The sequence below is a fragment of the Dendrobates tinctorius genome, unplaced genomic scaffold (genome assembly GCF_039654945.1).
Source record: "Dendrobates tinctorius isolate UK_male_01 unplaced genomic scaffold, ASM3965494v1 ptg000495l, whole genome shotgun sequence".
NCBI lineage: Eukaryota > Metazoa > Chordata > Amphibia > Anura > Dendrobatidae > Dendrobates > Dendrobates tinctorius.
Genome location: NW_027362155.1, coordinates 370270 through 482975, shown reverse-complemented (window position 1 = coordinate 482975; position 112706 = coordinate 370270). Strand labels below are relative to the sequence as shown.

General features: G+C 49.3%; 3 protein-coding genes and 1 long non-coding RNA gene across 8 annotated transcripts in view; 1 reads left to right on the top strand and 3 right to left on the bottom strand.

Moving 5' to 3' along the window:
- Window positions 1–18388: 18388 nt before the first annotated feature.
- LOC141078059 (cornifelin homolog) lies at window positions 18389–53636 on the bottom strand. 4 transcript variants are annotated; one of them, XM_073564867.1, is made up of 6 exons: window positions 53539–53636; window positions 53228–53362; window positions 39320–39496; window positions 23507–23625; window positions 18753–18931; window positions 18389–18676 (listed from the first exon to the last, which is right to left on the bottom strand). In XM_073564867.1, exons 4-6 carry the CDS (start codon window positions 23616–23618, stop codon window positions 18494–18496), a joined length of 474 nt encoding a protein of 157 aa, XP_073420968.1. In that variant the 5' UTR covers window positions 23619–23625; window positions 39320–39496; window positions 53228–53362; window positions 53539–53636; the 3' UTR covers window positions 18389–18493. The 4 variants fall into 4 exon arrangements, with proteins under 4 accessions (XP_073420968.1, XP_073420966.1, XP_073420967.1 ...); XM_073564865.1 differs by lacking the exon at window positions 39320–39496; XM_073564866.1 differs by lacking the exons at window positions 39320–39496; window positions 53539–53636 and having other exon boundaries at window positions 53228–53466.
- A 2811-nt stretch (window positions 53637–56447) lies between these two features.
- On the top strand, window positions 56448–61219 carry LOC141078048 (uncharacterized). Its single transcript, XR_012227641.1, has 2 exons — window positions 56448–56838; window positions 58224–61219. It is a non-coding gene; the product is annotated as an uncharacterized lncRNA (long non-coding RNA).
- A 2317-nt stretch (window positions 61220–63536) lies between these two features.
- On the bottom strand, window positions 63537–90978 carry LOC141078050 (cornifelin homolog). The gene is made up of 4 exons (XM_073564855.1): window positions 88734–90978; window positions 66076–66193; window positions 65357–65538; window positions 63537–64023 (listed from the first exon to the last, which is right to left on the bottom strand). Exons 2-4 carry the CDS (start codon window positions 66188–66190, stop codon window positions 63844–63846), a joined length of 477 nt encoding a protein of 158 aa, XP_073420956.1. The 5' UTR covers window positions 66191–66193; window positions 88734–90978; the 3' UTR covers window positions 63537–63843.
- A 19643-nt stretch (window positions 90979–110621) lies between these two features.
- The window catches only part of SAT2 (spermidine/spermine N1-acetyltransferase family member 2), an 18285-nt gene continuing 16200 nt past the window's right edge, over window positions 110622–112706 (bottom strand). Inside the window, exon 6 of one of the 2 annotated variants that reach the window (XM_073564853.1) lies at window positions 110622–110925. In XM_073564853.1, the coding sequence (XP_073420954.1) occupies window positions 110749–110925 (177 nt within the window). In that variant the 3' untranslated portion in view covers window positions 110622–110748. The other variant, XM_073564854.1, reaches the window with a different exon arrangement.

Here is a 112706-nt window from a genome sequence, read left to right as displayed (position 1 = left end):
CCCATCACTCAGCCCCCCATCCTGTGCTGGAGAGTGTGGGCGGGAGAGTGACCCCTGATATACTCCCATCACTCAGCCCCCCATCCTGTGCTGGAGAGTGTGGGCGGGAGAGGGACCCCAGATATACTCCCATCACTCAGCCCCCCATCCTGTGCTGGAGAGTGTGGGCGGGAGAGTGACCCCAGATATATTCCCATCACTCAGCCCCCCATCCTGTGCTGGAGAGTGTGGGCGGGAGAGGGACCCCAGATATATTCCCATCACTCAGCCCCCCATCCTGTGCTGGAGAGTGTGGGCGGGAGAGTGACCCCTGATATACTCCCATCACTCAGCCCCCCATCCTGTGCTGGAGAGTGTGGGCGGGAGAGGGACCCCAGATATACTCCCATCACTCAGCCCCCCATCCTGTGCTGGAGAGTGTGGACGGGAGAGTGACCCCAGATATATTCCCATCACTCAGCCCCCCATCCTGTGCTGGAGAGTGTGGGCGGGAGAGGGACCCCAGATATACTCCCATCACTCAGCCCCCCATCCTGTGCTGGAGAGTGTGGGCCGGAGAGTGACCCCAGATATACTCCCATCACTCAGCCCCCCATCCTGTGCTGGAGAGTGTGGGCGGGAGAGTGACCCCAGATATATTCCCATCACTCAGCCCCCATCCTGTGCTGGAGAGTGTGGGCGGGAGAGTGACCCCAGATATACTCCCATCACTCAGCCCCCCATCCTGTGCTGGAGAGTGTGGGCGGGAGAGGGACCCCAGATATACTCCCATCACTCAGCCCCCCATCCTGTGCTGGAGAGTGTGGGCCGGAGAGTGACCCCAGATATACTCCCATCACTCAGCCCCCCATCCTGTGCTGGAGAGTGTGGGCGGGAGAGTGACCCCTGATATACTCCCATCACTCAGCCCCCCATCCTGTGCTGGAGAGTGTGGGCGGGAGAGTGACCCCAGATATACTCCCATCACTCAGCCCCCCATCCTGTGCTGGAGAGTGTGGGCCGGAGAGTGACCCCAGATATATTCCCATCACTCAGCCCCCCATCCTGTGCTGGAGAGTGTGGGCGGGAGAGGGACCCCAGATATACTCCCATCACTCAGCCCCCCATCCTGTGCTGGAGAGTGTGGGCGGGAGAGGGACCCCAGATATACTCCCATCACTCAGCCCCCCATCCTGTGCTGGAGAGTGTGGGCGGGAGAGTGACCCCAGATATATTCCCATCACTCAGCCCCCCATCCTGTGCTGGAGAGTGTGGGCGGGAGAGGGACCCCAGATATATTCCCATCACTCAGCCCCCCATCCTGTGCTGGAGAGTGTGGGCGGGAGAGGGACCCCAGATATACTCCCATCACTCAGCCCCCCATCCTGTGCTGGAGAGTGTGGGCGGGAGAGGGACCCCAGATATACTCCCATCACTCAGCCCCCCATCCTGTGCTGGAGAGTGTGGGCCGGAGAGTGACCCCAGATATATTCCCATCACTCAGCCCCCCATCCTGTGCTGGAGAGTGTGGGCGGGAGAGGGACCCCAGATATACTCCCATCACTCAGCCCCCCATCCTGTGCTGGAGAGTGTGGGCGGGAGAGGGACCCCAGATATACTCCCATCACTCAGCCCCCCATCCTGTGCTGGAGAGTGTGGGCGGGAGAGTGACCCCTGATATACTCCCATCACTCAGCCCCCCATCCGGTGCTGGAGAGTGTGGGCGGGAGAGTGACCCCAGATATATTCCCATCACTCAGCCCCCCATCCTGTGCTGGAGAGTGTGGGCGGGAGAGGGACCCCAGATATATTCCCATCACTCAGCCCCCCATCCTGTGCTGGAGAGTGTGGGCGGGAGAGTGACCCCTGATATACTCCCATCACTCAGCCCCCCATCCTGTGCTGGAGAGTGTGGGCGGGAGAGGGACCCCAGATATACTCCCATCACTCAGCCCCCCATCCTGTGCTGGAGAGTGTGGGCGGGAGAGTGACCCCAGATATATTCCCATCACTCAGCCCCCCATCCTGTGCTGGAGAGTGTGGGCGGGAGAGGGACCCCAGATATATTCCCATCACTCAGCCCCCCATCCTGTGCTGGAGAGTGTGGGCGGGAGAGTGACCCCTGATATACTCCCATCACTCAGCCCCCCATCCTGTGCTGGAGAGTGTGGGCGGGAGAGGGACCCCAGATATACTCCCATCACTCAGCCCCCCATCCTGTGCTGGAGAGTGTGGGCCGGAGAGTGACCCCAGATATACTCCCATCACTCAGCCCCCCATCCTGTGCTGGAGAGTGTGGGCGGGAGAGTGACCCCAGATATATTCCCATCACTCAGCCCCCATCCTGTGCTGGAGAGTGTGGGCGGGAGAGTGACCCCAGATATACTCCCATCACTCAGCCCCCCATCCTGTGCTGGAGAGTGTGGGCGGGAGAGTGACCCCAGATATATTCCCATCACTCAGCCCCCCATCCGGTGCTGGAGAGTGTGGGCGGGAGAGTGACCCCAGATATATTCCCATCACTCAGCCCCCCATCCTGTGCTGGAGAGTGTGGGCGGGAGAGGGACCCCAGATATACTCCCATCACTCAGCCCCCCATCCTGTGCTGGAGAGTGTGGGCGGGAGAGTGACCCCAGATATATTCCCATCACTCAGCCCCCCATCCTGTGCTGGAGAGTGTGGGCGGGAGAGTGACCCCTGATATACTCCCATCACTCACCCCCCATCCTGTGCTGGAGAGTGTGGGCCGGAGAGTGACCCCAGATATACTCCCATCACTCAGCCCCCCATCCTGTGCTGGAGAGTGTGGGCCGGAGAGTGACCCCAGATATACTCCCATCACTCAGCCCCCCATCCTGTGCTGGAGAGTGTGGGCGGGAGAGTGACCCCAGATATATTCCCATCACTCAGCCCCCCATCCTGTGCTGGAGAGTGTGGGCGGGAGAGGGACCCCAGATATACTCCCATCACTCAGCCCCCCATCCTGTGCTGGAGAGTGTGGGCCGGAGAGTGACCCCAGATATACTCCCATCACTCAGCCCCCCATCCTGTGCTGGAGAGTGTGGGCGGGTGAGTGACCCCAGATATATTCCCATCACTCAGCCCCCCATCCGGTGCTGGAGAGTGTGGGCGGGAGAGTGACCCCAGATATATTCCCATCACTCAGCCCCCATCCTGTGCTGGAGAGTGTGGGCGGGAGAGTGACCCCAGATATACTCCCATCACTCAGCCCCCCATCCTGTGCTGGAGAGTGTGGGCGGGAGAGTGACCCCAGATATATTCCCATCACTCAGCCCCCCATCCGGTGCTGGAGAGTGTGGGCGGGAGAGTGACCCCAGATATATTCCCATCACTCAGCCCCCCATCCTGTGCTGGAGAGTGTGGGCGGGAGAGGGACCCCAGATATACTCCCATCACTCAGCCCCCCATCCTGTGCTGGAGAGTGTGGGCGGGAGAGGGACCCCAGATATACTCCCATCACTCAGCCCCCCATCCTGTGCTGGAGAGTGTGGGCGGGAGAGTGACCCCTGATATACTCCCATCACTCAGCCCCCCATCCTGTGCTGGAGAGTGTGGGCGGGAGAGTGACCCCAGATATATTCCCATCACTCAGCCCCCCATCCTGTGCTGGAGAGTGTGGGCGGGAGAGGGACCCCAGATATACTCCCATCACTCAGCCCCCCATCCTGTGCTGGAGAGTGTGGGCCGGAGATTGACCCCAGATATACTCCCATCACTCAGCCCCCCATCCTGTGCTGGAGAGTGTGGGCGGGAGAGTGACCCCAGATATATTCCCATCACTCAGCCCCCATCCTGTGCTGGAGAGTGTGGGCGGGAGAGTGACCCCAGATATACTCCCATCACTCAGCCCCCCATCCTGTGCTGGAGAGTGTGGGCGGGAGAGTGACCCCAGATATATTCCCATCACTCAGCCCCCCATCCGGTGCTGGAGAGTGTGGGCGGGAGAGTGACCCCAGATATATTCCCATCACTCAGCCCCCCATCCTGTGCTGGAGAGTGTGGGCGGGAGAGGGACCCCAGATATACTCCCATCACTCAGCCCCCCATCCTGTGCTGGAGAGTGTGGGCGGGAGAGGGACCCCAGATATACTCCCATCACTCAGCCCCCCATCCTGTGCTGGAGAGTGTGGGCGGGAGAGTGACCCCTGATATACTCCCATCACTCAGCCCCCCATCCTGTGCTGGAGAGTGTGGGCGGGAGAGTGACCCCAGATATATTCCCATCACTCAGCCCCCCATCCTGTGCTGGAGAGTGTGGGCGGGAGAGGGACCCCAGATATACTCCCATCACTCAGCCCCCCATCCTGTGCTGGAGAGTGTGGGCCGGAGAGTGACCCCAGATATACTCCCATCACTCAGCCCCCCATCCTGTGCTGGAGAGTGTGGGCGGGAGAGTGACCCCAGATATATTCCCATCACTCAGCCCCCATCCTGTGCTGGAGAGTGTGGGCGGGAGAGTGACCCCAGATATACTCCCATCACTCAGCCCCCCATCCTGTGCTGGAGAGTGTGGGCGGGAGAGTGACCCCAGATATATTCCCATCACTCAGCCCCCCATCCGGTGCTGGAGAGTGTGGGCGGGAGAGTGACCCCAGATATATTCCCATCACTCAGCCCCCCATCCTGTGCTGGAGAGTGTGGGCGGGAGAGGGACCCCAGATATACTCCCATCACTCAGCCCCCCATCCTGTGCTGGAGAGTGTGGGCGGGAGAGTGACCCCAGATATATTCCCATCACTCAGCCCCCCATCCTGTGCTGGAGAGTGTGGGCGGGAGAGTGACCCCTGATATACTCCCATCACTCAGCCCCCCATCCTGTGCTGGAGAGTGTGGGCCGGAGAGTGACCCCAGATATACTCCCATCACTCAGCCCCCCATCCTGTGCTGGAGAGTGTGGGCCGGAGAGTGACCCCAGATATACTCCCATCACTCAGCCCCCCATCCTGTGCTGGAGAGTGTGGGCGGGAGAGTGACCCCAGATATATTCCCATCACTCAGCCCCCCATCCTGTGCTGGAGAGTGTGGGCGGGAGAGGGACCCCAGATATACTCCCATCACTCAGCCCCCCATCCTGTGCTGGAGAGTGTGGGCCGGAGAGTGACCCCAGATATACTCCCATCACTCAGCCCCCCATCCTGTGCTGGAGAGTGTGGGCGGGAGAGTGACCCCAGATATATTCCCATCACTCAGCCCCCCATCCGGTGCTGGAGAGTGTGGGCGGGAGAGTGACCCCAGATATATTCCCATCACTCAGCCCCCATCCTGTGCTGGAGAGTGTGGGCGGGAGAGTGACCCCAGATATACTCCCATCACTCAGCCCCCCATCCTGTGCTGGAGAGTGTGGGCGGGAGAGTGACCCCAGATATATTCCCATCACTCAGCCCCCCATCCGGTGCTGGAGAGTGTGGGCGGGAGAGTGACCCCAGATATATTCCCATCACTCAGCCCCCCATCCTGTGCTGGAGAGTGTGGGCGGGAGAGGGACCCCAGATATACTCCCATCACTCAGCCCCCCATCCTGTGCTGGAGAGTGTGGGCCGGAGAGTGACCCCAGATATACTCCCAGCACTCAGCCCCCCATCCTGTGCTGGAGAGTGTGGGCGGGAGAGTGACCCCAGATATATTCCCATCACTCAGCCCCCCATCCTGTGCTGGAGAGTGTGGGCGGGAGAGTGACCCCTGATATACTCCCATCACTCAGCCCCCCATCCTGTGCTGGAGAGTGTGGGCCGGAGAGTGACCCCAGATATACTCCCATCACTCAGCCCCCCATCCTGTGCTGGAGAGTGTGGGCGGGAGAGTGACCCCAGATATATTCCCATCACTCAACCCCCCATCCTGTGCTGGAGAGTGTGGGCGGGAGAGGGACCCCAGATATACTCCCATCACTCAGCCCCCCATCCTGTGCTGGAGAGTGTGGGCCGGAGAGTGACCCCAGATATACTCCCATCACTCAGCCCCCCATCCTGTGCTGGAGAGTGTGGGCGGGAGAGTGACCCCAGATATATTCCCATCACTCAGCCCCCCATCCGGTGCTGGAGAGTGTGGGCGGGAGAGTGACCCCAGATATATTCCCATCACTCAGCCCCCATCCTGTGCTGGAGAGTGTGGGCGGGAGAGTGACCCCAGATATACTCCCATCACTCAGCCCCCCATCCTGTGCTGGAGAGTGTGGGCGGGAGAGTGACCCCAGATATATTCCCATCACTCAGCCCCCCATCCGGTGCTGGAGAGTGTGGGCGGGAGAGTGACCCCAGATATATTCCCATCACTCAGCCCCCATCCTGTGCTGTAGAGTGTGGGCCGGAGAGTGACCCCAGATATACTCCCGTCACTCAGCCCCCCATCCTGTGCTGGAGAGTGTGGGCGGGAGAGTGACCCCAGATATATTCCCATCACTCAGCCCCCCATCCTGTGCTGGAGAGTGTGGGCGGGAGAGTGACCCCAGATATATTCCCATCACTCAGCCCCCCATCCGGTGCTGGAGAGTGTGGGCGGGAGAGTGACCCCAGATATACTCCCATCACTCAGCCCCCCATCCTGTGCTGGAGAGTGTGGGCGGGAGAAGGACCCCAGATATACTCCCAGCACTCAGCCCCCCATCCGGTGCTGGAGAGTGTGGGCGGGAGAGTGACCCCAGATATACTCCCATCACTCAGCCCCCCATCCTGTGCTGGAGAGTGTGGGCGGGAGAAGGACCCCAGATATACTCCCGTCACTCAGCCCCCCATCCTGTGCTGGAGAGTGTGGGCGGGAGAAGGACCCCAGATATACTCCCAGCACTCAGCCCCCCATCCGGTGCTGGAGAGTGTGGGCGGGAGAGTGACCCCAGATATACTCCCAGCACTCAGCCCCCCATCCGGTGCTGGAGAGTGTGGGCGGGAGAGTGACCCCAGATATACTCCCGTCACTCAGCCCCCCATCCTGTGCTGGAGAGTGTAGGCGGGAGAGTGACCCCAGATATACTCCCGTCACTCAGCCCCCCATCCTGTGCTGGAGAGTGTGGGCGGGAGAGTGACCCCAGATATACTCCCAGCACTCAGCCCCCCATCCGGTGCTGGAGAGTGTGGGCGGGAGAGTGACCCCAGATATACTCCCATCACTCAGCCCCCCATCCTGTGCTGGAGAGTGTGGGCGGGAGAGTGACCCCAGATATACTCCCGTCACTCAGCCCCCATCCTGTGCTGGAGAGTGTGGGCGGGAGAGTGACCCCAGATATACTCCCAGCACTCAGCCCCCCATCCGGTGCTGGAGAGTGTGGGCGGGAGAGTGACCCCAGATATACTCCCATCACTCAGCCCCCCATCCTGTGCTGGAGAGTGTGGGCGGGAGAGTGACCCCAGATATACTCCCGTCACTCAGCCCCCATCCTGTGCTGGAGAGTGTGGGCGGGAGAGTGACCCCAGATATACACCCCTCACTCAGCCCCCCATCCTGTGCTGGAGAGTGTGGGCCGGAGAGTGACCCCAGATATACTCCCGTCACTCAGCCCCCCATCCTGTGCTGGAGAGTGTGGGCGGGAGAAGGACCCCAGATATACTCCCGTCACTCAGCCCCCCATCCTGTGCTGGAGAGTGTAGGCGGGAGAGGGACCCCAGATATACTCCCATCACTCAGCCCCCCATCCTGTGCTGTAGAGTGTGGGCGGGAGAGTGACCCCAGATATACTCCCGTCACTCAGCCCCCCATCCTGTGCTGGAGAGTGTGGGCGGGAGAGTGACCCCAGATATACTCCCGTCACTCAGCCCCCCATCCTGTGCTGGAGAGTGTGGGCCGGAGAGTGACCCCAGATATACTCCCATCACTCAGCCCCCCATCCTGTGCTGGAGAGTGTGGGCCGGAGAGTGACCCCAGATATACTCCCGTCACTCAGCCCCCATCCTGTGCTGGAGAGTGTGGGCCGGAGAGTGACCCCAGATATACTCCCATCACTCAGCCCACCATCCTGTGCTGTAGAGTGTGGGCGGGAGAGTGACCCCAGATATACTCCCGTCACTCAGCCCCCCATCCTGTGCTGGAGAGTGTGGGCGGGAGAGTGACCCCAGATATACTCCCCTCACTCAGCCCCCCATCCTGTGCTGGAGAGTGTGGGCCGGAGAGTGACCCCAGATATACTCCCGTCACTCAGCCCCCATCCTGTGCTGGAGAGTGTGGGCCGGAGAGTGACCCCAGATATACTCCCGTCACTCAGCCCCCCATCCTGTGCTGGAGAGTGTGGGCGGGAGAAGGACCCCAGATATACTCCCAGCACTCAGCCCCCCATCCGGTGCTGGAGAGTGTGGGCGGGAGAGTGACCCCAGATATACTCCCGTCACTCAGCCCCCCATCCTGTGCTGGAGAGTGTAGGCGGGAGAGGGACCCCAGATATACTCCCGTCACTCAGCCCCCCATCCTGTGCTGGAGAGTGTGGGCGGGAGAGTGACCCCAGATATACTCCCGTCACTCAGCCCTCCATCTTGAGCTGGAGAGTGTGGGCGGGAGAGTGACCCCAGATATACTCCCCTCACTCAGCCCCCATCCTGTGCTGGAGAGTGTGGGCAGGAGAGTGACCCCAGATATACTCACATCACTCAGCCCCCATCCTGTGCTGGAGAGTGTGGGCCGGAGAGTGACCCCAGATATACTCCCGTCACTCGGCTCCCCATCCTGTGCTGGAGAGTGGGCAGGAGAGTGACCCCTAGATATACTCCCATCACTCAGCCCCCCATCCTGTGCTAGAGAGTGTGGGCGGGAGAGTGACCCCAGATATACTCCCATCACTCTGCCCCCCATCCTGTGCTTGAGAGTGTGGGCGGGAGAGTGACCCCAGATATACTCCCATCACTCAGCCCCCCATCGTGTGTTGGAGAGTGTGGGCCGGAGAGTGACCCCAGATATACTCCCATCACTCAGCCCCCATCCTGTGCTGGAGAGTGTGGGCCGGAGAGTGACCCCAGATATACTCCCATCACTCAGCCCCCATCCTGTGCTGGAGAGTGTGGGCGGGAGAGTGACCCCAGATATACTCCCTTCACTCAGCCCCCCATCCTGTGCTGGAGAGTGTGGGCGGGAGAGGGACCCCAGATATACTCCCGTCACTCAGCCCCCCATCCTGTGCTGGAGAGTGTGGGCGGGAGAGTGACCCCAGATATACTCCCATCACTCAGCACCGCATCCTGTGCTGGAGAGTGTGGGCGGGAGAGGGACCCCAGATATACTCCCATCACTCAGCCCCCCCATCCTGTGCTGGAGAGTGTGGGCGGGAGAGTGACCACAGATATACTTCCGTCACTCAGCCCCCTATCCTGTGCTGGAGAGTGTGGGCGGGAGAGTGACTCCAGATATGCTCCCGTCACTCGGCCCCCCATCCTGTGCTTGAGAGTGTGAGCGGGAGAGTGACCCCAGATATACTACCGTCACTCAGCCCCCCATCCTGTGCTGGAGAGTGTGGGCGGGAGAGTGACCCCAGATATACTCCCATCACTCAGCCCCCCATCCTGTGCTGGAGAGTGTGGGCGGGAGAGTGACCCCAGATATACTCCCGTCACTCAGCCCCCCATCCTGTGCTGGAGAGTGTGGGCGGGAGAGTGATCCCAGATATACTCCCGTCACTCGGCCCCCCATCCTGTGCTGGAGAGTGTGAGCGGGAGAGTGACCCCAGATATACTCTGTCACTCATCCCCCCATCTTGTGCTGGAGATTGTGGGCGGGAGAGTGACCCCAGATATACTCTGTGTTGCGTGTTACAGAACCACTCAGCACCCAGAATATGTTGTGCAGTTATATGTATGTATAATAGGTTCCATGTGAGATGCATTTCCCTAATGCATCAGCCCACAGGTTGCGCCTCTGGGCAGAGGGGACACGATATTCTCCTTTTGTCCGCCCTCCCTCCACCTTCGTAATTCCCACAGTAAACATCGGCAGGCTCCGGCCACCTGCGGCTTTTGTAATGTATGTCTGGCCTGCCGCTTTTCTATTGGCCGGCCCTCTGTATCTGTATGATATATTCTGTGTCCTGTGAGTAAAGTGTTGTCAGACTGGAAATACATGGAGAAGTAGTGATCTTTTATATGCGCCCATGTAACCAAGGAATTCCAGCCAGCGTCCTTCATTCAGACTCCAGCCAACTCAGAGCGGACCTCCGAAAACGCGGGGTGGTACTGAAAGAGGTACCCCAGCTTGGTAGACCCCGTTACAACCAGTTTTTATCAAGAGGTAACAAACGATTATGAACTATAAGGTCAGCGATATTATTAGTGCGTTTATATGCAAATTGCAGAGCCATAGTACAGATTTACTGCAAATTTTTATCAGAGCGCAAAACATGCCAGTTTTTTCTGATGGCTGTGTGTGTGACCCTATCAATGGAACGATGTTTAAAGCTGAAGAATCAAACATAATCGTTTGTTACCTCTTGATAAAAACTGGTTACAAAAAAATTCACCAAAAGGGAACTTTAAATGCGTTAACTGTATTTCATGTCACTTACATAGGACTTCCAATCCCCTAAACATCGGCCCCGTTCAGCACAGAGTCAAAGATTCTATTTCTTGTAGAAGTACATTTGTGGGATATATTCTGTTTTGTCCTTGTTTATTTTTTTACATAGGAAAAACGATTAGAGCACTTGCACCAAGATTCCGTGAACATTATCATCCGATTAGTACAGGAAAAGGGTCTTTGCGCTTAATAAAACATAGGCAAGAAAAACACAACTCCAACCCGGAATTATTACGCTTCGCTGGTTTAGAAATGGTAAAATTTCCACCCCAAGGTGGTGATCATAATAAATGGTTGATGAGACACGAAGCCAGATGGATAATTAGATCTAAAGCGCAGGCTCCTTCAGGACGGAATGATAGGTTGGAGCTGTCGATTTTTTTGTAAAGAGAAAAAAAATTTTCTGTAAAGAAAAGAATTGTTGGTAAGGATCTTTATACACTCCTTATGAAAAAAATGTCTTGTGATTGTTCCTGCAGTCAGCATAAAGATGTGATGATGTTACTTGTTTATAATTGGAAATGTCCATTCATGTTTTTGTAAATGTTCACCTGTTGTCAGTCATAGACCTATTTAAGGAAATGACATCAGGTAATGACACCGGGAGCTGTTGAAGCGTCTGTGTGCGCGAAACGGCTGTCGTCCGTCTTTTCCCCGCATGCCTCATGTTATCTGCCCTTTATTGTGTGACCTTTAATGGCTGAATAAAGAAACACTGCACTGCACATCTGGGGGAGCGCCGCCTCTTTTCCCTTCTTTTACACATTTCGCGTGTCTGTTCTGATGCTGAGCACCGTGATTCCCGGCAGTGGTTGACACGCTGTGCGCCTGTGATTGATCCTCGACTTGCTGCCGGTGGATCAGAGCCTCGGTGCCGTTCATCTTGGCTTTCTTTGCATTGAATTGCATACTTGTTTTGAGAACTGAGCACAAGGCCCGTGCTGTTTGCTGTTTGCTTTTTGAGTTTTCACCTGTGAATTTGTAGGAACATGGATTTGTCTGAAGACACCATGGATCAGGCTGAACACGGGGCAACTAAACAAGGACTGTTCGCTGGCAGGGAGGATGCGGGGTATTCTCTGTAATTACAAAGAAGAGTTGCATATCATTAGCACTAAGACCCTGGGATCTAAAATCTCTTCCCTGGCTGAAAAGGAAATCCGGTTGTTTTGGACTGTTAAGTCACTTAAATCTTACATTGAATGTGAACGAGCACCAAGAGGACTTCGAGTTTTCAAGGAAATTTCACAGTTCAATAATGATATGGAATTTTTGAAAGAACGGGAACTTATTCATTTGGATTGTTCTCAAAAGTTATTAAGATTAGTCACAAGTCAAAATGAAAAAGAACATGCGGTTTTATGTGAACATTTGGAGAAAGCAAACAAGGAATTATCTTCAGGTTTAAGTGAAAGTCAAAACACCAATTTTCTGAATAAATTAGAAAGGAAATTAGTGATTCAAGTGGAAACTAAACAAAAGAAACATTTCTGCGGGATAAAATGGATTTTGATACTGGACATATTTTTTCATGGAATTCTAAAAATAAAAAAAGAGCTTTTTTTAATAAAAATCGATCTTTGAGATTAAGAAAGAAGAAAGTTTATTCTGATGGCTGGATCACGGCCTCTGATTCTAGCGCTATGGAGGAGATGATAGTTTGAAAGAAACAGCAGGATCGTCAGCCCCTTTAGAAAAAAGACAAGAAGAGGGGGCAGAAATCGGAAATTCCGGGAAAAACCGCAAACAAGTGATGTGGAGGAAGCGATAGATGCGGGTGACGATCTACAAGTTCTGAATTTATCTAAGAGAACTTTAACAGACGGTCGCCTGTCGGCGCTCGCTAAGGGACGGAGTTTCTGCTTACCTGAACCTTTCGATTTAACGGACTTTAAAATTGAGCTTTTTAAATCAATTAGAAAGTTACATTTACATAAATCTTTTGTTAATGAGAACAAAGTGAGTAGTGATCAGATTAAGGAGAATCCTGTTACTACGGGAACCTTAAGGCTTCGTGTTTCAGTCCTCTGACGTCATGGATGTTAATGGTATTGTTACTCTGATGAGCATAGCCGATCCGTCAGTGAGTAATGAGTCCGTGAGCAACACCAATCCTTTCATCTCTAGAACCTTTTACAGGAGGGGTAAAATCTAATGACATGCCCCCAATTTCTCCAGGTAAAGTCATCGATTTATTTCAGGATTTAGTAATAAAAGATGTGGAAGCGGTCTATTATCATACACCGAGAAAAAATTTGCTGGATAAGGAGCAGAAGGCTTCACGTGATATACAATAGAGGAATGATGTAGTGATCCGCAAAGCAGATAAAGTGGGAAATATCGTCATTCTAGACAGGGATTATTACATCAAGGAAGCCTTGTCCCAATTGGAGGATAGAGCGACCTATGTCCCTTTGGATTGCAATCCGACAGAAAGATTTAAAAACAAAATGAGAACTTTTTTGAGAAAAAATGTTGAAAATGGCGTTTTATCAAAAAGAGAGCTGAAAATCCGATGCCTGATTTCCCAGAGATTGCTGATTGCTACAGCATTCCAAAGATTCATAAGTCTATCACGCAACCCCCGGGTCGCCCCATAATATCGGGCATTAATTCATTGACAGAGCCGTTGTCACAATATGTAGACTGGCTCCTTAAACCATTACTTTCTCAGATTCCTTCCTCCATAAAAGATTCTGGGGATTTTATCTCCATTTTAAGAAATTGTGATTGGCAGTCAAGTTCTTCTTTAACCACAATTGATGTAGTGAACCTTTATACACGGATTCCTCCAAAAAATGCTGATGAATTCTGACAAGAGTTCTGATTGCATTGCGTTTATTTTAGATGGATTGGACTTTGTATTATCCCATAATGCATTTAAATGTCTGAACCAATGGGATCTTCAGAAAACCGGTACCGCTATGGGGACGCCCGTAGCATGTGTTTTTGCTAATTTGTTTCTAGCAGCATTCGAAGAAAAATACATTATAAATATTTCCAATCCTTTTTTAAAACACATCCGCATCTTCCTGAGATTTGTGGATGATATTTTCATCATGTGGGACGGTTCTCAGAATGATTTTGATAATTTCGTTAAATACCTAAACAAAATAAATCCACAGAAGAGATTTTAGCTTCAAACAGGAAAGATGTATATCTTTGTACCGTGTTAGCCAGTGGATAGAAAAATATTCAGGATTGAGAGTCCTCAGTAGTTGATACCTTTTAATGGCTAACTGAAAAGATGGTAATACATTGCAAGCTTTTGAGACTACTCAGGTCTCTTCATCAGGCTAGACTAATTTCATCAGATTTTGTATTAGTCTAGCCTGATGAAGAGACCTGAGTAGTCTCGAAAGCTTGCAATGTGTTACCATCTTTTCAGTTAGCCATTAAAAGGTATCAACTACTGAGGACTCTCAATCCTGAATATTTAGCTTCAAACATCGTTCCATTGATAGGGTCACACACAGCCATCAGAAGACACTGGCATGTTCTGCGCTCTGATAAAGGTTTGCAGGAAATCTGTACTATGGCTCCGCGATTTGCATATAAACGCACTAATAATATCGCCGATCTTATAGTTCATAATCGTTTGTTACCTCTTGATAAAAACTGGTTACAAAAAAATTCACCAAAAGGGAACTTTAAATGCGTTAACTGTAATTCCTGTCACTTACATAGGACTTCCAATCCCCTAAACATCGGCCCCGTTCAGCACAGAGTCAAAGATTCTATTTCTTGTAGAAGTAAATTTGTGGGATATATTCTGTTTTGTCCTTGTGTATTTTTTTACATAGGAAAAACGATTAGAGCACTTGCACCAAGATTCCATGAACATCATCATTCGATTAGTACAGGAAAAGGGTCTTTGCGCTTAATAAAACATAGGCAAGAAAAACACAACTCCAACCCGGAATTATTACGCTTCGCTGGTTTAGAAATGGTAAAATTTCCACCCCAAGGTGGTGATCATAATAAATGGTTGATGAGACACGAAGCCAGATGGATAATTAGATCTAAAGCGCAGGCTCCTTCTAGACGGAATGATAGGTTGGAGCTGTCGATTTTTTTGTAAAGAGAGAAAAAAAATTTTTGTAAAAAAATTTTTCTGTAAAGAAAAGAATTGTTTGTAAGGATCTTTATACACTCCTTTTGAAAAAAATTCCTTGTTGTGATTGTTCCTGCAGTCAGCATAAAGATGTAATGATGTTACTTGTTTTTAATTGAAAATGTCCATTCATGTTTTTGTAAATGTTCACCTGTTGTTAGTCATAGACCTATTTAAGGAAATGACGTCAGGTAATGACACCGGGAGCTGTTGAAGCGTCTGTGTACGCGAAACGGCTGTCGTCCGTCTTTTCTCCCCGCATGCCTCATGGTACCTGCCCGTCCTTTATTGTGTGACCTTTAATGGTTGAATAAAGAAACACTGCACTGCACATCTGGGGGAGCGCCGCCTCTTTTCCCTTCTTTTACAAAGACAAAGTTAGCAACAGGATGCGTGTCAAGGAACACGCCGGATTCCAAGATAGGGTACGGTGGCATCGGAATCCGGGGGGCTGGCATTGACCGACACGATCCAGGAATCAGACTGCGGAAATCAGCTCCGGACATCAGGCCGCAGTCATCAGGGTCCAGACCTCTGGCAGCGGTCGGCAGGTTATGGAATCCGGCAGGCAAGACAGGGTAAAAAGCAGAGCAAAGTAAGCAAAAGACTTTGCGCAAGAGTAGCACGAAAATGTACAGTGCGAGAACCAGCGTGAGTGCAAGGGAGCACGGAAACCACGGCTGGGGCACCGGCTGGCGGTACCAACAGTGACACAGGCAGGCGGGCATGACTAGAGGCGGCACAGCTGAGGCACACACAGGCGATAACCACTATAGCACTGGACAGCGGGCACGGCTGAGGCACACAGGCGAGCACGACTAGAGGCGGCACGGCTGAGGCACAACAGGCAGGCACAGGGCGACCAGGCGCGTGCATGAGGGCACGGAGCCACAAGGCAGGGCTAGGCAAAGGTACAGGACAGAGACGCATGCGAAACAGCACGGCAAAGCTTAGTACGAAAAGTGCAAGGGTGCACAAAACATCAGAGACAAGGCATAGGGTAAGAGGCAGAGTCCTGCGCATGCAGAAGGCATGTCAGGGGCAAAGTACAAGACGAGGCCTGCGTGTGTGGAGAGACACGTCAGGGACAGGGACAGAGTCTAGCAGCGGAGCTTAGGCCGAAGCCCAGAGCCGGGCCAAGGGAGAACCTTGGGACTAGACCGAGCACAGAGCGGAGGCCTGCACGTGTAGAGAGGCATGCCAGGGACAGGGTACAGAACGGAGGCCTGCACGTGTAGAGAGACACGTCAGGGACAGGGTACAGAGCGGAGGCCTGCACGTGTAGAGAGACACGTCAGGGACAGGGTACAGAGCGGAGGCCTGCACGTGTAGAGAGACACGTCAGGGACAGGGTACAGAGCGGAGGCCTGCACGTGTAGAGAGACACGTCAGGGACAGGGTACAGAGCGGAGGCCTGCACGTGTAGAGAGACACGTCAGGGACAGGGTACAGAGCAGAGGCCTGCACGTGTAGCAAGGCACGCCAGGGACAGGGTACAGAACGGACGCCTGCACGTGTAGAGAGACACGTCAGGGACAGGGTACAGAGCGGAGGCCTGCACGTGTAGCAAGGCACGCCAGGGACAGGGTACAGAACGGACGCCTGCATGTGTAGAGAGACACGTCAGGGTCAGGGTACAGAGCGGAGGCCTGCACGTGTAGAGAGACACGTCAGGGACAGGGTACAAAGTGGAGGCCTGCACGTGTAGAGAGACACGTCAGGGACAGGGTACAGAGCGGAGGCCTGCACGTGTAGAGAGACACGTCAGGGACAGGGTACAGAGCATAGCAAAACAAGGAAGCATAGCGAGGACCAACAAAGCACGAAGGGCAACACGAGACAAAGCAGGAGACAAGAGACGGAATACGAGCATGGAGCGTGTGCAGAGACACACGACAGAGCAGAGTGCAAGGGCACAGAATAGAGGGAGCGACCCAGCAGACCAAGCAGCCATGCAGGGAAGCAACACAATACTCAGGCGCTGAGCATAGGAAGGGGCGGTCTGATATAGGGCACAGCACCCTCGCTTCCGGGTCAGGACCAGGGAAGAACTTCCAGTTCAGATCCTCCAGGATCATAGGGAGCAGTCACATGATCAGGATTCCAGACATGCAGGGATGATTGCAGAACCAGTGCTGAAACCTAGGCAGGTCACATGATCAGAGTTCCAGACATGCAGAGATGAATGCAGACGCAGCCTCTGCTGGAACATAGGAAGGACACATGATCAGGGGTTCTAGACATGACGAGACGATCACAGAATGCAGAGCAGAAATGCAGGCGTCCCACAGCTCAACAGTCATGAGGTGAGTGTGCACACTGCTCTAGGGAACATGCAGGATAGCAGACATGAGATGCGCTTGCACACCACTCCTAGGGTCATGAGACAAAACAGACATGGCGTACATGACAGACATGGCGGACATGACATCCGGCATCTAGCCCTTCCCTTGCCGTCGCCCTCCACCAGGCGTCTGTCCCCCATGGCCCTCTTGCATGTGTCTCTCCGTTCCTCAACCTCGTCCTTTTCCAGGTGTCTCTCCCTTCACCTTGTTGCTGTTCTCCAGGGGCCTCCCTTGCCTTCGTCCTCCTCTAGGCGTCTCTCCTATCCCCCCATTGCCACTCTCTGAGTGTCTTGCTCCCTACCCCATCATCATTCTCCGGGTATCTCTCTTTCCCCATCGCCCCTATCCGGGTGTTTAACCCTTCACCAGGTAAATGTCCTCCAGGGGTCTCGTCCCCTCCTTCATCCTCCTCTAGGCGTCTCCCCCCCAACAGTTACCCTTCTCTGAGTGTCTCACTCCCTACCCCCATCGCCCTCCTCTGGGCATCCCTCTCTTCTCACTGTCATCCTCCTCCAGACATCTCTTTCTCTCCCTCCATCCCACCTTCTTGTCCTCTTTCAGACGCCTCTCTGTTCCCCGGCCTCCCTCCTCTGTGTTTCTCGCACCTCTTGTGTGATACCAGATGTCATGACTCTTTTATCGGGTGATCCTGGACCCGAGGCTCCTTCCCTGTCCCTATTGCTAGGGGCGTCCTAACTTGCTTTTTTTCCCCTGATTACTTCTGATTTTGAAGACACCAGGACAATGTACCTTGCCTTAGCTCCTGAACCTGCCCTAAGTCCGTACCCTTCCCCCACACAGCCACACAGGGCAGAGGGGAGTAGCAGTGTACTGTAATACACCAACCAGACTAACAAGGTAATACGAACAGGGGTAATGGAAAATAACAACCAAACAAATACACTCACACAGACAACAGAAGAATACACCAGGGAGTGGAGGATGGGGTAAAACCAACGTAGGAGAAGAAAGGGAATCACACACTCAAAACCTAGCAACAGTCAAAGGCAAATCCACCAAACGCCTTCTCCAATGATGACCAACAATCTCCAGCCATGCAGTATAAGCTATCTCTGACAATGAGTGCTAGCCAAGGCCCAGATTATATAGGAGATGTGAGCGGCTAACAGGCACAGCTGAGAGCCTTAATGCAAGAAAGCTTCCTGGAGCTCTCAACTGAGCAGATTAACCTCTGCACTGCTAAAAGAAATTTACACCATTTAATATGAAGGTGAAGTGCTTCTAATCAGTGCAGGAGAAGGAGAAATCGGACGCTGCAGTCTTTTGGCTCCTATCTGTCGTGGTAATTCTGTGACACCAGTACTGTGAAATGTTGATGTAGTGACCCTCCGACGTCTTCTTCTTTCCCTCTTCCAGTACTAGGCCCTCCGGCCTCTTTTTCGGTGTGGTCATGAGCAGCCAACAGCGCGGAGCATCGACCATCAGAACGGGTAGAGTATTTCCTTTATTATCTAATGACTCCACTACATGCTTGAAAGTGAGGGAAGGGGGTGAAGCAGATGTTGGGGGTGATGGGGCCCTACTGTCTGGGTTAATACTCCACGATGGGAGCATAGCCATGAGCCTGAGGGATAATGGGGGCATTGCTTATCAGGGTGGTGTGGGCCGTGGTTATGGTGGACGTTTGGCTTCGGGCTTTGATCTCGCGGGCGATCTGACACCAGGTGCAGGTGTAGCAGCAGCAGGAAAGGACGCAGTCATTGCAGATGGACCCCTGAAAGAGGAAAATTTGGGTTACCCTGGTGTAAGGCGAAACTCCCCAACCATAGAGACCTTGATGTTTCACTTACGGGAATCTTGTATCTCTCCCGGATTGCCGTCCTCATTGCAATCGTTATAGGGGGGCAGACGCCGCAGCACCACACGTATCCCATCAAGCGAGCGTCCAAAAGCGGAAGACAGAGGCACTCTCCAAAATCACTCGTGGTGTCACACTGCATGCAGGGGAAGCACCACAAGGCGCAGCAGCCTGCGGGGAAATAACACGCTTATTACCCTCCACCCTGTAATACACAGGAGCCCAGAGATGAGACTCAGCACTTATTACCCTCCACCACCCCATAATACACAGGAGCCCAGAGAGGAGACACTGCGCTTATTACCCTCCACCCCGTAATACACAGGAGCCCAGAGAGGAGACACTGCGCTTATTACCCTCCACCCCATAATACACAGGAGCCCAGAGAGGAGACACTGCGCTTATTACCCTCCACCCCGTAATACACAGGAGCCCAGAGAGGAGACACTGCGCTTATTACCCTCCACCCCATAATACACAGGAGCCCAGAGAGGAGACACTGCGCTTATTACCCTCTACCCCGTAATACACAGGAGCCCAGAGAGGAGACACTGCACTTATTACCCTCCACCCCATAATACACAGGAGCCCAGAGAGGAGACACTGCGCTTATTACCCTCTACCCCATAATACACAGGAGCCCAGAGAGGAGACACTGCACTTATTACCCTCCACCCCGTAATACACAGGAGCCCAGAGAGGAGACACTGTGCTTATTACCCTCTACCCCGTAATACACAGGAGCCCAGAGAGGAGACTCAGCATTTGATACCCTCCACCACCCCATAATACACAGCAGCCCGGAGAGGAGACGCTGCACTTAATACCCTCCACCCCGTATTACACAGCAGCCCGGAGAGGAGACGCTACACTTATTACCCTCCACCCCGTAATACACAGCAGCCCGGAGAGGAGACGCTGCACTTATTACCATCCACCCTGTAAAACACAGCAGCCCGGAGAGGAGACACTACACTTATTACCCTCCACCCCGTAATACACAGCAGCCCGGAAAGGAGACGTTGCACTTATTATCCTCCACCCCGTAATACACAGCAGCCCGAAGAGGAGACGCTGCACTTATTATCCTCCACCCCATAATACACAGCAGCCCGGAGAGGAGACGCTGCACTTATTACCCTCCACCCCATAATACACAGCTGCCCGGAGAGGAAATGCTGCACTTATTACCCTCCACCCCGTAATACACAGCAGCCCGGAGAGGAGACGCTGCACTTATTACCTGCCATCCCGTAATACACAGCAGCCCGGAGAGAAGACCCTGCACTTATTACCCTCCACCCCGTAATACACAGCAGCCCGGAGAGAAGACCCTGCACTTATTACCCGCCATCCCGTAATACACAGCAGCCCGGAGAGAAGACCCTGCACTTATTACCCTCCAACCCGCAATACACAGCAGCCCGGAGAGAAGACCCTGCACTTATTACCTGCCATCCCGTAATACACAGCAACCCGGAGAGAAGACCCTGCACTTATTACCCTCCACCCCGTAATACACAGCAGCCCGGAGAGAAGACCCTGCACTTATTACCCGCCATCCCGTAATACACAGCAGCCCGGAGAGAAGACCCTGCACTTATTACCCTCCAACCCGCAATACACAGCAGCCCGGAGAGAAGACCCTGCACTTATTACCTGCCATCCCGTAATACACAGCAACCCGGAGAGGAGACGCTGCACTTATTACCCTCCAACCCGCAATACACAGCAGCCCGGAGAGAAGACCCTGCACTTATTACCTGCCATCCCGTAATACACAGCAGCCCGGAGAGAAGACCCTGCACTTATTACCCGCCATCCCGTAATACACAGCAGCCCGGAGAGGAGACGCTGCACTTATTACCCTCCACCCCGTAATACACAGCAGCCCGGAGAGGAGACGCTGCACTTATTACCCTCCATCCTGTAATACACAGCTGCCCGGAGAGGAGACACTACACTTATTACCCTCCACCCCGTAATACACAGCAGCCCGGAGAGGAGACGCTGCACTTATTACCCTCCACCCCGTAATACACAGCAGCCCGGAGAGGAGACACTGCACTTATTACCCTCCACTCCATAATATACAGCAGCCCGGAGAGGAGACGTTGCACTTATTACCCTCCACCCCGCAATATGCAGCAGCCCAGCGAGGAGACGCTGCACTTGTTACCCTCCACTCCATAATATACAGCAGCCCGGAGAGGAGATGTTGCACTTATTACCCTCCACTCCATAATATACAGCAGCCCAGCGAGGAGACGCTGCACTTATTACCCTCCACTCCATAATATACAGCAGCCCGGAGAGGAGACGCTGCACTTATTACCCTCCACTCCATAATACACAGCAGCCCGGAGAGGAGACGCTGCACTTATTACCCTCCACTCCATAATATGCAGCAGCCCGGAGAGGAGACGCTGCACTTATTACCCTCCACCCCGTAATACACAGCAGCCCAGAGAGGAGACGCTGCGCTTATTACCCTCCACTCCATAATATACAGCAGCCCGGAGAGGAGATGTTGCACTTATTACCCTCCACTCCATAATATACAGCAGCCCGGAGAGGAGACGCTGCACTTATTACCCTCCACTCCATAATATACAGCAGCCCGGAGAGGAGACGCTGCACTTATTACCCTCCACTCCATAATACACAGCAGCCCGGAGAGGAGACGCTGCACTTATTACCCTCCACTCCATAATATGCAGCAGCCCGGAGAGGAGACGCTGCATTTATTACCCTCCACTCCATAATATACAGCAGCCCGGAGAGGAGACGCTGCACTTATTACCCTCCACTCCATAATATACAGCAGCCCGGAGAGGAGACGCTGCACTTATTACCCTCCACTCCATAATACACAGCAGCCCGGAGAGGAGACGCTGCACTTATTACCCTCCACTCCATAATATGCAGCAGCCCGGAGAGGAGACGCTGCATTTATTACCCTCCACTCCATAATATGCAGCAGCCCGGAGAGGAGACGCTGCACTTATTACCCTCCACCCCGTAATACACAGCAGCCCAGAGAGGAGACGCTGCGCTTATTACCCTCCACTCCATAATATACAGCAGCCCGGAGAGGAGACGCTGCACTTATTACCCTCCACTCCATAATACACAGCAGCCCGGAGAGGAGACGCTGCACTTATTACCCTCCACCCCGTAATACACAGCAGCCCAGAGAGGAGACGCTGCACTTATTACCCTCCACTCCATAATATGCAGCAGCCCGGAGAGGAGACGCTGCACTTATTACCCTCCACTCCATAATACACAGCAGCCCGGAGAGGAGACGCTGCACTTATTACCCTCCACCCCGTAATACACAGCAGCCCAGAGAGGAGACGCTGCACTTATTACCCTCCACCCCGTAATACACAGCAGCCCAGAGAGGAGACGTTGCACTTATTACCCTCCACTCCATAATATGCAGCAGCCCGGAGAGGAGACGCTGCACTTATTACCCTCCACTCCATAATACACAGCAGCCCGGAGAGGAGACGCTGCACTTATTACCCTCCACCCCGTAATACACAGCAGCCCAGCGAGGAGACGCTGCACTTATTACCCTCCACCCCGTAATACACAGCAGCCCAGCGAGGAGACGCTGCACTTGTTACCCTCCACCACCCCATAATACACAGCAGCCCAGAGAGGAGACGTTGCACTTATTACCCTCCACCCCGTAATACACAGCAGCCCGGAGAGGAGACGCTGCACTTGTTACCCTCCACTCCATAATACACAGCAGCCCAGAGAGGAGACGCTGCACTTATTACCCTCCACCCCGTAATACACAGCAGCCCAGAGAGGAGACGCTGCACTTATTACCCTCCACCCCGTAATACACAGCAGCCCAGCGAGGAGACGCTGCACTTATTACCCTCCACCCCGTAATACACAGCAGCCCAGCGAGGAGACGCTGCACTTGTTACCCTCCACCACCCCGCAATACACAGCAGCCCAGAGAGGAGACGCTGCACTTATTACCCTCCACCCCGTAATACACAGCAGCCCGGAGAGGAGACGCTGTGGTCATCACACTCTACTGTAGTATAATAGTGGGTTTACGCTCTGGAGTAATGTGCAGTCCCAGCCATGACCAGCAGAAGGCGCTCTGGCAGTGCATGGACCTTGTGCTGTAGAGGTCTTTGTCCTGGGTGATGGAGACATGTTGAGGAGCAGTCTGGGCACACGGAGGATTTTTTGGCTTATGGAGCAGATTCTATTATACAATCCTGATGAGACGACGCCCTGAGTCCTGGAGGAAGGATCTCGCTGTCATCACCCCTGGATACCGGCGGTGGAACTGATGCCACACGCTCAGTTCTCGAGAAATTTCTGATAAAATACTGCAAATGTGACATCCGAACCCAAACAAGCAGAAAAACAGAAAAATGACACGTCCCATGCAGAAAATTGGAGTCAAAAACCCAGCCAGAAACATGGACATAAAAAACACCCTTGTGAACAGATCAGCGATTAAAATATGTGCGAGTCCGAGGTCGGGAATTGGAGGGTCAGGGGTCAGGAAATGTAGGGTCAGAGATCAGGAATTCTAAGGTCAGAGGTCGGGAGGTTGTGGGGTCAGATGTTGAGTGCTGTAGGGTCAGAGGGTGGGAGTTGCAGGGTCCGATGTTGAGTGCTGTAGAGTCAGAGGTTTGGGGTTGGAGGGTCAGAGGTTAGGGGTTGCAGGGTCAGCGGTTGGTTGCTGTTTGGCGTTGCACTCACATATTCCACAGTCGTCACAGCAGTCGCACAGGTCGCTGCCCCAGCGTGGGCTCTGTGATACGGTCACGGTCTGCGTGGTGATGACCCCCGGCTGAGAGATGACGGCCTCCATCTGTTACCTGGATAGATGAACAGGGGGTCAGATAAGAAGACGGTGACACCACAGACAGACGAGGAAAATCCGTCCACGTGTCCGACCATAGGTAACCTGACCATCACCATCACTTCATTAACCCCTTCCCGGAGCCACAGTACAGATCCAGAGCGTGACCCACACTTGGTACCTGGGCACATATGGCCACTAAGAGTGACCAGCTGAGCAGAGACACCGGGTACGCAGCTCCACTGCCACAGTGATAAGAAAGGATCTACGAAAGAGATTACAGATCCAACCATGTGACATGTCTAAACCTGCTGCAGTAATCCCTGCCCTGGTCACTAGGTGGCCTCACACAAATACTATGGTTACTGCTGGACCCCAGCAGCATGTAGCAGATTAGCTTTAGATTGTTGAGACTTGTAGTCCTTTCTTGGCCTCCTGTGTTCTGCTGCAGGGAGCTGGTATGTAATTTGCTCTCTGCTGGGAGCCAGGGCTGGCTCCTTCTGTATACTCCCTAGCAGCCGCTCTCTGGCTGCCGGTTATTGGATCAGCTAGACCTGGTCACTCTGATCCTTTGCTATTCTGTCTTTCCTGTTCTCTGACCTCAGCTTGTAATTGACCACCCGATGCCTCCTGATTTTGTCCCTGATGACCCCCATGCCTCTGGTTTGCTCCACTGGCCATTAGTCCTTCTGTGGAGGTAATAGAGTGGACCCCGTTGTAAGACCAGATCCCTGTACAGAGAATAAAATGTGAAGTCAGATCCTCAGGGATCTGACAGATGGAGTGGATTGTGCCAAGTCTGTCCGTGGACGCAGACATCTGCTCATACAAAGGACACTCAGACATGACCCCAACAAAGTGCCCAATACTAAGTGTTCTGTCCATTAGGGCAAAAGATAAGGTTAAAATTACTGTTGTCACTTTACTAAGCTGTAATAATCTGATATTGACATCTAATGTGGTAATAGCACCATCTTGTGACGTTTAATTGTATTATAAGTTGTTTTCCTGTAAAGCTGACAATTGCATTATGGGAGACACTGATGCATTTTGGGTAAAAAGGTCCTGGAAAACCAATCATTTTGTAAGAAGCAGTCTAGCAGACCAGTTGTGTAAAACGTTCTCCAGCATTATGTTACAAAACTCCATCATCATGGATACAGTATTTCTGGTGAGGACACTCTCTCTTTTCTGGAGTATTGTGTATTCAGAACTGTTGTTACATCAGTCATTGTTGCTACGTCATGTTCACATATTCCTTCTCCATCTTGCTGTGTGCTGTTGCTGTTAATTGTAAATGTCAGTTATGTGATATTCTCAGCTCAGCATTGATACCTGTTGTGAGGGACCATGGAGATGTCCCTCATGGAATGTGCCCCCACCTTGGCATTGTCGCAGGCCATAAAAAGCCATGCAATGCTTATCTGTAATTAAAAACCAAGAACAAAGCCTTTGAATCTCAGGTGACTTTCAATTAGCATCAAGGTGTGAGCTAGCTGCAGCTTCCCAGCAAACTAGATTTCTTTGTGTGAAGCACATGGAAACACCATCGTACATCAAGTCACAGCTGGCTCTGAGGTATTGAATCTGGAAAATGACCTATAATAACAGAATGCAATATCTCTGAGACTTGCCGAGCACATAATCTGAATCGGCATTCCTTTCCCCACTCGCCCATATTATTTAGCAACCTCCGGTACCCTGCATCATGTAGATATAAAGCATAGCTAACAGAAATTACATATGCTAGGCATATTTGGTCTCTATGCACATATAAAGTCCAACAGAATCGAGTGGCATTGCTGCCATTTCATTCAGAGATTTGGGTGGAAAGTTATGAACCTCCACATTTCTGGACAGAAAACCATACTCTCAGATATGGGAGGAGAGAGGCTGCTCAAGCCCGGGGGTGGGCACAAAGTGTGGGAGGGGACAGCCTAGGAGATAAGAGACAGCTTCTCATTTTGAGCTTAGTTTTCTAATGGCTGGAGGATCCATTAGCTGACACAGCCAGGAAAACCTGCAACTAAGATTTGGACCTGTGATCCATCAGCACCTCCCTGTGGTCACATGCTACATAAGACAGTAATTGCAACCTGTCTATACCCTATCCTTGTACTACACTTGTGACTGTATACCTGTATATTGTTCTTGTAAATATATACCTGTATATTTCTAGTGCGCCCTTTCAGCAATTAAATATAAAATTAATCTTGGGTTACTCTTTTATCTCAATTCACGAATCCCCACGTCCACACACTCGGTTGGTCAACTGTACGCTACCCGAGTTGGTTTCTGACCCAATATGAGCCTGTTGTCGGATGAGGCTTATGTCGAACGAGGAACTGGTGGTAGAATACCGTATTGTTTTAGTGAGGAACTCTGGCAGTGACGGCCGGGAGGTTTAAATATACTGATAATCCCCTGATGAAGCCGCACGGGTTGTGGCGACACGCGTAGGGTATGGCTTTGGGTTGAGTACCCACTTGTTGTTATCTCCTTATAGCTTTGCCGCTTATTGTGCTTAGTGTGGCGGTTGGATCACTTGGTGGTGGACTCTGGCCATTTTTCTATGTGGCCTATTGTGGCCCATATGCTATATAATGGAGAGTGTATATGATTGTGTGGACTGAATTACTTCTTGCAGTCACCACGTTATATTGGGATTATGTGGTCCTCATGGTTGCTGAGATATGTCTCTCATGGTTTGATTGTATATGCATTATTATATCAGCTATATATGTTATACATGTTATATTCAACCATTATATCATTGTGGGTTGCTCATCATGTTTTTATTGTGCTTTTAATATTTTTCTTGCATCAATAAACATTTTCTATTTTCATAGTGTGCGCTTTTGCAGTGGTGCTTTTTTCTTTTATTATAGTCATGTTATTCCATTGTTGCAGCACCTATTCTCATATATGAGGTTGTGATTAGCACAGATAGTGCGCCCTACACATTTCTGCTCAAAGAGGTTTAAATATATGTCCCCAGCCTGGACTGGTGATTTATATCTCCCCTCACTGGGAGCGCCTCACTACCTAGCACCTATAAGGGAAGCTTTTCTGGCAACTATTTGCCCTCGGTGCAGTTCCCTGACTGTCCTGGAGCAAGTGGTGGTGCCAGCGAGCTGATCCCTGCCGGCCCTTCTCTCCCCTCCCGCTAGCTGTGTAGCAGAGCCAGCAACAGGGAAACGGCCTCCCGGCACGGCAGACAACTCCAACAGTACAGGCTGGAGTGTCAGCGGAGGAAGAGGAGGAGTGTGGTCTGCTGAGGGAGATCAGAGAGCTAGAGTCTCCTGTGGACTGTGGACCTGAATCATTTTACTTTTGGCGATGACAAACCAGCAGAGGAGACCAAAAAAAATGGAAGAAGACGAAGGAGACTGCAAGGGAGGTGGTAAGTTACAAATATGTACCAATGTCTGATGTTACACCTACCACCTCCTGTGTTACCCCCACCAAACCTAAAGGCACGGGCTCTGCAGTGGGTCTGGGGCATGGATAAGGTGGGGAGAGGAGGAGGACTTCCGGCAATGCTGCCGTCTGTGCGGGGAACAGTGCAGGGGGCGAGGCTGTGGAGGTACTCACGGCGCCGGACATAAGGGCCCCGTGGAGTTTCCCTTCCTGCCTTCTGCGGCTAAGTCGGTTATCACCGGGGCCAAGGAGGGCGAGAGGGATATCCATGTTGTTGTGAAAGGGCAAAAGGGGGACAGTGTGGGAAGACGCCATCCCTGATCCCTGCTCCCAGCTGAGCCGGCCGATTCCACGGCTGTGAGGAGCAAGGCTGAGGAGCATGTTGCAGCAAAAGGGGGTGCACTGTTATGACAGGGTGCCGTGTGCCTCAACAGAGGAGAGGCACGTGGCTAAGACAGAGCCATGTGCCAAGAATATACAGAAAAAGCAGGGAAAATCATCTGCAAGGAACACTGGGCGCACTGCCGTGAAGGATGGACAGTGTGCCCCAGCACCTAAATGTGACACCAGGACCCCGAAGTCTGTGGCAATGTTAGGAGGTCGACGAGATCGTGGGTACCTGCATGCCGGGTCCAGAACTAAAAGGGCTGCATCCTCTGTTTCCGGGGGAAAGCTTGAAAGAGCCGGACCTTCCCCTGCAGCCTGGGGGAAGCCCTAGCGAGACGGAGCTTCCTGCTGTCCCGGAGGGCAGGAAGAACCTGAAAATGGCAGCGTCGGAAGCATAAGAGGAGAAAGCGCGTGAAGCTGGGGACTCTGGCGGCGGCAGAGAGCTGTGCAGAGAGCAGCGCACAGATCGGTGAGCAGCGTGCCCTGCTTCCCCCACCAGAGGGTACCGGTGTGGAAACGGGCCACATAGAAGGAGCCCTCATCGCCTTCAGATCCGTACAGAGCACAGCCGTGCGGAGCTGAGCTGTGCCAGCAGAGCAGAGCCAGGCCGGGTGCTGCAGCAGCTAGAGAGGAATTCTCTGTCCGGGGAGCACTAGCGCCACACAGACCAGTGACCGCGGGGACCAGGGAGAGCCAGATGCGTGGTGTGTGTCCAGTAACCGCCAGAGAGAACTAGGTGCCGTACACTACGTGACCGTGAGTACCGCACACGCGCTGCCCTAAGAGAGTCCAGGCGGGAAAGCTATGAGTAGTCGGGTGCAGTGGTGTTCCTTGAGCGCAGGCCGACTTGACAGGCCCCCTGTGTGTAAGTCCACTGTATATGGACAACAGACTGCCAGTTCTCCACTATCCTCTGTGCCGGGAGATGATCCACAGCAGATACTAGAGACTGACGTGCACGCGGTGTAGTAAGCAGCAGGTGACTAGGTCAGAGCGTCTTAGCCAAGTACCTGTATACACCGCGGAGTGAAGCCTCGCTCCGGAGGTTCCTTGCATTGGACTGAGCACAGTGTTTGGACGTTCGTGAGTGCGAGAACTCCCCGCTTCATTCAAAGACTCATCACTTACTTCCTGGATTCATAGAATCATAGAATCATAGAATCATAGAATCGTAGAGTTGGAAGGGACCTCCTGGTCCAACCCCCTGCTCAAAGCAGGATTCGCTAAATCATCCCAGTCAGATGTCTGTCCAGCCTCTGTTTGAAGACTTCCATTGAAGGAGAACTCACCACTTCTCGTGGCAGCCTGTTCCACTCATTGATCACTCTAACTGTCAAAAAGTTTTTTCTAATATCTAATCTGTGCCTCCTCCCATTCAGTTTCATCCCATTGCTTCTAGTCTTTCCTCGTGCAAATGAGAATAAAGTTGATCCTTCTAAAATGTGACAGCCCTTTAGATATTTGTAGACAGCTATTAAGTCTCCTCTCAGTCTTCTCTTTTGCAAACTAAACATTCCCAAATCCTGCAACCTTTCCTCATAAGACAGGGTTTGCAGACCGGTCACCATTCTGGTCGCTCTTTTCTGAACTTGCTCCAGTTTGTTGATGTCTTTTTTAAAATGTGGTGCCCAAAACTGGACACAATATTCCAGATGAGGTCTGACCAAAGAGGAGTAGAGGGAAATAATGACTTCACGTGATCTAGACTGTATGCTTCTGTTAATACATCCTAGAATTGCATTTGCCTTTTTTGCTGCTGCATCACACTGTTGACTCATATTCAGTCTGTGATCTATTAGTATACCCAAGTCTTTTTCACATGTGCTGTCACTTAGCCCTATTCCTCCCATTCTATATCTGCTTTTTTCATTTTTATTGCCCAGATGTAGTACTTTGCATTTCTCCCTGTTAAAAACCATTCTGTTAGTTGCTGCCCACTTCTCCAGTTTATTTAAATCTTTTTGAATCCTCTCTCTCTCTTCTCTAGTATTAGCTATCCCTCCTAGCTTTGTGTCATCAGCAAATTTAATCAGTTTACCCTCAATTCCTTCATCTAAATCGTTGATAAAGATGTTGAACAATACAGGGCCCAGGACAGAGCCCTGTGGTACCCCACTTGAGACATTCTTCCAACTGGATGTGCAGCCATTTACGACCACTCTTTGGGTCCGATCACTAAGCCAGTTATGAATCCACCTAACAGTTGCCTTGTCCATTCCATACTTAGTCATTTTTTCAATAAGGATTGTATGAGAGACTTTGTCAAATGCTTTGCTGAAGTCAAAATATACTATATCTACAGCATTTCATTGATCCACCCAATCAGTGATACCATCATAGAAGGAAATTAAGTTAGTCTGACATGACTTATTAGTTACAAACCCATGCTGACTCTGTTTAATCACTTCATTCTTATCCAGGTATTGACATACATGTTGTTTAATAATTTGTTCAAAGATCTTTCCTGGTATAGAAGTCAGACTCACCGGCCTATAGTTGCCTGGGTCCACCTTCTTCCCCTTTTTGAAGATAGGAACAACATTTGCTCTTCTCCAGTCTTCTGGCACTTCTCCTGTTCTCCAAGAATTTTCAAAGATTATGGAGAGGGGTTCAAAAATTTCTTCTGCTATCTCCTTCAGTACTCTTGGGTGTAATTCATCTGGACCTGGAGACTTGAATTCATTTAGGTTAGCTAAGTGTTTCCTCACTATCTTTCTGTTTATAGATATCCTGGATTCTTCTATTCCCTTAATAGGACAGTGAATAACAGTTGATGTTACATTTCCTTTCTGAGAAAAAACAGATGCAAAATAGGAATTTAAAAGTTCAGCCTTCTCAACATCCTGTCTTACCATTTCATCATTTTCATCCTGTAAAAATCCTATAGCATCTTTGACTTTTCTTTTACTTTTGACATATCCCCAAAATCCTTTAATATTTCTTTTGACATCTCTTGCAAGCCTCAATTCATTTTCAGCTTCGGATAATCTGATTTGTGCCCTGCAGGTTCTGCAGACAGCATTATATTCTTCTTTAGATATGCCTCCCTCTTTCCATTTTATAAACATTTTTTTCTTCCTTTTTAGCATGTGCTTAAGTTCTGTGTTCATCCATCCTGGTTTCCTTAAATGCTTCCTATTCTTCCCTCTTTTCGGAATTGTTAACAACTGTGCTTTGAGAATTTCATTTTTCAAGATTTCCCATCCTTCCTGGACATTTTTGTCTTTAAGGATATCCAGCCATTGGATCCCTCCAATTCTCTTTCTGAATCCCTTAAAATCTGCCTTTCTGAAATCTAACCTTGACGTCTGAGTCTTCACAGGTCTTCCGCCTCTAGTTATCCAAAATTCTAAAATAGCATGGTCGCTACCTCCTAGGGTCCCAGCCACTTTTACCTCCTCAACCATTTCCTCCCTGTTTATAAGGATTAGATCCAAGGTAGCAGTTCCCCTTGTTTTCTCCCTTACCTTTTGGAAGATAAAGTTGTCAGCAAGAGAGGATAAGAATTTCCTTGACCTGTTAGTTTTGCCTGAGAGAGATTCCCAACAAATGTCTGGATAGTTGAAATCTCCCATGACAACTATGTCATATTTTTTGGAGAACTTGGCCATTTGATGCATAAAGAGTTCATCCATATCTTCATTTTGCACAGGCGGCCTGTAGTAAATGCCTACAATGGTGTCCTTTCCATTGTTCTGTCCTTGTATTCTTACCCAAACAGTTTCCACAGAACTCCCAGTCTCTGAAGCTTCAATCTCTGTACAGATATACGCGTTTCTAACATACAATGCGACACCCCCTCCTCGTTTATCAAGTCTGTTTCTTGCAAATAAGTTGTATCCTTCTAGTCTTGTATTCCAATCATGTGTATTGTCCCACCAAGTTTCAGTGATTCCAATGACATCATATTTCTTTTCCTGTGTTAGTAGTTCCAATTCTCCTTGTTTGTTGCCCATGCCTTGTGCATTAGTATAGAAACATTTTAGTTTGTGATTGGTTTCTCTTTCTCCAATATTTTTATTAATTAGATTCTTTCGTCTTTGTTCTTCCTTTCCACTTCTATTAGCAGAGTTCTCAATAGCATTTGTCAGGTGTATGGCTTTTTCTGGTCTTTTGCTTCCCTTCCCATGTTGTTCTAGTTTAAAGCTCTCCTTACAAGTGTAGCAAGGCGACTTCCAAATACATGCTTTCCAGTCTTCGTAAGGTGCACCCCATCTCTAGCAAGTAGTCCATCGTATAAGTAGTTCACTCCGTGATCCAGAAATCCAAATCGTTGCTGACGGCACCAACGACGTAGCCAGTTGTTCACCTGCAGAATCTTATTCCACCTCCTTGTTCCATGGCCATCCACTGGGAGGATGGAAGAGAAGACCACCTGCGCTCCCAGTTCTTTCACTTTCTTGCCTAAGTCTTCAAAGTCTCTGCAGATGGTTTCCAGGTCGTTTCTTGCGGTGTCATTTGTCCCCACATGTAGTAGCAGGAATGGGTAGTCATCTGTAGGTCTGAAGAGTCCTGATATCCTGTCAGACACATCTTTAATTTTTGCACCTGGAAGACAACACATTTCTCTTGAAGTTATATCCGGTCTGCAGATAGCGGCCTCTGTTCCTCTCAGCAGGGAATCCCCCATGACCACCACTCTCCGTTTCTTCTTCACAACATTTTTCTTTCTCCACCCAGGAGGACTCTGAAGGCGTAGAAGGTTGCTGTTTGTTGGCAAAGTCTTCTCCTGATGTATTTCTTCATCGTTTTCCTGCGTGAGAGCCTGGTACTGGTTCCTGAGCAGTATGGGTGCTGACTGCCTCCTGATCCTCCTGCTTCTCTGGGTCACATGTCTCCATTCCTCTGTTTCTTCAGGTGCACTTCGAATTTCTTCTCTTTCTGTAACATGAAGTGATAATTCTGCTCTATCCAAGAACTCTTCACCTTCCTTAATGATCTTCAACGTAGCTAACCTCTCTTCGAGATTTTGCAACTTTTCCTCCAACAGGGACACAAGCTTGCATTTGTGGCATGTGAAGTTTGGCTTTTCCACTGGTAAATCTGTGAACATGTAGCAAGAAATGCAGCTCACCAAATGGCTCCTGGCCTCTTCCATCTTGAGATTTCTTAAAAACGATGAAAGATGAGCCGATTTCCTCTTTTCAGCTGCAACGGCCAAAACCCAGTGATCGTTGAGCTCGCGGAGACTCTTCACTTATCCCAGAAGGCACTGGGAATATGCAAATGATCTCCTCAAGACTCTTCCCCTTGTTTTTCCGATTTCCTCTTTTCAGCTGCAACGGCCAAAACCCAGTGATCGTTGAGCTCGCGGAGACTCTTCACTTATCCCAGAAGGCACTGAGAATATGCAAATGATCTCCTCAAGATTCTTCCCCTGGTTTTTCCGATTTCCTCTTTTCAGCTGCAACGGCCAAAACCCAGTGATCGTTGAGCTCGCGGAGACTCTTCACTTATCCCAGAAGGCACTGGGAATATGCAAATGATCTCCTCAAGACTCTTCCCCTGGTTTCTTCCCCTGGAACCCCCGTCCTTCACAAACACCTCCGAGATGACACGTGCCGCTGTTGGAGAACCAAGACTCTGAAATCAAGAAGACTACAAACTGATAAGTTTTATTGCCTTTTCCTCCTATTGAACTTTCATATTTCCCTGCCCTTTCCTTCCGTCCTAACTCCCAGTTCTGCTTTTCTCCCTAACACCACCACCCCCATTACCTCCACTCCCTGCATGGAGTATACTTGCTGTAAATAAATCTGTTATCTCTTGATCGGCCTCCTGTCCGTGGTGACATTCAACGTTCCTGCGAGTTCTACACTTGGTGTAGCCGGCAGGATGTCGTTCAGTGGTGCGTAGGCGGCAGATCAAGCAGTTGGAGGGGGCCCTAGATCCAGTATCTCCCTGGGGGCCATGATAAATAACCTCCCGAAAGTTCACTGGCAATAATATTATGCTTTGGAGTTGGACTGAACGTATAAGGGGGATGATGAGGATGCATTCCATGACTCCGGCCCTTGAAGCAGGGGTGGCTATGATGGCATTAGATGGGGAGGCCAGGGACTCTGTCATGCTCCAGTCCCCACAGGCGAGAGGCACCCTGGATAAAGTTTTGCTGATAGAGTTTAGCCCCATCCTCTGGAATTCTTTGCCCCAACACATCCGATTATCAACCACACTCGGATCCTTCAGACAGAACCTGAAAACCCGTCTCTTCAGGAAAGCCTACAGCCTGCAATGACCCCGCTGCATCCTCACCACTACTGGGGCTACTGCCTCACCATCACCGGAGCTACCGCTTCACCATCACCAGAGCTACTGCCTCACCATCACCGGAGCTACCGCCTCACCATCACCGTAGCTACCGCCTTACCATCACTGGAGCTACCGCCTCACTATCACAGGAGCTACCGCCTCACCATCATTGGAGCTACCGCCTCACCATCACCGGAACCACCACCTCACCATCACCGGAGCTAATGCCTTACCATCACCAGAGCTACAGCCTCACTATCACCGGAGCTACCGCCTCACCATCATTGGAGCTACCGCCTCACCATCACAGGAGCTACCGCCTCACCATCACCGGAGCTACTGCCTCACCATCACCAGAGCTACTGCCTCACCATCACCAGAGCTACCACCTCACCATCACCGGAGCTACCGCCTCACCATCACCGGAGCTACCACCTCACCACTGGAGCTACCGCCGAACCATCACTGGAGCTACCGCCTCACCAACACCGGAGCTACTGCCTCACCATCACCAAAGCTACCGCCTCACCATCACCGGAGCTACCACCTCACCATCACCGTAGCTACTGCCTTACCATCACTGGAGCTACGGCCTCACCATCACAGGAGCTACCGCCTCACCATCATCGGAGCTACCGCCTCACCATCACCGGAGCCACCACCTCACCATCACCGGAGCTACTGCCTTACTATCACCAGAGCTACCGCCTCACCATCACTGGAGCTACCGCCTCACCATCACTGGAGCTACTGCCTCACCAACACCGGAGCTACCGCCTCACCATCAATGGAGCTGCTGCAACCCCCCAACCTACTGTCTCCTTCCCCAGCATCCTGTAGCATGTAAGCCTCAAAGGGCAGGGTCCTCTCTCCCCTCTGTATCAGGCTGTGATTGTTAGTTTACTGTAAGTGATATCTGTAATTTGTATGTAACCCCTTCTCATGTACAGCACCATGGAACCAATGGCGCTATAGAAATAAATATTAATAATAATAATACTTGAGGAGACGCATGGGGACCCCACGGATGTAGGGGAGCTACGTATGCGCCTGTTCGGCCGGGTTCAAAGAGAGGGGGAGACAATTACCCAGTTTATGAATGCGCTGCAGTAAATCCACACTGCCATTATTAAGAAAGACGGCGCAGGCGTAGGACCCCCTGACCTATTGCTGTGAGACCAGTTGGTGACAGGCTTACGAGACGTGCTGTTGAAGCAGGCTTTGCAGGAGTGCTTGCGGACAAACCTGTGCATGACATTTACTGAAATAGGGATCAAAGCGTGCATATGCAATCAGGAGCACGGGGTTGCAGCCTTGACAGGGATGGTCCGGTGTGGCGGAGTACCCACCCCGAACGAGGAAGAACCGAACTGGTCCCGCGAATTACGGAAAGGAAAGCAAAAAATAGGGGAAGAAGTTGAAAGCCTGAAGAAAACCCTTGCTGCTGTCTTGAGGCCCAGTGCCATACCCTGAGGTAATTCTCGGCGAAGGACAGAAGAAGTTAGAGGAGAGGTGCAGAGTATCCGAGGTACCCCAGCAATCACCCTGAAATTTGCTTTCTGGTCGGGGAGTAAAGAGCATTCGCAGGTGGGATCCGCTTCCCACAGAGGTCGACGATCCAGAAGGGAAGCGCACCACAGACAGGCACAGAAGTCAGTGCTGGACATGCGGAAGAGTGGGACACCTGTCCAGAAATTGCCCTAACCGAGGCCAACGATGGCAGAGAACCGCTCACCCCTTCGAAGGTCCTGCTAATAGGAGGGAGCGCCGACCCTGGAGTGAATAGTATGGTGGGAAGAGGAGCGTTCCACTCAAAGCAAGACAGCAACTTCGGACGCCGAGATGAGATGGAGAAGGTGTCGACCGTCTACAGTTAGGTGTCTGCGCAGCTCAGGCGCCTGGAGGCGTCGTCTCGAGTAGCCTATCGGAGTATGTCGCTACCTTGCTTGCTACCAGTTCATGAAGGAGGGGAGAGGAAGCGGCTGTGTGAGGCAGAGAGTGAGGCTGAGGAGCTGGAGCGGAAGACGAAGGAGACGGCTGTGACCTTGGTGAAGGCGGACCAACAGCTGCAGAACTTTGTAGACGGTCAGGTGAAGAGTATGATGTTGGAGCTTCATGCCAGCACATAGGACGAAATTGACTGTGTTGAAAAAACCCTCCAGAAACGAAGAGTGGGGCCTCGAGGAATCGACCGACTACTGGTGTACACCGAGAGTCAGCTGAAGGACACGCGGGAGGAGACAATGGAAGCAGTTGAAATACATAATGTACCAGCGGAAAGTTCATCTGAGGAATTTGCTCCTACAGCTATTGATGATGAAGAGGAAGAATTTCTCGACTGACGAGCAACTCGTAGACCGTTTCTTTTGGCAGACGGTGGAAGAAGAAAGGCAGGGGAGGACATGAAAATTGTGGGGGATCTGTCCCCCCCTCAGAAGAGCAAAGAGGAGCACGAAGAGTTCTCGCCCATGGAATGGCGAGCTAAAAGAGAGGGAGAATGTAAGGAAGTCTACGAGATCGTGGGTACCTGCGTGCCGGGTCCGGAACTAAAAGGGCTGCATCCTCTGTTTCTGGGGGGAAGCTTGAGAGAGCCAAACCTTCCCCTGCAGCCTGGGGGAAGCCCTAGTGAGACGGAGCTGGGGGTGGGGAGTCTCTGAAAAGGGTGCGCAGAGTCGGAAGCATAAGAGGAGAAAGCGTGCGAAGCTGGGGACTCTGGCGGCAGCAGAGAGCAGTGCAGAGGGCAACGCAGTGAGCAGCGTGTAGAGCTGTGCGCCCTGCTTCCCCCATCAGAGGGTATCGGTGTAGCGATGTGCCATTTAGGAGCCCTCATCGCTTACAGAGCAGAGCTGTATAGAGCAGAGCCGTGCAGAGCCGAGCTGTAGCAGCAGAGCAGAGCCATGCTGGGTGCTGCAGCAGCCAGAGAGAGGAGTGCTCTGTCCGGGGAGCACCAGTGCCACACAGACTAGCAACCACTCCGGAGGTTCCTTGTATTGGACTTAGCACAGTGTTTGGACGTTCATGAGTGCGGGAACTCCCCGCAGCATTCAAGGACTCATCGCTCACTTCCTGGATTGGAACACAGACACCAACGAGACAAAGTGCCGCTGTTGTCGTTGCCGCCGTTGGAGAACCAAGACACTGCAATCAAGAAGACTACAAACTGACAAGTTTTATTGTCCTTGCCTCCCGTCCTAGCTCCCAGTTCTGCCCTTCTCCCTAACACCACCTCCCCCCCTTACCTCCAGGGCCTGTGCGGAGTATACTTGCTGTAAATAAACCTGTTAACTCTTGATCTGCCTCCTGTCCGTGACGACATCCCACGTTCCTGCGAGTTCTACAGCTACAGGGCAGGCTGCGGTGCCCGACTAGCAAGCGGGTCCAGGATAATAAAGTGCAAACTGCTGCAGTAGGGGGGCCGGGTGCTCCGGGACACAACCGAGAGCCAGCACTAATCAGGGGAAACCGGGTGTGGTGCTGCCCCCCTCCCCAGGTCCAGCAGGTGTGAGTGCAGAAACACTAGACACAAAGGCGGAAGGAATGGATGTGACTGTAGAAGGTGCAGAGAACAGTGGAACAAATGGTGGTGAGAATAGTGGTAATAGAGTGACAGACATGTGGGGTCTTTATACAGTGGGTTTGGGGTGATGAACCCTTGTGTGGGAGCTGTTGGAATGTTTGGAATCCATGGTGGTGATGATGATGGTGATGATGATGATGGTAGTGATAATCATGGTGATAATGATGGTGATGATGATGGTGGTGGTGATAATGATGATGATGATGGTGGTGATAATCATGGTGATAATGATGGTGATGGTGGTGATGATGATAATGGTGATGATAATGATGGTGATGATGATGGTGACCGCCCGTCACCTCCATCACCAGTATCTGGTGACCTTCCATTGCCTCCATCATCATTATCTGGTGACTGCCCGTCTCCTCCATCATCAGTATCTGCTGACCGCTCGTCTCCTCCATCATCAGTATCTGGTGACCGCCCGTCTCCTCCATCATCTCTATCTGGTGACCGCCCCTCTCCTTCATCATCAGTATCTGCTGACCGCCCATCACCTCCATCATCAGTATCTGCTGACCACTCGTCACCTCCATCATCAGTATCTGCTGACCACCCGTCACCTCCATCATCAATATCTGGTGACCGCCCATCACCTGTATCATCAGTATCTGATGACCGCCCGTCACCTCCATCATCAGTATCTGGTGACCGCCCGTCTCCTCCATCATCAGTATCTGGTGACCGCCCATCTCCTCCATCATCAGCCTCTGGTGATGATTTCCTTCCTCAGACGACCATCAATGACCTCAGTGACAGCAGCCGAGGCCGGAGGTGCCGGGATTTCTGCATGATGCTCAGACTTTTTGATCATTTACTTTCCATTTTCTGTTATTTGCAGGTCAATGACGTCTCCTTCTTTCACCACTTCCCCTTCTTGATGCCGCACTTTGATGCTGATTTTATATAAAAACACATGGGACAAATTTGTTGGTCCCTTCTGCTAAAGTAAGAACACCCCCCCACGGGTCACTGAAAAAACGAGACATTGACAGAAGAATCATCCATGTAAATGTCCTTGTCAGGGTAACCCAACTTTTGCTTCTACTGTCAGTTCCGATTAGGAACTTGCAGCTCTCTGGCGCCCCCCTTACCCTTAGGTCAGTAAGGGAACTGCACCTAGGATGATTAGTTGCCAGAAAGGCTGCCTGGTCACGTACTGGCTATTGGGCGCTCTGCAGTGAGGGCGGTATATATATCACCAGTCCCAGGCAGGGAATACATATAAACCTCTGATCTGTCCCTGCCAGGGTTCCCCAATACCACCAGGACGCTACGCTGCCACCAGTCTCTCGTTTGATACTAAAGCCTATATCGGGTCAGGAACCAACTCAAGGTAGCGGGATTTTTCGCGGAGTACGTGTCGGTACGGTCACACAGCAAGAGCGAAACTAGTAAATTTTATAAGTTTGCTCCAGAAAATATAGGCAGTGTTTATAAAAGTACAAAAGATATTACAAAAGAGAGAAAATACAGAATATACAGTCAGAAATAAAAGGGATTAAAATAAGAGACTTCCTACATCTCAGTCACAGGTGTGACGACGTGTCGATAAAGGGGAGGAGAGCACAGCGTGTTGTCTGGCTGACTCTCCATCATCTGACACCTCCCCAATTACTGAAACTGTCCTGGACACAAACCAGGGGAGGAGTCCTGAGGAGAGGATTTGCATATTCCCTGTGCCTTCTGGGATAAGTGAAGAGTCTCCAAGCTCAAAGAACATTGGATTTTGACCATTGCAGCTGAAAGGAGGACATCGATAAACCGCACCCCTACCGGCGCGCACATTTTGGCACATTTTTCACCGCTTTGATATCTCTTTAACAACAAGAACATGGAAGAGGCCAGGAGCCATTTGGTGAGCTGCATTTCTTGCTACATGTTCACAGACTTACCAGTGGAAAAGCCAAACTTCACATGCCACAAATGCAGCTTGTGTCCCTGTTGGAGGAAAAGTTGCAAAATCTCGAAGAGAGGTTAGCTACACTGAAGATCATTAAGGAAGGTGAAGAGTTCTTGGACAGAGCAGAATTATCACTTCATGTTACAGAAAGAGAAGACATTTGAAGTGCACCTGAAGAATCAGAGGAATGGAGACATGTGACCCAGAGAAGCAGGAGGATCAGGAGGCAGTCAGCACCCATACTGCTCAGGAACCAGTACCAGGCTCTCACGCAGGAAAACGATGAAGAAATACATCAGGAGAAGACTTTTCCCACAAACAGCAACCTTGTACGCCATCAGAGTCCTCCTGGATGGAGAAAGAAAAATGTTGTGAAGAAGAAACGGAGAGTGGTGGTCATGGGGGATTCCCTGCTGAGAGGAACAGAGGCCGCTATCTGCAGACCGGATATAACTACAAGAGAAATGTGCTGTCTTCCAGATGCAAAAATTAAAGATGTGTCTGACAGGATATCAGGACTCTTCAGACCTACAGATGACTACCCATTCCTGCTACTACATGTTGGGACAAGTGACACCGCAAGAAACGACCTGGAAACCATCTGCAGAGACTTTGAAGACTTAGGTAAGAAAGTGAAAGAACTGGGAGCGCAGGTGGTCTTCTCTTCCATCCTCCCAGTGGATGGCCATGGAACAAGGAGGTGGAATAAGATTCTGCAGGTGAACAACTGGCTACGTCGATGGTGCCGTCAGCAAGGATTTGGATTTCTGGATCACGGAGTGAACTACTTATACGATGGACTACTTGCTAGAGATGGGGTGCACCTTACGAAGACTGGAAAGCAGGTATTTGGAAGTCGCCTTGCTACACTTGTAAGGAGAGCTTTAAACTAGAACAACATGGGAAGGGAAGCAAAAGACCAGAAAAAGCCATACACCTGACAAATGCTATTGAGAACTCTGCTATTAGAAGTGGAAAGGAAGAACAAAGACGAAAGAATCTAATTAATAAAAATATTGGAGAAAGAGAAACCAATCACAAACTAAAATGTTTCTATACTAATGCACAAAGCATGGGCAACAAACAAGGTGAATTGGAACTACTAACACAGGAAAAGAAATATGATGTCCAACATCCAAGAGAAGAGAAATGCAGCACTCACCGGATACGTTTAAAAAACCACAGTCCTTTATTAAGCCATCAATGATATGGACAAGGTTTATATCGAGCTAGGTCTGTGTAGGCATACACTTCCACGGGTCCTATGCGGCTGTCAACCACCTCCTTGGACGAGGCAACAAGATGAAAGCTGGTGACAAATTAAAGAGACGGATAATAGGAATGGGAACCACAGAGCCCAGAACAGCTCCAGAGAGACAAGAGGTGAACTCTGATGTCCAGGTCCATCCGTGTCAGGTCATATCATTCGGTGCGTTCAGGGCCAAAGTGAGCTTCATGGAAGATGACTAAGGATGACACCACTGAAAGCAAATCATAAAAAGCCAGACTGGAATCTGCCTCATTGCAGATAGACGGTTACAAAGCTTCACAGGGAACATCCTGTGGACGGAGGTCCTTGGGGATTATCTGAGGCGGCTCTGCTGAATCTGGCACATGGAGGAGCTCAGGTATGTTCTGGGCGGCTCTGCTGCATCTAATAAATAGTGGAATCCCTTCCAAAAAAATAGAGTGGGGTCCCCCTATTTTTGTTAACCAGCCAAGGAAAAAGCAGACAGCTGCGGCATGGTATTCTCAGGCTGGAGAGACCCATGGATTTTGGCCCTCACCAGCCTAAAAATAGCAGTCCGCAGCCGCCACACAATTGGCGAATCCAAAGTTTTGTGGCACATTACCCAGCTCTTCCCACTTGCCTTGTAGTGATGTCAAGTGGGGTAATATTTGTGGGGTTGATGTCACCTTTGTATTGTCAGGTGACATCAAGCCCACGGCTTAGTAATGGAGAGGTGTCTATAAGACGCCTATATATTACTAGTCCTATAGTTTTATGGTAAATAAAGACACAGCCAGAATAAAGTCCTTTATTAGAAATAAAGACACAGAATGGCCCATTCCTCCATGCAGATCTCCTCTAGAGCAGTGATGTTTTTGGCTTTTCGTTTGGCAACACGGACTTTCAACTCCCTCCAAAGGTTTTCTATAGGGTTGAGATCTGGAGACTGGCTAGGCCACTCCAGGACCTTGAAATGCTTCTTACGAAGCCACTCCTTCGTTGCCCTGGCGGTGTGCTTTGGATCATTGTCATGTTGAAAGACCCAGCCACGTTTCATATTCAATGCCCTTGCTGATGGAAGGAGGTTTGCACTCAAAATCTCACGATACATGGCCCCATTCATTCTTTCATGTACCCGGATCAGTCGTCCTGGCCCCTTTGCAGAGAAACAGCCCCAAAGCATGATGTTTCCACCACCATGCTTTACAGTAGGTATGGTGTTTGATGGATGCAACTCAGTATTCTTTTTCCTCCAAACACGACAAGTTGTGTTTCTACCAAACAGTTCCAGTTTGGTTTCATCAGACCATAGGACATTCTCCCAAAACTCCTCTGGATCATCCAAATGCTCTCTAGCAAACTTCAGACGGGCCCGGACATGTACAGGCTTAAGCAGTGGGACACGTCTGGCACTGCAGGATCTGAGTCCATGGTGGCATAGTGTGTTACTTATCGTAGGCCTTGTTACATTGGTCCCAGCTCTCTGCAGTTCATTCACTAGGTCCCCCCGCGTGGTTCTGGGATTTTTGCTCACCGTTCTTGTGATCATTCTGACCCCACGGGGTGGGATTTTGCATGGAGCACCAGATCGAGGGAGATTATCAGTGGTCTTGTATGTCTTCCATTTTCTAATTATTGCTCCCACAGTTGATTTCTTCACTCCAAGCTGGTTGGCTATTGCAGATTCAGTCTTCCCTGCCTGGTGCAGGGCTACAATTTTGTTTCTGGTGTCCTTTACAGCTCTTTGGTCTTCACCATAGTGGAGTTTGGAGTCAGACTGTTTGAGGGTGTGCACAGGTGTCTTTTTATACTGATAACAAGTTTAAACAGGTGCCATTACTACAGGTAATGAGTGGAGGAAAGAGGAGACTCTTAAAGAAGAAGTTACAGGTCTGTGAGAGCCAGAAATCTTGATTGCTTGTTTCTGACCAAATACTTATTTTCCACCATAATATGCAAATAAAATGAAAAAAAAACAGACAATGTGATTTTCTGGATTTTTTTTTCTCAGTTTGTCTCCCATAGTTGAGGTCTACCTATGATGTAAATTACAGACGCCTCTCATCTTTTTAAGTGGTGGAACTTGCACTATTGCTGACTGACTAAATACTTTTTTGCCCCACTGTATAACCAGCCAAAACTTATGTTTCCACCTTCAGTTCCGGTTTAGAAACTTGCAGCTCTCTGGCGCCCCCCTTACCCTCAGGTCAGTCAGGGAACTACACCTAGGATAAGTAGTCACCAGAAAGGCTGCCTTGCCATGTACTGGCTATTGGGCACTCTGCAGCGAGGCTATTATGTATGTCCCCAGACCCAGGGCAGGTAATACACACATAAACCCTCCGTTCCATTACTGACAGAGTCACCCAAATCCCCAGAACAATGTGCTACCACCAGCTCCTCGTTCTACATAAAAATCAATATCGGGTCAGGAGCCAATCCACACGGTAGCATAAATTTTGCACGGTCGACATGGCAATACGTTATAGAGCAAGGAAAACTAAACTAGTAAATTTTATAGATTTACTCCAGAAAATATAGTCAATGGTTACAAAAATACAAGAGATGTTACATAAAAGACAAGATACAGTATATACAGACAGTTGCAAAATAACAGGGATTAAAATATGAAACTTACAGATCTCAGTCAATGGCACGCTGTGTGGAGGAGGAGGAGAGGGGACCTTCCCAGAGTGACAGGTCAAAAGGCACAACTTGCCACAGCTGATCCCCAGTCAAAAAGACGACTTCCTACTCGAGCTCCCTAGTCTTATGCCTTTCTCTGGGAGACCTCACTGGGTGTGCGGAGCTATGGAATGCACTCCCCTTTTGAAAGTTACTAACAAACTTATGAGAGCCATAACTCTGGCTGCGAGGCTCACAGCTTACCGGCAGGAGTGTTATAGTTTTTCTGACAAAATTAGCATTCATTTAAGTCTAAACATAGAATCATAGAATCATAGAATCGTAGAGTTGGAAGGGACCTCCTGGCCATCTGGTCCAACCCCCTGCTCAAAGCAGGATTCGCTAAATCATCCCAGTCAGATGTCTGTCCAGCCTCTGTGTGAAGACTTCCATGGAAGGAGAACTCACCACCTCTCGTGGCAGCCTGTTCCACTCATTGATCACTCTAACTGTCAAAAAGTTTTTTCTAATATCAAATCTGTGTCTCCTCCCATTCAGTTTCATCCCATTGCTTCTAGTCTTTCCTTGTGCAAATGAGAATAAAGATGATCCTTCTACAATGTGACAGCCCTTTAGATATTTGTAGACAGCTATTAAGTCTCCTCTCAATCTTCTCTTCTGCAAACTAAACATTCCCAAATCCTGCAACCTTTCCTCATAAGACAGGGTTTGCAGACCGGTCACCATTCTGGTCGCTCTTTTCTTAACTTGCTCCAGTTTGTTGATGTCTTTTTTATAATGTGGTGGCCAAAACTGGACACAATATTCCAAATGAGGTCTGACCAAAGAGGAGTAGAGGGAAATAATGACTTCACGTGATCTAGACTGTATGCTTCTGTTAATACATCCTAGAATTGCATTTGCCTTTTTTGCTGCTGCATCACACTGTTGACTCATATTCAGTCTGTGATCTATTAGTATACCCAAGTCTTTTTCACATGTGCTGTCACTTAGCCCTATTCCTCCCATTCTGTATATGCTTTTTTCATTTTTATTGCCCAGATGTAGTACTTTGCATTTTTCCCTGTTAAAAACCATTCTGTTAGTTGCTGCCCACTTCTCCAGTTTATTTATATATTTTTGAATCCTCTCTCTCTCTTCTCTAGTATTAGCTGTCCCTCCTAGCTTTGTGTCATCAGCAAATTTAATCAGTTTACCCTCAATTCCTTCATCTAAATCGTTGATAAAGATGTTGAACAATACAGGGCCCAGGACAGAGCCCTGTGGTACCCCACTTGAGACATTCTTCCAACTGGATGTGCAGCCATTTACGACCACTCTTTGGGTCCGATCACTAAGCCAGTTATGAATCCACCTAACAGTTGCCTTGTCCATTCCATACTTAGTCATTTTTTCAATAAGGATTGTATGAGATACTTTGTCAAATGCTTTGCTGAAGTCAAGATATACTATATCTACAGCATTTCCTTGATCCACCCAATCAGTGATTCCGTCATAGAAGGAAATTAAGTTAGTCTGACATGACTTATTAGTTACAAACCCATGCTGACTCTGTTTAATCACTTCATTCTTATCCAGGTCCTGACATACATGTGTCATGATCCAGTGTTGGATCTGGCGGTATTAAAAGCACAAAGTGAACTTTTTTTACTTTGGTTGAGTTCAAAGGTGTTTTGACTGTCCCCGGTGGTGGTTAGCGGTATCGCACCAAAGGTTTAGGTTAATGTTCACTTAATTAGGGATCAGGTGTGACTCCCTATAAAGGTGTGCTTAGGGGGTTCACTCACCGCTGGTGATATTTCTTTCTGAGTTGTTGGAGAGCCTGGTGGAAGGATGGAGCGGGATAGGAGTCCTGCGCAGTCAGCCAGAGAGGATGAGTGCCAGCTAATGGTGTCTGCAGGAAGGACTGGCATGGCTTGGTGGAGTCGCAGTTTGTGGTGTCGGCAGGAAGTGCGGGCATGGCTGGGAGGAGTTGCGACTTGGAAGAGAGTTGCACTCAGCATGCTCTACTTGGTTGCTGAGAACTGGACTCGAGCATGCTTGGATTCTTGGCAGAGGCTGGACTCATCTTGGGACTCTGTGTACTGGACTGCTGCAAGTGGTGATGGACTCTGCTCCCAGGCTGCACGATGGTGATGGATCCAGTTATGTGATGATCAGGGTGGAGGAGAAGACGCACGCAGGTGGTGGGCTTTGTTGCTAGGAGCGCACGCAACAGAGCAAAGATAAGTGGTGTTTCCCCTGTATTGTCTCTTTCCTCATGTGTGTTGTTAGTGCAGTGGTGGGATTAGTCTCCGCACCGACCTATTCCCTAGTGAGGGTTTAGGGTCAGGGTGAGCAAGGGCGTTAAGGTACGCGTGCGGCGACAGGTGCGGAGCCTGTTTAGGGAATGTAAGGAGTGCAGGGACACTGGTTCAGGGGAGCTTAGGAGGTCTCCATGTCCCCATTCCCTATCGCAGGGCCCACCATTGTTAAAGTTTCCCAGGTTCCCTCCTTTATTATTTAAATGCGCCTTACTGGAGGCGGGGTTTCCAGAAATATATTTATAACGTGTAATACCTAAATTCGCCAGGTGGAGGCGGCGTATCCACCTGCACGTTTTATTATTTAAATTCGCCCCACTGGAGGCGGTGTATCCAGGGTCACGTGTGTTATGGGTTCACCTTGCGGCATCATCTGCGTCCTGACACACGTGATCATGACATTATCACAGGCCCTTACTTTTTTTCTGGTGAGCTTTGGCCATGTGGAGACCTGTGGTAATTGCTGCCGGGCCTCACTGAGGAGAGTGGGGAGCGGCATGGTGTGTTAAGCCGCTGCAGCAGCAGTTATCAGGGTCTGGGGCCTCGGCTCAGATAACCAGAGAAACAAAAATGGCGGCTGCGGTCTGGCAAAAGCCCCTAGAGTCGCTGCTGGGGAGCGGGACTTGCTCTTACAGGGGACGCACCCAGGCAGGTGGGAGGAATGGTGCCCCGCGGAGCTGCCTGGTATTCCCCGAGGTGAAGGGGTACGTCCCTGTAGTGAGCAGATTGGTGAATAGTCCGCGGGGCTCATGCCAAATCTTCGATGCCGCCCCTCCTGGTCGTGTGGAGGCGACCAGCGAGTATATATATTTTCCTCCATATTCCTGCGGCTATGGTACTAAAACCCCCTAGAGTCGCTGCTGGGGAGCAGGACTGGTTCATGCATGCGGGCGCACCCAGGCAGGTGGGAGGAATGGTGCCCCACGGAGCTGCCTGGTATTCCCCGAGGTGAAGGGGTACGCCCCTGTGGTGGGCTGACTGGTGTGATAGTCCGCGGGGTTTTACGCCAAATCTTCTATGCCATCGAAGAAGCCGCCCTCCTGGTCGTGTGGAGGCGACCAGCGAGAGTATATTTCCTCCATTTCCCGGTCCCCTTCTCCTCCTGGTGTGTGCGGCAGGTGTGCTGCGGGGGAGTAGGGACAAATCTCTACCCTCGCCATTAACCAACCCTAAGAGGCGCAGACCTCATGGTGAAAGGCTTGGAGGGTGGTGTCCCTTGGTGAATAGTGGGGGTGTGAGTGTGGTGACACAGGGGGACGCCTCTGTTGTCGTGTCCAGAGTGAGTTCACCAAGTTATGACATATGTATGTGTGCAATAAACGTTCAGGTCCGGACCTGTGTGTGAACGAGCATGTATGGGTGGCCACCAAAAAACATCTTGTGGAAATGTGTTGTGGAGTCTGATCAGCTCTGAGCAAACCTACACATACATTAACTCGTTCCCCAGGTCGGCGCTGTGGAGATGAGTGGTGCCTCCAAAAGGAACATATATTGCCAATATCAGCGGTGTTTGTCATAAACCTGAAGTGTCAGGGAATGGTGGGGTGAACTCAGGGTCTGGGCGTCCCCGCTGTAGGTGTTTCCCTAATGAGGGGTGGTCTTGAGGGTCCAGAGGCCCCTCGTTAAGGAGGGGGTACTGTCATGATCCAGTGTTGGATCTGGCGGTATTAAAAGCACAAAGTGAACTTTTTTTACTTTGGTTGAGTTCAAAGGTGTTTTGACTGTCCCCGGTGGTGGTTAGCGGTATCGCACCATAGGTTTAGGTTAATGTTCACTTAATTAGGGATCAGGTGTGACTCCCTATAAAGGTGTGCTTAGGGGGTTCACTCACCGCTGGTGATATTTCTTTCTGAGTTGTTGGAGAGCCTGGTGGAAGGATGGAGCGGGATAGGAGTCCTGCGCAGTCAGCCAGAGAGGATGAGTGCCAGCTAATGGTGTCTGCAGGAAGGACTGGCATGGCTTGGTGGAGTCGCAGTTTGTGGTGTCGGCGGGAAGTGCGGGCATGGCTGGGAGGAGTGGCGACTTGGAAGAGAGTTGCACTCAGCATGCTCTACTTGGTTGCTGAGAACTGGACTCGAGCATGCTTGGATTCTTGGCAGAGGCTGGACTCATCTTGGGACTCTGTGTACTGGACTGCTGCAAGTGGTGATGGACTCTGCTCCCAGGCTGCACGATGGTGATGGATCCAGTTATGTGATAGATCAGGGTGGAGGAGAAGATGCACACAGGTGGTGGGCTCTGTTGCTAGGAGCGCACGCAACAGAGCAAAGCTAAGTGGTGTTTCCCCTGTATTGTCTCTTTCCTCATGTGTGTTGTTAGTGCAGTGGTGGGATTAGTCTCCGCACCGACCCATTCCCTAGTGAGGGTTTAGGGTCAGGGTGAGCAAGGGCGTTAAGGTACGCGTGCGGCGACAGGTGCGGAGCCTGTTTAGGGAATGTAAGGAGTGCAGGGACACTGGCTCAGGGGAGCTTAGGAGGTCTCCATGTCCCCATTCCCTATCGCAGGGCCCACCATTGTTAAAGTTTCCCAGGTTCCCCCCTTATTATTTAAATTCGCCGTACTAGAGGCGGTGTTTCCAGAAATGTATTTATAACGTGTAATACCCAAATTCGCCAGGTGGAGGCGGCGTATCCACCTGCATGTTTTATTGTTTAAATTCGCCCCACTGGAGGCGGTGTATCCAGGGTCACGTGTGTTATGGGTTTGCCTTGCGGCATCATCTGCGACCTGACACACGTGAACGTGACAACATGTTGTTTAATAATTTGTTCAAAGATCTTTCCTGGTATAGAAGTCAGACTCACCGGCCTATAGTTGCCTGGGTCCACCTTCTTCCCCTTTTTGAAGATAGGAACAACATTTGCTCTTCTCCAGTCTTCTGGGACTTCTCCTGTTCTCCAAGAATTTTCAAAGATTATGTAGAGGGGTTCAAAAATTTCTTCTGCTATCTCCTTCAGTACTCTGGGGTGTAATTCATCTGGACCTGGAGACTTGAATTGATTTAGGTTAGCTAAGTGTTTCCTCACTATCTGTCTGTTTATAGATATCCTGGATTCTTCTATTTCCTTAATAGAACAGTTGATGTTACATTTCCTTTCTGAGAGAAAACAGATGGAAAATAGGAATTTAAAATGACGTGGCTGTGTGGCACGGTCGGGTACAAATCCGTTTTCGGATTCTTGTGGTCGCAGAAGTTTCAAAACCCACCTGTGGATAACTTTCCTTATGCAGATTACAAAAATATAGGTTTCCTACCTCTATGAATATTCTGGGTTATTATATTCAATCTGAAATAGACAAAGGAAGCATTGCTTTTCCCCAAAGGCTGAGTTAGCTGATCACAAACCACGTTCCCGAGGGAGGGGGAAAGAGTGGGGTAGAATTACACCATGCAGCTGTGTGCCAGGAGAAACAAAAGGGGGGAAAGGGCAGCATGTCCTCTTACAAAGAAAGAAAATGCAGCAGAAAGCACGGTATGTGTAATCGAAATCATGAAAAATGAGTAATCTTTTCCTGACACCTCCCCCTTTTGTACTGCGCTGCAGAGGCGTGACCTCTCAGTATTGCTCCATGCACACCTCGGCAGGCTTGCCCCGCCTGGACAACCTGTCTGCATTGCCATGCTCGCTGCCCTTTTTGTGGGTCACGGTAAACTCGTACTATTGAAGGTCAAGGCTCCAGCGTAGCAACTTTCCATTGGTACCAGACACCGTGTGCAGCCAGCTCAGGGGATTGTGGTCGGTCACCACAGTGAAGGTGCGTCTGTACAGGTAGGGCTGTAAATGTTGCAGGGCCCAAACCATGGCTGGCACTCCTCTATGGTTGAATAGGCCTCTTCCCTCGGCAGAAGCATCTGTACTAATAACCGCCGACTTCTGTCGACTGCCCTTAGCACAGGAGAGCTGCTCAGGGCTGTTTTCAAAGCCCCTAAAAGCCTCCTCACAGTTGTTTGTCTAGTCAACTGTTTTGGGAAGCTTCTTCCTGGTGAGGTCTGTCAAGGCTGCTATAGTTTTGTACAAAGCGCCTATAGTACCCTGCAGTGCCCAGGAAGGACATCACCTGCTTCTTGGTCCAGGGGTGGGCCAGGACGCGATAGTGTCCACTTCCCCAGGCTCTGGACTCATAGAACTAATAGAATTAATGGTGCTATATACAGTATATAAATAAATAATAATGATAATAGAACCCCCGCCTACCCGCTGCCCCAGGTAGTGGACCTCTCTCATACCCATCTGGCACTTCCCCGGCTCGATGGTCAGGCTTGCTTGGTGAACACGCTGGAGCTCCTACTGGAGATGCTGAAGGTGTTCCTCCCAGGTGGAACTGAGGACGGAAATGTCGTCCAAGTGGCAGGGGCATCCATCATGCTGAAGGGCATGACCGTGGACTCGTACAGTCCGAAGGGGGTGATAAAGGCGGATCTCTCCCGTGTTTCGGGGCTCAGGGGAATCTGCCAATATCCCCGATCCATAATGATCCACTCAAGCAGATCCTCGATATGTGGCATCGGGTGGACATCAGAGGTTGTGATGGCGTTGAGCACCCTGTAGTCTACACAGAACCGGGTGGTCCGATCCTTCTTTGGCACCAGGACTACAGGCGAGGCCCACGCGCTCTTGGACTGTTGAATCACCCCCAGCTGTAACATCTCATTGATCTCTTGGCGCATGACTTGTTGCACCTCCTCAGAGATCCGATAAGGTGTTCGCCGTAGTGGGGCGTGATTCCCGGTGTCCACCTCATGAACCGCTAACTCCGTCCTCCCCGGTCGGATGGTAAATACGGAAGGGATCCTACAGAGCTCGCAACTGCGACCACTGGGGTACGGATAGCAATGCACTTCCCTCCACGTCCTGTATGGACCCACCGGCCTTAGCTTGGGCCAGCATGTCCAGGAGGCAGGATGGAGTGTAATATATAATGTACAGGAGTGTATTATATAATGTACAGGAGTGTAATATATAATGTACAGGAGTGTAATATATAATGTACAGGAGTGTATTATATAATGTACAGGAGTGTAATATATAATGTACAGGAGTGTAATATATAATATACAGGAGTGTAATATATAATATACAGGAGTGTAATATATAATGTACAGAAGTGTAATATATAATATACAGGAGTGTAATATCTAATGTACAGGAGTGTATTATATAATGTACAGGAGTGTATTATATAATATACAGGAGTGTAATATATAATATACAGGAGTGTAATATATAATGTACAGGAGTGTATTATATAATATACAGGAGTGTAATATATAATGTACAGGAGTGTATTATATAATGTACAGGAGTGTAATATATAATGTACAGGAGTGTAATATATAATGTACAGGAGTGTATTATATAATGTACAGGAGTGTAATATATAATGTACAGGAGTGTAATATATAATGTACAGGAGTGTATTATATAATATACAGGAGTGTAATATATAATATACAGGAGTGTAATATATAATGTACAGAAGTGTAATATATAATATACAGGAGTGTAATATCTAATGTACAGGAGTGTATTATATAATGTACAGGAGTGTATTATATAATATACAGGAGTGTAATATATAATATACAGGAGTGTAATATATAATGTACAGGAGTGTATTATATAATATACAGGAGTGTAATATATAATATACAGGAGTGTAATATATAATGTACAGAAGTGTAATATATAATATACAGGAGTGTAATATCTAATGTACAGGAGTGTATTATATAATGTACAGGAGTGTATTATATAATATACAGGAGTGTAATATATAATATACAGGAGTGTAATATATAATGTACAGGAGTGTATTATATAATATACAGGAGTGTAATATATAATATACAGGAGTGTAATATATAATGTACAGAAGTGTAATATATAATATACAGGAGTGTAATATCTAATGTACAGGAGTGTATTATATAATGTACAGGAGTGTATTATATAATATACAGGAGTGTAATATATAATGTACAGGAGTGTAATATATAATGTACAGGAGTGTATTATATAATATACAGGAGTGTAATATATAATATACAGGAGTGTAATATATAATGTACAGAAGTGTAATATATAATATACAGGAGTGTAATATCTAATGTACAGGAGTGTATTATATAATGTACAGGAGTGTATTATATAATATACAGGAGTGTAATATATAATATACAGGAGTGTAATATATAATGTACAGGAGTGTATTATATAATATACAGGAGTGTAATATATAATATACAGGAGTGTAATATATAATGTACAGGAGTGTATTATATAATGTACAGGAGTGTAATATATAATGTACAGGAGTGTAATATATAATGTACAGGAGTGTATTATATAATATACAGGAGTGTAATATATAATATACAGGAGTGTAATATATAATGTACAGAAGTGTAATATATAATATACAGGAGTGTAATATCTAATGTACAGGAGTGTATTATATAATGTACAGGAGTGTATTATATAATATACAGGAGTGTAATATATAATATACAGGAGTGTAATATATAATGTACAGGAGTGTATTATATAATATACAGGAGTGTAATATATAATATACAGGAGTGTAATATATAATGTACAGGAGTGTATTATATAATGTACAGGAGTGTAATATATAATGTACAGGAGTGTATTATATAATGTACAGGAGTGTAATATATATTATACAGGAGTGTAATATATAATATACAGGAGTGTGATATATAATGTACAGGAGTGTAATATATAATGTACAGGAGTGTGATATATAATGTACAGGAGTGTGATATATAATGTACAGGAGTGTATTATATAATGTACAGGAGTGTAATATATAATGTACAGGAGTGTATTATATAATGTACAGGAGTGTAATATATAATGTACAGGAGTGTGATATATAATGTACAGGAGTGTATTATATAATGTACAGGAGTGTATTATATAATGTACAGGAGTGTATTATATAATGTACAGGAGTGTGATATATAATGTACAGGAGTGTATTATATAATGTACAGGAGTGTAATATATAATGTACAGGAGTGTATTATATAATGTACAGGAGTGTATTATATAATGTACAGGAGTGTAATATATAATATACAGGAGTGTGATATATAATATACAGGAGTGTGATATATAATGTACAGGAGTGTAATATATAATGTACAGGAGTGTGATATATAATATACAGGAGTGTGATATATAATGTACAGGAGTGTATTATATAATGTACAGGAGTGTGATATATAATATACAGGAGTGTGATATATAATGTACAGGAGTGTATTATATAATGTACAGGAGTGTATTATATAATGTATAGGAGTGTATTATATAATGTACAGGAGTGTGATATATAATATACAGGAGTGTAATATATAATATACAGGAGTGTATTATATAATGTACAGGAGTGTGATATATAATGTACAGGAGTGTAATATATAATATAGAGGAGTGTATTATATAATGTACAGGAGTGTGATATATAATATACAGGAGTGTGATATATAATGTACAGGAGTGTATTATATAATGTACAGGAGTGTAATATATAATGTACAGGAGTGTGATATATAATGTACAGGAGTGTATTATATAATGTATAGGAGTGTAATATATAATGTACAGGAGTGTGATATATAATGTACAGGAGTGTAATATATAATGTACAGGAGTGTGATATATAATGTACAGGAGTGTATTATATAATGTACAGGAGTGTAATATATAATATACAGGAGTGTGATATATAATGTACAGGAGTGTATTATATAATGTATAGGAGTGTAATATATAATGTACAGGAGTGTGATATATACCGTAATCTTCAGGAGTCACCGATGGACCTCTTCCTCTGGTGACATACTCCGGTCACCTGTAGTGGGTCTCTTACCTTTGCTGTCTGGCGGTCTCCTCTCTGGTTGATGAAGGCCTCTGTCTCCGGCACGTGTCCGCTCTCACTTTCATTTCTCGTCTCCCCTCCTAATTTCCTGGGGCTCATCCCTCCCCTCGGCTGATGTGTCTTTTCCTGTACACAAATCTCAATGCCAAAAACTACAAATCAACGCCGAGCTCCCATATCACAGCCCTAATATTACTGTGGAGACCCCCAAACCCCCACATTACAGGGTCTCCCATCTGCTCCCATATGTGATCCTGCATAGCAGTGTGCCCACCACATGCACCCCCATAACAGCTCATCACCTGGGCTCACACAATGTATCTCAGCTCTGGATGGTGGGCAAGACAATAGTAATATAGAAGACCCCGTCTCTTCAGCCATATTCTCCCCCGAGAAGGTTTTGTCCTCCAGATCTCCCCCTTCCCACTCAATTCTTTGGCACAATAACAACATTTCTGTATTGTAGACTTTTATCTACTAGGTCTTCATCTCCTCATTCCACTCCCTCTCCCTCTTCTTCATCTCCTCTCTCTCTTCACCACCTGTTCTTAGTGTCCACCTCTTTATCGTCTCCTTCCTCTCCTCTCTTCTTCCTCTCCTCCCTCATTTTCCCTCTTTCCTTCACTTCCTCCTCCTCTCCCCCACTCTTCTTCATCTCTTCCCCCTCACCGTTCTTTTTCATCTCCTCCCTAGTATCACTTCTCTTCTTTTGTTCCTTCCTGTCCCCCACTCAATCATCTCCTCCCCCTCTACTACATACATCTTCTCCTTCTTCTTCCCCCATTCTTCTTCATCTCCTTCCTCAACTCTCCTCTCTTCCTCATCTCCTCCTTTCTTTCCCCCACTTTTCATCATCTCCTTCTTCCTCTCACCCCTCTTTTTATCTCCCTCCCCTCTTGCCACTCGTCTTCATCTCCTCCCTTGTCTCTCCCCTCTTCCTCATCTCCTCCTATCTCTCTCCCACTCTTTGTCATCTCCTTCCTCTTTCCCACTCTTCATCATCTCTTCCTTCCTCTCCCCCACTCTTCATCACCTCCTCCTTCCTCTCCCCCACTCTTCATCGTCTCCTTCCTCTCCCCTACTCTTCATCATCTCCTCCTCCCTCTCCGCCACTCTTCATCATATCCTCCTTCCTCTCTTCCACTCTTCATCATTTCCTCCATCCTCTCACCCCTCTTTTTACTTACCTCCCCCTCACCCCTCTTTTTCATCTCCTCCTTTGTCTCTGTCCTCTTCCTCATCTCCTCCTTCCTCTCCCCCACCCTTCATCATCGCCTCCTTCCTCTCCTACACTCTTCATCTCTTCCTTCCTCTCCCCCACTCTTCATCGCCTCCTTCCTCTCCCCTACTCTTCATCATCTCCTCCTCCCTCTCCCCCACTCTTCATCACTTCCTCCTTCCTCTCCCCCACTCTTCATCATCTCCTCCTTCCTCTCACCCACTCTTCATCAACTCCTCCTTCCTCTCCCCCACTATTCATCATCTCCTCCTTCCTCTCCCCCACTCTCTCACCTCGTCCTTCCTCTCCTCCACTCTTCATCATCTACTCCCTCTCTCTCACTCTTCATCATCTCCTCCTTCCTCTCCCCCACTCTTCATCATTTCCTCCTTCCTCTCACCCCTCTTTTTATTTCACTCCCCCTCTCACCCCTCTTCTTCATCTCCTCCCTTGTCTCTCTCCTCTTCCTCATGTCCTCCTCCCTCTCCCCCACTCTTCATCGTCTCCTTTATCTCCCCTACTCTTCATCATCTCCTCCTTCCTCACCCCCACTCTTGATCATTTCCTCCTTCCTCTCCCCCACTCTCTCATCTCCTCCTTCCTCTCCCCCACTCTCTCATCTCCTCCTTCCTCTCCCCCACTCTTTCTCATCTCCTCCTTCCTCTTCCCTACTCTTCATCATCTCCTCCTTCCTCTCCCCCACTCTTCATCATCTCTTTTCTTCTCCCCCACTCTTCGTCATCTCCTTCCTCTCCCCCACTCTTTGTCATCTGAGGAGATGAGGAAGAGGAGAGAAACAAGGGAGGAGATGAAGAAGAGGGGTGAGAGAGGGAGGGAAATAAAAAGAGGGGTGAGAGAGCAGCAGATGTAGAATAGTGAGGGGAGAGGAGGGAGGAGAAGAGGAAGAAGGAGGCGAGTGGGGGAGAGAAAGGTGGAGATGATCAAGAGTGGGGGAGAAGGAGGAGATGAAGAAGATGAGGAAGAGTGGGGGAGAGGAAGGAGAAGAAGAGGAAGAGTGGGGGAGAGGAAGGAGGAGATGAGGAAGAGGGGAGAGATGAAGGAGGAAATGAAAAGGGGCCAGAGGGGAGGGTGTTATGAATTGGTCACTGAGGAGGAGAGCGCAATAGGTTATGCCACCAGAACACCAGAGAGGTTGGTCGCTCAACGGATTGCAGACCCTTGATCTTAACAACACAACTAGCAGTAGCCGTGGAGCGTTCCTACGTTGCCCTAGACACCTCGTCACAGCCGGAGGACTAACTAAGCCTAAAGACAGAAAGGTGAAATCTAAACTGCCCCGGAGCAGATCCCCAAAGGAATAGAGAGCCCCAAACATATATTGTCGGTGAGACAAGATGAAGTACAAACACAGATAGAAAATAGACTGAGCAAATGATGGGGCCCACACTGACTAGATAGGACAGGAAACAAAAGGCACTGTCTGCAATCACGCCAAAAAAACCCTAATAATTCCAACACGACTGATGTACAAAAATACTGAGGTTTGAACAACCTCGTCCCCACTAAATCAGCACTCAGGTGAGAACTGGCAGCCAGCAACAGGCTAATACAGCAAGGGACTGAGCAAACAAACACAAGATACAAAAATACAGGGCAGGAGCCAGCAGCCCCAGGGGGAGCAAGCTGTCCACTGACAGCAAGACAAAATCAGATGCAAAGAGTTTAGCAAATGACACTTAGCTGAAAAAATGCAGGATCAGGCAGGAGACAGAAATCCTCAGTAAGCAAAGAAAGGAGTATCACAGGCAGTCACTGAGAGAAGTCTGCTCGCTTATGTAGTCCCAGTCACTACCAGCACTCCTCCAATTATCTTCTGCAGCTGTTGGGTTAACATCATGTTGACCAGCACCACTACCAGTAGTATCCACCAGAGGGAGCCTTGCCTCAAAAGTCGGATCAAGAGAGCTCACAACAGGAGGGAGATAAAAAGAGGGTTGAAAGGAAGGAGGAGATGACAAAGAGTGGGGGAGAGGAAGGACGAGATGAGAATGAGTGGGGGAGAGGAAGGAGGAGATGATGAAGAATGGGATTGAGGAAGGAGGAGATGATGAAAAGTGGGGGAGAGGAAGGACGAGATGAGAATGAGTGGGGGAGAGGAAGGAGGAGATGAGGAAGAGGGGAGAGACAAAGGAGGAGATGAAGAAGAGTGGCAAGATAAATATCACCAGTGCAATGTATAGGGCACGGTGATTCTGTACCGTTCAATGAACACATGCGGAATCACCTGTGTTCAAAAGCCGGCAGCACTTTGGATGGATCGGACATGTGCTGCGTCCAAAGCACTGCTGGTTACTGACCGTGGGAACATACCCTTACAGACACCGAGAGACGCAGCGGAGACTCACCACTGGACCCTTGGAGGGTGAGTAGAACTGAGTTTATGCCGGGGAGACGAGAGTTTACTGAAACCAAACTCCATTTGATTTTTTCTTATGCTCCTTATTTCCTTCTCCATCTTCTCATCATGCTATTTTTTTCTCTGTTTTCTCCTTCTCATCCTCCTTATTCCCTGCTTCCTTCATCATTGTCATCATCCTCTTCTTGTCTATGTCCTTTATTTTCTTCTACATCTTCACTTTCTCCTTCATTTTCTCCCCATTCTACATCTTCTCCTTATTCCCCCGCTTCTCTATCTTCTGCCCCCTTTCTCCATCATCTTCTTATTTTTCTTCCTCAGATTCTCCTTCTTCTCTGCCTCCATCTTCACTCCATTCTCCTTCTATTCCACATTTCTCCTCCACATTCTCATCCTTCATCGTCCCTCTCCTTCACTTCCTCCATAATCTCTGTATTCTCCGCTTCCTTAATTTTTTATTCATTCTTGTCCTTCTTATGATTCTCTACAAATTTCTTCTTTTCTTCTTCCATCAACTTCTCTTCATTCCCTTCTTTTACTCTTCCTTCTTCCCCTGATTCTACTAATCTCTTCATGCCAGTCCTCCTCCCACGTTTTCATCATTTTCCTTCTTCTCTTCATTCCTCCTGTTTTTTTCTTCTCTGTCCTTCATCTCATTTTTCCAATGCTCCTCCTCTTCTAGCATCTCACCTCATCAATTTCACCAGACTTCTTTGTTCTTTTTTTCTCATCCTTCTTCTCAACAATTTCTTTAACCTTCAGTTTCTTCTCCACCTCCTTCATCTTTTATTCTCCTGCTCCACCTCCTTCATCTTCTTTCTAGTGTCCTCCGCCAACTCCTTCATCTTCCCCACCTCCTCCTAGTCATTCTTATCTCTAGTCTCTCACTTCTAGCCATTCTTCATCTTCTCTCTAGGCTCCTGCTCTATCTCGTCCATCTCCTCCTTCATCTTTTCTCTAGTCTTCTGCTCCACCTTGTCCATTTCCTCTATCTTCTCCTTCATCTTCTGTCTTGTCTCCTGCTTCACCTATTCCTCCATCTTCTCTCTAGTTTCCTGCTCCACCTCTTACTTCATCTTCTGTCTAGTTTCTAGCGCCACCTCCTCAATCATCTTCTCTCTTTTCTCCCACTCAAACTCCTCCTTCACCTTCTCTCTTGTCTAGTCTCCTGCTCCACCTTGTCCACCTCCTCCCTCATCTTCTGTTTAGTCTCCAGCTCCATCTTGTCCACCTACTCCTATATCTTCTCTGTAGTTTCCTACTCCTATATGTTCTCGTTGTCTCTGTTCACTATTACTATTTAGGTAATAATTACATGGTGATGTGTGGGTGAGATTAGTACTGTTGCTTTTATCTGTGGTGATTTTTCCATCCATCTCCTTTCTTTCCAGTCTGCACAGGAGTCTGTGATGTCAAGTAACATCGTTGTGGCTCCAAACATATTATTGACTGAAGGAGGAGACTGGGATTTGCATCCATCATGTTTGCTCAGATTGTTCTCCTGTTTCCAGGTACAAGCACAGAGTATCGTATGTCCTGTCCCAGAAATGACTCATTTTGCCTGCGGGACTGTTTTGTGCAAAATATGATCTGCAGACACGTAAAGAAAACAGCAGAGACATAGGAGGAAATCATATTGAACATGTAGAACAGGACGATGGCTCTGAGCACCTTCATACTGCAAGGCTGGAGCTAATCCTTCCAGGATTGGGAAAGCATGCCCGCTTCTCTCTACGCAATCAGGTCTCCTAAGCCGGACCACCACAGACCGAAGGAAGAAGAGGAGCAAATCTCATCGTTTCACTATATGTAAAGAACCGTATCAATGAAATACATAATAATCTATATTATTCTTGAGGCAAACCTCTAAGAAAGGGACACAGGGGAAGAATGAGGTGAGGCGGAGAACTAAGAAGCATGGCAGAGGAGTCTGGTAAGCTGGGGCCTCAGAAGGAGATGGAGGTCTGCTTGGCAGGAGGGCCAAATTAAAGGGATGCAGAGGCATCAGGAGGAAGATTGATTTGAAGGAGGAACACAAGTGTCTGGAGGACAAGGGTTGGGGCTGGAGAAAATATACAAGACTTAGAGGTACAGAGAAGATTGTGAGAAATAAAGAGGTTGGATTGGTTTGGAGGGACAGAGGGAACAGAATGGTGACGCAGATTTCTGGAGGAGGACAAAGGTGTGGCGAGGACAACAGGTTACAAAGTCATCTGGAGGAAGCAAAGGAGTCTGAAGGAAATAGGTCCAGAGAAGCATTGAAAAAACCTACAGGAAGCAAAATAAACAAAAACCCTGCTATAACTAAATAAGTAAAAAGCAAGTGCGTTTAAATAAAAGCATGAAAGCCATCTCACCATCGCCAAGGTGACCCGGATCGAGAAGGTCCTACACTGTCTAGCATTAAAACCTTACCATGTGTCAAAGTTGACCTCAGTGTGTGAATAAGGGCAGCCAAAGAAAAAACACACAAAAATGGAGCTCAGTTGAAGTTGGTTTTACGTTGGTTTTAATATTAGACATTGTAGGACCGACTTGATCAGGGTCACCTTGGCGACGGTGGGACGGCTTTCATGCTTTTTTTGATCAAATATCATATTACTAAGAAACCTGTGTTATTTAAACGCACTTGCTTTTTACTTATTTAGTTATAGCAGGGTTTTTGTTTATTGTGCTTCTTGTGGGTTTTTCCAATGCTTTATGGCCAAAGTGAACATGTGTTTCTATGCTGCATGTATACCAACTTCAACTAGGTACAGAGAAGCAAAGTCTAGATGGGAGAGGTAGTGGTCTGGAGGGGATAGGGGAGTCTGAAGGAAACGGGAACAGAGATTGGGGAGTCTGAAGGAAATGGGTACAGAGATTGGGGAGTCTGAAGGAAACGGGAACAGAGATTGGGGAGTCTGAAGGAAACGGGAACAGAGATTGGGGAGTCTGAAGGAAATGGGTACAGAGATTGGGGAGTCTGAAGGAAATGGGTACAGAGATTGGGGAGTCTGAAGGAAGACTGGTCAGAAGGTCACAGTGGTGTCTAAAGAGAACCGAGAAGGCTGATGGGGACATTGGGATCTCGAGGGAGCCAAGGATTACCGAGAGACATGGAGGAGAGGACTGAGAAGTTTCCAGATAGAGGGGCCTAGAAGAGGGCAGTTAAGGGAAATGGACTATACAGAAATGAGTTCCTTTATAGAAGCTTATCATAAGCTTTTTTTTCCTGAGGTCACTTCGACTCTTTATGAGCTTTGTTGTTTCAGGATGTAGATAACATTTAAAGCTCCTGATGGAAACGAAATCTTTCACAGTGAGATCCTACAGTAGTGGGACCTAGGGGGGGACAGAGAAGTCTAAGGGGAGAAGGACTGATAGGTCTGGAGTAAGGAGGGAGGAGGAGATGTCTGATGAGTACAGGGACCTGCAGAGATCAGTGAATTCTGGTGGACGCTGAGGTCTGTGGAAGTCATGAAGACATGGCCACCTCGTGATGCTGGATTATCTCATACTTTAAGAACAGTATAGGACAATTTTTTAGGATCCACAGCTCAAGGTGGCCATATTAATGTCCTTTACCCCCAAATGTGGACTTACAGTATATACTGGTTTTCTGGGCTCCAGTTGACGTTGAGTGAAATGTGAATGACAACCACACTAAAAGTCGGATGAGTAAAATCTTCACTTTCACCATGGTGGAGAGAAAACCTGAATGTCACAAGTGCACCGTCAGCATTTTTTTCAGTCTCCTGTTCTGGAGGACACGTCCTACATGACACCAGCATTATACTTCATTTGACCCACACACCCCAGATATGTAGCATAGTTTTTCTGATTTACAGTGTCTCTTTCCTCATGTGCAGGCATTGCAGAACCTTAGGTATCCATGATGTCACTATATCAGCGGTTGTAACGTTGTAACCATGGATACCTATGGTCCTGCAATGCCGACACATGAGGATAAAGACATAGCAAATGAGAAAAACTGTATTACATTTCTGATTACAGTTATTTTCTAATATTATTATTATTATACCTGCTACATATTGGGACAGGATCGTAGAGATGGGAGTACCCCTTTAAAGGTCCTGGCAGGTGCTACTGTTACCAAACTCCCCTTGAGAAGGCTGATGACTTGAAGAGCGAAACGTGTGTTGGCGACTTCATTGCTTCTCTGGTAACAAACCTAGCTGACCCCAATAATGGGTAAGGTGGTCTCTCCTTGTGCTTGATGTAAAGGTGGATGCCATGTGCCCCCTTTGGGAGACCCCCACTCCCTGTATAGTCTGCCATATGTTTATGCTCTTTATCAGAAGTTGTGACCCATCTGTCACATTTTTATTATTTTTCTACTTGATCAAAACCATTTTGTAATCAATAAAATATACATTTTTAACCATTTACACTCCAGGTTCTTCTCCTGTTCACGCGGTTATTCTGCAGCGGGTCACAGTGTGCGCGGTATTATTCACATTCATGATGGTCATGTTTGTGTCTAAACCAGGAGACATTGTGCGGTCTGGCTGTCAGGTGATGTCAGAAGCCCCCGAGGTTGAGGTCTCGTCTGCACGAGCCGCGCTTCTCCGTCACATTCCTGGGACCACCATCACACAAAGCAGCTGCTGCCTCTTATGGGTGACAAACGGCTGGAGAGGGGATGCTGTATGAGGTCATCGGGGTCCTCACCCCACATCCGTGAACACCTAGTCCTAGACCATTGTGCACACCGCGAGTACGGGCCGGCGGCCCCCATGGCAGGAAGGTGCGTCTTCCTGAGCCTTTTAGATCTAATGGCTGTGGGAGAAGTTGCATTGTCCCGTTTCGTTGCCCGCGCCTTACCTGTTTTGGCAATTGTTATGATCTATAAGTGTCAATGTTGTGCCTTTACCAGTCTAAGGCTATGTTCACACGTTGCATTTTTTACTGCGAATTAAAAGCTGCTTTTTACAATTTCAGCAAAAGTTCTCAGATTTCAGAAACACACTTGTTTTTTTTCTTGACTGAATTGGAAAACTGCAGCAGTCAATTCTTTCAGCGTTTTTCATCCATAGTAAGCAATGAGTAGGTGCAAAAAAAGCAGAAAAACATTGCTATCGGTTTTTGCAGCATTTTTAGTGAAAAACACAGGTACGGCATGATGCTAAACATTTCTTTTTGTGATTTTCCCAAGCTTAAAGCAAAATGATTTGGTGTTCTCACCTGGGCCTGGATGATGGTATTAGTAAAGTTTAATCAAATTTGTGATATGTGTGAAAGTAAACAGTGCCTGACCAACTCACTGCCCAACCAATGTGTGAAAGTAAACAATGCCCGTCTCACTCAATCCCCGACCAATGTGTGAAAATAATCAGTGCCCGACCAACTCACTGCCCAACCAATGTGTAAAAGTAAACAGTGCCCTATCAACTCACTGCCTGACCAATGTCTATAAGTAAACAGTGCCTGACCAACTCACTGCCTGACCAATGTGTAAAAGTAAACAGTGCCCGACCAGCTCACTGCCCGACCAATGTGTGAAAGTAAAGAATGCCCTACCAACTCAATCACCGACCAAAGTGTGAAAGTAGAAAATACTCAACCAGTGTCTAAAAGTAAACAATGCCATATCAATGTGTGAAAGTGAACAATGCCCAACCAACTCAATGCCCTATCAATGGGTGTATATGAAAGTAAGTCTTGCCATATCAGTGGGTGAAAATACACAATACCCTATAAATGTGTAAAAGTAAACAATGCCCAACCAACATGTTAAAGTAAATGCAGCCCTATCAATGTGTAAAAGTAAGCAGTGGCTGACCAATGACTGGAAGTGAACAATGCCTGACCAATGTGTGAAAGTGAACAATGCCCGACCAATGAGTGGAAGTGAGCAATGCCCAACCAATGTGTGAAAGTGAACAATGATTGACCTACTCAATGCCCGAACAATGTGTGTATGTGAAACTAAGCCATGCCATATCAATGGGTGAAAATACACAATACACTATATATGTGTAAAAGTAAACAATGCCCAACCAACACGTTAAAGTAAATGCAGCCCTATCAATGTGTAAAAGTAAGCAGTGGCTGACCAGTGTGTGAAATTGAATAATGCCTGACCTACTCAAAGCCCGACCAATGTGTGAAAGTAAACAGCGCCCTACCAACTCAATGCCTGACCAATGTGTGAAAGTGAACAATGGCTGACCCACTTAATGCACTGCCTATGTGTTAGGTAAACTATTCCAGACCAATTTGACTCCCCCTGGCTGTTTTTACATTTGCAATTCTACATTTTTTATTAACTCATATGAACTTTTTTGTTCAGAATAGTCGCTATTTTTTCAAATATAAAAATCTTTTTCTACTAAATAATTGATCAATTTGCCCTTGTGCCCAAAAATGTTTCATGTGTTCCCATAGGTCTTGTATTGATGGCCGAGCACTTTGTATTGCTCATGCTTGTACGGTGAAAGCAAAGTTGAATTTTAGTATCCTGAAAAATGCGGCAAGAAAACCAGCAAAAAAGCCAGAAAATCCTGCTCTTTGTCTGCAGCTTTTTTACTGCCAAGAGATCAGGTTTTGGCTGCAGAAAAAAAGCAGCAAAAACGCAACGTGTGAACAGAGCCGAACTTGTCTTATCAGCATCGGTCCCTTGCAACCACTCTGCACCAAGACTTTCCAGCTTGAAGGGATTATGCAACTGAATATAGAAGATTGGATGTACAGAAAATAACTTTCCAAGAGAAAGAAATTAATTTATTAATGAGACATGAGCAGCATCTTGAGAAGGATCAGCGGACCAAAGCTCTGGGTTGTGTTTGGTATCTGTAGAGGAATCAAGTATTCGGAGGACAGACCTCACTCTTAGAAGATGTTACCTTCCTTGACTGCCAAGCTCTATCTAGACCCTACTAGTACAAGTATCGGTGGGTTCTACATGGCACGCATGCTCTTAACTAGATGTTCCTCATGTTCTCATCCTTACTGATTCATTTACAAGATCACGCTCTGTTGTTCATGACGTTCATGGAACCGGAGAATCTAATATGTTGGTGGAGGATATGCTTGGTAGGGTTGAGGTGCCATCGGTCCAGTCACTAATGTCGTCTGGGCAGTCACAAAGTTGACGGGCTGCTTGTGCTTCTTGATCTCACGAGCCATTTGGCACCAGGAACAGGAGAAACAGCAGCACAGCATACAGCAGTCACTACAGATGGAGCCCTGTACGGAGGAACAGAAGATATTCAGTGGGTACAGAAAGTATTCAGACCCCTTTAAATTTTTCACTCTTTGTTTCATTGCAGCCATTTGGTAAATTCAAAAAAGTTCATTTTTTCCTCATTAATGTCCACTCTGCACCTCATATTGACTGAAAAAAAAAATCAGAAATGTAGAAATTTTTGCATATTTATTAAAAAAGAAAAACTGAAACATCACATGGTCATAAGTATTCAGCCCCTTTGCTCAGACACTGATATGTAAGTCCCATGCTGTCCATTTCCTTGTGATCCTCCCTGAGATGGTTCTGCTCCTTCATTGGAGGCCAGCTGTGTGTAATTACACTGATAGGACTTGATGTGTAAAGGCGCACACCTGTCTATATAAGACCTCACAGCTCACAGAGCATGTCAGACCAAATGAGAATCATGAGGTCAAAGGAACCGGCCAAGGAGCTCAGAGACAGAATTGTGGCAAGGCACAGATCTGGCCAAGGTTACAAAAGAATTTCTGCAGTACTCAAGGGTCCTAAGAGCACAGTGACCTCCATAATCCTTAAATGGAAGAAGTTTGGGGCCACCAGAAGTCTTCCTAGACCTGGCCGTCCAGCCAAACTGAGCAATCGTGGGAGAAGAGCCTTGGTGAGAGAGGTAAAGAAGAACCCCAAGTACAGAGAGATCCTGGATGAAAACCTCTTGCAGAGTGCTCTGGACCTCAGACTTGGCCGAAGGTTCACCTTCCAACAAGACAATGACCCTGAGCACACAGCTAAAATAACAAAGGAGTGGCTTCAGAACAACTCTGTGACCATTCCTGACTGGCCCAGCCAGAGCCCTGATCTCTGGATAGACCTGAAAATGGCTGTCCACCAATGTTCACCATCCAACCTGACGGAACTGGAGAGGATCTGCAAGGAAGAATGGCCGAGGATCCCCAAATCCAGGGGTGAAAAACTTGTGGCATCATTCCCAAGAAGACTCATGGCTGCACTAGCTCAAAAGGTGTGTCTACTCAATACTGAGCAAAGGGGCTGAATACTTATGACCATGGGAGATTTCAGTTTTTCTTTTTCAATAAATTTGCAAAAATTTCTACATTTCTGGTATTTTTTCGGTCAAGATGGGGTGCACAGTGTACATTAATGAGAGAAAAGTGAACACTTTTTTGAATTTACCAAATGGCTGCAATGAAAGAGTGAAAAATGTAAAGGGGTCTGAACACTTTCCGTATCCACTGTAGATGTATAGCTTAGCTGGTGGGCACAAGATCAAGGCCGGGCCAGGTCTTCCCCACCTCCATGCCACAATGACCCATCCAGGACGCAGAGGATACTCACCCTGATCCGGTACCGTTCTCTGACAGAAGCCCTCATGGTCATGGAGATTGGGGGGCAGGATAAGGAAGCTCCTGTGCAACCAGAGCACGATCCCAGATCCAAGAGTGGGAGACAGAGACATTCTCCAAAATCACTGACCGTCTTACACTGGAAACATGGCAAAAGCCAAAAGGCGCAGCAGCCTGTAAGCAAGGGGAGGAAGACAAAATCATTGCAAGCTTCTCAGGTATCTGGGACAGTGAAAAGAGACATTTCACCCACCCCAAGAAATCAATAGTCTAGAAATGGTACCTCAAAAAAAATAAGAAATTCAGAAATAAATGGTTCCAAAGACTTTTCTCAGACATTGTAGAATAATAACAGCTCATACAGAGATAGTTTCCCCAATCCTAACTAGAGGCAGCGCCCTCTGATGTCACCCAGGAAAGGAACGCACTATCCACAATGTTCCACCAATAGACTATTCTCTCACAGCCTAAATTCCTCACGACCAGCCCTACCCAGAGTCCAGCCTCAAACATGGCACTCCTCACCCACAGGGAAAGCCCCAGAACCCAGAGATGGAGATCCTTCAAATCCACCAGATCTCCAACATATATCAGTGCCACCCACTACACCTCGAATCTACAAGGCTTCCTTCTTCACCCAATCTCACAGCCCCCAGCTAACCAGTCACTATTTACACGGAGGACGTCTGAGAATATTTCTACCGAACTTACATATGCCCATGTCCTGACAACAGTCACAGATCCCCGAGCTCCAATCATTTATGTTTATGTAGGTGACCGAAACGGATTGACCAACCGATACGGGCTGCACTGAAACGGACTGCATGATCTAAGGAAACAAGAGAAAAAAGTGCAAAATCAGAAACAACCAACAATGCAGTGTAATCCAGTGTATACCATGATTAAGGATTAAATGCTGAAACGCGTCGGTCAGTTTATTGGACCTGCCTTTCTTTTGTGTTACCCATTTTGATTTTTATGTTTTTAAAGAATTAAATATGCTACTGCTTTTTATATTCAAGTGAATGGTTTCATCTCTGGAGCTCATCTTTCCTCTTTTTTCTTGCTAAACCAGGGTGGAGACCCAAAAGTTATTGAGATCAGATAAATCGGAGAGCATAGATTCCTACATGTATGCTGTGTCCACCATTATCAGTCATCTACTGTAGATTCTAGACTCCTCTACATGCTGTATCCAACATTACTGTCCTCCATCTCTAGACATGCATAATCTTGTCCTTTCTGAGCCATGTGTCCACTAATCCCCGAATATCTAGATTCTAGACTACTTTATATTTGGTATCCAGCGTTACTGTCCTCCATCTCCAGATATCCACCATGTAATCTTCTCTGCGCTGTGTTGTGCTGTGTAATTTGCATCATTACTCTCGCCAATCTCCGGTCATCCACCATGTAATCTCCTCCATATGTCCATCATTACTCTCCCAAATCTCTGGTCATCTACCATGTAATCCCCTCCATATGTCCATCATTACTCTCTTCAATCTCCAGTCATCCACCATGTAATCTCCTCCATATAGCCATCATTACTCTCTCCAATCTCCAGTCATCTACCATGTAATCCCCTCCATATGTAATCCAACATGTAATCTCCTCCATATGGCCATCATTACTCTCTCCAATCTCCAGTCATCCACCAAGTAATCCCCTCCATATGTCCATCATTACTCTCTCCAATCTCCGGTCATCCACCATGTAATCCCCTCCATATGTCCATCATTACTCTCTCCAATCTCCAGTCATCCACCATGTAATCCCCTCCATATGGCCATCAATACTCTCTCCAATCTCCAGTCATCCACCATGTAATCTCCTCCATATGGCCATCATTACTTTATCCAGTCTCCAGTCATCCACCATGTAATCCCCTCCATATGGCCATCAATACTCTCTCCAATCTCCAGTCATCCACCATGTATTCGCCTCCATATGTCCAAAATTACTCCCTCCAATCTCCAGTCATCCACCATGTAATCTCCTCCATATGGCCATCACTACTCTCTCCAATCTCCAGTCATCCATCATGTAATCCCCTCCATATGGCCATCATTACTTTCTCCAATCTCCAGTCATCCACCATGTAAGCTCCTCCATATGTCCACAATTACTCCCTCCAATCTCCAGTCATCCACCATGTAATCTCCTCCATATGGCCATCACTACTCTCTCCAATCTCCAGTCATCCATCATGTAATCCCCTCCATATGGCCATCATTACTCTCTCCAATCTCCAGTCATCCACCATGTAATCCCCTCCATATGGCCATCATTACTTTCTCCAATCTCCAGTCATCCACGATGTAATCCCCTCCATATGTCAATCATTACTCTCTCCAGTCTCCAGTCATCCACCATGTAATCCCCTCCATATGTCCATCATTACTCTCTCCAATCTCCAGTCATCCACCATGTAATCTCCTCCATATGGCCATAATTACTCTCTCCAATCTCCAGTCATCCACCATGTAATCCCTTCCATATGTCCATCATTACTCTCTCCAATCTCTGGTCATCCACCATGTAATCCCCTCCATATGTCCATCATTACTCTCTCCAATCTACAGTCATCCAACATGTAATCCCCTCCATATGTCCATCATTACTCTCTCCAATCTCTGGTCATCCATCATGTAATCCCCTCCATATGGCCATCATTACTTTATCCAGTCTCCAGTCATCCACCATGTAATCCCCTCCATATGTCCATCACTACTTTCTCCAATCTCCAGTCATCCACCATGTAAGCTCCTCCATATGTCCACAATTACTCTCTCCAATCTCCAGTCATCCACCATGTAATCCCCTCCATATGGCCATCATTACTTTCTCCAATCTCCAGTCATCCACCATGTAATCTCCATATGTCCATAATTACTCTCTCCAATCTCCAGTCATCCACCATGTAATCCCTTCCATATGTCCATCATTACTCTCTCCAATCTCTGGTCATCCACCATGTAATCCCCTCCATATGTCCATCATTACTCTCTCCAATCTCCAGTCATCCAACATGTAATCCCCTCCATATGTCCATCATTACTCTCTCCAATCTCTGGTCATCCACCATGTTATCCCCTCCATATGTCCACAATTACTCTCTCCAATCTCCAGTCATCCACCATGTAATCCACTCCATATGTCCATCATTACTCTCCCAAATCTCTGGTCATCTACCATGTAATCCCCTCCATATGTCCATCATTACTATCACCAATCTCCAGTCATCTACCATGTAATCCCCTCCATATGTCCATCATTACTCTCCCAAATCTCTGGTCATCTACCATGTAATCCCCTTTACTCTCTCCAATCTCCAGTCATCCACCATGTAATCCCCTCCATATGTAATCCAACATGTAATCTCCTCCATATGGCCATCATTACTTTCTCCAATCTCCAGTCATCCACCATGTAATCTCCTCCATATGTCCATCATTACTCTCCCAAATCTCTGGTCATCTACCATGTAATCCCCTCCATATGTCCATCATTACTCTCTCCAATCTCCAGTCATCTACCATGTAATCCCCTCCATATGTAATCCAACATGTAATCTCCTCCATAAGGCCATCATTACTTTCTCCAATCTCCAGTCATCCACCATGTAATCTCCTCCATATGTCCATCATTACTCTCCCAAATCTCTGGTCATCTACCATGTAATCCCCTCCATATGTCCATCATTACTATCACCAATCTCCAGTCATCCACCATGTAATCCCCTCCATATGTCCATCATTACTCTCTCCAATCTCCAGTCATCTACCATGTAATCCCCTCCATATGTCCATCATTACTCTCCCAAATCTCTGGTCATCTACCATGTAATCCCCTCCATATGTCCATCATTACTCTCTCCAATCTCCAGTCATCCACCATGTAATCTCCTCCATATAGCCATCATTACTCTCTCCAATCTCCAGTCATCTACCATGTAATCCCCTCCATATGTAATCCAACATGTAATCCCCTCCATATGTCCATCATTACACTCTCCAATCATCCACCATGTAATCTCCTCCATATGTCCATCATTACTCTCCCAAATCTCTGGTCATCTACCATGTAATCCCCTCCATATGTCCATCATTACTCTCTCCAATCTCCAGTCATCCACCATGTAATCTCCTCCATATAGCCATCATTACTCTCTCCAATCTCCAGTCATCTACCATGTAATCCCCTCCATATGTAATCCAACATGTAATCTCCTCCATATGGCCATCATTACTCTCTCCAATCTCCAGTCATCCACCAAGTAATCCCCTCCATATGTCCATCATTACTCTCTCCAATCTCCAGTCATCCACCATGTAATCCCCTCCATATGTCCATCATTACTCTCTCCAATCTCCAGTCATCCACCATGTAATCCCCTCCATATGGCCATCAATACTCTCTCCAATCTCCAGTCATCCACCATGTAATCCCCTCCATATGTCCATCATTACTCTCTCCAATCTCCAGTCATCCACCATGTAATCTCCTCCATATGGCCATCATTACTTTATCCAGTCTCCAGTCATCCACCATGTAAACCCCTCCATATGTCCATCATTACTCTCTCCAATCTCCAGTCATCCACCATGTAATCTCCTCCATATGGCCATCAATACTCTCTCCAATCTCCAGTCATCCACCATGTAATCGCCTCCATATGTCCAAAATTACTCCCTCCAATCTCCAGTCATCCACCATGTAATCTCCTCCATATGGCCATCACTACTCTCTCCAATCTCCAGTCATCCATCATGTAATCCCCTCCATATGGCCATCATTACTCTCTCCAATCTCCAGTCATCCACCATGTAATCCCCTCCATATGGCCATCATTACTTTCTCCAATCTCCAGTCATCCACGATGTAATCCCCTCCATATGTCAATCATTACTCTCTCCAGTCTCCAGTCATTCACCATGTAATCCCCTCCATATGTTCATCATTACTCTCTCCAATCTCCAGTCATCCACCATGTAATCTCCTCCATATGTCCATAATTACTCTCTCCAATCTCCAGTCATCCACCATGTAATCCCTTCCATATGTCCATCATTACTCTCTCCAATCTCTGGTCATCCACCATGTAATCCCCTCCATATGTCCATCATTACTCTCTCCAATCTCCAGTCATCCAACATGTAATCCCCTCCATATGTCCATCATTACTCTCTCCAATCTCTGGTCATCCATCATGTAATCCCCTCCATATGGCCATCACTACTCTCTCCAATCTCCAGTCATCCATCATGTAATCCCCTCCATATGGCCATCATTACTTTCTCCAATCTCCAGTCATCCACCATGTAAGCTCCTCCATATGTCCACAATTACTCTCTCCAATCTCCAGTCATCCACCATGTAATCCCCTCCATATGTCCATAATTACTTTCTCCAATCTCCAGTCATCCACGATGTAATCCCCTCCATATGTCAATCATTACTCTCTCCAGTCATCCACCATGTAATCCCCTCCATATGTCCATCATTACTCTCTCCAATCTCCAGTCATCCACCATGTAATCTCCATATGTCCATAATTACTCTCTCCAATCTCCAGTCATCCACCATGTAATCCCTTCCATATGTCCATCATTACTCTCTCCAATCTCCAGTCATCCAACATGTAATCCCCTCCATATGTCCATCATTACTCTCTCCAATCTCTGGTCATCCACCATGTTATCCCCTCCATATGTCCACAATTACTCTCTCCAATCTCCAGTCATCCACCATGTAATCACCTCCATATGGCCATCATTACTTTCTCCAATCTCCAGTCACCCACGATGTAATCCCCTCCATATGTCAATCATTACTCTCTCCAGTCATCCACCATGTAATCCCCTCCATATGTCCATCATTACTCTCTCCAATCTCCAGTCATCCACCATTTAATCTCCATATGTCCATAATTACTCTCTCCAATCTCCAGTCATCCACCATGTAATCCCTTCCATATGTCCATCATTACTCTCTCCAATCTCCAGTCATCCAACATGTAATCCCCTCCATATGTCCATCATTACTCTCTCCAATCTCTGGTCATCCACCATGTTATCCCCTCCATATGTCCACAATTACTCTCTCCAATCTCCAGTCATCCACCATGTAATCCACTCCATATGGCCATCATTACTCTCTCCAATCTCCAGTCATCCACCATGTAATCCCCTCCATATGTCCATCATTACTCTCTCCAATCTCCGGTCATCCACCATGTTATCCCCTCCATATGTCCATCATTACTCTCTCCAATCTCCAGTCATCCACCATGTAATCCCCTCCATATGGCCATCATTACTCTCTCCAATCTCCAGTCATCCACCATGTAATCCACTCCATATGGCCATCATTACTCTCTCCAATCTCCAGTCATCCACCATGTAATCCCCTCCATATGTCCACAATTACTCTCTCCAATCTCCAGTCACCCACCATGTAAACTCCTCCATATGGCCATCATTACTCTCTCCAATCTCCGGTCATCCACCATGTTATCCCCTCCATATGTCCATCATTACTCTCTCCAATCTCCAGTCATCCACCATGTAATCCCCTCCATATGGCCATCATTACTCTCTCCAATCTCCAGTCATCCACCATGTAATCTCCTCCATATGGCCTTCATTACTCTCTCCAATCTCCAGTCATCCATCATGTAATCCCCTCCATATGGCCATAATTACTCTCTCCAATCTCCAGTCATCCACCATGTAATACCCTCCATATGGCCATCATTACTCTCTCCAATCTCCAGTCATCCACCATGTAATCCCCTCCATACAGCCATCATTACTCTCTCCAATCTCCAGTCATCCACCATGTAATCTCCTCCATACGTCCATAATTACTCTCTCCAATCTCCAGTCATCCACCATGTAATCTCGTCCATATGTCCATAATTAGTCTCTCCAATCTCCAGTCATCCATCATGTAATCCCCTCCATATGGCCATCATTACTCTCTCCAATCTCCAGTCATCCTCCATGTAATCCCCTCCATATGTCCATCATTACTCTCTCCAATCTCCAGTCATCCACCATGTAATCATCTCCTTATGTCCATAATTACTCTCTCCAATCTCCAGTCATCCACCATGTAATCCCCTCCATATGTCCATCATTACACTATCACCAGTCTCCGGTCATCCACCATGTAATTCCCTCCATATGTCCATCATTACTCTCTCCAATCTCCGGTCATCTACCATGTAATCCCTTCCATATGTCCATCATTACACTATCACCAGTCTCCGGTCATCCACCATGTAATCTCCTCCATATGTCCATCATTACTATCACCAATCTCCGGTCATCCACCATGTAATCCCTTCCATAGGTCCATCATTACACTATCACCAGTCTCCGGACATCCACCATGTAATCCCCTCCATATGTCCATCATTACTCTCTCCAATCTCCGGTCATCCACCATGTAATCCCTTCCATATGTCCATCATTACTCTCCCCAATCTCCGGTCATCCACCATGTAATCTCCTCCATATGTCCATCATTACTCTCTCCAATCTCCAGTCATCCACCATGTAATCCCCTCCATATGTCCATCATTACTCTCTCCAATCTCCAGTCATCCACCATATAATCCCCTCCATATGTTCATCATTACTCTCTCCAATCTCCTGTCATCCACCATGTAATCCCCTCCATATGTCCATCATTACACTATCACCAATCTCCGGTCATCCACCATGTAATTCCCTCCATATGTCCATCATTACTCTCCCCAATCTCCTGTCATCCACCATGTAATCTCATCCATATGTCCATCATTACTCTCTCCAATCTCCAGTCATCCACCATATAATCCCCTCCATATGTTCATCATTACTCTCTCCAATCTCCAGTCATCCACCATGTAATCCCCTCCATATGTCCATCATTACACTATCACCAGTCTCCGGACATCCACCATGTAATCCCCTCCATATGTCCATCATTACTCTCTCCAATCTCCTGTCATCCACCATGTAATCTCATCCATATGTCCATCATTACACTATTATCAATCTCCTGTCATCCACCATGTAATCCCCTCCATATGTCCATCATTACTATCACCAATCTCCAGTCATCCACCATGTAATCCCCTCCATATGTCCATCATTACTCTCCCCAATCTCCGGTCATCCACCATGTAATCCCCGCCATATGTTCATCATTACTATCACCAATCTCCAGTCATCCACCATGTAATCCCCTCCATATGTCCATCATTACTCTCCCCAATCTCCTGTCATCCACCATGTAATCCCCTCCATATGTCCATCATTACTATCACCAATCTCCAGTCATCCACCATGTAATCCCCTCCATATGTCCATCATTACTATCACCAATCTCCAGTCATCCACCATGTAATCCCCTCCATATGTCCATCATTACTCTCCCCAATCTCCGGTCATCCACCATGTAATCCCCGCCATATGTCCATCATTACTCTCCCCAATCTCCTGTCATCCACCATGTAATCCCCGCCATATGTTCATCATTACTATCACCAATCTCCAGTCATCCACCATGTAATCCCCTCCATATGTCCATTATTACTATCACCAATCTCCGGTCATTCACCATGTAATCCCCTCCATATGTCCATCATTACTCTCTCCACGAGGGATGAGGACTTTCTGAGTGAAGCCTTGGACCTCATGAAACATTTCAGGAGTAGATGCTATCCAAGGAAGTGTATCTCATTGACATATCAGAGGGCCAGTGTACATACACAGGAATCGCTTCTTACAGCACATAAACAACAGGCCGGCAAACCACGGTTCATCACTGGCTATAACACGATCTGGTCCCAGTTAAGGTCAATCCTTCAAAAACATTGGCCTATACTTATCACTGATCTTCAGACTTCTGAATTGGTGAATGATCAGCCTCTATTAATGGCTAGAAGAACCCCAAATTTGAGGGATATCCTCACCCGAAGTCATTATTCAATACCAACAGTTAAAATGAACCGTGGCATGACATTAAGGGGATCCTTTGCTTGTGGTGATTACAATATTTGTCAGCATATGCAGCCTACGTGGGATATCTTCAGGAATCCATTGGATGGTACAAGGCATCGTCTTAAGTCCTCTATCAATTGTAGGACCAGTAATGTGATAATCAATATGCCGTCAAATGTTCCTGTTTGCAGGTATATGTTGGACAAACCTCACAAGTTCTCCGTCACAGGATATGAAAGCATTTTTCCACCATAAACACAGCACAGACTGATGTCCGGAAGGGCAAAACCTTGACTCCTATTACATCTCATTTCTTGACCCTTCATTGGGGTAAGTGTACGAATACGAGGGTTTGTTGGTTTAGAGCACATAGTTGGTTCAGGTAGGGGTGGCTCATTACACCAACGGCTCCTACAGGTTGAATCATGTTGGATTTTTCTTCTCTACACAGTACCGAGAGGACTGAATGAGGACCTTCTGATCACTGGTTTCCTTGGATAGCCTCTACAGTTTAATGTAGATTAGAACAGGAAGGCCTCCTCTTGGAGATGACTGGCCGCTTGATTTTGAAACTATTGGACTTTGGCTCTTTTGGTCCATTTATCGCCTTCCATCATTGAATTTTATTGGGGATCCTCCCTTCCAATGGAGGTTCCAGGATTGGAAATACCACTGTGAATCAAGTTGGCATATACCTGTGTCGGAATCCTTTCCTGTTTTCTTCAATTGGTCTGATCCCTCGTAACTTTATTCATCATTCATTTAAGGTTGGGTCCGCTACTCATTATATCAGCCCTCTCTCCTACCCTTCCCCTTTACTCCTTTTGGTCACCTCTGTTCCTGCTGATGTTGCCTGCGTTACGCTGATGGATCATCGGTGGTCATATCTATGGAGGGTGGATGCTCACTGTGGCCAAGTGCTAAGGGTATGTGCACACGGTGCGGATTCTGTTGCGGATCCGCAGTGGTTTTGGCCCTGCGGGTCCGCAGCAGATCCTGCTGCGTTGTACAGTACCTTTATTTCCTATGAAAAAAAAAAACGGTGTGCACATGCTGCGGATTTTTCCGCGCAGATTTGCTGCGGTTTACAATCCGCAGCATGTCAATTATTTAGTGCAGAGACGCTGCAGTTTCACACCTCATCCATTATGAGACGTGAAACCGCAGGCAAAACCGCATTTATCTGTGGATTTCAGTAAAAAATCCGCAGAGCCAAAAAACTCCGTGTGCACATACCCTAACTGACTTGATCAGAGTGTACTGATATGCACTTTTCTTCAGCAATAAAAATATATTGAAATTATGTGGAGAAATTCATTCTCATGATCTGTCAGCTTTTATTCATTCTTCGATATATGCGGGCCTTGTTTCATATACTTTTGTGCTCGTGTAAGGGAGGTCCAGGACGGTAGTCGTAGCCGAGGACACCGGGGCTCTGGTGTCCTGGCCTCTCCTCATAGAAAAATCATGCTCGCTAGTCAGTATACCTGTGTCTCCGATTCAGCTTCTTCAGGGTCCTCCCTATGCAGTGGGAGACCGTTTCCAGGAAAATTCACATCAACTGAGACACAGTCCATCACAACTTCAACAAAGACATCTTTACTTGGTTTATTACACAGCTTTTCCAAAGACTTCACAGCATTTACAACAGGCTTCACATAACAAGGTTCCTTATCTTTTCCTGCACTGTTTCCACAGTTACTCTGCACGGGCCCAGGTTGGACCGTCCCTGACAGTTTCTCAGTTTCCTCCCTGTTCAGCTCTGCCACGGCCAAGCATCCCTTGGTCTGTTTCGCCCCAGACACGAGATCATTTGTCGCCAAAGTCAGATGCCACTGAGGATGAGCCCTGATCTGATGTACTGCTCTCTGTACTGGTGCCACTTCTTCTCCATCTGTACTTACTGCTTCTGTGGGTTCCCCTGATCGTTTTGCCCCATTCTTATAGGTATGTGCCCAAGCAATGAGTTGCCACATTCTGCTGTACTGGCCTGTTGTTATGCTGTGTTGGTGCGGTGGATGGCTGAGATTCTCGCTTTTAACATTGTGAGACTGCTGCCAAGTCCTGGGCTTATTGCCCGTGTGGACTGTTGTGAGCTCATTTTCGGGTTTGCCTCTGGCTTCTGGTGAGGGTTATGGAGCTGGCTGTGCTGACAGAGGAGTAGTGAGTTCTCTATCTGGACTCCCTCTGTTGGTGAAGGGAGGTAATGAAGCTGATCTAAATGGCAGAGAGTGGCCACCTGAGGAAGAGGACTGCGATTGGACATCTGGAGTTTCTGATTGGATTTAAGGCAGCCGACTCCCTAGTTTCTTGCTGGTGATTTTTCTCCTTCGTCTCATTGGGGGACACAGAGACTGTGGATGTGTGCTACTGCCGTCTGGAGGCTGACACTAAGTATACAAAAAACAAGTTAGCTCCTCCTCCGCCGCATACACCCTCGCCCCGATAGCGGGCGGAAACCAGTTTTTGCTTAGTGTCTGATGGAGGCACACGCAGTCTGGGTCTCTCCAGACTATTTTTTTTTTTTTTAATATTTTCTCACTATGAAGAGGAGACAGGGGCGACGGACCCTATTGAAAGGGTCCGATCTCCCCAAAACATCAACGGGCGAGCACGCGCGAGTATCGCCTCCGCGTATTCTTTCCCGCACCGAGGGACATCTCTGGGACTTTTCCCCAGACATCTATTTTTATTTTTTATTTTTTAAGAAGATATGACAGGGGCAACGCATCCTATTGAAAATGATCCGATTTCCCCAAACCAGCAACGGGCGACCACGTGCGAGTGTCCCTCCACGTTTCCTCTCCCGCGACGTGGGACATTATGCCAGACTTAGCACTGTCCACCCCTAGGTAGTGAAACCATGGGCTTGCACAGAGGCACCAGACTAGTCTGTGCACCCCCACTGCTCCACCAACGCATGACGGCGGTGCTGCATGGCGGCGGATGGTCCCTCTCCTCGCCCAGACAAGGCGGACGGAGCTAGGGTGCCTGCACCGTCCGAAGATGGATTACCTCATGGCAAGGAGGTATGGTTGGGCTGGGAGGGCCCCTGGGCAGCGAGTGGCTCCAGGCTAGCGCCGGCTTAGGGAAGAGAAGCAGGTCAGCACAATCCGTATGCCCCAGCAACTCAGGTGCTGGAGCCGCAGAGTTACCATAGGGCTGTGATCAGCAGTCATCTCCCTCCTTCCTCTCTCCTCCCCGCTTCCTCTCTCCTTCCTCCCTCCCTCCTTCCTCCCTCCCATACCTATAGCCAGGGTGCGTGGAGGCCCCGCGCGGGGCATAATGGTTTTGCCAAGGAGATTCCCCAGCTGGGGAAGGAGGACGCCTCAGGGCGGTACCGGGGAAGGTGGGCAGTGTCAAATTTAGCCTGCGGCTTCGGCCTAGGCCGCGGGGGGAAGACCCGCCCCCCCGGCGTGACGTCAGATCCGGCGTCGCCCCCAGGTCCAGGGCGGGCGCTGGATTAAATCGAGGCCCCGGCTTCAGAACAGGGTAGGCCGCGATCAGGAGAGCATCACAGCCTACCCAGAGAGGAAGGAACAGCAGGATCAGGAGTGCGGGGAGACAGCAGGAGCCGGGTAAGTGCGACCCCGTCCCGGAGCCACACTAGGGCAAGTTATCCTCCTTCTCCTCATTCTCCCTAAAGCCTTAAAGAAAAAAAAAAGAGGGAAAAGAGAGAGAGAGAAAATCGGCCTTTTTTCTGCAGTATGTCTGGGAAAGGGAAAAAGCACACGTCCTTTTATACCGCATGCGTTTCCTGTGGAGTTCTGTTCCCGCGAGCGCAGACTATTAAGTTATGTGAAGCCTGTAGTTCCGAACGCGCCCAGGAGCCCTCCCCTCCAACGGAGCCCAGGGGTTCGGACCCCCCGGAATGGGCGTTATCACTTTCTTGGTCTATGGTTTCGCTTACGAAGGAGATTGAGACCCTTCAGGCCCCGTATAGGGGTAGAGACGACGGCTCGCCTGTTTGGGAGGGTTCATCCACCTCACAAGAGCCGCCGGCCTGCAGGGGCCGCACTCTCTCTAAGCAGACGTACAGGGAGAGATCCCATATGGCGTCTCCGGGCCCCTCCGGTGCTTCGGCATCCGTGAGTGCGGCGTCTCGCTCACCATCACCATTGTCTGGGAGCGAGCAGAGTTCGGATGAGGACATGCAGGAATCCTTGGACCTGAATACCCCGGGGTGTCGGGAGACGGTAGACAGTCTCATTGAGGCTGTCAATCAGACTCTAGGTATTGAGGAGGATATCTCCCTAACCGCAGGGCATAAGATATCTTTTAAGAAGGCCAGGCGCCCACATAGGGTGTTTAGCACTCATCCAGAATTTGAGGACATGGTGCAACGGCACAGGGAACGTCCAGACAAGCGTTTTTCGGGACAAAAAACGCTAGAGACGAGATACCCGTTTGCACCAGAGCTCTGTAAGAGATGGGCGGAATCTCAGATTGTGGATCCCCCAGTGTCACGCCTGGCCTCAAGATCGTTGTTGTCAGTGCCTAGTGGTTCTTCTATTAAGGACCCCACGGATCGGCTCATAGAAGGTTTAGCCCGCTCAGTGTATGAGGCATCGGGATCAGTGCTTTTACCTTCATTCGCGGCAACATGGGTGGCCAAGGCCATGATGTCATGGTCAGAGTCGTTGAATAGAGTCCTGCAAGATAGAGACTCGCCGATAGAGGTATCTGAGATGGCAAATTAGATCGCGATGGCGGGTGACTATCTAATTAATGCATCCTTGGATGCGGCTAATTGCGCGGCACTAGCGGCGGCAAACGCTATCGCCATTAGGAGTGTCTTGTGGCTAAGGCTATGGCAGGCTGATTCAATTTCTAAGAAATCGTTAACATCCCTGCCATATCAGGGTAACCGACTATTTGGAGAGAAATTAGACAAACTCATTTCAGATGCCACAGGGGGAAAGAGCAGCTTTCTCCCACAGCAGAAGAGTAGACTGCCTTTTCGTCAACCGCAGGTGCGCTTTCGAGCATTTCGCACCCCCGGATGGGCAACAGCGGCCAGTCCTACCGCCCCAGCTCGCTACAACCAAGACAAAGAGCGCCAGGTCACGTATAAAGCCAACCCGCTGGGGAGGATGCGGGGCCGACCACCCAGGTCAAGGGGGGCCAGGTCCCAGAGGCCCTCAGCAAAATGACTCGAGGCATCAGGTACCCGAAGACAGCAGAGTAGGCAGTCGTCTGCTCAGGTTCCGCCACGTCTGGGTCAAGATGGCACACGATGCATGGGTGGCGGAATTAGTGTCATCCGGGTACAAAATAGAGTTTATCGGACATCCTCCAAGACGATTTTTTCTTTCCAGGCTTCCCAAATTGGAATCCCGGGCAGAGGCGTTGCTAGGAGCCATCAAGATTCTTCAGTGCAACGGGGTAATTGTCCCGGTACCAGAGGGCGAAAAGGCTCAAGGATTTTATTCCAACCTGTTCGCGGTCCCCAAGAAGGACGGAACAGTAAGACCGGTTCTGGACCTAAAGCTCCTAAACAGGTTCATCAGAGTCAGGCACTTTCGGATGGAATCCCTCCGGTCAGTGATATCGGCCATGGAGCAGGGAGAATATTTGGCCTCAATCGATGTCCAGGATGCCTACCTGCACATCCCTATTTTTCCCCCCGCATCAGAAGTTCCTTCGTTTTGCAATCAATGGCCAGCATTTTCAATTTGTGGCTCTGCCGTTCGGGTTAGCCACGGCTCCCAGGGTATTCACAAAGGTAATGGCGGTCGTCATGGCCATTCTTCATTCTCGGGGCATAGTGGTTTTGCCGTACTTAGACGACCTCTTAGTAAAGGGGCCGTCCTTTCAAGCATGCAAGGAGAATGTCAGCATCACGCTGGATACCCTATCTCGCCTAGGATGGTTGGTCAATGGGAAAAAGTCATCTCTTATCCCGGCTCAGAGGATTCCATTCCTAGGGATGATTTTCGACACCTCCCGAGGGTTGGTAATTCTCCCTCAAGACAAGGCTCGGGCGCTCCGGCAGGTTGTTCGGAGTCTTCAGCAACCAGGCCCTCACATTTGGGATGAGGGTTCTAGGGAGGATGGTAGCGGCAATAGAAGCAATTCCGTTTGCTCAATTTCATCTTCGTCCCCTGCAGCACGCTCTTGGCAGCGTGGGACTGGAGTCCATTCTCCCTAGATCATCAGTGCAGGTTGTCCTTTCAGGTCCAACAAGCACTTCAATGGTGGACGCGCGACTCCTCTCTCCTTCAGGGGAAACCCTTTCATCCAGATCAATGGTTGGTGATCACAACCGACGCGAGTCTTCTCGGTTGGGGAGCAGTATTTCGCCATCACATGGCACAGGGGCAGTGGTCGCCCCAGGAGGCTCGTCTTCCGATCAACTTGTTGAAGATTCAAGCGGTGCGGTTGGCGTTGCAGCATTTTCAGCACTGGCTAGCAGGACGCCCAGTCCGGGTCCAGTCAGACAACGCCACAGCAGTGGCGTACGTGAATCACCAGGGAGGCACGCGCAGCAGGGCAGCCATGCGCGAGATAGAGCATGTACTCCGTTGGGCCGAGAGGCACCACTCAGTAATCTCAGCAGTTCACATACCAGGCGTGGAAAATTGGGCAGCAGATTTCCTGAGTCGGCAGGGTGTCGTGGCCGGGGAATGGTCCCTGCACCCTGAGGTCTTCCAGCAGATTTGCCAATGGTGGGGGACTCCGGACGTGGATCTGATGGCCTCCAGGGAGAACGCCAAAGTGGGCATGTTTGTCGCTCGGTCCCTGGACCCGCGAGCAATCGCAGTGGATGCGTTGGTCCTTCCATGGAGCCAGTTTCGGCTCCCATACCTGTTTCCCCCTCTGCCACTTCTTCCGAGGGTCATCAGAAAGATCAAGACAGAGAGGGTCCCTTCGATTCTGCTGGCTCCAGACTGGCCCCGTCGAGCTTGGTACGTGGATCTAGTACAGCTCCTCGCAGACGTGCCATGGCGTCTACCGGTACGGCCAGACTTATTGTCCCAGGGGCCGATTACCACCCGAACTTAGGGGCCCTGTGTTTGACGGCATGGCCGTTGAATCTTGGATTCTGACCCAGGCGGGGTTTGGGCGTGAAGTAGTTGCTACAATGGTTAGCGCCCGGAAGCCGGCCTCGGCGAGGGTTTATCATAACACTTGGAAGGTTTTCTTTCTCTGGTGTCGAGAGCACGGGGTTGCGCCTTTGTCCTTCTCGGTTCCCAACATCCTGGCGTTTCTGCAGTCAGGCTTAGACGCAGGTTTGGTCCCGAGTTCCCTGAGGAGACAGATATCGGCCTTGTCGGTTCTTTTCCAGCGAAAGATCGCTACCAATATGCAGGTCAAGACATTCATTCAGGGGGTCTCTCATTTGGTGCCCCCCTTTAGAGCGCCCATAGACGCCTGGGACCTTAATCTGGTTCTGGGTGTCCTGCAGGAAGCTCCGTTTGAGCCGTTGCAGGAAGTCGCATTGTCATAGCTTTCCAGGAAGGTCATGTTTTTGGTAGCCATAACTTCCATTAGGCGGGTCTCGGAATTGGCAGCCCTATCCTGTAGAGCTCCATTTCTGACTTTTTTTAAGGATAAGGTAGTCCTTAGACCACCGCCGCCGTTTCTGCCGAAGGTTGTGTCCTCTTTCCATATTAATGAGGACATTGTTTTGCCTTCGTTTTGTCCAGCTCCGGTACACAGAGTGGAGAAGGCGCTCCACATGTTGGACCTAGTAAGGGCCCTCAGGAGGTATGTGTCAAGGACAGCACTTTTTCGCCAGACTCGTTTGTGATCCCCGAAGGGCGCAAGAAGGGGCTCGCAGCCTCACTGTCGACCATAGCCAGATGGATTTGCCTAACTATTCAAGAGGCTTACCGTATCAGAGGTACGCCGATTCCAACTGGAATAGGGGCGCACTCTACTCGGGCAGTGGGCGCCTGTTGGGCGCTTCGGCACCAGGCTTCGGCAGAGCAAGTATGCAAGGCGGCAACCTGGTCAAGCCTGCACACGTTCTCTAAGCATTACAATGTGCATACTCAGGCTTCGTCAGATGCGAGCCTGGGTAGGAAAATTCTCCAGGCAGCAGTAGCACACCTTTAAACAGGTGGGCATGCGGTTTGGATTGGTGAGTGGCTCCCACCCAGGGACTGCTTTAGGACGTCCCACAGTCTCTGTGTCCCCCAATGAGACGAAGGAGAAACAAGGATTTTTGTGAGTACTCACCGTAAAATCCTTTTCTCCGAGACGCTCATTGGGGGACACAGCATCCACCCTGATAGCCAGTTGGCTTTGGTTTATTTTGATTAGTGTAATTCTTTATTGTATGGTGGTCCTTTTTTCAGACATATGATTTTCTGCAGTAAGGCTAATTCGCTGTCAGCTTCTCCTACTGCTTTTGCACTAAACTGGTTTCCGCCAGCTATCGGGGCGAGGGTGTATGCGGCGGAGGAGGAGCTAACTTGTTTTTTGTATACTTAGTGTCAGCCTCCAGACGGCAGTAGCACACACCCACAGTCTCTGTGTCCCCCAATGAGCGTCTCGGAGAAAAGGATTTTACGGTGAGTACTCACAAAAATCCATGTTTCCTGACTGTGGCTCCTGGTTTCCAGTTTGGGTCCTGCCTTCCTAAAGCTAAGTTTTCTCTGCTATTGTTCACATGAGTTTTTGTCTGGTTTACTTAGTTTTTGTGTTCAGCCAGACCTGGCTGGGACTGGGCTGAATCCCCATTTTGTCTCTGATCAGTTGATCTCTTTGCTCTGTCTTCAGAAAATACCTGAGTGCTGATATAGTGATTTGAAGTCTAGCGACTTCAGGGCCTTTTTCTATCAGACGTGTTGGACATTTTTTTTGGCAGGGTTTTTTGCGTGATTGCAGACAGCAGCTTTTCTTTCCTGTCCTTTCTAGTTAGCGAGGGCCCCATCATTTGCTCAGCCTGTCTTTCTATCTGTGTCTGTTTTCATCTTGTTTCACCAACAATACATGTTGGGGGCTGCCTATTGCTTTGGGGTCTCCTCTGGGGCAGTTTAGATTTTCTTTTTCTTTCTTTAGGCTTATTTAGTTCTCCGGCCGTGACGAGGCGTCTAGGACCACCGTAGGCACGCTCCACGGCTACTGCTAGTTGTTGTGGATAGGATCAGGGGTCTGCAATCCGCTAGTTACCAACCTCTCCGGTTTTCTGGGCTTAGCTTGCTTTTTGTTTTTTCCTCCTCGGTGACTCATTCATAACAGTGGACCCTTTGGGCGCCTCTGGCCCTCCGCCCTAACCCAAGGCTGACACTAGCTTATCCAGCAGCAGCCCCTCCTACAAGTAGCTATGTGCTTGTACTATCTAGAACTGTGGACATTAACATGCCCCCCATCAAGAGGCCAACCCTGCTCTAACCTTGTGCACATCAGTATAACAATGTACATGTCATATGTAAGGGGGTGAAGTGCAAGAAGAGCTATGAGAAGGCTGCCCTCTCTGCTCCATGCCTCAAACAGTTAAACAGGGCAGCAGGTTCCCCGGGAGACAGTGGAGGGGCTGAGCACAGGGGGCCAGGAGGAGAACAGAGGGCGGGAGATGGGGGAGCTGAAGGGAAAGGATGCTGACAGACTGCAGAAGAGACAGCTCTCAGTCACAGAGAGTCCGGGGTTTCGTGTATATGGACAGCAGAACAGGAGGCTGCGTACTTGGAGACATTAAAGCTGCGTCCTGACCCCGTGGACAGACAGAGACCTGCAGAGAAGCAGAGACCGTAGCCCGTGACTACGAACAGTTGGAGTCTGCAGTGACAGATAAGTTGTGTCCTGACCCCCCATGTGAAGTCTGTGTGTGCAGAGCAAGGGCTGTATACTGTGACTAGAGACTTCCCTGTGAACCTCCTTAGAGAGACTGATGGTGACAAGACGCTTCCTTGCAGAGAGGCTGTATTCAGTGGCTGAGACGCTTCCCTGTGACCAAGGAACTGTGACACTGACCTGCCAAGAGAGACTGGCACAGGCAGAGCCCCTGACCCTGGTGAGGGAACGCCACTGCTGCAGCAGAGGGAAGGATCCTGCATATAGGGGGATACCACCATCATCATACCCCATGAGCCTCCACGTTAACCCCCCATACGCCAGTTGGACTATACCTAGGATCCCAGAGACGGACGACATCAAGCGCCCCTTGTGCCTGGGTGCCTACGTGGGAGAAGAGTGATTTCTACAATCAAGTTCTCCAGGAACTGTTAAGTTGCCACCCCATCTATAATAATAAATGCCCTAAGCAGCTTCCGGTTGTAACAACTTCCGTCCAGTTGTAACCGGTGACGTCACCGCACACCTCTTTCCATGTTAACCCTCAACACACCACTCCTCAACACACACTCCTCTCACCTTTCACCATCTCCACTCACGTCCACTCACTCTTTCACTCCACATACGACCCCTTCTCTCACTCCGTCTCTCATACTCACGCCGTCATCGCCGCTGATCCACGATCCCCGACATCTTCTTCCGCCAGCGCCATCCTGGATCCAGACGTCCTCCACGCCGGCGACATGTTCTTGCGGCGACGCCATTTTGGATCGGCGAAATCCCGCGATAGTCAAGATGGCGTCGCCGCAAGAACATGTCGCCGGCGTGGAGGACGTCGGGATCCAAAATGGCGTCGGCGAAATCTCTCGAGATTTCGCCGACGCCATTTTGGATCCCGGCGGCATCCACGCCGGCGACATGTTCCTGCGGCGATGCTATTTTGGATCGCCGAAATCCCGCGATACTCAAGATGGCATCGCCGCAAGAACATGTCGCCGGCGAGGACGACGTCGGGATCCAAAATGGCGTCGGCGAAAACTCGCGAGATTTCGCCGACGCCATTTTGGATCCCGACGTCGTCCACGCCGGCGACATGTTCTTCCGGCGACGCCATCTTGACTATCGCGGGATTTCGGCGATCCAAAGAGAAAAAATGAAAGTAGAAGAGCTGCGCCTGTCAGATCCATTGTTCCTGACGGATGGGGGAGGGATGTTTTTACTTATGTTTTAATTGTCCAGTGTTGTTAATAAAGTCTTCTCTTTTATGATTGGTGATGTGCATATCATACAGTGGTGCTTTCTTCTTTGTCTTCATCATTACTCTCTCCGGTCATCCATCATGTAATCTCCTCCATATGTCCATCATTACTATCACCAATCTCCAGTCATCCACCATGTAATCCCCTCCATATGTCCATCATTACTATCACCAATCTCCGGTCATCCACCATGTAATCCCCTCCATATGTCCATCATTACTATCACCAATCTCCAGTCATCCACCATGTAATCCCCTCCATATGTCCATCATTACTATCACCAGTCTCCGGTCATCCACCATGTAATCCCCTCCATATGTCCATCATTACTATCACCAATCTCCAGTCATCCACCATGTAATCCCCTCCATATGTCCATCATTACTATCACCAATCTCCGGTCATCCACCATGTAATCCCCTCCATATGTCCATCATTACTATCACCAATCTCCAGTCATCCACCATGTAATCCCCTCCATATGTCCATCATTACTATCACCAGTCTCCGGTCATCCACCATGTAATCCCCTCCATATGTCCATCATTACTATCACCAATCTCCAGTCATCCACCATGTAATCCCCTCCATATGTCCATCATTACTATCACCAATCTCCAGTCATCAACCATGTAATCCCCTCCATATGTCCATCATTACTCTCTCCAATCATCCACCATGTAATCCCCTCCATATGTCCATCATTACACTATCACCAATCTCCGGTCATCCACCATGTAATCTCCTCCATATGTCCATCATTACTCTCTCCAATCATCCACCATGTAATCCCCTCCATATGTCCATCATTACTCTCTCCAATCATCCACCATGTAATCCCCTCCATATGTCCATCATTACTCTCTCCAATCATCCACCATGTAATCCCCTCCATATGTCCATCATTACTCTCTCCAATCATCCACCATGTAATCCCCTCCATATGTCCATCATTACTCTATCACCAGTCTCCGGTCATCCACCATGTAATCTCCTCCATATGTCCATCATTACTCTCTCCAATCTCCGGTCATCCACCATGTAATCCCCTCCATATGTCCATCATTACTCTCTCCAATCTCCAGTCATCCACCATGTAATCCCCTCCATATGTCCATCATTACTATCACCAATCTCCAGTCATCCACTATGTAATCCCCTCCATATGTCCATCATTACTATCACCAATCTCCGGTCATCCACCATGTAATCTCCTCCATATGTCCATCATTACTCTCTCCAATCATCCACCATGTAATCCCCTCCATATGTCCATCATTACTCTCTCCAATCATCCACGATGTAATCCCCTCCATATGTCCATCATTACACTATCACCAATCTCCGGTCATCCACCATGTAATCTCCTCCATATGGCCATCATTACTCTCTCCAATCATCCACCATGTAATCCCCTCCATATGTCCATCATTACTCTCTCCAATCATCCACCATGTAATCCCCTCCATATGTCCATCATTACTCTCTCCAATCATCCACCATGTAATCCCCTCCATATGTCCATCATTACTCTCTCCAATCATCCACCATGTAATCCCCTCCATATGTCCATCATTACTCTCTCCAATCATCCACCATGTAATCCCCTCCATATGTCCATCATTACACTATCACCAATCTCCGGTCATCCACCATGTAATCTCCTCCATATGTCCATCATTACTCTCTCCAATCTCCGGTCATTCACCATGTAATCCCCTCCATATGGCCATCATTACTCTCTCCAATCTCCGGTCATCCACCATGTAATCCCCTCCATATGTCCATCATTACTATTACCAATCTCCAGTCATCCACTATGTAATCCTCTCCATATATCCATCATTACTCTATCACCAATCTCCGGTCATCCACCATGTAATCTCCTCCATATGTCCATCATTACTATCACCAATCTCTGGTCATCCACCATGTAGATCATTACTCTCCTCATTCACCCATCATGTAATCCCCTCTATGATGTGTCCACTATTACTCCCCAGTCATCCATCATGTGATCCCATCTGATATATTCACTATTACTCCCCAATCATCCACCATGTAATCTCGTATGATATATCCACCATTACTCCCCCATCTCTGCTCATCCACCCTGTAATCCCTTCCATAAGTGCATCATTTCTCTCTCCAATCTCAGGTCATCCACCATGTGGTCATCTCTGTGCTGTGTTCTTAATCCCTGGTCATCCAACATTTAATCCCGTCCATATGTGCATCATTACTCTCTCCACTCCCCGGTCATCCATCATGTGATCAAGTCTGATGTATTCACTAGTACTCCCCAATTATCCACCATGTAATCCCATCTAATGTGTGTACAATTACTCCCCAATCATCCACCATACAATCCCATCTGATGTATACACTATTACTCCCTAATCCCTGGACATCCACCATGTAGATCATTACTCTCCTCAATCACCCATATAATCTCCTCTATGATGTGTCGTCCATTACTCCCCATTTTCTGGTCATCCACCATGTAATTCCGTCTGATGTGTCTATCATTACTTCCAATTCCTTGGTCATTCATGATGGATTCCCTTCTGAGGTTTCCCCCGTTACTCCCTAATCATCCACCATGTAATCCCATCTGATGTGTCCACCATTACTCCCCAATCATCCACCATGTAATCCCATCTGATGTGTCCACCATTACTCCCAATCATCCACCATGTAATCCCATCTGATGTGTCCACCATTACTCCCCAATCATCCACCATGTAATCCCATCTGATGTGTCCACCATTGCTCCCCAATCATCCACTATGTAATCCTGTTTGATGTGTCCAAAATTACTCCACAATCATCCACCATGTAATCTCGTCTGACATGTCCTCCATTGCTCCCAAATTCCTGGTCATCCACCATGTAATCCCATCTGATGTGTCCACCATTTCCCCCCAATCATCCACCATGTAATCCCCTTTTGTAATCCCGTCTGATGTGTCCACCATTACTCCCCAATCATCCACAATGTAATCCTGGCTGATGTGTCCACTACTACTCCCCAATCCCCGGTCATCCACCATGTAATCCCATCTGATGTGTCCACCATTAATCCCCAATCATCCACCATGTAATTCCATCTGATGTGTCCACCATTATTCCCCAGTCCCTGGTCATTCATCAGAGCTGATTATAGTCATCACTTGGAGTTATCTTATGGAGCTGCAGGTTTATTGTGGCTTTGTGGTTTACTTTTCTTACATTTTTCTTCAGCTATTCTAGTTTATATAGTTGCAATTCCTACGTATTATTTTCCTTTAAAAATCAAATTTGTCTTGTCTCTCTTCAGAAATAAGTCACCCGTCCCCTTGGCCTCTGGACCTTCACTCATGGCTGCACTCACCTCCGCCTCGGACGCTCTTCTCTTCAGTCACTGACTTGGACCCGTTAGATGTGAGGCTTTTTGTGTGAAGATCTGACCTGACCAGTTTGATTGTGGTAGAGAAGGAAGTTGTGCTCTATATGGGCCACTCCTCTTCCAAGAAGTCACCCGACTCATTAAGTTCTATTGTCCTAGACAAAAGGTATTAGAAAAGTGCGGCCAAGGGATGTCAACCTAACAAATGGGAGAATCGAAACTCAGTTTGTTTAATGTTGTTATGGGAATATAGTCCACGCATGAAAGTGATTAAGCAACTCTCACTGCCATGGGCCAAGAAACAAAGAACCCTCCTGGCATCCCACACGGTCATGGTCTAAGATATCAAAAACCCTCCAGGCAACCTTCATTGCAATGAGCCAAGAAGCAAAGAACCCTCCCGGTATACTTCACTGTCATGGTCTAAAATATCAAAAACGCTCCAGACTACCCTTACTGCAACAGGCCAAGATATGAAGGCCCCTTTTGGCAACGTTCATCATCATGGGTTGAGACACGAAGAACCCTGCCAGCAACCTTTCATCACAACGGGCCAAGAAGCAAAGAACCCTCAACGACACGGTCTAAAATACATAAAACACTATCAGCAACCCTCACCGCCATGGGCCAAGAAACAATAACCCTCCAGGCAACCTTCACTGACAGGGGCCAAGTAAGAAAGAACCCTCCTGGTATCCATCACTGTTACAGTCTACGATACGAAAAACCTTCCAGGCAACCCTCATTGCCATGGGCCAAGAAGCAAAGAACCCTCCCGGTATCCACACCCCCATCTTCCACGTTCCGAAAATTAACATAACACCTTTTCGTGTAACGCCCCAAAATCCGATATAGTGCAGTGGAGTGCGTTACATGTCGGAGCACACCGGAGTATCTTACACTTCCTATCACGTTACGGATCAGGTGTGACATGCACATTGATGGTTGGTGTATATACCCCATATATACCTATGAGAATGGCAAGCACAGAGCAAAGTCTCTTGTATGATTAGTGTATATATAGTAACTGGCCTTGTTTGTTTTTAGGCAAGGGGAGAATGAGCATACATAATGTATGATAAAGAAAGAAGACAGAGAATATAAATTAGGTGTAATATAAAGATGTCCTATCCCATCGAGAAATTATAAAACACTCAGAAAAAATCCCAACAATAGAGGCCATAGAGATACAATGGAATCAATATGGGGTTAATGGTTATAATCTCCCATAAAAACTAATTATTAGTAAAGGGGTAAAATAGTGCCAAGAAGCAGGGATTATATGTTTCACAAGATATGAAGGCCACATTTGGCAACCCTCATCAGCATGGGTCGAGACAGAAAGAACTCTCCCGGTATCCTTCACTGTCACGGTCTACGATATGAAAAACCCTCCAGGCAACCCTCACTGACATGGGCCAAGAAGCAAAGGACCCTCCCAGTATCCATCACTCTCACAGTCAAGAATACGAAAAACCCTTCAGGAAACCCTCACTGCCATGGGCCAAGAAACCCTCCAGGTATCCTTCACTGTCACGTTCTAAGATATAAAAAACCCTCCAAGCAACTGTCATTGCCATGGGCAAAGAAACAACGAACCCTCCCGGTATCCTTCACTGTCACGGTCTAAGATACAAAAAACTCTTGGGACTACCCTCACTGCCAGAGGCCAAGATAAGAAGGCCACTTTTGGCAACCCTCATCATCATGGGTCGAGACACGAAGAACCCTGACAGCAACCTTCACCACCATGGGCCAAGAAACAAAACCCCTCCAGGCAGAGACATAGCTAGGGGTTCAGCCCGGGGAGGGGAAACTTCTGAGCAGGCCCTGGCTGCTATCGAAAGTGAATCACTATACAAAGACCAACACTGATATTACCGCCATATGGTGCCATATATTGGTAGATACCAGTACTGCAGAACATATAGAGATCCCAGCACAGTTATAGATGGTGACTTACAGCTGAGGTTCTTTCTTATGGGGTTGTTCACTTTTCCATCTGGCCCAGACCGACAGGACGACTTCTCCAGCTCGGACTCATCTGCAGAGATTACAGTACAGACACATCTGACTTCTCACATTTCCTGCTCCATCCACATCTATCCACAACCTGCACCACAAACCCCTCATCCTGCTGATGCCCCAATACTGAGCCGCTGCTGCCATATGGTCCCTATTACTGCACCTGATGTGTGGCATAAAAACAGCTCCTCTTACTGCCCCACATAATAATGCCCCCACGTAATAATGCCCCCACGTAATAATGCCCCCACTGTGCCCCAACGTAATAATGCCCCTACACAGTGCCACCACTGTGCCCCTACATAATGCCCCCACATAATACCACCACTGTGCCCCCACATAATAATGCCCCCACATAATGTCACCACTGTGCCCCCACATAATAATACCACCACTGTGCCCCCACTGTGCCCCCACGTAATAATGCCACCACTGTGCCCCTACATAATAATGCCCCCACATAATACTACCACTGTGCCCCCACATAATGCCCCCACATAATAATGCCCCCACTGTGCCCCCCACATAATGCCCCCACTGTGCCCTCACATAATGCCCCCACATAATAATGCCACCACTGTGCCCCCACATACTAATGTCACCACTGTGCCCCACATAATTCCCCCACTGTGCCCCCACATAATAATGCCCCCACTGTGTCCCCACATGATAATGCCCCCACTGTGTCCCCACATAATAATGCCCCCACATAATAATGTCACCAGTGTCCCCACATAATGCCACCACTGTGCCCCCACATAATGCCCCCAGTGTACCCCCACATAATAATGCTCCCACATAATAATGCCCCCCACATAATGTCACCACTGTGCCCCCACATAATAATGCCACCACTGTGCCCCCACATAATGCCACCACTGTGCCCCCACATAATGCCCCAGTGTGTCCCCATATAATAATGCCTCCACTGTGTCCCCATATAATGTCCCCACTGTGCCCCCCACATAATGCCCCCACTGTGCCCTCACATAATAATGCCCCCACGTAATGCCACCACTGTCCCCCATACTACTGTCACCACTGTGCCCCCACATAATTCCCCCAGTGTCCCCACATAATAATGCCACCACTGTGCCCCCACATAATGCCCCCACTGTGCCCCCCATACTACTGTCACCACTGTGCCCACACATAATAATGCCACCACTGTGCCCCCCATACTACTGTCACCACTGTGCCCCCACATAATAATGCCACCACTGTGCCCCCACATAATTCCCCGTGTCCCCACATAATAATGCCACCACTGTGCCCCCACATAATAACGCCACCACTGTGCCCCCACGTAATAATGCCCCCACATAATAATGTCACCACTGTGCCCCCACATAATGCCACCACTGTGCCCCCACATAATAATGCCACCACTGTGCCCCCACATAATAATGCCCCCTCTGTGTCCCCACATAATAATGCCCCCATGTAATGCCCCCACTGTGCCCCCACGTAATAATGCCCCTACTGTGCCCCCACGTAATAATGCCCCCACGTAATAATGCCCCCACATAATAATGCCACCACTGTGCCCCCACGTAATAATGCCCCCACTGTGCCCCCACGTAATAATGCCCCCACATAATAATGCCACCACTGTGCCCCCACATAATAATGCCCCCACTGTGCCCCCACATAATAATGCCACCACTGTGCCCCCACGTAATAATGCCCCCACATAATAATGCCCCCACTGTGCCCCCACATAATAATGCCCCCACATAATAATGCCCCCCACATAATGCCCCCACTGTGCCCTCACATAATGCCCCCACATAATAATGCCAACACTGTGCCCCCACATACTAATGTCACCACTGTGCCCCACATAATTCCCCCACTGTGCCCCCACATAATAATGCCCCCACTGTGTCCCCACATAATAATGCCCCCACATAATAATGTCACCACTGTGCCCCCACATAATGCCCCCAGTGTACCCCCACATAATAATGCTCCCACATAATAATGCCCCCCACATAATAATGTCACCACTGTGCCCCCACATAATGCCACCACTGTGCCCCCACATAATGCCACCACTGTGCCCCCACATAATGCCCCAGTGTGTCCCCATATAATAATGCCTCCACTGTGTCCCCATATAATGTCCCCACTGTGCCCCCCACATAATGCCCCCACTGTGCCCTCACATAATAATGCCCCCACGTAATAATGCCACCACTGTCCCCCATACTACTGTCACCACTGTGCCCCCACATAATGCCACCACTGTGCCCCCACATAATAATTCCCCCAGTGTCCCCACATAATAATGCCACCACTGTGCCCCCACATAATAATGCCCCCACTGTGCCCCCCATACTACTGTCACCACTGTGCCCCCACATAATAATGCCACCACTGTGCCCCCCATACTACTGTCACCACTGTGCCCCCACATAATAATGCCACCACTGTGCCCCCACATAATTCCCCGTGTCCCCACATAATAATGCCACCACTGTGCCCCCACGTAATAATGCCCCCACATAATAATGTCACCACTGTGCCCCCACATAATAATGCCCCCACTGTGCCCCCACGTAATAATGCCACCACTGTGCCCCCACATAATAATGCCCCCACATAATAATGCCCCCACTGTGCCCCCACGTAATAATGCCCCCACTGTGCCCCCACGTAATAATGCCCCCACATAATAATGCCACCACTGTGCCCCCACGTAATAATGCCCCCACTGTGCCCCCACATAATGCCCCCTGTGTCCCCACATAATAATGCCACCACTGTGCCCCCAACATAGTAATGCCACAACTGTGCCCCCCATATAATAGTGCATCCACATAATGCCCCAACTGTGCCCCCCACATAATGTCCATACTGTGCCCCTACATAGTAAAATGTTAGCACCAAACTGTGTTCCCGGCATGTCAGTTCATTCACCCGCGCTGCAGTTGGTTCCTCTCCCCCTCATGTTTCGCACATTCACAACAGTACTTCCAGCCGGGCCTCTGGCCATGTTCTAAGGGTACGCTTGCACGCTCCCGCCCTCTTAAAGACCAGCGCGTGCACTTGCTATTTCCTACCCAGCCAATGGTTTTGAGGAATCATGTATATATTGCTTCTTCTCCACTGGAGAGGTGCCTGAGCAACCTTCCTGTTTCAGTCTATGTTGTGTAAGGTCGCATATAAGTGCAGGTCCTGCCTGCTGTACTCCAAGTACAAACCCTTCCTGCTACACTCTGAAGCAAATCCTGCCTGCTGCACTCTGAAGCAAATCCTGCCTGCTGCACTCTGAAGCAAATCCTGACTGCTGCAGTCTGACACAAGCTCTGCCTCTGGCTCCATCCAGTCTGTCCTTCGGGTCCAGCTGCTGCGCGTCCGTTGGTCTGTCCTGGAGTGGCACCTGGCTAGCGTTCATCGGGAGCCATGACTAACCTCACCATGAGGCTCTAGTGAAGTCAGGTGATCGCTTAGTCATGCCCCTCCAGACTCTCCACGGTCCGTGGCACAGTGCTTCCACAAACCACGATCGTGACATAATTCCACCACTGTGACCCCCCACATTGTAATAACGCCCCCAACTGTGCCCCTTACAAAGTAAAATGCCTCTTTTGTGCCCTGTAAATGGTACAGACCTCTGGAATACATTAATGCCGTGTGCAAGTGCCCTAAAAATGTGTCCACATTTTCCCCCTAGAAAGTAATAATGTCTCCGTGTGCCACTTTGACAGTCACAATACCTCAAGTGTCAGGAAAAGAAAAGGAGACTTTAGGCTGGCAAACTGCTATCACATGTGCAGGGGGCTTATCTTAGCTATCTCGCCACTGCCAACAATGTGTTGAAAAACAGCAAACAAGGCTATTGACCTATCAATTTCCCGCAGGGGCTTATTTTAGTTATCCCACTGCTGCCAGCAATATGTCACGAACTGCAGGGATTTATGTACATCCCACTTTCCTGTTCTGCTTTGGAACTTGCAGCTCTCTGGCGCCCTCCTTACCCTCAGGTCAGTCAGGGAACTGAACCTAGGATATTTGGTTGCCAGATGGGCCGCTTCACTGTGAACTGGCTATCAGGCACGCTGCAGCTAGGGAATCATAAATGCTCTGGCCGCAGCCCAACATTATGAAATCCGTTCCATCGCTGCCAGCACTACCCACCTAGCCCAGAACACACTTCGCTGGCACCAGCACCAGCTCTGTCGAAGCACGTTCCAGATATGTAATATTCATATTTCTGTCACTGATTGTGCCCAAGTTATGCCCTCTTTACTATCTCCCATATATACAAAGGAAAAGCACATGGTTTTTGGCCTGCTCTTGGCTAATTAACATTCTGGAGGGAAGAGGAAGGGATGAGAGGAGTGTAGAGTTACAGGCTGTGAGTGAAGAAGCTAGGTAGAACAGCCTGCTGACGGTGGGAGGGAAGCCTGACTGCAGCCATGAAGGTAGCAGAAAGTTCTAGAAAGGCATGTGAATTAACAAGGAAAACCATTAGTCATTTTTACATTATCGTGACACCTCCCCCTTCTAAAGTGCGCTAAGGAGGCAGGGAAAACCCATCGGCATTGCCATGCTTGCTGCCCTTTTTGTGTTGTACGGTAAAGTCGTACTGCTGGAGGGCAAGGCTCCAGCGTAGCAACCATCCGTTGATTCCAGACACTGTGTGCAGCCAGCTCAGAGGCTTGTAGTCGGTTACCACAGTGAAGGTGCGCCTGTACAGGTAGGGCTGCAAATGTTGCAGTGCCCAGACCATGGCCTGGCACTCCTTCTCGATGGTGGAGTATGCCACTTCCCTCGGCAGAAGTTTCCGGCTCAGGTACAACACGTTGTGCTCTTGGTTCCCCGAGTTGACCTGGCTGAGCACAACACCGAGGCCAAACTCGCTGGCGTCGGTCTGTACTAGGAATGGTCGACTGCTGTTGACTGCTTTCAACACTGGAGAGGTGCACAGGGCTGTTTTCAAAGCTCGGAAGGCCGCCTCACAGCCGTCTGTCCAGGTGACTGTTTGGGGTAGCTTCCGCTTGGTGAGGTCCGTCAAGGGATTTGCAAGGCTGCTATAGTTCTGTATGAACCGCCTATAGTACCCTGCAGTGCTCAAAAAGGACAACACCTGTTTCTTGGTCCTGGGTGTGGGCCAACACACGACTGCGTCCACTTTCTCAGGCTCTGGACTCATGGAACCCCTGCCTACCCGGTGCCCCAGGTAGTGTACTTTGCTCATGCCCATCTGTCACTTTCCCGGCTTGATGGTCAGGCCTGCCTGGAGAATACGCTTGAGCATATCCTGGAGGTGCTGAAGGTGATCCTCCCAGGTGGAACTGAAGGCGGCAATGTCATCCAGCTAAGCCACTGCATACTTCTCCAGTCCCCGAAGCAGGTGGTTGACCATCCGCTGGAAAGTGGCAGGGGCATTTTTCATGCTGGAGGGCATGACCATAGACTCGTACAGTCCAAAGGGGGTGATAAATGCGGATCTCTCCTGCGCCGCAGGGCTCAGGGGAATCTGCCAGTATCTCCGACTCAAATACATGATGGATATGTATTTTGCATTCACCAACCGCTCAAGCAGATCCTTGATGCGCGGCATCGGGTGTGCATCAGAGGTTGTGATGGCGTTGAGCCCCCTTTAGTCCACGCAGAACCGGGTGGTCCAATCCTTTTTGGGCACGAGAACTACAGGTGAGGCCCACGCGCTCTTGGACCATTAAATCACCCCCAGTTGCAACATTTCATCGATCTCTTGGCGCATAACCTGCTGCACCTCCTCAGAGATCCGATAAGGTGTTCGCTGTAGTGGGGCGATTCCCGGTGTCCACCTCTTGGACCGTTAACTCAGTCCTTCCAGGTCGGTTGGAGAACACGGCCCGGAAGGGTTCCAGCATGGTCCGCAGTTGCGACCGCTGGGATTCGGACAGTGATGAGCTTACCTCCATGTCCTCGATGGACCCACCGGCCTTGGCTTGAGCCAGCATGTCCAGGAGGAGGTCTTCCTCCCTGTCCTCGGGCAGGCTGCAGACCGGTAGGACTTAGGCTTCACGTTCGTGATGAGCCTTTATCATGTTGACATGAAAGGCCTTGCTCCTACCCCGAGCTTGGTCAAGCATGACCACGTAGGTGACTGGGTTGAGCTGTTGGTGGATGACGTACGAGCCTTCCCAGGCTGCTTGAAGCTTATCCTTTGGTACGGGGACCAGCATCCACACCTTTTGACCCACCTGGTAGGTCCGCTCCCGGGCGTTCTGGTCGTACCAGTGCTTCTGGTCAGCCTGAGCCTGCGCTATGTTGTCATGCACCAACTGCATCAAGGTCGGCATCTTGTCATGGAAGCGCATGACATAATCCACGATGGACACTTCAGAAGGGTTCAGCTCACCTTCCCAGGATTCTCTTACCAACCCAAGGCGTCCCCGGACTCGCCTGCCGTACAGGAGCTCGAAGGGGGAGAACCCTGTCGAGGCCTGCGGAACTTCTCGGTAAGCGAATAGCAGGTGTGGGAGGTACCGCTCCCAGTCGCGCCCTTGGGGCTCAACCAGCATGCGGAGCATCTGTTTGAGGGTACCGTTGAAGCGTTCACACAAGCCATTGGTCTGTGATATGCACTCGATACGTGCTGCGTCACCTGCATTTTCTTACAGAGAGTCTCCATTAGGCAAGACATGAATTGGGTCCCTTGATCGGTAAGCATTTCCCTGGGAAATCCTACCCTTGAAAAGATGGTCACCAGTGCATCCGTCCTGGTTGAGGACAGAGCTACTGCCTCTGGGTACCAGGTAGCATAGTCTACCACGGTGAGAATGTATTGCTATCCAGAGCTGCTGGGGACAGCCAGCGGGCCTACAATGTCCACCGCAATTCTCTGGAAAGGCTCCTCCATCACTGGCAAAGGGATCAGGGAGCATTAATAGCAGGCTCCGCCTTACCCACTCTTTGACAGGTGACACAGGAGCGGCAGTAGTTGGTTACATCTGTCCCTATCTTGGGCCAATAGAAGTGTTGAGACAGCCGTGCCTTAGATTTGCTGACCCCCAAGTGTCCAGCGAGTGGAATCTCATGGGCAATCCGTAACAACTCAGCCCTAAATAGATAGGGGACGACCACTCCTTTTGGGATTCTTCGGGTACTGTCTCCATGTTCCCAGAACACCCTCTCCTTATCAAGCATGGTGATAGGCGTCTCGGCGAGGTATCTCAATTTCTCCAGGCTCGCATCTGAGAGCAGAGCGGCCTGGAACTCCTGGCTGGAGGCAGCCAGAAGTGACATCAAGGTCCCCTCCTCACTGGGACCTGCTCTTGATCCACCTCTGGTTCAGTCACTCCTGTGGCAGAGGAGGGTCCAGAAGGCAGGGTGTTACCTGTGTTTCGGGCACTCTGACTGCGGGTGACAGCAGCTACGTAGGCTGTCTCCCCGGGGATTTCTACAGACCCATCAGCCGGCGCTGCTATGGGCTCTACCTCCCCATCCACCCCCATCACTTCAGGAGCAGTGCTACTTATGGGCCAGTTACCTTCCTCAGTGGTACTGGTCAGTTGCATGGTATCACCTTCCTCACGGTCCCCATGTATCTCCCCATTTCCTGTAGCACCGACGCTTGCCCCTGCTAGGGGTCCCTCAGCCATCTCACTCCGCAGAGCGACGGGGCTCAGCACTCCTGTACCTGTGGACACATCAGCCTTTGCAGAAGAATGGTTATCAGGTTCAGTTGACACATTTACATCATTCCTAGGGAGAAAATGGTTATCAGATGCATCATTACTAGATAAAGCATGGTCAGGCAACACATTCAGTTTCCCATCATCATTATCATCAGGGTTAGCATTACTCTCATTATCAGATTGGGGAGGGGTGTCAGACATAATATGCAACCATCCTCCCCAAATCAGTCCCCAACAAAACATCAGTAGGCAGGTTTACAGACATCCCCACTTCCTTCACCCTGCTCCTGGCACCCCAATCAATGAAAACCCAGGCCATCGGCAAGGGGTAACAGACGCCCCAATCCCGGTGACAGTCAGGGTTTTCCCTGGAATAAACTCTTCAGGGGCCGCCAGTCCGGGTCAGATGAGGGTTCGTTCGGCCCTGGTGTCCTTGAGGCCTCTAGCGAGACAGGCCCACACACAGACATGCTGCACATTGTCATTGACCCTCCCGACCACCCCACCCACCAAAAGAACAGATGCATTGGGTCCGGAAGCCTTGGCTGGGGGGTTCTTCTGCCTCTCCGGACAGGTGGCACTGATATGACCAGTCCGATTGCAGGATTGCGAGTGTCTGAAGTAGGCCTGGTTTTGGCAAAAGAGGCAGGGCCTCCGGAGTGACGGCTGGCAGGGGCACTGAGGTTGGTTGCAGGCTTACCCCCTCTCCAGCTGGCGGTGACTGACTTCCGTGTCTCCAGTTTCCGGTTGGACTCATAGGTGTCGGCGAACTGCGCTGCTTTGTCCGAATTCGTTGGCTCTCGGTCCAGTATAAATTGTTGGACCTCAGCTGGGCAAAGATATAAGAACTGGTCTTTGATCATCAGGTCCCTCAGCAGCTCAAAGGAGGATGCTAACAGTCCATGGATCCACTGGTTAAAGTGGTTCCTGAGTCCTTGCACCACACTGCTGTAACTGTCGTGTGGGCCACGTTGGAGGTTCCGGAACTTCTTGCGGTATACCTCAGGGGTCAACCAGTATTTGGCGATCAGGGCCTGCTTGATGGCATCATAGCTGCCATCTTGGTCTTGCGGGAGAGAAGCAAACGCCTCCAGAGCTTTGACTTTTAGCCCTGGGGTCAAGTACCTGGTCCATAGGAAGCTGATACTGTCTGCAGGCTTTCACAAAGGCCCGCAGAAAAGTTTCCAAGTCCCGTCTTTTTCCATCACGTGAAAGTACTCTGGCCAGGGCTTCGGAATCTGAGCGCTGTTGGGCTCACTGCTCCGGGCTGTGGAGGGTATTTCCCCCTGCCGGGCCATCTCCAGTTCATGGTCTCTCTCATCTTGGGCCTCCCGCTGCTCGGCCTCTCGCTGGGATTGGCACTCGGCTCTCGCAGCCTCTCGCTGGGCTTGGCGCTCTGCTCTCTCCAGAGCTTGCTGGATCAGCAGCAATCGTCTGTCCGTATCTTCAGCAGGGCAGTGTTGCAGGGCCAGTTACAGATAGCGGTCCCCAGCTCCCTGGCTGTAGGTAAGGCCGTCCTGCACCAGCTGGACCTCCGCAGCTGCACCATCAGCACTGGTGCTGCCTTCTGCATCCACTAGGTCCTGGGGATGGTCCTGACTCTCTTCCCATTGCACCAGAGCCGCGACCAGCTGTTCTCTGCTTTTGTCAGCGGCGTCAATCTGGTTTGACGTGCACAGGGCCATAAGGGCGTCCTTGTTCAGCCGCTTATAATGAAATTCTCCCTGCTTAGCCATGGTTGCCAGATAGGATAGAAAAACAAAGAGGAGGGAGGGGGTAATCGCAAGTACACACAATTGTCTCAGGACTACTAAACACTGAGTACGTTCTCCAAACCATTGCTGCAGGGTCCTCGGAAGAACTGAGCAAGTTTTAGAGAGGAATGATTGATCAGACCAGATCACTAATGCTCTATGAGCCCACCGCTCTGTCACCAAATGTCATGAAAAGGGGTGACCTTTGGCCGGCACACGGCTATCACATGTGCAGGGGGCTTATCTTAGCTATTCCACCGCTGGCACCGATGTGATGAAAACACAAACAAGGCTGTTGACCTATCAATTTACCACAGGGGCTTATTGCAGTTATCCAACTGCTGCCACAACATATCACAAACTGCAGGGATTTATGTATATCCTACTTTCTAGTTCCGCTTTGGAACTTGCAGCTCTCCGGCGCCCCTTTACCCTCAGGTCAGTCAGGGAACTGCATCTAGGATATTTGGTCGCCGGATGGGCAGCTTACTGTGGACTGGCTATGAGGCACGCTGCAGTGAGGGAATTATAAATGCTCTGGCCGCAGCCAAACAATCAGCTTATAAAACCTGTTCCGTCGCTGCCAGCACTACCCACCTAGCCCAGAACACACTTCGCTGCCACCAGCTCCGATTTCTTAATAATTAAAGAGGGTTCGAAGCTAACCCAAATTAGTAGCGTAATCAACTTCAGGCACATGCAATTCATTAATAGAGCATATAGAATGATTAGTAAATTTATATTTTACTCCAAAAAGGTAGGCAGTGTTTACAGAAGGTATAAAAAGATTTTACAAGATGAGACAATTAAAGTATGTACAAAGCATAATTGCAAAATAAAGAGGATTAACACAGAAATAAACAAACACTCATGTTGCTTAGATGAGTCCAGGCTAACCATCAAAATGCATGGAGGGTCTTGTTGCAACAGCTCCCAGGCAGTGTCTGAGGGCTGGACTAACTGGCAGGAACTTATACTGGTAGGCTGTAACGTCACTAAAGGGGGTTGAGCTACCAGTATCCTCCCCTTTTCTCTAAGTTGCAGTTTTGGTTCTGAAAACTTCTTGGGTACGTAACTGGGCAGGAGAACCTAGCAGAATAACGGCAGAACCATCATTCATCTAGTCTTGAAATTAGCTTACTTTTGACTCCTAACACTGGCTGTCTATTCAACTCTGTTCAGGAGAAATCCATTTCTCGGGTTCTGCTGGCGCTGGAACGGGGAAAAACAAGGTCTATGAATCTCCGTCGACGCACGTTCCAGATAAGTAATTTTCATTTTTCTGTCACTGATTGGCCCCGAGTTATACCCTCTTTACTATCTCCCATATATACAAAGGAAAAGCACATGGTTTTGGGACAAAGACTGTGCTTGGCTAATTAACATTCCTGAGGGAGAAGGGAAGAGGAAAGAGTGTAGAGTTACAGGCTGTGAGTGAAAAAGCTAGGGAGAAAAGCCTGCTGACGGTGGAAGGGAAGCCTGAGTCTGCAGCTATGAAGGTAGCAGAAAGTTCTCGAAAGTGGGTTAATAAGGGAAATCATAGGTGATATTCACATTATCGTGACAGCGATTACGTCAGAGGTTTGCACATGGCCGCGGTCTGCATGCTGTTTGTGTTCTACACCATCCCAGAGGAATCAAAGAAAGAGACTGTGTTACAGAACCACTCAGCACCCAGAATATGTTGTGCAGTATTATGTATGTATAATAGGTTCCATGTAAGATGCATGTCCCTAATGCATCAGTTCACAGGCTGCACCCCTGGGCAGAGGGGTCCGCCCTCCCCCACCTTTGTAATTTCCACAGTAAACATCGGCAGGCTCCGGCCACCTGCGGCTTTTGTAATGCATGTCTGGCCTGCCACTTTTCTATTGGCCGGCCCTCTGTATCTGTGTGATATATTCTGTGTCCTGTGAGTAAAGTGTTGTCAGACTGGAAATACGTGGAGAAGCAGTGATCTTTTATATGCGCCCATGTAACCAAGGAATTCCAGCGAGTGTCTTTCATACAGACTCCAGCCAACATAGAGCGGACCTCCGAAAACACAGGGTGGTACTGAAGGAGGTACCCCAGCTTGGTAGACCCCATTACAGACTGTTTCTGCATTCCAACGTACTCAAGCCAAGCGAGTCCGGATACATCAGCACGATCGGGAGACTGTGCATTTCGTTCCTCCGTAACAGAGCCAGAGACCTTGTTCACGATCTACGACACCAGCGGGAGATATTCCAGCCTCTCGCCAATAAGAACTTCAAGCGATAAGTTACCTCTTTCGTACACCTTTTTCCCCCAAATAGTGTTTTTGTTCAAATCAAGTTGTTGCTTCAGTGTTCCTGTGACATTTCGTTGTTGATCTTATCTCTCTGTGCGGAGTATGCCTTGTACGTCAATAACCTGTATAAGTAAATTCTGTTAACCCTTTCTCTGCCTCTTCACTGCATCCCACGAACCTCACTCTAGTATCTTTACACTTTGGCGTAGTCGGCAGGCTGCAGTCTGATAGCATGGAGGCGGCAGAACAGGCAGCTGGGCCCAGAACCAGTATCTCCCTGGGGGCCATGTTAAGTACCTTGCCTAAATTTACGGGGTCCAATACTATGTTGTGTAGCTGGACGGAGCGCATGAGGGGCATGATGAGAATGCACCCTATGACCCCCGCGCTCGAGGTTGCCATTATGGCTTTGCATGGAGAGGCTAGAGACTCAGTGATGTTGCGTACTCCCCGAGACCGTGATATGTTTACCAAGGTACTCGAAATCTTAGAGGCGACCCATGGGGACCCCACTGACATAGGAGAACTTAGGATTCACCTGTTTAGCCACCTGCAAAGGAAGGGGGAGATGGTTACGCAGTATATGAATGCGCTGCAAGAGTTACACCCCATATATATAGCCATTGCTATAATAGACGGAGTGGGGATAGGGCCGGCAGACGTCGTGTTGCGTGACTTGGTGACTGGCTTGCGGGACGTCCTCATCTAGCAGACCCTGAGAGCGGGTGCTGACATAGGAAAAGAGGCCCTCTTACATGAACAGGAGCAGAGAGTGACGGTCCCGGTAAGAAAGGTCCAGAGTGGTGAAGCAGCAGTGAAGATAGTTGATGAACCCCAATAAGTTGAAGAGATGAGAAAGGAGCTGGTGAATATTCAAGGGGAATTGGTTCAGATCAAGGAGAAAGATGAAACTGGTCAGTACGCAGTCAGGGGCCAAGGAGATGCAGACGCCCGTAACGATGCCAGAAGGTTCCACAGAGGCCCTTCGCTTGCTATAACTGCGGGGAAGTAGGAAATATGGCTATGGAATGTCTATGGCGGAACGGGCCCCGGCCGCGCCGTCGGTTAAACTAGAGGGCTCCGAGCCTGGGGGACGTCGCCCGGAGTCAGAATGGAAAGGAAGTAGTGAAAGTCCCACAAATCTGGTGTCTACGTGTCCGCTGGTCTGGGCCGAGTTCGATGGAGGGGCCGTGCATTGCCTGGTGGATACTGGGTCTCAAGTGACCACGATGCCCGAAGCGTACTTCCGTCGACACTTCCCAGAGTCTCTACGGCCAGAGTGGGGACCGGTAGTAAAACTGACAGCGGCAAATCACTTGCCCATCCCGGTCGCAGGGGTGGTGTGGATGCAGGTCTCCTTGTGCGGGAAAGATCTTGGACGGGAGGGTATAGTGCTGACCCTGGGGGAAGTTGGTCACAGTCATACCATCACCCTGGGGATGAATATCCTGAAAGTTCAGAAAACTGCTCAACGATGAACCTTCTCATTTGTCCCTGAAACAGTGGAGTCCGCATACCCCCCAGCAAGAAGTATTTCAATGGCTAATTCATACAGCTCGAGCTCAGGAAGCCTCTAGTCATGGGGAATTGTTCGGAAAAGTGGTTATGCCAGCCTCCACTAAACTCACCCTACCACCAGGACAGACAGTACTGATTCTTCCAGTCCGAACACATGTCCCGTTAGAGGGGATAGAAGTACAGTTGGAACCCTCTGTAACTTAACAACTGCCTGCAGGACTCTTAGGGGCACGGACACTGGCCGTTGTATGTGAAGGGACGGTGCCTGTATGCTGCGTAAGTTTGACAGATCAGGAAATTGTTGTCCCATACAGGGGTGAAGTGGCACGGAGAGTGGGTATGCCAGAAGAAATCATACCGCCCCAGGCCATACAGAGAGGGATGCCGCAGACGACACACGAAAGGAGATGAGGGGAGCCGCAGTCGATATGCGACTGGAGGCAAGGAGCCGCAGAGTGGTGGGATCTGCAGACGACCTATAATAGGAGGAAAGCTGCAAATGAAGTGCAAAAGGAGGAGCAGAGAAGCAGCAGACACGCAAAAGGAGGAGAGGGGGAGCTGCAGCCGACACATGACAGGAGAGGAGACAAGGGAGCCACAGGCGATGCACAAAAGGAGGAGTGGAGAGCCGCAGCCGACACATGACAGGAGAGGAGCAAGGGAGCCACAGGCGATGCACAAAAGGAGGAGTGGAGAGCCGCAGCCGACACATGACAGGAGAGGAGACAAGGGAGCCACAGGCGATGCACAAAAGGAGGAGTGGAGACCGCAGCCGACACATGACAGGAGAGGAGACAAGGGAGCCACAGGCGATGCACAAAAGGAGGAGTGGAGAGCCGCAGCCGACACATGACAGGAGAGGAGACAAGGGAGCCACAGGCGATGCACAAAAGGAGGAGTGGAGAGCCGCAGCCGACACATGACAGGAGAGGAGACAAGGGAGCCACAGGCGATGCACAAAAGGAGGAGTGGAGAGCCGCAGCCGACACATGACAGGAGAGGAGACAAGGGAGCCACAGGCGATGCACAAAAGGAGGAGTGGAGAGCCGCAGCCGACACATGACAGGAGAGGAGACAAGGGAGCCGCAGCCGACACAAGACAGGAGAGGAGACAAGGGAGCCACAGACGACGCGCGACAGGAGAGGAGACAAGGGAGCCACAGACGACGTGCGACAGGAGAGGAGACAAGGGAGCCACAGGCGATGCACAAAAGGAGGAGGAGAGCCGCAGCAAAAGAGCAAAAGGAGAAGAGAAAGTAAAGCCAAAGAGACAGGCCGATATGAAGATGGCCTCCGATATGTGCTACGGATGTGATTCTTATGAGGGCCACGGCCTGTATGTATGACAAGGGCAACTGTACTACGTTGTCTTACCCTGAGCCCATAGGATAAGATTCCAACATTAGAATACAGTCAGGTGTAAAAAGGTAAGCAGATCATTAGGGGATGAAGCATACATACCGCTGATCACTATAGGGGGTGCCATACACACTGCTGAGCACCGGAGACCCCGGCACAGCATGTACACACCGCTGATCACTATAGGGGGCGCCATACAGTCCGCTGAGCACCAGAGACCCCGGCACAGTATGTACACACCGCTGATCACTATAGGGGGCGCCATACACACCGCTGAGCACCAGAGACCCCGGCACAGTATGTACACACCGCTGATCACTATAGGGGGCGCCATACAGTCCGCTGAGCACCAGAGACCCCGGCACAGTATGTACACACCGCTGAATACTATAGGGGGCGCCATACACACCGCTGAGCACCGGAGTCCCCGGCACAGTATGTACACAACGCTGAATACTATAGGGGGCGCCATACAGTCCGCTGAGCACCAGAGACCCCGGCACAGTATGTACACACCGCTGATCACTATAGGGGGCGCCATACACACCGCTGAGCACCGGAGACCCCGGCACAGTATGTACACACCGCTGATCACTATAGGGGGCGCCATACACACCGCTGAGCACCGGAGACCCAGGCACAGTATGTACACACCGCTGATCACTATAGGGGGCGCCATACACACCGCTGAGCACCGGAGACCCTGGCACAGTATGTACACACCGCTGATCACTATAGGGTGCGCCATACGACCCAGGCACAGTATGTACACACCGCTGATCACTATAGGGGGCGCCATACAGTCCGCTGAGCACCAGAGACCCCGGCACAGTATGTACACACCGCTGATCACTATAGGGGGCGCCATACACACCGCTGAGCACCGGAGACTCCAGCACAGTATGTACACACCGCTGATCACTATAGGGGGCGCCATACATTCCGCTAAGCACCAGAGACCCCGGCACAGTATGTACACACCGCTGATCACTATAGGGGGCGCCATACACACCGCTGAGCACCGGAGACCCCGGCACATTATGTACACACCGCTGATCACTATAGGGGGCGCCATACAGTCCGCTGAGCACCAGAGACCCCGGCACAGTATGTACACACCGCTGATCACTATAGGGGGCGCCATACACACCGCTGAGCACCGGAGACCCCGGCACATTATGTACACACCGCTGAATACTATAGGGGGCGCCATACAGTCCGCTAAGCACCAGAGACCCCGGCACAGTATGTACACACCGCTGATCACTATAGGGGGCGCCATACACACCGCTGAGCACCGGAGACCCCGGCACAGTATGTACACACCACTGAATACTATAGGGGGCGCCGTACAGTCCGCTGAGCACCAGAGACCCCGGCACAGTATGTACACACCGCTGATCACTATAGGGGGCGCCATACACACCGCTGAGCACCGGAGACCCCAGCACAGTATGTACACACCGCTGATCACTATAGGGGGCGCCATACACACCGCTGAGCACCGGAGACCCAGGCACAGTATGTACACACCGCTGATCACTATAGGGGGAGCCATACAGTCCGCTGAGCACCGGAGACCCCGGCACAGTATGTACCAGGGCTGTGGAGTCGGAGTCGTGGAGTCGGTGCTCATTTTGGTGGAGTCGGAGTTGGAGTCGGTATAAAATGGACCGACTCCGACTCCTAAAATATATAATAAATTGGGTACAGTAATTCAATGCAGGATGTGCTGAATATTTTTTTATAGGAGTTTGGGAAAGTTATGAAATGTCCTATAAATGACTGTTATATTCCTGATCTAAGGCTACATTCACACACAGCGTTTTTCCTGTGTTTTTTGAGGATACGTTTTTCAGCTGCAAAAGCTGATCATCTTTTTAAAAAACTGCATCACCTGAAAGGTTTTTGAGCTCATAGATAATGTTTTCAATAGCAAAAGCAGATTAGAAATCTGCTCTATCCATTTATCCATATCTGTCTCCATATCGTATCTGTACCAAAAAGAATGAAAACCGGGTAGTACACCAATATATATTCTGTTCTATCTAAATATCTGGATTATTGGATCATAAAAATGATTAAATGTCTGATGTTCACATTGTACTACAATAAATTTTTCACTTAAAAATAAGCAATATGTGTGGGAGTCTGAGTCGTGGAGTCGGAGTCGGTGTAAGGGAAATTGAGGAGTCGGAGTCGGAGGTTTGGCTTACCGACTCCACAGCCCTGGTATGTACACACCGCTGATCACTATAGGGGGCGCCATACACACCGCTGAGCACCGGAGACCCTGGCACAGTATGTACACACCGCTGATCACTATAGGGGGCGCCATACACACCGCTGAGCACCGGAGACCCCGGCACAGTATGTACACACCGCTGATCACTATAGGGGGCGCCATACACACCGCTGAGCACCGGAGACCCTGGCACAGTATGTACACACCGCTGATCACTATAGGGGGCGCCATACACACTGCTGAGCACCGGAGACCCCGGCACAGTATGTACACACCGCTGAATACTATAGGGGGTGCCATACAGTCCGCTGAGCACCAGAGACCCCCGCACCGTGTGTACACACCGCTGATCACTGGCGCCATACACACCGCTGAGCACCGGAGACCCCGGAACAGTATGTACACACTGCTGATCACTACAGGGGGCGCCATACATTCCGCTAAGCACCGGAGACCCCCGCACCATATGTACACACCGCTGATCAATATATGGGGCGCCATACACACCCCACCGCTGAGCACCGGAGACCCCGGCACAGTATGTACACACCACTGATCACTATAGGGGGCGTCATACACACCCCTGAGCACCGGAGACCCCCGCACAGTATGTACACACCGCTGATCACTATAGGGGGCGCCATACACACCGCTGAGCACCAGAGACCCCGGTATGTAAACACCTCAGATCACTATAGGGGGTGTCATACACCCCATCCCACCTGCTCCCCACACTTTTCCCATCCCTAACCCACCTCTTCAACCTATCACTAACTTCTGGTACCTTCACTTCTGCTTTCAAACATGCCACAATCACGCCTATCCTTAAAAAGCCAACCCTCAACCCAACCGCTATGTCCGGCTATCGCCCAATATCGCTGCTCCCATTCGCTTCTAAAATCCTGGAGCAGCACGTCTACGCTGAACTTTCCTCCCACCTATCATCTAACTTGCTCTTTGACAATCTACAATCTGGTTTCCGCCCCCATCACTCCACTGAGACTGCTCTGACCAAAATTACCAACGACCTACTTACAGCCAAAGCTAAACGGACAATACTCTATACTCCTCCTTCTAGTCCTCTGCCTTCCACACAGTTGACCACTACCTCCTACTACAGATCCTCTCCTCCTTTGGCATCAAAGACCTCGCCCTATCCTGGATCTCCTCATACCTTTCCAACCGCACATTCAGCATCTCCCACTCCCACACCACCTCCTCATCCCACCCTCTCTATGTTGGTGTCTCTCAAGGCTCTCTGTTCTAGGACCTCTACTCTTCTCAATCTACACACTTGGCCTGGGGCAACTTAAAGTCCAATGGATTCCAGTACCACCTTTATGCCGATGATACTCAGATCTACCTCTCTGGCCCAGACGTCACCTCGCTGCTCTCCAGAATCCCAGAGTGTCTATCAGCCATATCCTCCTTCTCCTCCTGCTTCCTCAAACTCAATGTGGGCAAATCTGAACTCATCATCTTTCCTACATCTCACAGATCTTCCTTACCCGACCTATCACAATTAATTACATCACGCTTTCCCCCGTACCGAGAGTCCGCTGCCTCGGAGTAACCCTTGACTCTGCCCTGTCCTTTCCATTACACATCCAAGATCTCGCCACCTCCTGTTGCCTCCAGCTCAAAAATATTTTCAGAATCCGTCCTTTCCTCAACCCTCACTCTACTAAAATGCTTGTGCATGCCCTCATCATCTCCCGCCTCGACTACTGCAACATCCTTTTCTGTGGTCTCCCTGCTAACACCCTCGCACCTCTCCAGTCCATCCTCAACTCTGCTGTCCAACTAATTCATCTCTCTCCTCGCTACTCCTCCGCTTCTCCCCTCTGCAAATCTCTTCACTGGCTCCCATTCCCTCAGCATGTATAGGTCAAATTACTAATACTGACCTACAAGGCCATCTATAACCTGTCTCCTCCCTATATCTCTGAACTAATCTCCCGACATCTACCCTCACGTAATCTTCGATCCTCCCAAGACCTCATTCTCTCCTCCACACTTATTCACTCCTCACCCAACCGCCTCCAAGATTTCTCCCGAATGGCCCCCATCCTCTGGAATTCTGTGCCCCAACATGTCCGAATATCAACCACACTCGGATACTTCAGATGGAACCTGAAAACCCACCTCTTCAGGAAAGCCTACAGCCTGCAATGACCCCACTGCCTCCTCACCATCACTAGAGCCACCGCCTCACCATCACCGGAGCTACCGCCTCACCAACACCTGAGCGGCTGCAACCCCCCAACCTGCTGTCTCCTACCCCACCATCCTGTAGCATGTGAGCCCGAAAGGGCAGGGTCCTTTCCCCTCTATATCAGTCTGTCATTGTTAGTTTGTTTACTGTAAGTGATATCTGTAATTTGTATGTAACCCCTTCTCATGTGCAGCACCATGGAATCAATGGCGCTATATAAATAATAATAATAATACACACCGCTGATCACTATAGGGGGCGCCATACACACCGCTGAGCACCGGAGACCCCGGCACAGTATGTACACACCGTGGATCACTATAGGGGGCGCCATACATTCCGCTGAGCATCGGAGACCCCGGCACAGTACGTACACACCACTGATCACTATAGGGGGCGCCATACACACCACTGAGCACCGGAGACCCCGGCACAGTATGTACACACCGTGGATCACTATAGGGGGCGCCATACATTCCGCTGAGCACCGGAGACCCTGGCACAGTATGTACATACCGCTGATCACTATAGGGGGCGCCATACACACCGCTGAGCACGGGAGACCCCCGCACCATATGTACACACTGCTGATCAATATAGGGGGCGCCAAACACACCCCTGAGCAACGGAGACCCCGGCAAAGTATGTACACACCGCTGATCACTATAGGGGGCGCCATACACACCCCTGAGCATCGGAGACCCCGGCACAGTATGTACACACAGCTGATCATGTGGGGGGCACCGCAGATCTCTCGTACACAGAAGCTGTCCACACAACAACAGTGAAGTGTAAACATTACATCTACGACAATGCACGGCAGCAGAACTTGAACAATAACAAGAAAGCAGCAGAAGAAGGACATTTACTGACACCGGTGACAGAGGTTCACATGTCACAACTCGAATATGGGGTACAGCGGAGTCCGGGGGCCCTGTCCACCAAGGATTCTATAAGGAGGAGTCATCCACGGCATCAACTGGGATTATCCGCCTTCATCTTCCGAAGATCTTCAGGAAGGAAGCGGAAGAGGCGCCAGCCCTCCTCCTGAGACAGGTCCCGGGCCCCACGGGAGCAGTAGAAGGAGATGGCGGACTTGTTCCAATCCAGGACAGAGAGTTGCAGACGAGCACACCCCAGTGTCAGGCAGAGCTAGAGAGGGACAAGGAGGAGAGACCTCAACATCAGGCAGCGCAAGAGAGGGACAAGAACGAGAGACCACAACGTCAGGCAGAGCTGGAGAGGGACAAGGAGGAGAAACCCCAACATCAGGCAGAGCTTGAGAAGGACAAGGAGGAGAGACCCCAACGTCAGGCAGAGCAAGAGAGTGACAAGGAGGAGAGACCCCAATGTCAGGCAGAGCTGGAGAGGGACAAGGAGGAGAGACCCCAATGTCAGGCAGAGCTGGAGAGGGACAAGGAGGAGAGACCCCAATGTTAGGCAGAGCTGGAGAGGGACAAGGAGGAGAGACCCCAACGTCAGGCAGAGCTGGGGAGGGACAAGGAGGAGAAACCCCATCATCAGGTAGAGTTGGAGAGGGACAAGGAGGAGAGACCCCAATGTCAGGCAGAGCTGGAGAGGGACAAGGAGGAGAGACCCCAATGTTAGGTAGAGCAATAGAGGGACAAGGAGAGGCCACAACGTCAGGCAGAGCTGGAGAGGGACAAGGAGGAGAAATCCCAATATCAGGCAGAGCTGGGGAGGGACAAGGAGGAGAGACCCCATCATCAGGCAGAGCAAGAGAGGGACAAGGAGAGGCCACGTCAGGCCGAGCTAGAGGGACAAGAAGGAGAGACCCCAACTTCAGGCAGATGAAGAGAGGGACAAGAAGAAGAGACCCCCAATAACAGGCAGAGAATGAGAGGGACAAGGAGGACAGACCCCAAAGACAAGCAGAGCTAGAAAGAGACAAGAAGGAGAGACCCCAACATCATGCAGATGAAGAGAGGGAGAAGGAGGAGAGACCCTAACTTCAGGCAGATGAAGAGAGGGACAAGAAGAGACCCCCAATAACAGGCAGACCTAGAGAGGGACAAGGAAGAGAGACCCCAATGACTGGCAGAGCTAGAGAGGGACAAGAAGGAGAGACCCCAATGTCATGGCAGAGCTAGAGAGGGACAAGGAGGAAAGACCCCAACGACAGGCAGAGCTAGAGAGGGACAAGGAGAAAAGACCTCAATGACAGGCAGGGCTAGAGAGGGACAAGGAGGTGAGACCCCAATGTCAGGCAGAGCTAGAGAGGGGCAAGGAGGAGAGACCCAAATGTCAGGCAGAGCTAGAGAGGGACAAGGAGGAAAGACCCCAACAGGAAGAGCTAGAGGGACAAGAAGGAGAGAACCCAACTTCAGGCAGATGAAGAGAGGCACAAGAAGACAAGACCCCCAATAAGAGGCAGAGCTACAGAGGGACCAGGAGAAGAAACTCCAAAGACAGGCAGAGCTAGAGAGGGACAAGGAGGAGAGACACCCCAACATCAGGCAGACCAAGAGAGGGACAAGGAAGAGAGACCCCAATGACAGGCAGAGCTAGCGAGGGACAAGGAGAGACCCCAATGTCAAGTAGAGCTAGAGAGGGACGAGGAGAAAAGACCCCATTGACAGGCAGAGCTAGAGAGGGACAAGGAGGAGAGACTCCAACCACAGGCAGGGCTGGAGAGGGACAAGAAAGAGAGACCCCAACGACAGGCAGGACTAGAGAGGGACAAGGAGGAGAGACCCCATCGACAGGCAGAGCTAGAGAGGGACAAGGAGGAGAGACCTCAATGACAGGCAAGACTAGAGAGGGACAAGGAGGAGACCCCAATGTCAACAGCCACATGGAGGATATAACTACTGAGAGATTATACAAGTCCCACGCCAGACAGTGGTGGATGCCGTGCGGTTACAGACTGGTGTCGGATTACCAGAGCCACCAAAGGATCACAATAATCTATA

Excerpts from the sequence above, each read along its gene's own strand:
- LOC141078059 (XM_073564867.1), bottom strand. The coding sequence starts at position 23,618 with ATGGAGGCCGTCATCTCTCAGCCGGGGGTCATCACCACGCAGACCGTG. Across the intron at positions 18,932-23,506 it reads CTGTGACGACTGTGGAATAT|GCTGCTGCGCCTTGTGGTGC; the intron begins GTGAGTGCAACG and ends ATTTCCCCGCAG. Across the intron at positions 18,677-18,752 it reads GGGAGAGATACAAGATTCCC|GGGTCCATCTGCAATGACTG; the intron begins GTAAGTGAAACA and ends TTCCTCTTTCAG.
- LOC141078050 (XM_073564855.1), bottom strand. The coding sequence starts at position 66,190 with ATGCAGTCCGTTTCAGTGCAGCCCGTATCGGTTGGTCAATCCGTTTCG. Across the intron at positions 65,539-66,075 it reads TTGTCAGGACATGGGCATAT|GCTGCTGCGCCTTTTGGCTT; the intron begins GTAAGTTCGGTA and ends CCTTGCTTACAG. Across the intron at positions 64,024-65,356 it reads GAGAACGGTACCGGATCAGG|GGCTCCATCTGTAGTGACTG; the intron begins GTGAGTATCCTC and ends TCCTCCGTACAG.